General features: G+C 40.3%; 1 protein-coding gene and 1 pseudogene across 3 annotated transcripts; one reads left to right on the top strand and one right to left on the bottom strand.

The window, feature by feature from the left end:
• Positions 1-31,898: 31,898 nt before the first annotated feature.
• On the bottom strand, positions 31,899-124,193 carry XKR3 (XK related 3). 3 transcript variants are annotated; one of them, XM_054543009.1, is made up of 8 exons: positions 124,109-124,193; positions 109,088-109,191; positions 97,680-97,810; positions 94,283-94,409; positions 92,580-92,682; positions 56,114-56,458; positions 48,244-48,497; positions 31,905-32,825 (listed from the first exon to the last, which is right to left on the bottom strand). In XM_054543009.1, the coding sequence occupies exons 6-8, from the start codon at positions 56,446-56,448 to the stop codon at positions 32,152-32,154; spliced, it is 1,263 nt and encodes a 420-aa protein (XP_054398984.1). In that variant the 5' UTR covers positions 56,449-56,458; positions 92,580-92,682; positions 94,283-94,409; positions 97,680-97,810; positions 109,088-109,191; positions 124,109-124,193; the 3' UTR covers positions 31,905-32,151. The 3 variants fall into 3 exon arrangements, with proteins under 3 accessions (XP_054398985.1, XP_054398986.1, XP_054398984.1); XM_054543010.1 differs by lacking the exons at positions 109,088-109,191; positions 124,109-124,193 and adding an exon at positions 98,086-98,376 and having other exon boundaries at positions 31,899-32,825; XM_054543011.1 differs by lacking the exons at positions 92,580-92,682; positions 94,283-94,409; positions 97,680-97,810; positions 109,088-109,191; positions 124,109-124,193 and adding an exon at positions 69,896-69,965 and having other exon boundaries at positions 31,899-32,825.
• LOC100442679 (heat shock transcription factor, Y-linked-like) lies at positions 75,780-78,304 on the top strand (annotated as a pseudogene).
• Positions 124,194-144,179: the final 19,986 nt, after the last annotated feature.

The following is a 144,179-nucleotide window of genomic DNA, read 5'->3' as shown; positions in this document are numbered from 1 at the left end:
GATTGCAGGCATTTGCCACCACGCCCAGCTAATTTTTTTGTGTATTTAGTAGAGACGGGGTTTCACCATGTTGGCCAGGCTGGTCTTTTTTTTTTTTGAAATGGAGTCTCGCTCTGTTGCCCAGGCTGGAATGCAGTGGTGCAATCTTGGTTCACTGCAGCCTCGAAATCCTGGGGGTCATGCAATCGTCCTGCCTCAGCCTACTGAATACCTGGGATTACAGGCGTGTGCCACCATGCCCGGCTAATTTTTTTGTATATTTAGTAGAGACAGGGTTTCACCATGTTGGCCAGGGTGGTTTTTTTTTTGTTTTTTGTTTTTTGTTTTTCTGAGATGGAGTCTCACTCTGTTGCCCAGGCTAGAGTGCAGTGATGCCATGTTGGTTCGCTGCAACTTCCACAACCCAGGTTTAAGCGATCCTCCTGCCTGGGCCTCCCAAGTAGCTGGGATTACAGGCATGTGCCACCACGCCCAGCTAATTTTTTTGTATATTAGTTGAGACCCGGTTTCACAATATTGGCCAGGGTGAACTTTTTTTTTTTTTTTTTCTGAGATGGATTCTTGCTCTGTTGCCCAGGCTGGAGGGCAGTGGTACAATCTTGGTTGGCTGCAACTTCCAACTCCCGGGTTCAAGGCATCCTCCTGTCTGGGCCTCCCGAGTAGCTGGGATTACAGGCGTGTGCCACGACACCCAGCTAATTTTTTGAATATTAGTAGAGATGGGGTTTCCCCGTGTTGGCTAGGCTGCTCTTTTTTTTGGGGGGGGATTGTGTCTCGCTCTGTTGCCCAGGCTGGAATGCAGTGGTGCAATCTTAGTTCGCTGCAACCTCCACCTCCCGGGTTCAACCCATCCTCTTGTCTGGGCCTCTCGAGTAGCTGGGATTACAGGCGTGTGCCACCACGCCTAGCTAATTTTTTGTATATTAGTAGAGACGGGGTTTCACCATGTTGGCGAGGCTGGTCTTTTTTTTTTTTTTTTTCTGAGATGGAGTCTCGCTCTGTTGCACAGGCTGGAGTGTAATTGTGCAATCTTGGTTCGCTGCAACCTCCACCTCCTGGGTACAAGCGATCCTCCTGCCTGGGACTCCCAAGTAGCTGGGATTACTGGGGTGTGCCACCACGCCCAGCTAATTTTTTGTATGTTTAGTAGAGACTGGGTTTCACCATGTTGGCCAGGCTGGTCTTTTTGTGTGTGTGTGTGTGTGTGTGTGTGTGTGTGTTGGAGTCTCACTCTGTTGCCCAGGATGGAGTGCAGTGGCGCAATCTTGGCTGGCTGCACCTCCACCGCCCGGGTTCAAGCAATCCTCCTGCTTGGGCCTCCCCAGTATCTGCGATTACAGGCGTGTGCCACCACGTCCGGCTAAATTTTTTTCATATTTAGTAGAGACTGGGTTTCACCATGTTGGCCAGGCTGGCCTTTTTTTTTTCTTTCTTTCTTTCTTTTGAGATGGAGTCTTGCTCTGTTGCCCAGGTTGGAATGCATTGGAGCAATCTTGGCTGGTTGCAACCTCCACCTCCTGGGTTGAAGTGATCCTCCTGCCTGGGCCTCCTGAGTAGCTGGGATTACAGGCGTGTGCCACCACACCCAGCTAATTTTTTTGCATATTATTAGAGACTGCGTTTCACCACATTGGCCAGGGTGGACTTTTTTTTTTTTTTTTTTTTTTGAAATGGAGTCTCGCTCTGCTGGCCAGACTGGAATGTTTTATTTTTTTGGAGATAGAGTTTCACTCTTTTGCCCAGGTTGGAGTGCAGTGATGCAATCTTGGCTCGCTGTATCTTGTATGTATCGCTGAATCTTGGCCTGGGTTCAAGCAATCCTTCTGCTTGGGCCTCCACAGTATGTGGGATTATAGGCATGTGCCACCACGTCCGGCTAATTTTTTTTCATATTTAGTAGAGACTGGGTTTCACCATGTTGGCCAGGCTGGCCTTTTTTTTTTTTTTTTTTTTTGTTTTGATATGGAATCTTGCTCTGTTGCCAAGGCTGGAGTGCACTGGTGCAATCTTGGTTCACTGCAACTTGCGCCTCCCAGATTCAAGCTATCCACCTGCCTGGGCCTCCTGAGTAGCTGGGATTACAGGCCTGTGCCACCACGCCCAGCTAATTTTTTTGTATATTTAGGAGTGACAGGATTTCACCATGTTGGCCAGGCTGGCCTTTTTTTTTTTTTTTTTGTTTTGTTTTGATATGGAATCTCGCTCTGTTGCCAAGGCTGGAGTGCTGTGGTGCAATTGTGGTTCGCTGCAACTTCCAACTCCCGGGTTCAAGCGACCCTCATTCCTGGGCCTCCCGTGTAGCTGGGATTACAGGCGTGTGCCACCACACTCAGCTAATTTTTTTTATATTATTAGAGACCGGGTTTCACCATGTTGGCCAGGGTGGACTTTTTTCTTTTGTTTCTGAGATGGATTTTCACTCTCTGCCCAGGGTAGAGTGCAGTGATGTAATCTTGGTTTGCTGCAACCTCCAACTCCCAGGTTCAAGCGATCCTCCTGCCTGGGCTTCCCGAGTGGCTGGGATTACAGGCGTGTGCCACCACGCCCAGCTAATTTTTTTGTATATGTATTGGAGACAGGGTTTCACCAGCTTAGTCAGTATGGTGTTGTTTTTTTGTTTTTTTGTTTTGTTTTTTTGAGATGGAGTCTCTCTCTCTTGTCCAGGCTGGAATGCTTCTTTTTTAGAGATGGAGTATCACTCTTTTGCCCAGGCTGAAGTGTAGTGATGCAATCTTGGTTCGCTGCAACCTCCAACTCCCGGGTTCAAGTGATCCTCCTTCCTGGGCCTCCCATGTAGCTGGGATTATAGGCTTGTGACACCACGCCCAGCTTATTTTTTTGTATATTTAGTAGAGACAGGGTTTCACCAGGTTGTCTAGGCTGGTCTTTTTTTTTTTTTTTTTTAGATGGAGTCTCACTCTGTTGTCCAGGCCGGAGTGCTTCTTTTTTTTGAGATGGAGTGTCACTCTGTTGCCCAGGCTGGGGTGCAGTGGTGCAATACTGGTTTGCTGCAACCTCCAACTCCCGGGCTCAAGTCATCTTCCTTCCTCTACCTCCGGAGTAGATGAGATTACAGGAGTGTGCCACTACGCCCAGCTAATTTTTTGTATATTAGTAGAAAAGGGGTTTCACCATGTTGGCTAGACTGGTTTTTTTGTTTTGTTTTGTTTTGTTTTTTTTGAGATGGAGTCTCACTGTCTTGCCCAGGCTTGAGTGCGATGGAGCAATCTTGACTCGCTGCAACCTCCACCTTCCTGGTTCAAGCGATCCTCCTGTCTGGGCGTCACAAGTAGCTGGGATTACAGGCGTGTGCCACCACGCCCAGCTAAGTTTTTTGTATATGTAGCAGAGACAGGGTTTCACCAGGTTAGCCAGGCTGGTCTTTGTTTTTTGTTGTTTTTTTTTCTTTTTTTTTGCAGATGGAGCCTCTCTCTGTTGCCAGGCTGGAATGCTTCTTTTTTTGGAAATGGAGTCTCACTCTTTTCCCAGGCTGCAGTGTAGTGATGCAATCTTGGCTCGCTGCAACCTCCACCTCCTGGGTTCATGCGATCCTCCTGCCTGTGCTTCTGGAGTAGATGGGATTACAGGCGTGTGTCACCACGGCCAGCTCATTTTTTTGTATATTAGTAGCGACCGGGTTTCACCATATTGGCCAGGGTGCACTTTTATTTCTCTTTTTTTTCTTTCTGAGATGGATTCTCGCTCTGTTGCCAAGGCTGGAATGTTTCTTTTTTTTGAGATAGAGTCTCACTCTTTTGCCCACGCTGGAGTGCAGTGATGCAATCTTGGCTCGCTGCAACCTCCAACTCCCAGGTTCAAGCCATCCTCCTGCCTGGGCTTCCCGAGTGGCTGGGATTACAGGCGTGTGCCACCACGCCCAGCTAATTTTTTTGTATATGTATTGGAGACAGGGTTTCACCAGCTTAGCCAGTATGGTCTTGTTTTTTGAGGTGGAGTCTCTCTCTCTTGTCCAGGCTGGAATGCTTCTTTTTTAGAGATGGAGGCTCACTCTTTTGCCCAGGCTGAAGTGCAGTGATGCAATCTTGGCTTGCTGCAACCTCCACCTCCTGGGTTGAAGTGATCCTCCTTCCTGGGTCTCCTGAGTAGCTGGGATTAGAGGCGTGTGCCACCACGCCCAGGTAATTTTTTTATATATTATTAGAGACCGAGTTTCACCACATTGGCCATGGTGGACTTTTTTTTTTTTTTTTTGAAATGGAGTCTTGCTCTCCTGGCCAGACTGGAATATTTTATTTTTTCGAGATAGAGTCTCACTCTTTTGCCCAGGTTGGAGTGCAGTGATGCAATCTTCGCTCGCTGTATTTTGTATGTATGGCTGAATCTTGGCCCGGGTTCAAGCAGTCCTCCTGCTTGGGCCTCCCCAGCATCTCGGATTACAGGCGTGTGCCACCACGTCCGTCTAATTTTTTTTCATATTTAGTAGAGACTGGGTTTCACCATGTTGGCCAGGCTGGCCTTTTTTTTTTTTTTTTTTTTTGATATGGAATCTCCCTCTGTTGCCAAGGCTGGAGTGCACTGGTGCAATCTTGGTTCACTGCAACTTGCACCTCCCAGACTCAAGCGATCCACCTGCCTGGGCCTCCTGAGTAGCTGGGAGTACAGACCTGTGCCACCACGCCCGGCTAATTTTTTTGTATATTTAGTAGTGACAGGATTTCACCATGTTGGCCAGGCTGGTCTTTTTTTTTTTTTTTTTTTTGAGATGATGTCTCATTATCTTGCCCAGGTTGGAGTGCTTCAATTTTTTCAGATGGAGTCTCACTCTGTTGCCCAGGTTGGGTGCAGTGGTGTAGTCTTGGTTCGTTGCAAACTCCACCTACCCAGTTCAAGCGTTCCTCCTGCCTGGGTCTCCCGAGTAGCTGGGATTACCGGCATGTGCCACCATGCCCGGCAAATTTTTTGTATATTAGTAGAGACGGCGTTTCACCATGTTGGCCAGGGTGCACTTTTATTATTCTTTTTTTTCTTTCTGAGATGGAGTCTCTCTCTGCTGCCCACGCTGGAGTGCAGTGGTGCAATCTTGGTTCGCTGCAACTTCCAACTCCCGGGTTCAAGCGATCCTCCTTCCTGGGCCTCTGGTGTAGCTGGGATTACAGGCGTGTGACACCACGCCCAGCTTATTTTTTTGTATATTTGGTAGAGACAGGGTTTCACCAGGTTGGCCAGGCTGGTCTTTTTTTTTTTTTTTTTTTTTTTAAGATGGAGTCTCACTCTGTTGCCCAGGCTGGAGTGCTTCTTTTTATGAGATGGAGTGTCACTCTGTTGCCCAGGCTGGAGGGCAGTGGTGCAACATTGGTTTGCTGCAACCTCCACCTCCCGGGCTCAAGTCATCTTCCTTCCTCTACCTCCGGGGTAGATGGGATTACAGGAGTGTGCCACCACGCCCAGCTAATTTTTTGTATATTAGTAGAGAAGGGGTTTCACCATGCTGGCTAGACTGGTTTTTTTTTTTTTTTTTTTGAGATGGAGTCTCACTCTCTTGCCCAGGCTTGAGTGCGATGGAGCAATCTTGACTTGTTGCAACCTCCACCTTCCTGGTTCAAGCGATCCTCCTGTCTGGGCGTCACAAGTAGCTGGGATTACAGGCGTGTGCCACCACACTCAGCTAATTTTTTTTATATTATTAGAGACCGGGTTTCACCATGTTGGCCAGGTGGACTTTTTTTTTTGTTTCTGAGATGGATTCTTGCTCTCTTGCCCAGGGTAGAGTGCAGTGATGCAATCTTGGTTTGCTGCAACTTCCACCTCCCGGGTTCAAGCGATCCTCCTGCCTGGGCCTCCCGAGTAGCTGGGATTACAGGTGTGTGCCACCACGTCCAGCTAATTTTTTTGTATATGTAGTAGAGACAGGATTTCACCAGGTTAGCCAGTCTGGTCTTTTTGTTGTTGTTGTTGTTGAGATGGAGTCTCTCTCTGTTGCCCAGGCTGGAATGCTTCTTTTTTTGAGATGGAGTATCACTCTTTTGCCCAGGCTGAAGTGTAGTGATGCAATCTTGGCTCGCTGCAACCTCCAACTCCCGGGTTCAAGCGAACCTCCTGCCTGGGCCTCCCGAGTAGCTGGGATAACAGGCGTGTGCCACCACGCCCAGCTAATTTTTTTGTATATGTAGCAGAGACAGGGTTTCACCAGGTTAGCCAGGCTGGTCTCTGTTTTTTTTTGTTTTTTTTTGTTTTTTTGTTTTTCAGATGGAGTCTCTCTCTGTTGCCCAGGATGGAATGCTTCTTTTTTTTGAGATGGAGTCTCACTCTTTTCCCAGGCTGCAGTGTAGTGATGCAGTCTTGGCTCTCTGCAACCTCCACCTCCTGGATTCATGCGATCCTCCTGCCTGTGCCTCTGGAGTAGATGGGATTACAGGCATGTGTCACCACGGCCAGCTCATTTTTTTGTATATTAGTAGCGACCGGGTTTCACCATATTGGCCAGGGTGCACTTTCATTTTTCTTTTTTTTCTTTCTGAGATGGATTCTCGCTCTGTTGCCCAGGCTGGAATGTTTCTTTCTTTTGAGATAGAGTCTCACTCTTTTGCCCACGCTGGAGTGCAGTGATGCAATCTTGGCTCGCTGCAACCTCCAACTCCCGGGTTCAAGCGATCCTCCTGCCTGGGCCTCCCGAGTGGCTGGGATTACAGGCGTGTGCCACCACGCCCAGCTAATTTCTTTGTATATTTAGTAGAGGCAGGGTTTCACCAGGTTGGCCAGGCTGGTCTTTTTTTTTTGAGATGGAATCTCTCTCTGCTGGCCAGACTGGAATGTTTTTTTTTTTGAGATAGAGTATCACACTTTTGCCCAGGTTGGAGTGTAGTGATGCAATCTTGGGTCGTGGCAATCTCCGCCTCCCGGGTTCAAGCAATCCTCCTGCATGGGCCTCCGGAGTTGCTAGGATTAGAGGCGTGTGCCACCACGCCCAGCTAATTTCTTTGTAGATTTAGGAGAGATAGTATTTCACCATGTTGGCCAGGCTGGTCTTTCTTTTTTTTTTTTTTTTTCTCTGAGGTGGAGACTCGCTCTGTAGCCCAGGCTGGAGTGTAATTGTACAATTTTGGTTCGCTGCAACCTACACCTACCGGGTTCAAGCGATCGTCCTGCCAGGGACTCCCGAGTAGCTGGGATTACAGGCGTGTGCCTCCATGCCCAACTAATTTTTCTTACATTAGTAGAGACCGGGTTTCACCATGTAGGCCAGTCTGGTGTTTTTTGTTTGTTTGTTTGTTTCTGAGACGGAGTCTCACTCTGTTGGCCAGGCTAGAGTGCAGTGGTTCAATCTTGGTTCGCAGCAACTTCCACATCCCCGGTTGAAGCAATCCTCCTGCCTGGGCCTCCGGTGTAGCTGGGATTACATGCGTGTGCCACCATGCACAGCTAATTTTTTTGTATATGTAGCAGAGACAGGGTTTCACCAGGTTAGCAAGGCTCGTCTTTGTTTTGTTTTTTTTTTTCAGATGGAGTCTCTCTCTGTTGCCCAGGCTGCAATGCTTCTTTTCTTTGAGATGGAGTCTCACTCTTTTCCCAGGCTGCAGTGTAGTGATGCAATCTTGGCTCCCTAGAACCTCCACCTCCTGGGTTCATGGGATCCTCCTGCCTGTGCCTCCAGATTAGATGGGATTACAGGCGTGTGCCACCACGCCTAGCTAATTTTTTTGTATATTTAGTAGAGGCAGGGTTTCACCAGGTTGGCCAGGCTGGTCTTTTTTTTTTTTTTGAGATGGAATCTCTCTCTGCTGGCCAGACTGGCATGTTTTTTTTTTTTTTTTGAGATAGAGTCTCACTCTTTTGCCCAGGTTGGAGTGCAGTGATGCAATCTTGGCTGGCGGCAATCTCCAACCCCTGGGTTCAAGTAATCCTCCTGCCTGGGCCTCCGGAGTAGCTGGGATTAGAGGCGTGTGCCACCATGCCCAGCTAATTTTTTTGTAAATTTAGTAGAGACAAGATTTTACCATGTTGGCCAGGCTGGTCTTTTTTTTTTTTTTCTCTGCAATGGAGTGTCGCTCTGCTGCCCAGGCTGGAGTGTAATTGTGCAATCTTGGTTCACTGCAACCTCCACCTACCAGGTTCAAGCGATCCTCCTGCCAGGGACTCACGATTAGCTGGGATTACTGGCGTGTACCACCACACCCAGCTAATTTTTCTTATATTAGTAGAGACCGTGTTTCACCATGTTGGCCAGGCTGGTGTTGTTTTTTTGTTTGTTTGTTTCTGAGATGGAGTCTCGCTCTGTTGCCCTGGCTAGAATGTAGTGGTACAATCTTGGTTGGCTGCAACTTCCACCTCCCAGGTTCTAGCAATCCTTCTGCCTGGGCCTCCCGAGTAGCTGGGATTACAGGCCTGTCTCACCACGCCCAGCTACTTTTTTTGTATATTTAGTAGAGGCAGGGTTTCACCAGGTTGGCCAGGCTGGTCTTTTTTTTTTTTTTTTTTTCTTCTCTGAGATGGAGTCTCGCTCTGCTGCCCAGGCTGGAGTGTAATTGTGCAATCTTGGTTCCCTGCAACCTCAACCTACCGGGTTCAAGCGATCCTCCTGCCAGGGACTCCCGAGTAGCTGGGATTACAGGCGTGTGCCACCACGCCCAGCTAATTTTTCTTATATTAGTAGAGACCGGGTTTCACCATGTTGGCCAGGCTGGTGTTTTTTGTTTGTTTGTTTGTTTCTGAGATGGAGTCTCGCTCTGTTTCCCTGGGTAGAGTGCAGTGGTACAATCTTTTTTCGCTGCAACTTCCACCTCCCGGGTTCAAGCAATCCTCCTGCCTGGGCCTGCGGTGTAGCTGGGATTACAGGTGTGTGCCACCAAGCCCAGCTAAATTTTTTGTATATTTAGTAGAGGCAGGGTTTCACCAGGTTTGCCAGGCTGGTCTTTTTTTTTTTTTTTTTTTTTTTCCAGATGGTGTCTCTCTCTGTTGCCCAGGCTGGAATGCTTCTTTTTTTGGAGATGGAGTCTCACTCTTTTCCCAGGCTTCAGTGTAGTGATGCAATCTTGGCTTGCTGCAACCTCCACCTCCTGGGTTCATGGGATCCTCCTGGCTGTGCCTCCGGAGTGGCTGGGATTACAGGCGTGTGCCACCACGCCCAGCTAATTTTTTTGTATATTTAGTAGAGGCAGGGTTTCACCAGGTTGGTTAGGCTGGTCTTTTTTTTCTTTCTTTTGTTTTGAGATGGAATCTCTCTCTGCTGGCCAGAGTGGAATTTTTTTTTTTTGAGATAGAGTCTCACTCTTTTGCTCAGGTTGGAGTGCAGTGATGCAATCTTGGCTCACGGCAATCTCCAACCTCCAGGTTCAAGCAATCCTCCTGTCTGGGCCTCCGGAGTAGCTGACATTAGAAGCATGTGCCACCACGCACAGCTAATTTTTTTATAGATTTGGTAGAGACAGGATTTCACCATGTTGGCAAGGCTGGTTGTTTTTTTTTTTTTTTTTTTTTTTTTCTGAGATGGAGTCTCGCTCTGTTGCCCAGGCTGGAGTGTAATTGTGCAAACTTGGTTCGCTGCAACCTCCACCTACCGGGTTCAGGCGATCCTCCTGCCAGGTACTCCCGAGTAGCTGGGATTACCGGCGTGTGCCGCCACGCCCAGCTAATTTTTCTTATATTAGTAGAGACCGGGTTTCACCATGTTGGCCAGGCTTGTGTTTTTTGTTTGTTTGTTTTTTTCTGAGATGGAGTCTCGCTCTGTTGCCCAGGCTAGAGTGCAGTGGTTCAATCTTGGTTCGCAGCAACTTCCACCTCCCAGGTTCAACCAATCCTCCTGCCTGGGCCTCCGGTGTAGCTGGGATTACAGACGTGTGGCACCACGGACAGCTAATTTTTTTGTATATGTAGCAGAGACAGGGTTTCACCAGGTTAGCCAGGCTGGTCTTTTTTTTTTTTTTTTTTTTTTTTTTTTTTTCAGATGGTGTCTCTCTCTGTTGCCCAGGTTGGAATGCTTCTTTTTTTTGAGATGGAGTCTCATTCTTTTCCCAGGCTGCAGTGTAGTGATGCAATCTTGGCTCGCTGCAACCTCCACCTCCTGGGTTCATGGGATCCTCCTGCCTGTGCCTCCGGAGTAGATGGGATTACAGGCGTGTGTCACCACGGCCAGCTAATTAGTTTGTATATGTAGCAGAGACAGGATTTCACCAGGTTAGCCAGTGTGGTCTTTTTGCTTTTGTTGTTGTTGAGATGGAGTCTCTCTCTGTTGCCCAGGCTGGAATGCTTCTTTTTTTTTGAGATAGAGTCTCACTCTTTTCCCAGGCTGCAGTGTAGTGATGCAATCTTGGCTCGCTGCAAGCTGCAACTCCTGGGTTCAAGTGATTCTCCTGCCTGGGCTTCCCGAGTAGCTGGGATTACAGGCATGTGCCACCGCGCCCAGCTAATTTCTTTGTATATTTAGTAGAGGCAGGGTTTCACCAGGTTGGCCAGGCTGGTCTTTATTTTATTTTATTTTTTTATTTTACTTTTTTTGAGATCGAATCTCTCTCTGCTGGCCAGACTGGAATGTTTTTTTTTTTGAGATAGAGTCTCACTCTTTTGCCCAGGTTGCAGTGCAGTGATGCAATCTTGCCTCGAAGCAATCTTCACCTCCCTGGTTGAAGCAATCCTCCTGCGTAGGCGTCCGGAGTAGCTGGCATGAGAGGCGTGTGCCACCACGCCCAGCTAATTTTTTTTGTAGATTTAGTAGAGACAGGATTTCACCATGCTGGCCAGGCTGGTCTTTTTTTTTTTTTTCTCTCAGATGGAGTCTCGCTCTGTTGCCCATGCTGGAGTGTTATTGTGCAATCTTGGTTCGCTGCAACCTCCACCTACCGGGTTCAAGCAATCCTCCTGCCAGGGACTCCCGATTAGCTGGGACTACTGGCGTGTGCCACCACTTCCCGCTAATTTTTCTTATATTAGTAGAGACCGGGTTTCACCATGTTGGCCAGGCTGGTGTTTTTTTTTTTGTTTGTTTGTTTCTGAGATGGAGTCTCGCTCTGTTTCCCTGGCTAGAGTGCAGTGGTTCAATCTTGGTTCACGGCCACTTCCACCTCCCGGGTTCAAGCAATCCTCCTGCCTGGGTCTGCGCTGTAGCTGGGACTAAAGGCGGGTGCCACCACGCCCAGCTAATTTTTTTGTATATTTAGTACCGGCAGGGTTTCACCAGGTTGGCCAGGCTGGTGTTTTATTTATTTATTTATTTATTTATTTATTTTGAGATGGAATCTCTCTCTGCTGGCCAGACTGGAATGTTCTTTTTTTTGAGACAGAGTCTCACTCTTTTGCCCACGTTGGAGTGCAGTGATGCAATCTTGGCTCCCGGTAATCTCGACCTCCCGGGTTCAAGCAATCCTCCTGCCTGGGCCTCCGGAGTAGCTGGCATTAGAGGCGTGTGCCACCACGCCCAGCTAATTTTTTTGTAGATTTAGTAGAGACAGGATTTCACCATGTTGGCCAGGCTGGTCTTTTTTTTTTTTTTCTCTGAGATGGAGTCTCGTTCTGTTGCCCAGGCTGGAGCGTAATTGTGCAATCTTGGTTCGCTGCAACCTCCACCTACCGGGTTCAAGCGATCCTCCTGCCAGGGACTCCCGAGTAGCTGGGATTACCAGCGTGGGCCACCACGCCCAGCTAATTTTTCTTATATTAGTAGAGACCGGGTTTCACCATGTTGGCCAGGCTGGTGTTTTATTTTTGTTTGTTTGTTTCTGAGATGGAGTCTTGCTCTGTTGCCCAGGCTAGAGTGCAGTGGTTCAATCTTGGTTCGCAGCAACTTCCATCTCCCGGGTTCAAGGAATCCCCCTGCCTCGGCCTCCGTTGTAGTTGGGATTACAGGCGTGTGCCACCACGCACAGCTAATTTTTTTGTATATGTAGTAGAGACAGGGTTTCACCAGGTTAGCCAGGGTGGTCTTTTATTTATTTATTTATTTTTTTGAGATGGAGTCTCTCTCTCCTGGCCACACTGGAATGTTTTTTTTTTTTGAGATAGAGTCTCACTCTTTTGCTCAGGTTGGAATGCAGTGATGCAATCTTGACTCGCGGCAATCTCCAATCCCCGGGTTCAAGCCATCCTCCTGCCTGGGCCTCCGGAGTAGCTGGGATTAGAGGTGTGTGCCACCACGCCCAGCTAATTTTTTTGTAGATTTAGTAGAGACAGGATTTCACCATGTTGGCCAGGCTAGTCTTTTTTTTTTTCTCTGAGATGGAGTCTCGTTCTGTTGCCCAGGCTGGAGTGTAATTGTACAATCTTGGTTCGCTGCAACCTCCACCTACCGGGGTCAAGCGATCCTCCTGCCAGGGACTCCCGAGCAGCTGGGATTACAGGTGTGTGCCACCACACCCAGCTAATTTTTTTGTATATTTAGTAGAGGCAGATTTCAACAGGTTGGCCAGGCTGGTCTTTGTTTTTTTTTTTGTTTTTTTTTTTCAGATGAAGTCTCTCTCTGTTCCCTAGGCTGGAATGCTTCTTTTTTTTGAGATGGAGTCTCACTCTTTTCCCAGGCTGCAGTGTAGTGATGCAATCTTGGCTCACTGCAACCTCCACCTTCTGGGTTCATGGGATCCTCCTGCCTGTGCCTCCGGAGTAGATGGGATTACAGGCGTGTGTCACCACGGTCAGCTAATTTTTTTGTATATGTAGTAGAGACAGGGTTTCACCAGCTTAGCCAGTCTGGTCTTTTTGCTTTTGTTGTTGTTGAGATGGAGTCTCTCTCTGTTGCCCAGGCTGGAATGCTTCTTTTTTTTGAGATAGAGTCTCACTCTTTTGCCCACGCTGGAGTGCAGTGATGCAATCTTGGCTTGCTGCAACCTCCAACTCCCGGGTTCAAGCGATCCTCCTGCCTGGGCCTCCCAAGTAGCTGGGATTACAGGCGTGTGCCACCACGCCCAGCTAATTTTTTTGTATATTTAGTAGAGGCAGGGTTTCACCAGGTTCGCCAGGCTGGTCTTTTTTTTTTTTTTTTTTTTTTTTTGAGATGGTATGTCTGTCTGCTAGCCAGACTGGAATGTTTTTTTTTTTGAGATAGAGTCTCACTCTTTTGCCCAGGTTGGAGTGCAGTGATGCAATCTTGGCTCGCGGAAATCTCCAACCCCCGGGGTCAAGCAGTCGTCCTGCCGGGCCTCTGGAGTAGCTGGGATTAGAGGCATGTGCCAGCACGCCCAGCTAATTTTTTTGTAGATTTGGTAGAGACAGGATTTCACCATGTTGGCCAGGCTGGTCTTTTTCTTTTTTTTTTTTTTTTCTCTGAGATGGAGTCTCGCTCTGTTGCCCAGGCTGGAGTGTATTTGTGCAATCTTGGTTCGCTGCAACCTCCAATTACTGGGTTCAGGCGATCCTCCTGCCAGGGACTCCCGAGTAGCTGGGATTACCGGCGTGTGCCACCACGCCCAGCTAATTTTTCTTATATTAGTAGAGACCGGGTTTCACCATGCTGCCCAGGTTGGTGTTGTTTTTTTGTTTGTTTGTTTCTGAGATGGAGTCTCGCTCTGTGGCCCAGGCTAGAGTGCAGTGGTTCAATCTTGGTTCGCAGCAACTTCCACCTCCCGGGTTGAAGCAATCCTCCTGCCTGGACTTCCGTTGTAGCTGGGATTACAGGCGTGTGGCACCACGCATAGCTAATTTTTTTGTATATGTAGCAGAGACAGGGTTTCACCAGGTTAGCCAGGCTGGTCTTTTTGTTTGTTTGTTTGTTTTTCTTCAGATGGTGTCTCTCTCTGTTGCCCAGGTTGGAATGCTTCTTTTTTTTGAGATGGAGTCTCACTCTTTTCCCAGGCTGCAGTGTAGTGATGCAATCTTGGCTCACTGCAACCTCCACCTTCTGGGTTCATGGGATCCTCCTGCCTGTGCCTCCGGAGTAGATGGGATTACAGGCGTGTGTCACCACGGTCAGCTAATTTTTTTGTATATGTAGTAGAGACAGGATTTCACCAGCTTAGCCAGTCTGGTCTTTTTGTTGTTGTTGTTGTTGAGATGGAGTCTCTCTCTGTTGCCCAGGCTGGAATGCTTCTTTTTTTTGAGATGGAGTCTCACTCTTTTGCCCACGCTGGAGTGCAGTCAGGCAATCTTGGCTCGCTGCAACCTCCAACTCCCGGGTTCAAGGGATCCTCCTGCCTTGGCCTCCCGAGTAGCTGGGATTACAGGCGTGTGCCACCACGCCCAGCTAATTTTTTTGTATATTTATTAGAGGCAGGGTTTCACCAGGTTGGCCAGGCTCGTCATTTTTTTTTTGTTTTGTTTGAGATGGAATGTCTCTCTGCTGGCCAGACAGGAATGTTTTTTTTTTTTGAGATAGAGTCTCACTCTTTTCCCCAGGTTAGAGTGCAGTGATGCAATCTTGGCTCACGGCAATCTCCAACCCCGAGGTTCAAGCAATCCTCCTGTCTGGGCCTCCGGAGTAGCTGGGATTAGAGGCGTGTGCCACCACGCCCAGCTAATTTTTTTGTAGATTTAGCAGAGACAGGATTTAACCATGTTGGAAGGCTGGTCTCTTTTTTGTTTTTCTCTGGGATGGAGTCTCGCTTTGTTGCCCAGGCTGGAGTGTAATTGTGCAATCTTGGTTTGCTGCAACCTCCACCTACCGGGTTCAAGCGATCCTCCTGCCAGGGACTCCCGAGTAGCTGGGATTACCGGCGTGTGCCACCACGCCCAGCTAATTTTTCTTATATTAGTAGAGACCGGGTTTCACCGTGCTGCCCAGGTTGGTGTTTTTTTTTGTTTGTTTGTTTTTTTCCGAGATGGAGTGTCGCTCTGTTGCCCAGGCTAGAGTACAGTGGTTCAGTCTTGGTTCACAGCAATTTCCACCTCCCGGGTTCAAGCAGTCCTCCTGCCTGGACCTCCGGTGTAGCTGGGATTACAGGCGTGTGGCACCACGGACAGCTAATTTTTTTGTATATTTAGTAGCGGCACGGTTTCACCAGGTTGGCCAGGGTGGTCTTTGGTTTTTATTTGATTTTTTTTTTTTTTTTTTTTTTTTTGAGATGGAATCTCTCTCTCCTGGCCACACTGGAATTTTTTTTTTTTTTTTTGAGATAGAGTCTCACTGTTTTGCCCAGGTTAGAGTGCAGTGATGCAATCTTCGCTCACAGCAATCTCCAACTCCCGAGTTCAAGCAATCCTCCTGCCTGGGCCTCCGGAGTAGTAGGGATTAGAGGTGTATGCCACCACTCCCAGCTAATTTTTTGTAGATTTAGCAGAGACTGGATTTCACCATGTTGGCAAGGCTGGTCTTTTTTTTTTTTTTTTTTTTTCCTCTGAGATGGAGTCTCATTCTGTTGCCCAGGCTGGAGTGTAATTTTGCAATCTTGGTTCGCTGCAACCTCCACCTACCGGGTTCAAGGGATCCTCCTGCCAGGTACTCCCGAGTAGCTGGGATTACCGGCGTGTGCCACCACTCCCAGCTAATTTTTCTTATATTATTAGAGACCGGGTTTTACCATGTTGGCCAGGCTGGTGTTTTTTTGTTTGTTTGTTTGTTTCTGAGATGGAGCCTCGCTCTGTTGCCCAGGGTAGAGTGCAGTGGTACAGTCTTGGTTCACTGCAACTTCCACCTCCCAGGTTCAAGCAATCCTCCTGCCTGGGCCTCCGGTGTAGCTGGGATTACAGGCGTGTGCCACCACGCACAGCTAATTTTTTTTTATATGTAGCAGAGACACGGTTTCACCAGGTTAGCCAGGCTTGTCTTTGTTTTTTTTTTGTTTTTTTGGTTTTTTGTTTGTTTGTTTCAGATGGAGTCTCTCTCTGTTGCCCAGGCTGGAATGCGTCTTTTTTTTGAGATGGAGTCTCACTCTTTTCCCAGGCTGTAGTGTAGTGATGCAATCTTGGCTCGCTACAACCTCCACCTCCTGGGTTCATGGGATCCTCCTGCCTGTGCCTCCGGAGGAGATGGGATTACAGGCGTGTGTCACCACGGCCACCTAACTTTTTGTATATGTAGTAGAGACAGGATTTCATCAGGGTAGCCAGTCTGGTCTTTTTGTTTTTGTTGTTGTTGAGATGGAGTCTCTCTCTGTTGCCCAGGGTGGAATGCTTCTTTTTTTTGAGATAGAGTCTCACTCTTTTGCCCACGCTGGAGTGCAGTGACGCAATCTGGGCTCGCTACAACCTCCAACTCCCGGGTTCAAGCGATCCTCCTGCCTGGGCCTCCCGAGTAGCTGGGATTACAGGTGTGTGCCACCACGCCCAGCTAATTTTTTTGTATATGTAGCAGAGACAGGGTTTCACCAGGTTAGCCAGGCTGGTCTTTGTTTTTTTTTGGTTTTTTTGTTTTTTTTGTTTTTCAGATGGAGTCTCTCTCTGTTGCCCAGGCTGGAATGCTTCTTTTTTTTGAGATGGAGTCTCACTCTTTTGCCCAGGTTGGAGTGCAGTGATGCAATCTTGGCTCGCGGCAATCTCCAACCCCCATGGTCAAGCAATCCTCCTGCCTGGGCCTCTGGAGTAGCTGGCATTAGAGGCGTGTGCCACCACGCCCAGCTAATTTTTTTGTAGATTTAGTAGAGACAGGATTTCACCATGTTGGCCAGGCTGGTCTTTTTTTTTTGTTTTGTTTTTTCTCTGAGATGGAGTCTCGCTCTGTTGTCCAGGCTGGAGTGTAATTGTGCAATCTTCGTTCGCTGCAACCTCCACCTACTGGGTTCAAGCGATCCTCCTGCCAGGGACTCCCGATTAGCTGGGATTACCGGCGTGTGCCACCACTCCCAGCTAATTTTTCTTGGGTTTCACCATGTTGGCCAGGTGTTGTTTTTTGTTTGTTTGTTTGTTTCTGAGATGGAGTTTCGCTCCGTTTCCCTGGCTAGAGTGCAGTGGTACAATCTTGGTTCGCTGCAACTTCCACCTCCCGCATTCAAGCAATCCTCCTGCCTGGGCCTCCGGTGTAGCTGGGATTACAGGCGTGTGCCACCACGCACAGCTAATTTTTTTGCATATACAGCAGAGACACGGTTTCACCAGGTTAGCCAGGCTTGTCTTTGTTTTTTTGTTTTTTGTTTTTTGTTTCAGATGGAGTCTCTCTCTGTTGCCCAGGCTGGAATGGGTCTTTTTTTTGAGATGGAGTCTCACTCTTTTCCCAGGCTGTAGTGTAGTGATGCAATCTTGGCTCGCTACAACCTCCACCTCCTGGGTTCATGGGATCCTCCTGCCTGTGCCTCCGGAGGAGATGGGATTACAGGCGTGTGTCACCACGGCCAGCTAATTTTTTTGTATATGTAGTAGAGACAGGATTTCATCAGGGTAGCCAGTCTGGTCTTTTTGTTTTTGTTGTTGTTGAGATGGAGTCTCTCTCTGTTGCCCAGGGTGGAATGCTTCGTTTTTTTGAGATAGAGTCTCACTCTTTTGCCCACGCTGGAGTGCAGTGACGCAATCTGGGTTCGCTACAACCTCCAACTCCCAGGTTCAAGCGATCCTCCTGCCTGGGCCTCCCGAGTAGCTGGGATTACAGGTGTGTGCCACCACGCCCAGCTAATTTTTTTGTATATTTAGTAGAGGCAGGGTTTCACCAGGTTGGCCAGGCTGGTCTTTTTTTTTTTTTTTTTTTTTTTTTTTTTTTTTTTTTTGAGATGGAATCTCTCTCTCCTGGCCAGACTGGAATGTCTTTTTTTTTGAGATGGAGTCTCACTCTTTTGCCCAGGTTGGAGTGCAGTGATGCAATCTTGGCTCACGGCAATCTCCAACCCCCATGGTCAAGCAATCCTCCTGCCTGGGCCTCTGGAGTAGCTGGCATTAGAGGCGTGTGCCACCACGCCCAGCTAATTTTTTTGTAGATTTAGTAGAGACAGGATTTCACCATGTTGGCCAGGCTGGTCTTTTTTTTTTTTTTCTCTGAGATGAAGTCTAGCTCTGTTGCCCAGGCTGGAGTGTAATTGCGCAATCTACGTTCGCTGCAACCTCCACCTACCGGGTTCAAGCCATCCTCCTGCCAGGGACTCCCGAGCAGCTGGGATTACAGGCGTGTGCGATCACCCCCAGCTAATTTTTCTTTTATTAGTAGAGACCGGGTTTCACCATGTTTGTCATGCTGGTGTTTTTTTTTGTTTGTTTGTTTCTGAGATGGAGTCTCGCTCTGTTGCCCAGGCTAGAGTGCAGTGGTTCAATCTTGGTTCGCAGCAACTCCCACCTCCCGGGTTCAAGCAATCCTCCTGCTTGGGCCTCCCGAGTAGCTGGGATTACAGGCGTGTGACACCATGCCCAGCTAATTTTTTTAACATAATTAGTAGAGACAGGGTTTCACCACGTTTGCCAGGCTGGTCTTATTTTTTTTTTTTTGAGATGGAATCTCTCTCTGCTGGCCAGACTGGAATGTTTTTTTTTTTTTTGAGATAGAGTATCACACTTTTGCCCAGGTTGGAGTGCAGTGATGCAATCTTGGGTCGCGGCAATCTCTGCCTCCCGGGTTCAAGCAATCCTCCTGCCTGGGCGTTCGGAGTTGCTAGGATTAGAAGAGTGTGCCACCATGCCCAGCTAATTTCTTTGTAGATTTAGGAGAGATAGTATTTCACCATGTTGGCCAGGCTGGTCTTTTTTTTTTTTCTCTGAGGTGGAGTCTCACTCTGTTGCCCAGGCTGGAGTGTAATTGTGCAATCTTGGTTTGCTGCAACCTCCACCTACCGGGTTCAAGCGATCCTCCTGCCAGGGTCTCCCGAGTAACTGGGATTACCAGCGTGTGCCACCACGCCCAACTAATTTTTCTTATATTAGTAGAGACTGGGTTTCACCATGTTGGCCAGGCTGGTGTTTTTTTTTTGTTTGTTTGTTTCTGAGATGGAGTCTCGCTGTGTTGCCCTGGCTATGGTGCAGTGGTACAATCTTGGTTCGCTGCAACTTCCACCTCCCGGGTTCAAGCAATCCTCCTGCCTGGGCCTGCGGTGTAGCTGGGATTACAGGCGTGTGCCACCACGCATAGCTAATTTTTTTGTATATGTAGCAGAGACAGGGTTTCACCAGGTTACCCAATCTAGTCTTTTTGTTTTTGATGTTGTTGAGATGGAGTCTCTCTCTGTTTCCCAGGCTGGAATGCTTCTTGTTTTTTGAGATAGAGTCTCACTCTTTTGCCCACGCTGGAGTGCAGTGATGCAATCTTGGCTCGCTGAAACCTCCAACTCCCGGGTTCAAGTGATCCTCCTGCCTGGGCCTCCCGAGTGGCTGGGATTACAGGCGTGTGCCACCACACCCAGCTAATTTTTTTGTATATGTATTGGAGAGAGGGTTTCAGCAGGTTAGCCATGCTGGTCTTTGTTTTTTTTTGTTTTTTTGTTTTTTTTTTTATTCAGATGGAGTCTCTCTCTGTTGCCCAGGCTGGAATGCTTCTTTTTTTTGAGATGGAGTCTCACTCTTTTCCCAGGCTGCAGTGTAGTGATGCAATCTTGGCTCACTGCAACCTCCACCTCCTGAGTTCAAGTGATCCTCCTGCCTGTGCCTCTGGAGTAGATGGGATTAGAGGCGTGTGTCACCACGGCCAGCTAAATTTTTTGTATATTAGTAGGGGCCGGGTTTCACCATATTGGCCAGGGTGCACTTTTATTTTTCGTTTTTTTCTTTCTGAGATGGATTCTCGCTCTGTTGCCCAGGCTGGAATATTTGTTTTTTTTGAGATAGAGTCTCAGTCTTTTGCCCACGCTGGAGTACAGTGATGCAATCTTGGCTCGCTGAAACCTCCAACTCCCGGGTTCAGGCAATCCTCCTGTCTGGGCCTCCCGAGTGGCTGGGATTACAGGCGTGTGCCACCACGTCCAGCTAATTTTTTTTCATATTTAGTAGAGACTGTGTTTCACCATGCTGGCCAGGCTGGCCTTTTTTTTTTTTTTTTTTGATATGGAATCTCGCTCTGTTGCCAAGGCTGGAGTGCACTGGTGCAATCTTGGTTCACTGCAACTTGCACCTCCCAGATTCAAGCGATCCACCTGCCTGGGCCTCCTGAGTAGCTGGGATTACAGGCCTGTGCCACCACGCCCAGCTAATTTTTTTGTATATTTAGGAGTGACAGGATTTCACCATGTTGGCCAGGCTGGTCTTTTTTTTTTTTTTTTTTTTTGAGATGAAGTCTCATTATCTTTTTTTTTTTTTTTTGAGATGAAGTCTCATTATCTTGCCCAGGTTGGAGTGCTTCATTTTTTTCAGATGGAGTCTCACTCTGTTGCCCAGGTTGGGGTGCAGTGGTGTAATCTTGGTTCGTTGCAAACTCCACCTCCCCGGTTCAAGCGTTCCTGCTGCCTGGGTCACCCGATTAGCTGGAATTACAGGCGTGTGCCACCACGCCTGGCAAATTTTTTGTATATTCGTAGAGACGGTGTTTCACCATGTTGGCCTGGGTGCACTTTTATTATTCTTTCTTTTCTTTCTGAGATGGATTCTCTCTCTGCTGCCCACGCTGGAGTGCAGTGGTGGAATCTTGGTTCGCTGCAACTTCCAACTCCCGGGTTCAAGCGATCCTCCTTCCTGGGCCTCCCGTGTAGCTGGGATTACAGGCGTGTGACACCACGCCCAGCTTATTTTTTTGTATATTTGGTAGAGGCAGGGTTTCATCAGGTTGGCCATGCTGGTCTTTTTTTTTTTTTTTTTTTTAGATGGAGTCTCACTCTGTTGCCCAGGCTGGAGTGCTTCTCTTTTTTGAGATGGAGTGTCACTCTGTTGCCCAGGCTGGAGGGCAGTGGTGCAATATTGGTTTGCTGCAACCTCCACCTCCCGGGCTCAAGTCATTTTCCTTCCTCTACCTCCGGAGTAGATGGGATTACAGGAGTGTGCCACCACGCCCAGCTAATTTTTTGTATATTAGTAGAGAAGGGGTTTCACCATGTTAGCTAGAGTGGTTTTTTTTTTTTTTTTTTTTTGAGATGGAGTCTCACTCTCTTGCCCAGGCTTGAGTGCGATGGAGCAATCTTGACTCGCTGCAACCTCCATCTTCCTGGTTCAAGCGATCCCCCTGTCTGGGTGTCACAAGTAGCTGGGATTACAGGCGTGTGCCACCACACTCAGCTAATTTTTTTTATATTATTAGAGACCGGGTTTCACCATGTTGGCCAGAGTGGACCTTTTTTTGTTTGTTTCTGATATGGATTCTCACTCTCTTGCCCAGGCTAGAGTGCAGTGATGCAATCTTGGTTTGCTGCAACTTCCACCTCCTGGGTTCAAGTGATCCTGCTGCCTGGGCCTCCCGAGTAGCTGGGATTACAGGCGTGTGCCACCACGCCCAGCTAATTTTTTTGTATATGTAGTAGAGACAGGATTTCACCAGGTTAGCCAGTCTGGTCTTTTTGTTGTTGTTGTTGTTGAGATGGAGTCTCTCTCTGTTGCCCAGGCTGGAATGCTTCTTTTTTTGAGATGGAGTACCACTCTTTTGCCCAGGCTGAAGTGCAGTGATGCAATCTTGGCTCGCTGCCACCTCCAACTCCCAGGTTCAAGCGATCCTCCTCCCTGGGCCTCCTGAGTAGCTGGGATTACAGGCGTGTGCCACCACGCCCAGCTAATTTTTTTGTATATTTAGTAGAGGCAGGGTTTCACCAGGTTGGCCAGGCTCGTCTTTTTTTTTTTTTGTTTGTTTGTTTTGAGATGGTATCTCTGCTGGCCAGACTGGAATGATTTTTTTTTTTGAGATAGAGTCTCACTCTTTTGCCCAGGTTGGAGTGCAGTGATGCAATCTTGGCTCGCGGCAATCTCCACCTCCCGGGTTCAAGCAATCTCTTGCCTGGGCCTCCGGAGTAGCTGGGATTAGAGGCATGTGCCACCACGCCCAGCTAATTTTTTTCTAGATTTAGTAGAGACAGGATTTCACCATGTTGGCCAGGCTGGTCTTTTTTTTTCTCTGAGATAGAGTCTCGCTGTGTTGCCCAGGCTGGAGTATAATTGTGCAATCTTGGTTCGCTGCAACCTCCACCTACCGGGTTCAAGCGATCCTCCTGCCAGGGACTCCCGAGTAGCTGGGATTAGCGGCGTGTGCCACCATGCCCAGCTAATTTTTCTTATATTAGTAGAGAGCGGGTTTCACCATGGTGGCCAGGCTGGTGTTTTTTGTTTGTTTGTTTCTGAGATGGAGGCTCGCTCTGTTGCCCAGGCTAGAGTGTAGTGGTTCAATCTTGGTTCGCTGCAACTTCCACCTCCCAGGTTCAAGCAATCCTCCTGCCTGGGCCTCCGGTGTAGCTGGGATTACAGGCGTGTGCCACCACGCCCAGCTAAATTTTTTGTATATGTAGCAGAGACAGGGTTTCACCAGGTTAGCCAGGCTGGTCTTTTTTTGTTTTGTTTTTTTTTTTTTTTTTTTTTTCAGATGGAGTCTCTCTCTGTTGCCCAGGCTGGAATGCTTCTTTTTTTTGAGATGGAGTCTCACTCTTTTCCTAGGCTGCAGTGTAGTGATGCAATCTTGGCTCGCTGCAACCTCCACCTCCTGGGTTCATGCGATCCTCCTGCCTGTGCCTCCGGAGTAGATGGGATTACAGGTGTGTGTCACCACGGCCAGCTAATTTTTTTGTATGTTAGTAGCGACCAGGTTTCACCATATTGGCCAGGGTGCCCTTTTCTTTTTCTTTTTTTTCTTTCTGAGATGGATTCTCACTCTGTTGCCCAGGCTGGAATGTTTCTTTTTTATGAGATAGAGTCTCACTCTTTTGCCCACGCTGGAGTGCAGTGATGCAATCTTGGCTCGCTGCAACCTCCAACTCCCGGGTTCAAGCGATCCTCCTGCCTGGGTCTCTCGAGTGGCTGGGATTACAGGCGTGTGCCACCATAACTTGCCCTAATAACCTGTTTTAGAGCTCACTGATTTTTTATTGTTTGATCTGTTTTGCTGGTGAGAGTCTCTTGAATTTTTCACTTCAGCCAATGTGTTTCTTAGTTCCAGGATTTTTTTAATTTTTTAATTATTGCATTTAAAAATTTCTCTCAGAAGTTTATTAGTTCCTTTTCTGTCATTTTAGGGATCTGAGTTTCCTGAAAACAGCCATTTTGAATTCTTGTTTAGAGAACTCACTGATAGCCATCACATTAGTTAGCACTGGTCAATGGTTTAGTGCTTTGTGCATTTGGGAAGATTATGATTCCTTGTTTGGTATTATTTCTAGTCATTATACATCTATATCTTTTTATTGAAGTGCTAGTTATTTATTTCATTCTTTTCTCTGTATTATTTTGTGTTTTACTGAATATATCTGCCTTGAGGTTTTTTTAGACACACCTGTGGTGTTTTGTTTGCTTGCTTTCAGCTACGTCAGTTTCTTTGTTTTGACAGTAGATGGTGCCTTAAGCCATGGTTTGCCTCAGCTCTAGCAAGCTTAGGATTGCTGCCAGTCCCCTATCAGAGAGATTCTGAAGGGGATATGCTAACAGTGAGGGAAGGCTGGCTATAAGTTTGTGCCTAGGTAAATTATGAAATATACCTCCTACCTCATGGTACTGCTGCACAGGCACTCTGGTTTGGCATCTCCTATGGCTGAGATATCAAGGCTGGAGGTGGTAGTCCTGCCTTTCTGCCTTGTCCCTTTTTGTCCTCAGGAATTCTTCTTCTTTCAGGCATTCACAAGGCTTCCTGTGGGTTAAGGCAGGAACAGGTTTCCTGCCAGGAAATCAAAAATGGCTTGTGTTGTCTACTTCAACTTTATTTAATCCAGTGTAGTAACCATGAGACAGAGGTTTTTTTTTTTTTACACTTGGTTGCCAGCAGACTAGGGGAAGAGTGTCATGAATATAAAAGCCAAACTTTCTTATCATCTGCCTGGTTTCTTCACTTCTCTGTCACCCTAGGAGCTGTCTCATCCTCATATTTCAGTTCTGAGTTATTGCTGTTTAGATAACCTATGCAATGTATATCGGTTTTTGGTTTCCTGTATGTGTTCTTGGGGGGAGGGGGAGCTAGGGTTGGTGGGGAAACATGCCAGCTTCCTTTACTATGTCATTTTTTTGTAAAAGTACTCTTCTCTAGTTTGCACTTTTTCTACTTCCTTGTGTGTGAATTTATGTTATAATTCTACATTTCTTCTTTATGTATCTACATGTTTGCAACTATATATTTCTCAGTATTGATTTTGCTGCATCCCAGAAGTTTTAATATGTTTTAATTTTCCATTTATCTGCAAGGATTCTTTAATTTCTTGCAGATTCTTCAATTAGCCATAGGTTGTTGAAGAGTGTATTGTTTAGTTTCCAAATATCATACATTTTTCAGTTTTTAGAAAATGGGGCTCAGGCGGTCACAGTGACTCGTGCGTGTAATCGCAGCACTTTGGGAGGCTGAGGGGGATGGATCACTTGAGGTCAGGAGTTCAAGACCAGACTGATCAATATGGTGAAACTTCATCTCTACTAAAATTACAAAAATTAGCCAGGTGTGGTGTGGGCACCTGTAGTCTCAGCTACTTGGGAGGCTGAGGCAGTAGAATCACTCGAACATGGAAGGCAGAGGTTGCAGTGAGCTGAGATTGTGCCACTGCAGTCCAGCCTGGGTGACACAGCAAAACTCCGTCTCAAAAAAACAGAGGGAGGCAGTCTCTAGTTTTATTCCATTGTGGTTGGAAAAAGCATTATGTGTGATTTCAATAATTTTAAATATGAGACTTGCTTTGTGGCCTACCGTGAAGACTATTCTGGACCTATAAACCCTTTAGAAGAATATTTAATCCACTTGTGGAGTGGAGTGTTTTGTATATGTCTGATAGCCTCATTTGGTTTATAATGCTGTTTAAGACATTTGTTTTCTTATTGAACTTCTGTTTGGTTGTTTCATCCACTGTTGAAAGTGGGATGTTGAAATCACCAACTATTATTGCAGAACTGTCTACCTCTTCAAATCTGTTTGTCTTTGTTTCATATATCCTGAGGATCTTTTATTAGGTAAATATGTAAGGATAATATATTTTTGATGAATTAAACATTCTTGATATTTGCATAGTACCTCTAACTCTATTTTGGTTACTGTTTGAATTAATTTTCCCATCCCTTTTAAAACATGTAAAAAGTTATTCTGTCAATCTTTGACTTTTAACTGGAGTTTAATTTATCTGCATTTAAGGTAATTACTGATAAGAAAGAATTTATTTTGCTATTTTTGTCCTTGTTTTCTACAAGTTTGTTGTTGTTGTTGTTGTTGTTATTCAATTCCTCCAAAAACTGCTCATTTTTACATTTGTTTTTCTAGGGTACCATTTTGACTGTCTCATTTCTCTTTAGTATATTTTAACAGTTATTTTCTTAGTGGTCATTAAGGGTATTATAACGAATATCTTAAATTTATAATAATATAGTGTGAATTATAACAACTGTGTACATTATATAAAAATATTTTCCCATACTGCTGTCCCTCCATTCCTACATTTTTTTGTCAAAAATTGCTTCTTATTCAATATGTGCTAACAGCACAGATATATAATTCTTGTTTTATTATATGTCATTCTTTATTTTATTGTTTTATTTTATTTTACTTTACTGAGACATGGTTTCAATCATGCAGGCTAAACATGGTTCACTACAGCCTTGAGCTCCTGGCCTCAAGGGATCCTCCCACTTCCACCTCCCTTGTAGCTGGGGCTAGGAGGTTCATGCCACCATGCCTGGCTAATTTTATTTTCTGTAGATACAGGGTCACACTTTGTTGCCCCGGCTGGTCTCAAACTCCTGGGCTCAACCAACTCAACCAAACCTCCCACCTTGGCTGGGATTACAGATGTGAAATACTGTGCCTTACTGCTTGTCATTTAAATCTAGTAGAAAAATAAAGTCACAGAAACCCCCAAATACAATGATATTGGCTTTTCTATTTCCTGGTGTAATTACTTTATTGATGTTATTTATTTATTTGCACATGGGTTACTGTGTATTGTTCTTACATTCCTTACTTCCTTTATCATATTTTGTAAGGCCAGTCTAATAGTGATGTACTCTTTTTAATTGTTTGCTTGGAAATGCCTTACTCATAAATTGAGTAATTGAGTTTGGTTTTGCCAGATATTGAGTTTATGACTGATTTTTCTTTCAGCACTCTAAATATGTCACCCTAGTGACTTCTTTCCTCCATAAAGTTTAATGAGAAATTGGCTGTTAATGTCATTGAGGATAACTTGCATGTGATCAGTTACTTCTGTCTTGCTTCTTTTAAAGTTCTCTATTTATTTGTCTTTTGTCAATTTCAGTGTATGTGTTTCGGTGTAGGTATCTTTGAGGTTATTCTTCTAGGAGTATTTTTTTTCTTCTGGGATTCTCGAATAAGTAAATTTGTATCTATCAGCACATTTGGGAAGCTTCAGCCATTGCTTCTTCAAATTATTTTTTTTATCTCTATGTCTCCTTTTCCTGTGGGGCTCCCATTATGAATATGTTGATATACTTGATGTTGTTCCATGGCTACCTTAGTTTTATTCATTTTTCTTGTTTTTCTCTTCTTGTACCTTCCTTAGACTGAATATCAAACAATCCATCTTCAAGTTCCTTGATTATCCTTCCTGCATGCTCACGCATACTCTTCAGTCTTTCTAGTTACAGGGTATGAATTTCATTTTTAAAAATAATTTGTAGGTCTTTACTGGTATTTTCCATTTTTGAAACACTGTTGTCCTGGCTTCTCTTAGGTATTTGAGAACACTAAAGTCAAGTAAATTAAAATATTTGCCTAGTAAATACCATGGCTGGGATTCCTGAAGTACAGTTTCTTTTATTTTCCCGTTGAGGGTGCCATTTTTTTGTCCTTTTGAATGCCTTGTATAACACTTTGGATATCATTCAGCATATCCAGAAAACATATTCCTGCCCTCCACAATTGCTTAGTTTTGGGGGTCATTTACTTGTTTTGCAACGCTCTAAAGCTATTTTTGTATCCTGTATTCTTTGTCATGTATGGACACTTAACCTGTGTTCTGTCACTCTGTTTGCCATCTACTGTTTTTGACAAATTTTTAGAAAACACTCCAAGCAAAGAAAAGGAAAAGGAGAAAAGAAAGAAAAGAAAAACTGCCCAGGCTTTGCAGATTGACTCTTTGAGGAATTCCAGTGTTTAGCCCAAAGTCAGGGAAAAGTGAAAGCTTCAGGAGCTTCTCTGTGCATACATCCAATACTGGAAATATTTATAGCCTTTTAAATATACCAGTAGGAGGCTGGGAATGGTGGTTCATACCTGCAATCCCAGCACTTTAGGAGGCTGAGGTGAACAAGTCACTTGAGCCCAGAAGTTTGAGACCAGTTTTGACAACATGGCAAGATCTCATCTCTATAAAACATACAAAAATAAGCTGTGTGTGGTGACCCATGCCTGCACTGCGGGAGGCTGAGGTGGGAGGATCACAGAATCCAGAAAGATTGAGCTGCTGAGGAAACTGAGGTGGGAAAATCACTTGAGCCCAGGGAGGTCGAGGCTGCAGTGAGCCAGGATCATGCCTCATGACTCCAACCTGGGCCACAGGGCAAGACTCTGTCTCTATTTAAAAACAAAACCAAAGCAAACAACAACAACAACAAACTGTGAGAGTTTTTCAAAGCTGATTTTCCACAGCAATTTCCTACCCCAACCTCTTCCTTCCAGGCATTTTCTTTGTGTACTGCTTGACCTGAGTGCCAGGTAGCTCTGACTAGTATATTTCCCTTCCACAAAGGCCTCTTGGGAGTTGACTTCTCACCCCAAGAAAGCTATGAGGTGGGCTAAAGAATCTGAGCTAATAATCTTCAAGAGAACTTCAGAGAGTTCAAATCATACAATCATTATTATTACTATTATTATTATTATTTGAGACAGAGTCTCAATCTGTTGCACAGGCTGGAGTGCACTGACAGAATCTCGGTTCAGTGCAACCTCTACCTCCCAGGTTCAAGTGATTCTCCTGCCTCAGCCTCCCCAGTAGCTGGGACTACAGGCTTCTGCTGCCAGGCCCAGCTAATTATTGTAGTTTTAGTAGAGACAGGGTTTCGCCGTGACAACCACAATTCTTTGAGATAAGCTCCATATCTTTCCCACATGCCTCAAAAGCTGCACCTAGAACTTAGTCTTCTTCACTGCTGCCATGAAACGATGGAGTGGGTGATAATGGACAGTTAAAATACCACACACTGGCTGGGCGTAATGGTTCACGCCTGTAATCCCAGCACTTTGGGAGGCCGAGGCAGGTAGATCACCAGGTAAGGAGACTGAGACTATCCTGGCTAACACGGTGAAACCCTGTCTCTACTAAAAATACAAAAAATTATCCAGGCATTGTGGCACGCACCTGTAGTCCAGCTATTCGGGAGGCTGAGGCAGGAGAATCGCTTGAACCCAGGAGGCAGAGGTTGTAGTAAGCCGAGATTGCACCACTACACTCCAGCCTGGGTGACAGAGGGAGAGTCTGTCTCAGAAAAACAGAAAGAAGAAGAAGAAGAAAAAAAAGACACACACTGTCTTGCCCAAACTCAGGGGTAAGGTCTTCTTTAGCCACTCCCGTGAGTTATGTTATTAGACTCCAGAGTTCCAAGAGTCAAGTCTGAGGTTTTTTTCTCTGCCTTATACCCTTTAACTTTCAACCCAATTAAATGTAATGACAGCATAAAATACAAACTTGCTTAAATTTACCTTGCTTTTTAATGTTAAGGCGGCGTTCAGCCTGTTTAGTAAGATCTCATACAAGGCTGCGTCCACCATTATTATGAGAGCCATTCTCTCTTTCATTTAATAACAAATAGTTGGCTGGTCACAGGGGCTCATGCTTGTAATCCCAGCCCTTTGGGAGGCTGAGGCGGGTGAATCACAAGGATGAAGACCATCCTTGCTAACACAGTGAAGCCCTGTCTCTACCAAAAATACAAAAAATCAGCCGAGCGTGGTGGCACATGCCTGCAATCCCAGCTACTCAGGAGGCTGAGGCAGGAGAATCACTTGAACTGGGGAAGCAGAGAGGCAGAGGTTGCGGTGAGCCTAGATCACACCATTGCATTCCAGCCTGGACATAGAGAGTGAAACTCCTTCTCAAAAAAAAAAAAAAAAAAAAAAAAGAAAAGAAAAAGTAATGATACAGGGAGATAATAAATAATAAGTCAATAAGTGTTTTAAGAAGCTGTGAAATCTAAAGTAAAGGTAAAGATGGTCATAGATAGGAGCAGGAAAAATTACACAAATCCACACGATCTTAATTTTTGGTGGTGATTTCTCATCAGAAAAAAAAAACATAAAAGAAATTATGAATAAGAAAATTGTCTACATTGCTTTGGTAGAAAAAAGTAGGAGGAAAAACAAAAACAACAAAATAATGAGAATTATACAATATTAAGCTTTAGTGTTCTTCATCATTTATCATGGTGATTATTTCCCCAAGAAATAAGAAATAACAGAAGCAAAATAGTCAAATAGAAGGTCACATAGGCATATATTACTGTCTATGTATATCAAACCAAGTTTAATTTTAATTCATTCTTTTAGAAATTTTATTTTAAATTAACAATTGTAAAGATTTATGGGACACAAAGTGATTTTATAATACATGTATACACTGCAAAATAATTAAATTGGGCTAGTTAACATATACATCACCTCACACACTTATCATTTCATTGTGGTGAGAATATTTAAACTCTACTTTTCCAACTTTTTTTTTCAGATGGAGTTTCGCTTTTGTCGCCCAGGCTGGAGTGCAGTGGCACAATCTTGGCTCACTGCAACCTCCACTGTCCAGGTTCAAGTGATTCTTCTGCCTCAGCTTCCTGAGTAGCTGTGACTATAGGTGTGTGCCACCAAACCTGGCTAGTTCTTGTATTTTCCGTAGAGACGGTGTTTCACCATGTTGGCCAGGATGGTCTTGAACTCCTGACCTCTAGTGATCTGCCTGCCACGGCCGCCCAAAGTCCTGGGATTACAGGCATGAGGCACCATGCCTGCCTTTTTCAGCTATTTTGAAGTGTACACTTTTTAACTGTGATCACCATTCTGTGCAACAGATCACCAGAACTACTTCCTGCCTCATAGACATTTTTTACCCTTTAACAAATGTCATTCCTTCCGTATGTATTCCTATCACTACCCCACACTCCAATCTCTGACTACTTTCTGTGTATTTGTATAAAGAGTCAGGGTCTTGCTGTGTTGCCTAGGCTGGAGTGCAGTGGCACAACTATGGCTCACTGTGGCCTCAAACACCTGAACTCAAGTGAGCCAACCACCTCATCCTCCCAAAGCGCTGGAGATAACAGACATGAGTCACCACACTTAGCATATTCACTATTTTTATGAGTTCAACGTTTTTAGATTTTACATATAATTGTGACCATGCTATATTTGTTTTTCTGTACCTGTCTTATTTCACTGAGCATAATGTTTTCCAATTCCATTCATTTTATCATAAATAAATAACAGAACTTTCTCCTTTTTTTTTTAAGGCTGTATAGTATATTCCTTTGTGTATATGTGCCACACTTTATCTGTTGATGAGCACTTGGGTTGTTTCCTTATCTTGGCTATTGTGAATAATGCTGACATGAATATAGGTAATGCAAATATCTCTCTGAAATACTAATTTATATCATTTGAGTACATATTCAGAAGTAGAGTAGCTGGACCATGTTGTAATTCTATTTTTAATTTTATTTTTGAAACCTCAGTTCTTTCACCCCAGAAGCACAGACTACAAAAGCACAAGAAAAACAGCAATTGGATTGCATCACATCAAACTAAAAAGTTTCTGCACAGCAAAGGAAACAATTAGCAGAGAGGGTGAAGGGACAACCCCTACACTGGGAGAAAATGTCTGCAAATCATATATATGATAAATGGTGAATAATAATACATACAAGAAACTCATACCACTTAACAACAACAAATCAAGTAAGCCTATTAAAAACGGGCAAAGGACCTAAATTTACGTTTCTCAAAAAAAGACAAAAATGGTCAAGTTTATGTTTAACTATGTTTAATTTTATTTATTTATTTTATTTACTTATTTAATGTATTTATTTTGAGATGGAGCCTCACTCTCTCACCCACGCTGGAGTGCAGTGGTGCAATCTCACCTCCCCACAATCTGCACCTCCCAGGTTTCAGCGATTCTCCTGGCTCAGCTTCCTGAGTAGCTGGGACTATAGGTGCATGCCAACACGCCCAGCTAATTTTTATTGTCTTTTTAGTAGAGACGGGGTTTCTTCATGTTAGCGAGGACAGTCTCCATCTCCTGACCTCATGATCTGCCCATCTTGGCCTCCCAAAGTGCTGGGATTACAGGCGTGAGCCATCAAACTTGGCCTTATTTATTTATTTATTTATTTGGAGACAGTCTCACTTTGTCGCCCAGGCTGGAGTGCAGTGGTGCGATCTTGGCTCACTGAAACCTCCACCACCTAGGTTCAAGCAATTCTCCTGCCTCAGCCTCCCTAGTAGCTGGAATTACAGGTATGTGCTACTGTGCCTGGCCAATTTTTGAACAACTGTATATTTAATGATGCTTCACCACCAATCATCAGGGAAATGCTAATTAAAACCAACAATGCACCTTCTCTCAAAAATGTTAGAACAGCTATTATCATGAAGATGAAAGATGACAAGTGTTACTGAGAATGTAGAGCAAAGAGAATCCTTGTGCACTGTTGGTAGGAATGTAAATTCGTATTTCAAATTATTAACATGATTATTTATTTTTAATTGAAAAGTTTTTGTGCTTTAAGATGCATTAATATGAGTTGCTTTCTGTTAGTCAAAGTTCAATGAGAAATTAATTTATATTAATTTAGTTCCCCTAAATTAATATAAATAGGAGCAGTCTCATAAGACTTGCCTTTCAGATTCTCCTTAAGTACAGAATAAAACCTGTGGTAAATACTCTTTCTGAAGAAAACATGTTCACTGATAATGTATACACTACAAACACTTGTTAAAGGCATAGTTTCCAAAAATGTACTAGGTGAAAAATGCATTACGGTCATTTTTCCTCCTCAGTTTTTGGATACAGATGGATTTTTTATTTTGTTTTATTTAATGAATTGTATAATTATAGTTAAGAAAACAAAAATTACTAATGCACGTTCACAGGAGAAAAATGAATTTTATTAGAAACCACTTCCAAGATTTTGCTGTGTATATTTTTTTAATTTAAGAGCCTCTTAACAAGTCACATTCAGCATCTTTACTCATTGTTCTGTGAAAGTACATATGTATATTTTATGAATATGTCATACTTTTTTTGATTTAAAAATATCCAACCCTACTCCAGGAGTGATAGTAATTCCTCAGCTGCTTATTTTTATTCTTTTGAGTTTTCTCTAGATGTTTACATAATATTACGGTGCTTCTGGCTGATTTTCAGTACGTCCTGGCAACACTTTGCCTGACCGCCTTGGGTACAAATACTGATAGAAGAGGAGCATAAAGCCAATGGCCAATAGGTAGGTTATGATGAGCTGCACGGCAATTAATGAGTCACAACAACCCAGCGAAGTTTTCCCTCCAAAGAACCTAAATACCAATATCATTATCACATTTTCTAAAAACTGAAAGCTGTAGTGTAGGATTCCATGGCTCCACCTCTGTCTCCCGTCAATTATTTTGTCATCTGACAACTGCAGTTTCACTGCTGACCAGCAGGAGAAGTTGATGGCAGCATATAGTAGTGTGATCAAGATAAGGGTCAGTACTGTCCCCACCATATTGGAATTATTTTCTGCGTTGCTAGGAAGATGAGCTCCATTTTTCCAAAACTCCAGCCACGGTGCCAACAATGATACAAAATATATGATTAATAAAAAGGGTAGGCTCTTCAGTTTCAGAGATGCAGTGAAAAATGCCAGAGTCACTACACGTGAGATAACCTCCAAAAAACGCCATACCATGACACAGATGAATTCTATCGGCTGTAGCTTAATGGTAGTATCATCACTGCTGATCTGGATGGCCAGTATATTGCAGTGAATGGCCCCATAAGTAACTGATAACAGGGAACATGTTATCAGCAATGCTATTAAAGACAAACATGAAAATGTTAGAGAATATTTTTCATTAGTAATGACCACTTTCTTTTTTAAACTTGCCATTTTAAGATATATTCTTCCTCACCCACCTCCTTTAGCAAATCATTTACTTATAAAAAGAAAGGTTTGTTAATCTTCCATTTTCAGGGATACAGTAAGTATAGGCATGCAAAACATATATTACACCTTGGAAAATCAAGTAATAAGCAAATACATACATATCTACATTTATACATGTATATACACATTCCCTCAAAGAAAAGACTGGCACAGATAAAATGGGAGAGACACATTCAGATCTGATGCTATAAGGTGCGACAGCACATAGAAAGCAGTCTCAATTAAAAAAAATTACCTGAATTAGACATTGAAAAGACAGTTCCATTCTTTATAGAAAGTTAAGAGTGTCAACTAGGAAGTTAGCATGTGAAATAGGAGACTAATGTAATATAAACTGTGTTTTAGGCTATGGTGGTAACAGAAAAGAAGAAATAAGCTGTGGAGTTAAAGTAAATACTGGAAGTGGAGCTGACAGATTCTGCTGAGTGATGGAATACAAGGTACTAGAGAAGCAGAAAAAATAAAAAGTTACAGAAATTAAGAAGTGTGTGTGGCCGGGAGCGGTGGCTCACGCCTGTAATCCCAGCACTTTGGGAGGCCGAGGCGGGTGGATCGCAAGATCAGGAAATCGAGACCATCCTGGCTAACACGGTGAAACCCCGTCTCTACTAAAAATACAAAAAATTAGCCGGGCGTAGTGGTGGGCGCCTGTAGTCCCAGCTACTTGGGAGGCTGAGGCAGGAGAATGGCGTGAACCCAGGAGGCGGAGCTTGCAGTGGTCTGAGATCGCACCACTGCACTCCAGCCTGGGCGACAGAGCGAGACTCCGTCTCAAAAAAAAAAAAAAAGAAGTGTGTGTGTGCATGTGTGTGATTGTATGTATCCATGCAATTTTATGAGAAACTTTTTCATAAGTAAAATTATTTTAATTTCAACATTGTTCTCTCAATAATTAGACAAATAAGCACATGGAAGAAAACCAAAATTATGAAGTAGTTGAATAATTGGTTTAAGCACTTTTGTACTACATTCAGTTGAAAGAGAAAAAATTCATTTTACATATACATGCAGGTTAAAAAAATACACTCTTCGCTGGGCACGGTGGCTCACACCTGTAATCCCAGCACTTTGGGATGCTGAGGTGGGTGTATCACAAGGTCAGGAGATCAAGACCATTCTGGGCGACACAGTGAAACCCCATCTCTAAGGAAAATACAAAAAATTAGCTGGGCATAGACCCAGCTACTCGAGAGGCTGAGGCAGGGCAATTACTTGAACCCAGGAGGCAGAGGTTGCAGTGAACCAGGATAGCGCCACTGGACTTCAGCTTGGGCGACAGAACGAGACTCCATCTCAAAAAACAAACAAACAAACAAATAAACACTAACAAAAAACACTCTTCATACACAGTGAACTTAAGCCAGAAAACAAGGAGGCCAAATAGCAAAATAATCATCCCTCATCTAAATTTATTATTCACTTTCTAACACCATTTAGAAAATGAACATTAACACTCCATTTATTCCTTAAGGAATACTCAAAGTGAAACTCTAAAACATTAGCATTGTAACTGCATTTATGAGAAATGAGACTGAATATAATAAATGACCTAAAAATTAAATGTTTGAAAGTAAAATTTGGCCAGGTATGGTGACTCATACCTGTAATCCTACCTTTAGGAGGCTGAGGTGAATGGATCACTAGAGCCCAGGAGTTCAAGATCAACCTGGGCAACATGGTGAAAACCTGTATCTACAAAACACACACACACACACACACACACACACACACACACACACACACACACACACACACACACACACACACACACACACACACACACACACACACACACACACACACACACACACACACACACACACACACACACACACAGTCCCAGCTATTCAGGAGGCTGCAGTGGGAGGATTGCTTGAGCCCAGGAAGTAAACATAGGACTTTCACTTGGGTCTTTATTTTTCTGTGCCTTCACCCCAGCACTTTGGGAGGATGATATCAAGGGGCAAACTTCTAGACACATCCCGACAACAGATGAGAAACTGTGGCCTCAGCAGGATGGAGTCAAGTTCCAGTCAACATTCCTACTGGTTGACTGAATAAACCTCAGAGGGAAGACCATGGCAGCTGCAGGCCTTGAGTGCATCCAGTGCTCTACTGTGGGCTACAGGTGAAACCTGGCACTGAGTCAGCTTTGGTGGTCTAATTACTTCAGCCATCAAAGTCTAGGCATTAGGATTCCTCCTACTTCTACCAGGGCTGAAGCTATCATAGACTTAAAGACCTTAATTTCCTTCTTCTTCTTGCCCTGAATCTCTGGACAGGCTTACTGTAGAAAGAAGCTTCCAAACAAAGCCCAGCCATGAACACTGAATCAGGCGCCTATATCATTGTGCAGATAACAATGCACAGTCACAAAGATCAGGATCAATGACGAGAACATCATGGCACCAAGTGGACAAAATAAGGTGCCAGTTGTGAGTGATCCGAGAGAGATGGGCATGGACACATAGCCTGACAAAAAATTCAAATACTTATTTTAAGACAATGTAGTGGACTTAAGGAAAACGCAAACAATTCAGAAATTTATCAGAGAAACTTAGCAAGGAGATTGAAATAATGGGAGGAAAAAACTAACAGAAATGTTGAAGATAAAAACACAATAAAATAAAAAAAAATGCAATTGAGAGCACTGACAGAAGTGGCCAAGCAGAAAAACTCAAGGACAGATCAATTAAACATATACAGTCAGAAGAAAAAAAAAGAAATCTAGAAAGTTCATAGGATTTATGGGATAACATCCAAAGAACAAATGTATTAGTCACTGGTGTTCAAGGAAAAGCTGGGTGCAATGGCTCACACCTGTAATCGCAGCAAATTGGGAGGCGGAGGCGGGTGGATCACATATGGTCAGGAGTTTCAGAGCAGAGTGCCCAACATGGTGAAACTGTGTCTCTACTAAAAATACAAAAATTAGTCAGGTGTGGTTGGTGGACACCTGTAATCCCAGCTACTCAAGAGGCTGAGGCAGGATAATCACAGAACCCAGGACACGGAGGTTGCATTGAGCCAAGATCACGCCATTGCACTCCAGCCTGGGCAACAAGAGCAAAACTCCATCTCAAATTAAAAAAAAAAAAAAAAAAAGCATATTGTAGAAAAAAAAGTATAAAGTCTATTTAGAGAAATAATAAAAAATTTTCCAAATCTAAATAAAAACATAAATATTCAGGTAAAGGAATATTGAAGTCTTCCAATAAGATTAAATCCAAATAATATCGCCATGGCTTAATATAATCAAACCAACAAATATCAAAGACAAAGAGAGCATACAGAATTAAGCAGGATAAAAAAGAAAATATCATATCAGGAATATACATATATATTTAATATATGCATATATATAATGTAAATATTAATAGATGCAAAGGGAGAAAAAAACTACAAGGTACTAATAGAAAACTTCAGCACCTTACTTTCAGAAATGAATAGATCATGCAGACAGAAAATCAGTAAGTAAACATCAGATTAAAATGCACTGTAGGGCAAATGGACAAAACAGTTACAGAACTATCCATCCAAGAGTTATAGAATACACATTCTTCTCTACTGCATACATGGAACATTTTCCAGGATATATCATACATTAGGCCAAAAAACACATCTTGATGAATTTGAAGAGATCAAAGTCATACAGGGTATCTCTTCTGATATCACTAATTCATAAGTACATGAAAATTAAATAACATACTCCTGAACAACCAGTGAGTCAATGAAGACATTACACAGAAAATACCATATTTCTTGAGACAAAAATAGAAACAGAACACATCAAAACCTACTGGATATGACCAAAGCAGTTTTAAAGGGAAAATTATGGCAATAAATGTCTTCATCAAAAAGAAGATACCAAATACACCAAACCAAAGAATTAGAAAAACAAAAAGCTAAAATCAAAAGTAAAAAAAGTCACTAATAAATATAATCAGAGACAAAAAAGGAGATGTCATAACTGACACCCAGAAACAAATTAATGGTAAGAAATCAAATCAGCAATAAAAAGTTACCCATTAAAGAAAAGCCCAGGACCTGATAGATTAACTGCTGCATTCTACCTACCACTAAAAAATAACTACTATCAATTCTTTTTAACCTAGTGGAAAAAAATAAAAAAAAGAAGATATGTGAACTGTTCCAGTTCATTCTGTGGGGCCAGTATTATGCTCAATACAAAACCAGACAAGGACACAACAAAGAAGAGAAAACTGCAGGCTAATATACCTGATTAACATAATGTAAAAATCCTCAACAGCATACTGGGAAACTGAGTTACAACACACATTTAGAAAATCATCCATGATTTTCCATGATCAAGTGACATTACAGGAATACAGGAATGGTTTAATACACAAGAATCATTAAATGTCATACATTACATCAACAAAATAAATAACAAAATCTAGGTGGTCATTTCAATAAATAAAAAAGCCATTTGACAAAATTCAACATCTTTTTATAATAAAATCTCTCAACAAATTATGCATAGAACAATTGTAACTCAATACAACAAATGACATAAACAAGAATAACCAAATAACGCTTTACATGACAAACCCATAGCTAACATCACACTCAATGGGAGTTCAAAGTTGAAAGCTTCTCTCTGAAGATCTGAAAGGAGCCTAAGAGGTTCACTTTAACTGCTTATATTAACATAATCCTGAAAGTCTTTAGCCAGAGCAACTGGACAAGAGAAAGAAAAGGCACCCAAATTGGAAAGAAAGAAGTAAAATTGCCCATATTTCCTAATGATATTATATGGAAATCCCTAAACACACCACTAAAAAGCAGTTAGAACTATTTCAGAAAATCAGTCGAGTTTCAGTTTACAAAATCAACATATAAATTAACTAGCGTTTTCATATGCTAATATGAAAATATCTACAAAAAAACCTCAAGAAAATAATCCCATTTACAACAGCTATGGGAAAACGAATGAACAAAAAACCTTTGGAGTAAATTTTACCAAGGAGGTAGAAAATAATCTGCATTCTGAAAATTATGAAGTCTTAATAAAAAATTAAAATAACATAAATCAATGGAAAGATATCTATGCTAATTGATTGGAAAAAAGTAATGTGGTTAAAATGTTTATAGGACCCAAATAGGTCCACAGATGCAATGCAATCTCTATCAAAACACCAATGGCATTTTTCACAGAAATAGAAAGAAATTCAAAATTAATATGAAACCGCAGAAAAAAAACCCTGAATAGCCAAAGCAATCCTGAAGATGGCCATAGGTTTGGGGAGTGAACCCATAGAGCTGGAGGCATCACAATGCTATAAACCAATGCAACTGAGTATAGTGAGCACAAATAAATCCACACATGGATAGCCAACTGATATTCTACAGAGGTGCCAAGAACACAAAATGAGGAAAATCAGTCTCTTCAATACGTGGTGCTGGGAAAACAAGAGAGCTACATGCAGAAAAACAAAATCAGAACCCTATCTCTTACCACATACAAAAAATAACTCAAATACACTAAAAAGCCTATAGTGCAGTGGCATGTACCTATAGTTCCAGCTACTCAGGGGTCTGAGTCAGGAGGATCACCTGAACCTAGGAGTTCAAGGCTATAGCATGCCATACTCATGCCACTGCACTAACCCTAGGCAATACAGTGAGACCTCATCTGTAAAAATACATTTTTAAAAACGTTTAAAAATAAATATGTAATGAAAACCCTAAACTGTCAAACCTAATAAAACACAGGGCAAACTTAATGACCTTGGTCTGGGCAAGGATTTTTTTTTTTTTGGATAAGACCTCAAAACCACAAGCAACAAAACCACCAACAGACAAATGAGGTTTCATCCTACTAGCAAGCTTCCACGCAGGACAAAAAAAAAAAAAAAAAAAATAAGAGTGATAGAATGAGAGCAAATATTTGCAAATTATACATCAGACAAGGGGTTAATTAAAATATACAAGGAACTTAAAAATATTCAAAAGCAAAACAAACAAATACCACATGTTCTCACTTACAACTGGGAGCTGAATTATGATTACACATGGACGAACAGAGGGAAACACACACTGTGGCCCATTAGAGGCTACAGAGTGGGAGGAGGGAGAACATCAGTGAAAACAACTAATGGACACTAGGCTTAATACCTGGGTGATGAAATAATTTGTACAACAAACCCCTATCATACAAGTTTACTTATATAACAAACCTGCATATGTAGCCCTAAAACTAAAATAGAAGTTAAATTTTAAAAATTAGAAAGAAAAAAATAAACAATTCTCCATAAAGAAAATAGGTCTCTTAATAGGCCTTTCTCAAAAGGCATTTTTCAAAAGAAGACATGCAAATCAAAACCAGTATGAGACTTCACCTCATCCTGGTTGGAATGGTCATTATTTAAAGAATAAAAAGAAAAAAGAAACGTTGAAAAAAAAAAAGAATATGGAGGAACGAAAACTCTTGCACATTATGGGTGATAATGTAAATTATTACACCCACTATACATCACTAAACCCATTTTACTCCATGAACAGTTTGGAGCTTCCTCAAAAATTAGAAATTAGTACTAATGCATGATCCAGAAATTCCACTTTTGAGAATGTATCAAAAGGAATTGAATCCAGTATGTTGAAGAGATATATACACTCTCATGTTTATTTCAGCATTATTCACAGTAGCCAAGATATAGAATCACCTCAAGTGTCCATCAGTGAATGAATACATAAAGAAAATGTGGTACATATACACAATGGAATAGTATTCAGCTATAAAAAAGAATGAAATTCTCATCTGCAGCAACAGGGATGAACCTGGAGGACATTACGTTGAGTGAAAAAAAAATGGTCTCACTTTTATAAACATAAAAGAAAACATAAAAGAAAAAAAAAAGACTCTGTGGCTATAGAGAGTGAAACAATGGTTACCAGAGACTGGAGTGGTTATAGGAAAAGAAAGAATGAGGAGAATTTTATCAGAAGATTTATAATAACAGTCAGATAGGAGTAATAAATTTAAAGAGATCTATTGTATAGCAGGGTCACTACAGTTAGTGAAGGTATATTGTTGAAATATGTACACAGAATGGATATTAATTGCTGTTATCAAAAAAAAGAGATAAGTATGTGAGAAACTGCATTTGTTAATTCTCTGGATTTAACTATTCCATATTATATATATACTTCAAACATCATCTTGTACACAATAAAAACATACAATGTAACCTGTCGATGTAAAAATAGAGAAAGAAAGGAGGCGGGGGGGTAGAGAGAGGGGGAGAGAGAGAGAGGGAGAGAGAGAGAGAGAGAGAGAGAGAGAGAGAGAGAGAGAGAGAGAGAGAGAGAGAGAGAGAGAGAGAGAGAGAGACTGACTCTGAGACTAAAGGGGAAAAACAGCCACACCATAAAATTGTATTACACTGACCACTGGTACCATTTTCTTTCTGTTTTTTGCTTTTTTTGTTGTTGCTGTTGTTGTTGTTGGAAGGGATGGAGGTTTGCTCTTGTTCCCCAGGCTGGAGTGCAATGGCACTATCTCGGCTCACTGCATCCTCCGCCTGCTGGGTTCAAGCCATTCTCTTGCCTCAGCCTCCCGAGTAGTTGAGATTACAGGTACCTGCTACCATGTCCAGCTAATTATTGTATTTTTAGTAGAGACAGACAGGACTTCACCATGTTGGCCAAGCTAGTCTTGAAACCCTAACCTCATGTGATCCACCCACCTTGGCCTCCTAAAATGCTAGGATTACAGGCGTGAGCCACCATGCCCAGCCTACACTGACACAATTTTCATATGTTTATAAATAGGTGTCCGTCTACATTTTTTCAGTTAACAGAAAGCAAATAATTATAAACCTTTTTAAAAAAATTAGTGGTAACAGGAAAAGTGAACACACAAATACACACAGTCTACAGATCTGTGCGTACAATGAAAACTGCATCTAATGCCATGAAGCTAGTAGAACTTATTTGTAAAAAAATTTCCAACTATAGATCCTATCCCATGGGATAGGGTTGTGGTTGTATAGTTATAGGTTTATTCAGCCATCATTTGTTTTACTGCTGAAGGTCCCATATAATTCAATAATTTTGGACACATGTAAACATGTACCTAACTGTTTCTCATTTGGTTTGAATGCCCACTTGTCAAATATCTATTTATTTGACAAACAACTTCTTAGGCTTAGTTTGTTGTTCACATATATGCTAAAAACTTCCCTTGTTACGAAAGAATTTCAAATGACATCTGATGTCAAATGACATCTTTGTGATAAAATACTATATATTCCATGTCTTTTAGTGATGTTTTGTTCAAGTCTATATTTATCAACTCTGAAAATAAAAAACGATTACCTTCCTTTTACATGTTGCAACCAGCACCTCCCTCTTAAATGCCAAATAAAAATGTTTTGATTTTATTTTACCTTTGCAGATAATCAACATGCATCTGTTCAACTAGTTATCTTCCTATTCATATATACTTGAACAGCATATATCTAAATGTCTACATTACTGGTGACTATTTTTTATTTTTTATTTTATTTTATTTTTTGAGGCGGAGTTTTGCTCTTATTTCCCAGGCTGGAGTGCAATGGTGCCATCAATGGTGCCATCTTGGCTCACTGCAACCTCTGCCTCCCGGTTTCAAGTGATTCTCTTGCCTCAGCCTCCCCAGTAGCTGGGATTACAGGCATGCTCCACCACGCCCGGTTAATTCTGTATTTTTAGTAGAGGCAAGATCTCTCCATGTTGGCCAGGCTGGTCTCTAACTCCTGACCTCAGGTGATCCATCCGCCTCGGCCTCCCCAAAGGGCTAGGATTACAGGCGTGAGCCACTGCCCCTGGCCCTGGTGACTATTTTTTGAATTTGACATGATAGGGTAATGAAAAGGTGCAAAGACAGTGCAGACATGTTCAATGTACACTTACATATTCCCCCAAAGGCTGCATTTTAAATAATTTTGCGTAATTCCAGTACACAGGTTAAGAGAAAACTGACATTGGTTCAGTGTGTGTGTTGGGGGTTCTATTTCATGTTATTTAGGTGTAGATTCAGGTAACTGCCACTACAATCATGTTATTGAAGAGAGCAGAAATCACCTGGTGACCATAAAACAGACCACCCAGAGACAAAACTTCTTATCTGAGGAATTTAAATGGGAGCAAAGACTACCTGGTGACCATCAAATAGGCTGTCAAAGAGGCTAAGCTCCTTGCCTGGGAATTTAGAATCAAATTTTCTGAATATCTAAAGTCAGCATGTCGTTTTGGGTCTCTTTCAACATTTACTGTAAGTTACTAAAATTTCAAATCAACCCAGGAAGCCAAGCAATGCAATAAAGAAATTCAAGAGCTGAAAGATGAAATAGCCACTTAAAGAAAGACCAAAAATTGACTTCTTCAGCTGAAAACTTCACAATAAGAACATTATAATAAAATGGAAGTGTTAAGAGGGGAATAGACCAAGCTGAGGAAAGAATTTCAGAGCTCCAAGACTGGTTCTTCAAATCAACTTGGTCAAACAATAATAAAGCAAAAATAATTCAAAATGAATAAAACATCCAAGAAATATGGGGTTATGTAAAGCGACCAAATCTAGGACTTGACTCACCAGCATTCCAGAGAGAAAAGGAGAAAGAATAAGCAACTTGAAAAATAAATTTGAGGAGACAGTCATGAAAGTCTTCCTCATCACACTAGAGAGGTCAACATCCAAATCCAAATAAAATAGAGAACCCCAGCCAGATGCTATGTAAGATGACCATTCCCAAGGCACATAGTCATCAGATTCACCAAGGTCAGTGCAAAAAGAAAGAAAGAAACAAACAAACAAAAGAAAGGAAACAAACATGAAAATATAAATGCAGCTAGAGAGAAGTGGCAGGTCACTTATAGAGAGAACACCATCAGGATGGCAGCAGACCTCTTAGCAGAAACCAGAGACTGGTGGCCTATTTTCAACATTAAAAAAAAAAAAACCCAAGAATTGTATATCCCACCAAACTAAGATTCATAAGGAAAAAAGAAATAAAATTATTATCAGACAAACAAATGCTAAGGGCATACACTTCAAGTAGATTAGGCTTTCAAGACAAACTCAAGGGAATGCCAAACATGCATTTGAAAGAATGGTATCTGCTCTCACAAAAGCATACTTAAGCACAAGCCCACATGCACTTTAAAGCAGCTACACAATGAAGTCTACCTAACAACCAGCTAACAACATAACAGGATCAAAATCACACATATCAATACTAACCTTGAATGACACACAGTGGTAGGCTGAATAAAAAGACAAACCCAACCATCTGTGGTCTTCAAGGCACTCATCTCACATCCAATGACACCTGCACCCTCAAAGTAAAGGAGCGGGTAAGATCCATCATGCTAATGGAAAACAAAGAGAGCAGGAAAACAGATGTGAAACCAGTGAAAATTGAGAAGGACAAAGAAGGACATTACATAATAATAATGGGTACAATCAAACACTGTCCTAAATACACATACATACAAAAATGAAGCACCGATTTCTAGAACAGGTTCTTCTTGACTAACAAAGAAACTCTGGACTTAAACTCAACACTTGACCAACTGGAACTAACACATCTACAGAATGAACATGCCACCCAACAAATGAAGAATTGTCATTCTTTTCATCTGCACAGAATATAGCCTAAGATTGACTGAGCAATTTACTAAGGCAAGCCTCATTAAATTCGAAAGAAACAAATCACACGAAGCACACTCTTGGTCCACGGTGCAATAAAAATAGAAATCAATACCAAGAAGATCTCTCAAAATACAAAAATACAGGGAAATCAAACAACTTACACCAGAATAACTCCCAGGTGAATATAAAAATTAAGGCAGAAATTAAAATAATGATTTGAAATAAATGAAAATAGGAAAAACTTTCCCAAATCTCTGGGATGCAGTCAAAGCAGAGTTAATTGGAAAGTTTATAGCCCTAAAATGCCTTCATCAAGAAGTTATAAAAATCTCAAATTAACAATTTAACTTTGCACCTAAAAGAACTGGGAGGGAGGGGGAACCAACACCAAATCTAGCAGAAGAAAATAACTAAAACTAGAGAAGTTAATGAAACTGAGGTGCAAAATAAATATAAAAGATCACTTAAACCAAGAGTTGTCCTTTGAAAATAAAATAAATAAATGGATAGTGTGCTATCTAAATTAACAAAGACAAAAAAAAAGGCTGCATATGATGACTCACCTCTGTAATCCCAGTACTTTCAGAGGTTGACATGGGAGGATCACTTGAGGTCAAGAGTTTGAGACCAGCTTGGCCAACATGGTAAAACACTGTCTCTATTAAAAATAGAAAAATTAACCAGGCATGGTGGTGCATGCCTGTAATCCCAGCTACTCAGGAGGCTGAGGCATGAGAATTGCTTGAACCTGGGAGATGGAAGTGTCAGTGATCCAAGATCATGTCACTGAACTGCAGCCTTGGTGACAGAAAAAAACTCAGTCTCAAAAAAAAAAAAAGGGACAAGAAAATCCAAAGAAGTACAATCAAAACAATATAGGCTGTATATGACTGATCCCACAGAAATACAAAAGATCCTCAGAGACAACTATGAACAACTCTATGCACACAAATTAGAAAATCTAGAGGCAACAGATAAATTCTTGGAAGCACACAATCTCCCAAGACTAAATCAAGAAGAGATTGAAACTCTGAATAGGCCAATATCTATGCCTTAAATTGTTTAGGTAATAAAGAACCTACCAATATTTAAAAAAAAAATCCCTGGAGCAGATGAATTCATAGCCAAATTTTTCGTGATGTACAAAGAATTCATAACAATGCTATTATAATTATTCAAACAAACGGTGGAGGAGCCTTTTTCCCATCTCATTCAATGAGCCCAGATTCTATGAGCCCAGCATCAGCCTGATACCAAAACCTGGCAGAGACACAAGAAAACTTCTGGCCAATATCCCTCATGAACACAGATGCAAAAATCCTTAACAAAATCTCAGCAAACTGGATCTCACAGTGCATCAAAAAGCTAGTACACCACAATCACAGTAGGCTTTTTTCCTGGAATGCAAAGCTGGCTCAACATATCCAAATCAATAAATGTGATCACCACATAAACAGAATCAAAAGTAAAAACCAAAACAGAAAAAGGGATTGATAAAATCAAACATCTCTTCATGATAAACTCAACACATTAAGCATCAAAAGAATGTACCTGAAATAATAAGAGTCTTCTATAACGAACCCATAGCCAACATCATACTGAATGGGCAGAAGCTCAAATTATTTGATGCTATCCCTGTCAAACTGCCAATGTCATTCTTCACAAAATTAGAAAAAATACTATTCTAAATTTCATGTGGAACAGCAACAACAAAAAGCCCAATTAGTCAAAGCAATCATAAGCAAAAACAACAAAGCCAGTGATGTTACACTACCTGACTTCAAACTACACTTAAAAGCTGCAGTAGCAAAAACAGCTTAGCACTGGAGCAAAAACAGACACAGAGACCAAGAAAACAGGTCAGGGAACCCAGGTATAAAGCCACACACCTATAACCATCTGATGTTTGACAAGGGCAATGAAACAAGCAATGGGAAAAGGATTACCTTTTAAATAAACGAATCTAGGATAACTGGCTAGCCACATGTAGAAGACTTAAACTGTACTCCTACCTTTCACCATATACAAAAATTAACGCAAAATGGATGAAATGTTTAAATGTAAGACCTCGAACTATAAAAATTGTGGAAAATAACCTAGGAAGTATTATTTTAAACACTGATAGTGGCAAAAAAATTTTAGCTAAGTCCCCAAATGCAATTTTGCATAAAAAACAAAAATAGAAAATTGGGACCTAATTAAACTAAAGGTTTTCTGCACAGCAAAAGAAACTGTAAACAGAGCAAACAGACAACCTACACAATGGGAGAAGATATTTGCAAACTATGCATCCAGCAAAGGCTTAAGATCCAGAATCTATAGGGAACTTAAATCAACAAGCACAAAACAAATAACTGTTAAAAAATAGGCAAAAGTGGCCAGGTGCAGTGGCTCACGCCTGTAATCCCAGCACTTTGGGAGGCTGAGGCAGGCAGATCACGAGGTCAGGAGATCGAGACCATCCTGGCTAATACGGTGAAACCCCGTCTCTACTAAAAATACAAAAAAATTAGCTGGGCGTGGTGGTGGGCGCCTGTGGTCCCAGCTGCTTGGGAGGCTGAGGCAGGAGAATGGCATGAACCCAGGAGGCAGAACTTGCAGTGAGCCGAGATTGCGCCACTGCACTCCAGTCTGGGCGACAAAGTGAGACTCTGTCTCAAAAAAAAAAAAAAAAAAAAAAAAAAAAAAAGGTAAAAGAAAACAAACAGACACTTCTCCAAAGAAGACATACAAGTGGCCAACAAGCATATGAAAAACTGCTCAGCATAAGTTCATGTGCGGTGGCTCACTCCTATAATCCCAGCACTTTGGGAGGCCGAGGTGGGTGGATAACCTAAGGTCAGGAGTTCAAGACCCGCCTGGCCAATATAGCAAAACCTTGTCTTTACTAAAAATGTAAAAATTAGCTGGTCATGTTGGCACATGCCTGTAATCACAGCTACCTGGGAGGCTGAGGCACGAGAATCACTTGAATCTGGGAGGTGGAGGTTGCAGTGGGCCAAAATCATGCCAGGGCACTCCAGCCTTGGCAACAAGAGTGAAACTCCAGCTCAAAAAACAATAACAACAAAAACCCCCACAATTTCAGCATCAGTAATCATCAGAGAAATGCAAATCAAAACCACAATGAGATAGTATCTCACACCAGCAAAAATGGCTATTATTAACATGTCAAAAACCAACACATGCTGGGTGAGGATGCTGAGAAAGGGGAATGCTTACACACTGCTGATAGAAGTATAAGTTAGATCAGCCATTGTGGAAAGCACTCTGGAAGTTTCCCAAAGAATTTAATACAGAGCTACCCTTTCAATCCAGCAATCCCATTAGTGGATATGTACCCAAAGGAATATAAATCATTCTATGTCCAAGACACATGCAGTCGCATGTTCATTGCTGCACTATTCACGATAGCAAAGACATAGGATCAACTCAGGTGCCCATCAATGGTACACTGGATAAGGAAAATAATTGATTAATTTCTTTTGTATGGTTGCATAGTATTCCATGTATGTGTATGTGGAATACTGTGCAGCCATACAAAATAAATAAATCATGTCATTTGCATGAACATAAATGCAGGTGGAGGCCATTATCCTAAGCAAATAAATGCAGGAATAGAAAACCAAATAGATTTATTACTCATAAGCAGAAGCTGAACATTCAGCACACCTGAACATAAATATGGAAATAACAGACATTGTCGACCACTATTGGGTGCAGGGAAGGACAGGGTGGGCTAAAAAAAAACTCCCTATTGTATACTATGCTTACTATCTGGGTGATGGGATCCACACTCCAAATCTCAGTATCTCACAATATTCCCATGTAACAAACCTGTACATATACTGTACATGTACTCCCTGTATTTAAGGTAAAAATTTAAAATAAAAGATACAGAACTATTTGCCTGGTGACTTTTATAAAATTTTATAGTCTTAGGCACACTCTAATTTTCATGCAGTTTCGACTTCTATTAAAAGCAATGCTGTTTGGCCGGGCGTGGTGGCTCATGCCAGTAATCCCAGTACTTTGGGAGGCCAAGGCAGGTGGATCACGAGGTCAGGAGATTGAGACCATCCTGGCTAACACAGTGAAACCCCATCTCTACTAAAAATACGCAAAAATTAGCTGGGTGTGGTGGCAGGCACCTGTAGTCCCAGCTACTCGGGAGGCTCAGGCAGGAGAATGGTGTGAACCTGGGAGGCGGAGCTTGCAGTGGGCCGAGATCGGGCCACTGCACTCCAGACTGGGCAACAAAGCGAGATTCTGTCTCAAAAAAAAAAAAAAAGCAATGCTGTTTATACAAGGCAGATTATAACAAAAATATGTTTTAGATAAAAACATAATTCTTCCACTTCATCTCCAAATATTACATCAAGCTTAATCTAACCCTTCAGGGTCAATAAAATAAATTGATGCTAACTTTTATTTATATTAAATTTCTATGGATTCCAGCAGCATCTTTTTATAATCTGCTAATCAAATAAATTCATAGAAACTCAATCTTATAAAAAATTCAGTGCAACTGTAAATTGGGATTACATATTTCAACTTCTCAATTTCTGTTATATTAGTACACCTTATTGACCTTTGTCTGTCTTTCAGCATCAAGTAACTCAACGTACCTCTACCCAAAGGCCATTCTCTTATAGTGAGAGTGATATATATCTGCAAAATTAATTGTGGAACAGAACCGAGAAAAGCCTGAATCACTGACATGTACTTGAAAGCCTTCTGCTGCATGAAATTATCCCGGATTGAGAATGCAATCTCCCTTTCCAGCATCGTGTTTCTCTTTGTGATGCTAACTTCACTCTCTTCCTTCTCCTGTTTAAGATTTTTCAACAATTTGTGGTAATTTATAATGGTCTGCAAACACCTGTTAACATGAAGTAACATCCAAGATTAACATTTATTGGTGACAGACATCTAGAAATATTTGAAAGTTTATCAGTAGAGGAACTCTTAATTTTGAAATCATACTATCAAATGGCAAACATTAACTTAATCACACTGGATAAAAAATAAGTTTCTAACAGTTTCTAATATTATTATTTATGGTAGTTCTTCCCCTCATTTTCAGCTTCAAATAATACGTAACTGCAGTCTGATAAACAAAAATTCAAACAGCAGATGAAAAAGTAAAAATTCCCTCATTTATACACCATTCAATTCACTTTCTCAAGGTCAGTTTGATTAAATAATATCACAATTTTTTTCTAATGCATTTATATTCTGACATATACAAAAGCTATTTCTCCAGAAACATACTATTCTGACAACTTTTTAAAGACATCAATGTTTTTAGGTGTTCTTCCCATGACACAAATGTCAACTGCCTCAAAGGAAGGACCCCAAATTTTCATTGGAACATATTTTGACTTATGATTTTTCTCTAGTGATGAAATTTAGCTCATTTACCATTATTTTAAGACAGCAGTCTAAAAAAACTCAATGAACGCTTAAAACAGCCACGGGTAAGTGACAAAAACATACACAGATATGATCTATAGTGGAGTTTAACTTCAAAGTAGTCCTCAAAGAACTTTCACAAATAAAAATCTATGGGAAATAAGCAGATCTTTATAAAAAATCACAAAACATGAATAAAAACAAGATACCATGAATAAGAAGCACAAGATGACCCCAACGTATTTCCTATGTAAAATTTACCAAACCAAAAAATATTTACTTTTTGAAGAAATAATGGAGTACTTCAGAAGTATGAAAAAATAATGCTTCTCAATGATGAGCAAGTATTAAAAAGAACCAACAATCTCTAGAAAACAAAATATAAAAATCACTGGGTAAATTAAATAGTTGAAAGCTAATTAGATAATTGAAAAATAAATAACTTTAACAAAACTACAAAAATATGTAGCAAAGAGAGAAAGAAGCATCTAATATATGATGGAGATTATAGGGCATTTAAGAAAAGAGTGACAAAGCCTACATTTCTGATCAGAATTTTAAAAGAATACAGGAAGTGGCAGTATTTTTAAAATAATGACTAGAAAAAGAGTTTCAAATTGTGACAATCATGAATTCTCAGATTAAGGAAGTCTCATATATCCTAGGCAGAAAAGAATAAAATTAAATAAGAGTGGCCAGGTTCGCTGGCTCATGCCTGGAATCCCAGCACTTTGGGAGGTCGAGAAGGGGCGGATCCCTTGAGCTCAGGAGTTGGAGACCAGCCTGGGCTACATGGTGAAATGCTATCTCACCTAAAAATACAAAAATTAGCCTGGTGTGGTGGTGCGTGCCTGTAGGTAGTCCCAGTTATTGCTGAGGCAGGAGTATCGCTTGAGCCTGGGTGGCAGAAATTGCAGTGAGCTGAGATTACACCACTGCTCTCCAACCTGCACAACACGGCAAGATGCTATTTCAAAAAAATAAATATATAAGTAAGTGTAAGTTTTAAAATAATGCAATGCGGGCAAATAGACTAAACGTACATGTTCAGAACTACAAGTCGTCAGGTGTTAAAGAGTTATAATTAAAGCATAAGAACAAGAAATAAAAGCTATCAGCAAAAAAAAAAAAAAATGCAAACAACAGAAAAGGCAGAAAAGGCTGTTTGTGCTTTTATAAAATCAGAAGAAACATTTCAATGCAAAAAAAAGCATCATCAGCATAATAAAGGTCAGTGCACAATATTATTTTGTCAGAAAATTGTATTAATTTTAAGCTTCTATACACCCAATAACTTGCAAAAATGAACAAATCCAGCACAAATCTAAAAGAAAAGTATGTGACTAAATGGTCTGGAGCCCATTTTCTCTAATACAAACTGCAATTTTCCAAAAAGGAGGCATTGTTAAAATTTATAAAAAATCATTAATGTAAGTAACACCCTTCTTTAAACAAACAGGATATTTTCAATATCTCCAAAGTCTCCTCTGTCATTGTCTACTACTGTACCTCTCTCTCACCACGTAATCCAATGGCCATAACATATCATTTCTTTAGATCTTATTAACTAGCTCTTCTTTAGCAATTATGAAATGTATGATAAATTAAATAGAAAATCATATCACTATATCTTTTAGATACTTTTGACCTTTAAGTACACACTATCATTTATTATCTCTATCTTCTGACCAAATAGAAAACAGTTTTTCTCCCATCCCTTGTCTTTCATTATCTTATATGAAGAATTTTATCAGGGTTTGGGGAAGGAAAAATTTATAGATACTTGATTGAATTGCCTTAGCTTCAAAAAGGAAAAAGAAAGAAGATAAGGAGTAAAGGAAAGAAAGAAGATAACTGCAAACATTTAGAGGTAGAATGTCTAATATTTAATCCTAACAGATAATTCATGTAAACCATGCCAGTCTTTCTCATTTTTTTTTTTTTTTTTTTTTTTTTTGAGACAGAGTTTGCTCTGTTGCCAGGCTGGAGTGCAGTGGTGCGATATTGGTTCACTGCAACCTCTCCCTCCCAGGTTCAAGTGATTCTCCTGCCTCAGCCTCCCAAGTATCTGGAACTACAGGTGGGTGCCACCAAACCCAGATAATTTTTGGGTTTGTAGTAGAGACAGGGTTTCACCATGTTGGCCTGGATGGTCTCCATCTCTTGACCTTGTGATCTGCCTGCCTGGGACTCCCAAAGTGCTGGGATTACAGTCATGAGCCACTGCGCCCAGCAGTCATCCCAGTCTTTCTACAAACTCATTAATTGACACCAAAGGTGATGCTTGTGAAAAACAAAAAAAGGTTTTTCCTTCATCCTTTTCATTTTTTTGACATTAAAATAAGACATTAAGACAGCTTTGCAGAAATAAAATAGTCACACAAGTTAAAAAGTTGGCCATGAAAGTAAGACTTTCTACAAACGTGTGTAGATCGTGGAGAGGATGTTAAGCTGTAAAGTCATGTTAATCAGGGACTTCCATGTCAATCCATTTTAAGGTTGGTAGTGTCCTCAATTGACATATATATATACAATTTTCCTCTTAGTTACAGTAGACCAGAATTTAACAATCATTATGTTTTCATAAATTACCTTTCCACTTTTGCATATACTTGTTTTGTTGTCTTAAGGCATAAATATAATAAAATCTACTAAAAATGCTATAGCCTGTCAAAAATGAGAAAAAAACTAGAAGAAACTGCAGACCAATATCCTTAATGAACCACAGACAAAAAGGTCCTCAACACCACACTAGAAAGCCACACTCAGCAACATATAAAAAATGATAACACACAACAACCACATAGGATTTATTTCTGCAACAAGAAGAGATTTGTCAGAGGCATGTGAACTAGAGCAACTCCATCTTAAACAGGAGCTAGGAAAAATAAATGTGAAACATACTGGGCTGCATTCCCAGATATTTAAAGCATTCTAAGTTACAGGATAAAAAGGAGGTTTTATAATGGCTGCCCTTACAGCATACATGGCAAATGTGTTCTAAAATGTGTGTAATAAAAACTACAGGTCATAATGAACTTGCTAATAAAACAGGTTGCAGCAAAGGAGCCAGCCAAAATGCACGAAAACCAAAATGACCACAAACAAGAGTGACCTCTGGTCATCCTCACTGCTGCGCTCCCACCAGCGCCATGACAGTTTACAAACGCCATGGCAACATCAGGAAGTTACCCTATATGGGCTAAAAAGGGGAGGCATGAATAATCCACCCCTTGTTTAGCACAGCATCAAGAAAGAACCATAAAAATGGGCAACCAGCAGCCTTTGGGCATGCTCTCTCTATGGAGTAGCCATTCTTTTATTCCTTTACTTTCTTAATAAACTTGCTTTCACTTCACATTGTGGACTTGCCCTGAATTTTTTCTTGCACAAGATCCAAGAACCCTCTCTTGGGGTCTGGATCAGGACCACTTTCCTATAACAGATTCAACATATAAAAATCAGTGAAATATATCATGTTAATAGAATAATGAACAAAAATCACAGGATCATCTCAACAGGCAGAAAAAATCATTTTGCAAAATCCAACACATCTCAAAATAAAAACACTCAACAAACAGTACTTTCTCAGACTAGCAAAGACCATCAATTAAGAAAAAAAAAAGCTAGTACAATATTTCATGCCAAAAATGAGGACTAAGCTCTCATTTTGCAATCTTGCCCAAATCCCTATATAAGGGGTCTGGATACTAATGCCCTACAAACCATCAATTCTCATCAGATGGATTTTAATTAACCCTATATATTGTGACTTACTTTCCAGTCTGACTCTGGCATAACAAAACAAAATAAAGAATAAAGTAAAAATATTTTACCCCAAAACATATTTTTTCCCCCATATTTTGAAATGACCCTACAAAGCTGTCCTATGTGGGGGAAAATTTGGATCTGCACGGAATCTCTATTAATTTCCCCAAATCTTTTACTTCCAGGCCCTCCCAAATCTGAAGAGATTAACTGAAAGTCTAGCACTTTTAAAAGGTGTGAATAGAACACATTTGTCATGTATTCTCTAAGGGCAGCCATTATAAGACTTCAAAAGAACCTTGGTCTCCAAGCCTGGAATCCACCCAACCACCCCACTGCTTTGAGCAGTCAAGCCTTTCTGGAACAAACCAATGTATTTCTTAGTTTATTTGATTGATGTCTCATGCCTCCCTAAAATGTATAAAACCAAGCTGTACCCTGACCACACTGGGCACATGTACTCAGGACTTCCTGGGAACAGTATCATAGCCCATGGTCACTCATATTTAGCTCAGAATAAATCCCTTCAAAATATTTTACAGAGTTTAACTCTTTTCATCGACCAAAGACTGAAAACTTTCTCCCTTATATCAGAAATAAGTGAAACATGTAAACTCATTTTCAATATAGTACTAGAGGTTCTAACCAAAACAATTAGTTGTTGGGTTACCAGGGAAGATGTGAAAGGCAAACAGATTAAAAAAAGGAGATGTGAAACTACCTCTATTCAAGATGACATAATTTGTATATAGAAAATCTGAAGGAATCCACACAAAAAAACATTAAAGCTAGTAAATAGTTTCAGCATAGTTTCAGTACACAACATCTGTATGCAAAAATGATTTGTATTTCTACATACTAGCAATGAACGATTGAGAATGATGCTTTAAAAACCTTATTTATAATAACCTAAAAAAGAAAATATTTAGAAATAACTTTGACAAGTAAGTGTAAGACCTGTACATTTAAAACTACCAAACATCAACAAAAGAAGTTAAAGACCTAAGTAAATGGAAATACATCACAGGACCGTGAGTTGAAAGACTTCATATTATTAAGATGACAATACTCCCCAAACTTATCTACAGATTCAATTCATTCCATATCAAAATTAATTGCCTTTATTGTTGTTATTATTATTAACAATATTTGGCAGAAACAAACAACTGATCAGTTGGGAAATGCAAAGCACTCCACATAGCCAAACAATTTTGCAAAAATAATATTATCAACTTAATTAATTTGTTAATTAATACGTTCTACTTAAAAACTTATTACAAAACATTATTCATCAAACTGGTAATAAGTAATACACAGATCAATGGGATAGATAAGACACTCCAAAATATACACTCATATTTACCGTCAGCTGATTTTCAACAAGGCTGCCAGGACCATTCAAAAATGAAATAGAGACAAAAATCACAATGAAATTTTATTCATTCGCATTAGGAGCTATGATTTAAAGAGACAGTAGGAGTGGAGAAGAATGTGGAGAAATAAGAACCCCTAATTATTGCTGGTGGGAGGTAAGGGTGAGGAAGTACAGTTACTTTGGTAAACAGCCTGAGAGTTTCTCAAATGTCAGTCTGACAGTCTGCCAGTTCCTCACTAGAGGTCAGGAATTGGAGACCAGCTTGACCAACCTGGTGAAACACTATCTCTAATAAAAGTATAAAAATCAGTTGAGCATGGTTGTGGGCACCTATAATTCCAGCTACTTGGAAGGCTGAGACAGGAGAATCTCTTGAGCTTTGTAGGCAGAGGTTGCAGTGAGCCAAGATTGTGTCAATGCACTCCAGCCTCGGCGAAAAAGAATGATAGTTCATCTCAAAAAAAAAAAAAAAAAAAAAAGAAAGTCAATTAAGCAATACTGTCTTATTTACCTCATGTGAAAAACCTTGTAACAGCTGACATCAGATCTGGTAATAATTCAAGGCTCCCTTTATATATTTATATTTTAAATTTATATGTTTATATAATTCATATATAAACATGTATTTCCATTTTATAATGCAGATCACATTTTGTGATGGAATATAGTTAAGGTTTTTTTTTTGACAGAGTTTTGCTCTGTTGCCTAGGCGCAACTTCTGCCTCCCAGTTTTGAAAGATTCTCTGGCTTCAACCTCCCAAATAGCTGGGATTACAGGCATGCACCAACACGCCCGGCTATTTTTTTTTAGTATTTAGCAGAGACGGTTTTTCACCATGTTGATCAGGCTGGACTCTACTCCTGACCTCAAATGATCCGCCTGCATTGGCCTCCCAAAGAGCTGGGATTACAGGTGTGAGCCACCATGCCCAACCTACAGTTAAGTTTTAAATCAATAACAAAACAGTTAACAATAATAAAAAGTAAAATGAAAATATACTTTGCATAGTATTAACCTAAAATGTAAATCCATGATGCAAGAATCCTAAAAAATATAAAAACTTCAATAAAGAAAACACACCAAAAAAACCCACTTAAGATACATCAATCTTAAACAAATATTAATTCCTATGTGGTCCATAAATATGAATTGTTCTTTCAAAGCACGTTAGTCTTTCCTAAAGTTAATCTATAAGTTTAATTGGATAAAATAAAATTTATCAACATCTAGCTCTGAAATTCACACAGAAAAATAAACTTGAGTTTACCTAAAACACTCAGTGAAAAGAAAGTTATAAAAGAAAGAATTTACCTGCCAAATTTTATGTTTATTCACATATATAGTAACTAAGAATTTAGAACTATAAGACAGATTAACATAACAAAATTTACAGTACTCATGCAAATCAGTGTAGTAACAGACTGAAGTGATATAGAAATGAATTGCTAAGCTATGTTTTGATATTCCAAGTCACAGCTACAAATTCCAGGATGTCTGGAAAATCTACCACTAAAAAGTTAAATTCGCTTCAGTTGACAAATAAAATTTATGAGATTATTTTCAAGCCTTTCTCTCTTCTCACTCACTCTACTCTCATTCCTTAATTTAAGGGTATATTTCTAGGCCTCGTAACTATTTAAAATGCCCGTTAGGCGGAATGAGAAAAATAGTAAAGACTGGACTACAACACATGCATAGAAAGAATAGAAGAAATGACTGACTTATTCCCATTTGCATTTTTAAAAAAACTATCATTACCTTATAACTCATGACAATTAAATAGGAACAGTTACGAAAGTGTGAAAACTAAGTAAATCTAAAAAGGGAAATATTTCAATTCCAGAAACGATAATTATGGCATCCTTAATCTTTTTAGCCATCTATTTATATTCAATTTACTTGCTGGAGGCAGTGAATGAGAAATATTTGTGTCACTTACCTCACAATAGGTCCTAAAAGAAGACTGTGCCAAAAAAGTAATGCAGCCTTATTTCTCCTCAAATCTTTGTTGAAAAACATCAGGATAATTTGATCCAAAATTACCCCCACAATAATAAAGCTGATGGTAAATGACATCCAGTATCTGTCATTAGCTTTTCGATAAATTTCAAACATATATAAACCAAAGGCAACCTCACCACTGTAGAGAACAGTTGAGAAGAGAATGCTAAAAGGAAAGCTTGTATGGGGTCTCTGGCCAAGGACTATTTCTTCTTCCAAAGATGAAACTCCTCCTGTGCTTTCTTCATCCGTCTCTTCAAACACTGTCTCCATTCTCAGGGTGCTGCTAATTCAAAGTCATCTTGTCAGTGAATCCAGTAGAGTTCAGTATTAAATTTAAACAGAAGTAAACAAGATTCTCTATAATTCACTATTCATAGAAAATGTTAACAGGTAGATATGGATCACTAATCACAATAGAAAAATCTATGTCTAGTTTAGGGAATATTGAACTACAATGTCTAACCTGACATACTATTTCTTCAGAAAACATTGTTTTAAAGTAGACGATCAAACTTCTATGAGGCATCAACTATCTCTTAGCACTGAGATGATAGTCCTATCTCCAAGTAGTATGAAAGAAATGTTCATTTCTCATAAGTTTTCTTTTTGTGCTTTTTAGCCAACGTCTGCAGCTGACATCCACTAAAATAAAACGGCACAATCTAAGCCAAGTCTAACCATGATGACACTAAGAAAACTATCCCCAGATATTCCTGATTAGTAAAGGAATACAGAATAGTGAGGCCTTTAAGTTCCACTTATTGCTAGATGTTGGTTATTTGCATTTAAAATACTGTTTCTTGGCTGAACTTAACTCTATGAAGTTATTAATCTAGTAAAGTTTCAATTCAAATAGATGTAAAATCCAGACTGCATGGCAATAGTAGGTTTAAACTCTCTTTTGCTGGGGGGAAAAACAGCTCATTTTAGGTTCTCTGTAGACAAACCGCCAGAAAAATTACTGACATACTGTGAACGTCAGTTAGTCACTATGTGTGGGAAGCAATATAAAACAAAATGAATAAGAAGGAAAATAAAAGGCAACAGTACTTTTAAATATTAATTTTAAGTATTAAAATGAAATTGTTTTAGAGAAATATTTTTCTGACTAAAAATGCTGTTAATATATTGAAAGCACAAAAAATGAGTAAGCATCTAATGCAAATTTCCAGAAAGAAAGATAGTATTTCCCCAGAAGATGTTGGTTGATTTTAAAAACATATTAATGGGAAAAGTAAAAGTAGTAGTTAAAAAGAGTGGGAGGGAAGAAGCAGGAAGTTATCTATTTTATTTGATAAGTTGTTCATTTCTTGAACTTTCTTTGCATTGCTTTGTCATAATTTATCATAAATATTCTTCAAATTCTTTAAATTTTATGCTGCAGAATATTAAATTCCTCAACTTCTTTTGTTATTCTGATCTAAATCACACCTTTATCTATATGCACTTATTTATTCAAAGACAAAACCTTCATCCCATTTAAAAATATGTCCTCCTGGACCCAATCCATCAATATGATTGATCTTTTTCTCTTTTGTGTAATTTATTTTATTCTCCTCATCAGTGCCCTGATTTCCTTATCACACGTATATTAAAAAAAACATATTTTACAATTCAAAACAAAAACTGTCTCTAATGGTGCTGAACTTTTTCTCTGCTTTTAATTTCCACAGAGAATTTCTATTAGTTATTTCCTTTCCATCACTTCTTATTATTTCTCAGGTTTTATCCCACAACAGTGAAGTCACAGTCGTTTCTCAAGAGTCATCAGTGACACCCTAATTGCTAAATTTAATATGTTGCCTTAAACTTCAGTTGAATATTTTTGCCATTGATAATATGCTCTCATTTGAACATTCCTCTTACCTTAACCAGTCGGGCTTTCATCCCCAACAGTCCACCAAAAGTACTATATTTAACTTCCTTTTTGCCAAATATAATAGTTTTTTTTTTAAAAAAATTCTTATCGTTGTTTGTTTATTGAGACAGGGTCTGGTTCTGTTGTCCAGGCTGGACTCACTGCAGCCTCAACCTCCCAAGCTCAAGCGATCTTTCCACTTCCACCTTCCGGGTGATTGTGACTGCAGGCCACCAGGCCTAGCTAACTTTGGTATTTTTGTAGAGACAGGGTGTCTTCATATTGCCAGGCTGGTCTCGAGCTCCTGGGCTCAAGCCTTCTGCCCACCTCAGGCTCCCAAACTGCTGGCACTGGAGGTGCAAGCCACCACACGTGGCCAATTATAAGAGTTATTTTTTAGTTTCCCTCTTACTTGAATTATTCCTGATACATTTACTCTCAATCTCCTGGTTATCTTTTCCTGTACAGTGGATTTCTGAATGGTACTATGAGTCCCATATTTATATCTCCAGTCAGTCTCTTACCAATGTCCCAATCTTATAGGAGTCTGTTGTACATATTCAAGTTTAATAGGCAATTTGAACTCAAGGCTACAAACTGAATTCTAATTCACTTTCCAAACAACTTTCCCCAAATGTTTCCCATTTCACCTGATAGTAATTACATCCTGTTGCTAAGGCACGTAAGGTCATCCTTAATGCTTTTCTTTTCATTGCATAATTTCTATTAATCCTCAAATTCTGCATGTTTTACTTTTAAGACACATCCAGAATCTAACCACTTTTCCCTATTCCTCCTGCTATCACCCAGATAGATGCAGGCCATCCACATTTCTCAGGCGATTAACTCAGCCTCTTTAGTGGTCCCCTAGACTTCCTTGATTACCTCTTATATTATGTGAGTTATATCTCAGATACTGTAGAAGTAACCATTTTAAAGTACACATTTAGTGATTTTTAGGGTATTCCCAAAGTTACGGGAACCATCAACACTATTTATATATAGAATGTTGCCGTTACCTTAAAAAGAAACTACCCATTAGCATTCAATCCCAGCCTCCCCCTTTCCTAAGCTAAAACTATGGTCCTTATAATGTAACAAAAACACATATAAAATTTTATTCTTATTCACTTTTACATATCTTCTTCTACCATTCTTTTTCTTGGTCAGGGCCCCAATATACACTACAACCTCAGAGGTTCTGCTCTCCTTGCCATTTCAAAAAATTTGCTCAAATCTCCTTTGAGTTTATATTATGCACCTGCATATACATGAACCCACAATCCTTATGCTTCTTACTTAAAAGTCACTAGTTGTTGTCACTGCTTCCTACTAACGCCAAAATGTAAGTTCTATCAGTACATGGATATTTGTCTTTTGTCAGGTGAACTGTGGAAAACAATACGTGATATATTTTCAGTTCACTTTGATCTTTTTTTTTTCACTTTCTTCTTTTTTTTTTTTTTTAAATAAGAAGTAACAAAGTCTTGTTCTGTTGCTCAGGCAGGAGTGGCAGGATCTTGGCTCACCACACAACCTCTGCCTCTTGGGTTCAGGCGATTTCCTGCCTCAGCCTCTCAGTAGCTGGGACCACAGGTGCCCACCACCCGACCTGACTACTTTTTTTTGGTAATTTTAGTAGAGATGGGGTTTTGCCATGTTGGCCAGGCTGGTCTTGAACTCCTGAGCTCAGGTGGTCCACCCACCTTGGCCCCACCAAAGTGTTTGGATTCACCCTGAGTCCACCGTGGCTGGCCTGATCTTTATTCTAAAAGGTTCACAGACTTAATTTCTGTAACGGGCTTACTATTCGGTCTTCTTATTAAACTAAGGAGACTAAAGCAAGAAAAGATTAAGTAATTTGACTCAATTCTTTATCCTGGTGGTTTTGTTATCAAAATAGAAAATTCTGTTTGCTTATATGTATGTATAACATGAACTAAAATGTAAGTTATATTCTTCACGTGTACGCTGAACAATTTATAATTTAATGTTGGTACTGCCAACTCCTTTCTAGATTCTGAACTTCACTTTCTTATTAAAAAAATGATTTAATATGGCCGGGCACGGTGGCTCACGCCTGAAATCCCAACACTTTAGGAGACTGAGGCAGCCGGATCACGAGGTCAGGAGATGGAGACCATCCTGGCTAACATGGTGAAACCCCGTCTCTACTAAAAATACAAAAAAATTATCCCGGCATGGTGGCGGGCACCTGTAGTTCCAGCTACTCAGGAGGCTGAGGCAGGAGAACGGTGTGAACCCGGGAGGCAGAGCTGGCAGTGAGCTGAGATCACGCCACTGCACTCCAGCCTGGGCAACAGAGCAAGACTCTGTCTCAAAAAACAAAACAAAAAACAACAAAGACAAAACAAAAAAAGGTTTAATATTTAGGGGCATATTTACAGGCATTTGTTATAAGTGAAAAATTATCCAACCACATGGCCACTTCCTCCAGTTTTTCCTACATAGACTGGAGAAGGCATTCTTTCATACTCAATGCCAGTTTAGAGTTTAGCTCTCATTGTTTTCCAGTTGTTCACTTCCCTGCCCCTTTATGTCACTGGGGCACATTCAGTACTTTTGTTTGTGTGTTTAACCCGCATATATATTCCTGTTAAGGCTGGTAGTGCACACAACTTTAACCAAGATTTAAACACTTTTTGGATTGAGAGATAACTCACATAGTATAACATCAGCCATTTTAAAGTACACACTTGCTGGGTGCGGTGGCTCACGTCTACAGTCCCAGCACTTTGGGAGGCTGAGGCAGGCAGATCACGAGTTCTGCAGTTCGAGACCAGCCTGACCAACATGGTGAAACCCTGTCTGTACTAAAAATAAAAAAAATTAGCTGGGCATGGTGGTTGTGCACCTGTAATCCCAGCTACTCAGGAGGCTGAGATAGAAGAATCACTTGAACCCTAAAGGCAGAGGTTGCAGTGAGCTGAGATTGCACCACTGCACTCCAGGCAGGGAGACAGAGTGTGAACCTGTCTAAAAAATAATAATAATAAAATAAAGTACACACTTGGTGATTTTCAAGGTATTCACAAAGTTGTACAAACATCACCACTACTTACATACAGAAGATTTTCATCACCTTAATGAGAAACTCTGTACCATTAGCATTCTATACCAGCTTCCCCCTTTCCTAGAGCCCTTGGTATCCAATAAGCCATTTTCTGTCTCTGTGGATTTGCCTGTTACAGACACTTAATATAAACAGACTCATACAATATGCGGCTGTTCGTGACTTACAGCCTTTTGTTGTGGATTATCTTCATGGAGCTGTGTATAACAATCACTGTGGAAGATAAAGATAATGGGCCGGGCGCGGTGGCTCACGCCTGTAATCCCAGCACTTTGGGAGGCCAGAAACCCCGGCTCTACTAAAAATACAAAAAATTAGCCGGGCGTGGTGGCAGGTGCCTGTAGTCCCAGCTACCAGGGAGGCTGAGGCAGGAGAATGGCGTGAACCTGGGAGGCGGAGCTTGCAGTGAGCCGAGATTGTGCCACTGCACTCCAGCCTGGGGGACAGAGCAAGACTCCGGCTCAAAAAAAAAAAAAAAAAAAACAAGAAGAAGATAAAGATAATGCCTCTTTCTAAGGCAGAAGTTAAGCAGGTTTGCTGTTACCTCCCTTTAAAAGGCTGGGGTTTCCTAAACTAGAGATTTCTGTAACAGGCTTGCTATTCTGTCCGATTTTTAAGCCGAGCATACTGAGGCAAGAAAGTTTAAGTAATTTGTCCAAATTCTTTATCTTGGTGGTTTTATTATAGAATATGTGGATTTACACCAATTATATCAGATATATGGTGAGTGAATGTATGATGCAAACCCACTGCAAGGGTAACATCAACCTAGGCCCACCTCCACATCCGAAATTGATGGAAACATTTATATTGTGAATAATGCTACTAGTAACATTCATATACAAATGTTCATAATTATATCTTAATTTTAGGAACATATGGTGAATGTATGTCCAATCTTTTGAGAAACTACCACACTGTTTTCTAAAGAAGCAACCTCACTTTATGTTCCCACTAGCAATTGGATGAGGTTCCCAATTTTTCCATATATTCACCAACATCTGTTATTTCTTTCTGATTACACTCCATTCTATTCAATATATCTCATTGTGGTTTGAGATTCATTGTATCTCATTGTGGTTTGATTTTCATTTTTCTGATAGCTAATTATCATTTCCTATGCTTAGCTCTAGATATGATGTGACAATATTTTTCTCCCATAGTGTCATTTTACTTCATGATCTCTGAAGCACAGAAGTTTAATTTCAATGAAGTTCTATTTAATTGATGTTTATTCTTTGTGTTTTTGGTTACATATTGAAGAAACGTTTGCCTAATCTAAGGTCACAAAGATTAACGTCTACATTTTTTTCTAGAGTTTTATTTTATTGTGTTCAGCTCCTCAGTTTAGGTTTTTGATACATTTTGAGATAATTGTGGTAAAAGACAGGGTTCCAACTTCACGTGAATATCTAGTTGTCTCAGCTCCATTTCTTGAGATTTTGACTATGTTTCCCCATTCATTTATCTTGGTACCTTTGTTGGAAATCAATTGCACACAGGTGGGAAGGCTTCTTTCTGAACTCTCACTTCTATTTCATTGGTGTATTGTGTCAGTACCACACTATCTTTACTGCAGCTTTGTGGTAAATTTTGAATGGAAAGTGTATTGTTTTGGCTATTCTGCATCCTATGAAAGTCCATAAGAATAGTAGAATTGCCATAGCTATTTTTATAAAGAAGCCACCTGGGATTTGGTAGGGACTTAATTGAAACTGTAGGTCAATTTTGCAGTGTTGTCACTTAATGTCATCTTCCAATCCATGAATATTGGATATCTTTCCATTTATTTCAATTTTCTTTAATGTCTTTCAACAATATTTTAGAGTTATTAGATTATAACATTTGCACATTTGTTAAATTCATTCCTAAGTATTTATTCTCTTGTTATCTTTGTGAAATGTTTTTCTTAATCTCATTTTATTTTTGGATTGCTCTTTGTTACTGTGTAGATATATAATTGACTTTTGTATACTGATCTTGTTATCTGCAACTCTGCTGGACTTAATTATTAGTTCTGATTTATCAGAATTTTCTGTATACAGGATCATGTCATCTGCAAACAGAGATAGATTCACTTTTTTCCTTTCCAATTTAGATGGCTTTTTTTTTTTTTTTAAATTTTCTTGCCCAATTGCCCCTCATCAAAATCAAACTCCCAGTAAAATGTCAAAGGGAAGTGGCAGCAGTGGACATCCTAGCCTTATTCTGGATCATGAGGAAAATGCATTCAGGTTTTTGCATTAAGTTTCATGTTAGATTTGGGGTTTGTGTAGATGCCCTTTTTCAGGCTGAGGTATTTTCTTTCTATTCCCATCTAGTTGAGTGCTTTTATCATAGAAAGGTGTTGGATTTTATAAAATATTTTACCACATCTGTTCAGATTGTCATATGGTTTGGGTTCCCTAATTCTATCAGCATTGCATAGCTGATTCTTGAATATTAAGCTAACCTTGCATTCCTGAGATAAATCCTACCTGGTTATGGAATGTACCTCTTCTCATATATTGCTGGATTTGATTTGCTAGTATTTCCTTGGGAATTTTTGTCTGTATTCATGATAGATATTTGTCTGTAACATTCTTTTCTTCTACAATCTTTCTCTAGTTTTGTTATCAGAGTACTACTTGTCTCATAGAATGAGCTGGAAAGTCTGTTAATTTTATATTGGTTACATTTAACCATAAAATCAGATCTATATGAAATTATCTACCTAAAACTTGTTGAGAACACATTTTTGAACCAATTAAAAAAGAATGCTTTCTTGGTAAGTAGAAGGTATATAGTGGTTAAGACACATATTTACTTTTTAAGAGTGAAGGTAGCAACATTTATATACATATAAAAGGTTTGTTAATTGTTAATTGCAAAGTATTCCTATTAACAACTAAATGTCTGTATACTCATCAGGCTAGATGATTGATATATTAAGCACCTCTCACTACAATTGTGATTTGTCAATATAAATAAATATCCATCAAATTTGATTCTGGCATATATTGTGACAATGCTACTGAGGCATTTAAATTTGTGACTGTTACATATCTTTAAACATTTTTCACATTTTGACATTTCATATTTTGTCTGTCACCTCTTATGTTATCTATTATTGTCCCTCCTTATTGCTTGCATTTTTTCTAAAATTCTCTTCTGTCTTATACAATTGTAGTGGCCTATCTTTTTAAATAAATATTTGTTAATTTTCTCTAAACCTTTGTTTTAATATTTCAGTGTAATTATTCCCAGGTAAAAGCATATTTTCTCAATCCAGTGTTAGAGTATTTAACATTTTAACACATAATTTGGAAGCATTTACATCTAATATGATTACTCTCTTATCTACATAACTAATATCTGATTAGATAGCTTTTTATTTACCCAATATTTTCTGTCTCTGCCTTTGCCGCCTCTCTTTCAGCCTTTGTTGTTCAATCCCTCTCCCTACCCTGAACCTTTTTTTCTAATTGTATTAATTTATTTTTCTTGCAGAAATTTATTTTTTCCTGCTTTTGACATTAATTACCATATTTTTACACTTTCTGTCGTTATTCATTTTTTTGAAAAAATATTCATTCTTTTGAAAAATATTCATTTTTCCTGCTTTTGACATTAACTACCATATTTCTACACTTTCTGTAGCTAATCAAAAGGACCCAGTTAGTTGACATTTTTTTCCTAAAAAGGTAAAATGTATTTCTAGCCCCCACAAAAAAAACCCACACAAATTCCTAAGTACCACTTTAATTTTGATATTTGTTTTTGTCCTTGCTAAAAAATAAAAATACTAGGTTTTATACTTCTTTTCCTTTGGCTTTCACTAAGTCTTTAATATTTGCTTAATCTTTGTGAGTTGAAACATGTATTTTTATTAAATGACAACTTATGTGGAATAGTATCCAGTGTAGAATTTATTTTCATATTCTGCCTTTTGGCCCTTCTATACATGTTTCCTTCTGGTGTATCTTGTAATTTAATATGAAAGTTGTCTACTCTGAGCTCAACTTTTATTAACTTATCTTTCATGTATGGTCATCAGATATAACATGGATTTTCATTTTAAACAAACAATAAATAGCATTTTAGTATAATTACATTCTCAATATTGCAAGGAAGAGACTCATACCAAAAATAAATTGTATGTTGTTTGTCAGCAAACTATCAAATTTCAAAATGAAATGTGACATTTACATTTATGTATTTTCCCCCACAACTGGCAAACTTACTTTCAGATCTACTAAGAAAATTACTTATTCTTGCTATATTTGTGCTGAATCTACTATACAAGAAACAAAGAAACAAAAATTTGTTTGACTTTTTACTATATGGTTCATTTTTCAATGAGGTATAATTCTCTATTTAAAAAATTTATTTTTGTCTTCCTACCCACCTGTTTTGCCTTTAGATTCCATTTATTCATCTCAGAGAACACCGAAACCTACTTATTATGAAGAATCTTTTAATTCAACTTTTTATCCTTGAGTGTACCCCTTAGTGTGTCTTTTTTGGCTATTTCTTAGGGCATCGAACGTCCACCAATCAATCAGTTTCTGCTTTTGAGGTAGTTATATCTTGTAGGTAATATCAAAAATCTGACCTCAGTCTTGAATATCACATAGGGTGGAGGTTGACATATGAACTTTCCCCTCATGGCTTTGAATAAAAATCTCATTCTGTGTTAGATCCTAGTATCTGTGGTAAATGGCTTTCTGTATTGGCTCAAATATTCCAGCTAAATGTCTAAACAACACTTTCTTTAACAAATTATTTAGGCAGGAAGCCCAACCCCACTGGATTCAGAAATGGTCTCTTTCATGGGAATATATCCACATTTACTCCTCAGCTGACTATTTCAATGAACTATCAAGTTTATCCCAAATTAATGATATTGGAGTTCAAATCTCACAGATGTTTTCTTTCTTGACAGCCATTTTTATTTTTTTAAAAAGAATATTATATTACACTTTTAATCTTTGGCTTTCATAATACTTGGTTTTGCAACTGCTCACATTGCCCCAGAGAACTGGAAATAAGTGCTTGATTTCAATTAAATTATTTGTTACTTAACAAATAAAATCTATGAAAAGCCATTATTACTATATCCCTTCTGCAGTTGAAAAATAACATATTTTTGGTAATATTTTCTGGAAGCACTGCCAACTTTATTTTTTTTCCAAAGTGTATGGCAGGTTCTTCATTGACCTATATTACTTATATGCTATAAATCATTGGCTTTTTCATATATATTATAAAACTTCTTTGAGATTAATTTTGGTGAAAAGTTTATTCAATAAAATCACTTTATTATAGGTAAATCATATCATTTCATTCTGTGCAATCATACCTCCCCATGTTTTGCTTTATGAGATTTGGTTTGCTTGGTACTTTAAAGCCTTCCTCAAACTTTGACTTCCTAAGACTTCCAGGTACAACGTAACACCCCGGTGTTTCCTCTGAACAACTAAAACACCACAGACATAATGACAAGAAACAAAGACAGACTCTGAAAGGTCTTGTCTAGGGATTTCAGGACTTGAAGAGTGATGCTATGGTAAAGATACTGGGTTTTCTTATTGCCTTCCATGTATCCCACATAATGGACTATAGAAGCTTCCAATTCTGAATCTCCAATAGGCACAGACAAAAAGAGCTTCAAGAAAATCCTGTTCTCTCCCAGCCAAAGGACCAGGAGAGGATAACCTAACTACAAACAACTACACAAAACCGTTCTATGGAGAATAACCAAACTACTCCAGACGAACACCACAAAAAAAAAAACTACTACTTCAGTTTCTCTGCAGCCATGTACAGAGACAAGCTTCTCCCAGGTCAGTGATGCTCTGATTCCCTCTAAGGTCAGAGGAGGCAGCTAATCTTCTATTTCCCACCCAGCTAAAACAGAGGACAGCATTCCAATTCCAATTCCCTAACCAGTGTCAACAGAGTCCAATAGCAAGCTGAGCACCCAGGTCTACCCAACAACAATAGTGGTTAAAGAGCCAGATCTAAGTAGAGATGATTGCACTGTGCTTCTTGACTGCTCTCTCCACTACCCTACCCTATTCTGTCAGTGGGCTTCACTGGGGAGTTAAGCATCTACCACCACCCAACCGCCTACCCTCTGAACAGGTGAAATGAATCTAAACTAGTCAGCAATCTGCTATTTCCCTATGCTGCAGGTCAGGAGGACCCCAAATTTGCAACAGAATCATCCACAACTGCTCCAAAAAATGTGATACGCTCTGATATACATTAAAAAAAAAAAAACAGGTATGGGCTCTGTATGCTGAAACATATAAAACACTGGTGAAAGAAATCAAAGTAATAAAGAAGGATACATTGTGTTAATGGATTGGAAGACTCAATATGCTGTGTTAATCTTCCCCAGCTTGATCTATATATTTGATGCAATTCCTATCAAAATCTCGAAAAGAATTTTTTTAGATAAAGCAAACTTACATCCTTGGATAGCTAAGACAATTTTGAAAAAGAAGTATATAATGGGAGGAATCTATCAACAATGTTTTAAAGACTTATTACACAGCCAAAGTAATCATGACAGTGTGGTATTTGCCTAGGGATAGATTCATTAAAAAATGTAGAAGAGAAAGCCCAGAAATAGAGTCACACTGGTTTGGATATGATGCAGTATGTCACAAAGCTGGCAAACACAAATCAGTGGAGGAAAAATAGCCTTTTAACAAATTGTGCTAGGGCAAGTGGACATCCACAGGTTAAGGAAAAATAGCCTTAACATAAAACTCACCCTACAGAAATTAATGCAAAATGGTTCATGAACTTCAATGCAATCTGAAATTCTAACACTTTTTAGGAAACTTTAAAAAATAATAAAGAAAATTCAACCCTCTTAGGCGTGGCAAAGAGTTATTGGATTTGATACCAAAAATACAAGCCATGAAAAAAATCTGATAAATTAGATCAAATCAAAACTTAAAACTTCTGCTCTGTGAAATAACTTATGAAGAGACTAGAAAGCCAATCTGCAGATGGAAGAAAGCATTTATGAAATGTGTACCCAATTACTATACCTAGGTAAAAATTAATTAGCTAATAAACAAAGGGTGCAAAGACATTTCATTAAGAAGGATACAAACATGGGAAATAAATGCACAAAAAGTCACTGAACATTATTAGCTACATCACTGCATCTATTAAAACATCTACAATTTTAACAAGTAATGACAACACCAAAAGCTGGTGAAGATGTAGAAATAACAAGCCACTCATGCGTTGCTTGGTGGCATGTAAAATGGTAGGGTCAGTCCAAAACTGTTTGCCATGCAGCTGTCAGACAACCTTGCAACTGAGTGCAGTTATCCTAGAGAAAATAAAACTTATGCAAAAAAACTGTACATGAAGGTATAAGGCAACTCAACTAAAAACATCCCTTTTGTTCTTCAACTGTGAATGTTCAAACAAGCTGTGGTACATTTATACCATGGGTTGCTACTCAGCAATAAAAATGAAATAGACTATTAGCATGTACAATTGGAAGAATCCCAGGGAGTTTAACTGAGTGAGGAGTCTTGGCAGGGAAGTGTTCCTCCCGTTTCTGCCACACTATGCAACACAGGGAGATGGAAACAGATCTACTGACAAGTAAAATCACATGAATGTTCATACTCCTTTTGCTGGATTCCTTCATATTTAACATGGACCTGGGTACTGCAGCTTCTCAACTGGTCTCTGGAGCTCTCACAAAGGTATTGTGGTCCAGATATTGTTATTAATTCACTGACTCCGTGAAGGCATGAAGGCCTGACACTTCCTAGTACGCCATCTCGTTGACATCCCTCTCCAGTACATAATACTGAGACCATTCTTTCATTCAATCACTTACTATGCTTACTTAAAAAAAAAACAGTTGCATAATATCTAAGAAATGACAGAGTAATCAGGAAAGAATTGTGGTGACAGGTAAATAATGTATTCATTTTTTAAAAAAGATTTGATGTTACCCCTGAAATGTCATGCACAGTTATAGATGAGAAAGCAAACCTAACAGATGCTAGAAATAGGATGACTGTTTCACAATCTCTTGTAAGTTATAACTCCTTCATGAATACCCCTCTTTTGTGATAGAATACCCTTTTTCCCATTTTAAAACTAAAACACAAACTATTATCATCCGTAAAACAATTATGACTAAGACAAATAAGATATATGACTGACAGATTTCAAGTAAATGTAAATATCATATAAAGATGTTAGAGTTAAGTCTTCAACTCTGATGTTATCTGATGCTCAAGTTTAAGACTAATAATATTAAGCAATATCTTCATGTTTAAGAGTCACAAATTAGACTTTCAACCCACAATTTAAAAATAAAATGTAATTTTCTATGATAGCATTGACCTTAACTGAAAAAATGTATATATCAAAGCTGTTAAGCAACTTTACTTGCTTTCCTTCTAGAAAGCTCTATTATGACAGTACAGCCAAACTTAAGAAAAATATCAATAGAAAGAATACTTAAAATAATTCTAACAGATTGTCTTAAGAGTACTATAGTAGATAAACAAAGCATCTCAAAAATCAGGAGCCTAATTATAAGGAGTATTTTTATTGGTTACTGTGTTTTAAGTACCTGGAAACAGCTGCAACTTTGTACACAAAGTGAATTTGCTTTCAAGTATATTGGCAATAAACAGGTACAACTGGTGAGAATTTTTTTTTCGTTTGTTGAACAGTAATACTCAGCAAGATTTGGAAGGTAAAAAAATAAACACAGCAGAAATTTTTTTTACCTTATTTTTTCTCGCTTCCTTGATGCTAATACAAGAGACAGTGGTAAGGAGTTTCACTGATATGTTCTGCATCAGAATTTAGAATTTCAAAAGGTTTTGTTACAAGAATAATCAGAGGAATTAGATTCTAACTCTGTAGACAGCAGATATCTAGGAAACCTCGTGCTTCAATTTTGTATAAATTGAATTTACACTACATCTTTAAATTTTTTGGGCTTCAATATGATTATTTTATGTGAATTTCAGTTCAAACGAACTATGCTATAGCTGTTACATGCAGTTACAGTTTAGTTTTAAAACATACTCGTTCTGGGCATTTATTTTTATTATTTTTTGCCACCTAATAAGAAATTTTAAAATCATTATTAAAAACTTAAATAAATACATGACATTCTTACTGTATCTACAAATTAATTTATCAAATAGCTGTGATAGGTGCCACAAAGATATAATAGATCTTATAAAATGACAAAAACTGAAAATGGCAATTTTGTATGTAAATTTTAGACTTTTTTCTTTAATCAAATCTTTGAAAAATGCAATTGACTGTTATTTTAGTGTTTTAATATTGTCCATAGAGAAGTGCAATACCTCTTCAAGGTAGGTTGTGGTAAATTTGAGATGTACACTACAAACCTCAAAGCAAGAACTAAAGTAACAGTAACAGCTAAGAAACCAACAAAGGCCGTAACATGAAATTTTAAAAAAATAATAATAAATAATAGAAAAGAAGACAGATAAGAGAAAATGGAACAAATAACACATGGAGAAAACAGAAAGCTACATCAATGAGCACATTAACTGTAAATGGCTTATATACCACAACTAAACGGTAAAGCCTATAAGAGAAATAAAAATAGTAAAATCCAATTATATGTTGTCTGCTGGAAACACACATTTGACATAAAGACACAATGACTAGGGAAGAGATGGAATAAAGCTGTGCACTACTAACCCTAGTGATAAGACCGCTGGAATGGCTACATTAATATCAGACAAAGTAGAGCAAAAAATGGAAAATATCAACTGATGCTCAAGTTGTTCTGGTTAGGAGTACAAACTCCGGAACCAGACTTTCTGAGTTACAATACTGTCACTTCTTTCTATTTTTTTTCTTTTAACTATAAAATAAATGTCCACATTGCTAACAAGCATATTAACTAGCTTATTATGCTTGCTTTCTTTGCTTTTGGTTGTGGTGGGCATTTATTTGTTTATTTTTTAAGACATGATCTGCCCTCGTCACCCAGGTTGGAGTGCAGTGGCGTGACCTAGACTCACTGAAGCCTCAACCTCCAGGACTCAAGTGATCCTCCTGCCTTAGCCTCCCAAGTAGCTGGGACCACAGGTGCATGCCACCATGTACAGCTAATTTTTGTGTTTTTTGAGGAGATGGGGTTCCACCATCTTCCTGGTCTCAAACTCATGAGCTAAAGTGATCCACCTGCCTCAGCCTTCCAGTGTTGGGATTACAAGCATGAGCTACCACACTGCCAGAATCCTGTCATTTCCTTGAATTGCAAAATTAAAACCTCATAAGCTACAGTTTCCACATCTGTACAATAATAACATCATTAGAATCTTCCTGGGGAGATAGCAGTGTAGAGAAAATAATACATCGGCAGCAGGAAGAAGAGTTTGTGGTACATAGTGAAGTTTGGAAAGGTGTTCCTATTGATATCATTATAATCATGACCACCATCATCATTTCTTAGAAAAACAGAATTGACAGGACTCACTGATTAAGAGTATTTGACAGTGAAATATGAGAGAAGAGATTGCCTTGGTCGATTCTTGAGTATCCATCTGGTAGAGCTTGGAAAAGTGGTGGAAACAGAATTTTTGGGAAAAACATTTAAAATAAACTTAAACACCTTACATTTGATCTGTGTGGTGTACATAACTGGTGATGAACAGGGCAACCTTGTCACTTTAAAATATATCTGATTGCCAATTTGCAGTATCACAAGAGTAGTAAACATTTACTGTGAAACATTCAGAAAATACAAATTACCAAAAGAATAGAGTTTACCTATTGCTTAGTTTTCTCCAGCAATGGAGAGATCAATAATAATAAATCTGACGCCAATTCAAAATATGAAACTTTAGGGTACTCAAGTACTAAAAGGTTTTTTTTTAATGTAAACATTCAAACTCACAGGTAACAGAGTGTCCAAAGTAGAACATTAGAAATTAGAGATTCCTGATGTAACAACAGGTCCAGGTGATGATAATTCAAGGCTGCTGAAACAACTGAATGAAATCTTGAAGGGATCTTAATGATGAGAACTAATTCTTGCTTGTTGGAGTGATGAGAGAAATAGTCCAAAAATTAAAAACAAAACAAAACAACAACAACAACAAAATAATTTGTTGCTTGCAAATAGGCCCTAGAAGCAATATGAAAGGAAACATTCTTCAAACGAATAGATGAGAAAAATCGCATCTGACCTAATTAATTCAATGTCACGAAAAGAGAGACAATGTGTTATTTAAAGGGATGAGACAGAAAAAACACTCTTGTAAATAAAGAGAGAAGAGTACAATGAAGTACCCACTTCCACCTACGAGGAACAGGCATGTAAGAAAATACGGGAATCATGTGCAGATGATATGATTACTTATCTAGAGGCACCATAAAAATGTTTTTTCCCCAAATCATGTCCATTAGGGATAAAATTTTAAGAAAGAAAGGATGTTACTTTTAAAGACAATTGTTAAATACCTAGTAAATAGAGTAAGTAAGAAAAGCAGAAAGAAAATAAGTTGCAGCTACCAGATACCCACAAAAAGAAAGAAAAGGGAAAAAGAAGGAATGCAGGGAGAGAGCACAAATGGAAAGAAAAAGGGTGGGAAGGAGGAGAGAGAGTAGAGAGAGAAATTACAGAAGTAGGCGAGGGGTATAAAGGAAAGCATGGAAAGACAACTGCAGAGACATCAGAGTTTCTGGGCCTCAGGATAGGGGAAAAATACATCCAACATTATAAGAAATATATCCTACTCTCTCCCCAGCAATCCATACATCGAATATGACATTAATGCAGATTGCACCCTTCTGGCTGCCCCAACCACTTCCTTCTCCTTTGGACTCACAGAAGGACCTCTACAATTTATTTCTGGAAGACACTTATGAAAATATGCACATATGAAAAGGGCCACAGAGTTTAGAAGTGGTTCTTCCAGAGTCTAAAATTCAAGGTAGAAAGTGAAAGTCAAGTCACCGAACAATGGAATTTAGGCATGTGTTTGTGATTAGGTGAACTTGTTTCTTGTACTCACATAGCAAGTGCCTCACCACATCTGAATAAAGAATATGGTAGATTTCTGCCCCTTTGAGATTTCACTTAAATACGAAGCACTTTCTCCTTCTGATGTTTAAAAATATGCTGAAATTTGTAATATATTAGCAACAACCACTGTCCCACCCAAATGCTAAGCAGCTGCTTCTCTTCTCTGAAAATCAGAATCAAGAGAGACAGTTTCTAGGCTCAAGACTCGGGAAAAGCCACCCCTGATATCCAGAGATTTATGTTAAGATCCCCAGCTGAGACAGGCAGAGGTCAAGGTAGGTTGAAGTAGCTGATCTGAGATGGTCGAGGGCTGCTCCTACTTACCTTTCCTATTTGCCACCCTCACAGTTTTGAAACTTGTTCAAAAAGTAAATGCTTTTGTTCACCTCTTTAACAGCACCATTTCTGGTCTCGTTTTCAATACTACGTCCTTTGCTTTGCAGGTAAAATTGCTGATTTTCTTGCCTTTTTATGACTAAAGTAAGCCTGCAGTTTGGAGTCAGGTGACCGTACTAGCTGAGCCATCTTCCCCTGAAAACACCAAGGTATTCTTCCTCCCTACACAGTCACACATCTTAGCTCCCCAAAACGCTCAGCCACAATTTGACTTAGATTGTCCTACATTTAAGGTGATATTTTTCTGATTCTCTCATTAACTCCCTCTTTTCTTCACACCCATGGCCCATCTTTTGCTGCTGTCAGTAGCCATTCATCCCCTCCCATCACAAAAGAAGTCTGTACTCCCTTCAGACAGAGCAACAAGAAAATTCCCCAGAAAGCAAACTATTAAACAAATTTTAATTTTGCATTTTTTAAATGAAAATACTGTCAAAATTGATGAACCACATCTGGTAGGAGCACCTGTTTTATTTTCATAAAGAGTTTTCTGATCTGGACATTTTTGTTACTTACTGCTAATATGGAAAATTTTGAACTAAACAAACAAAATACACTCCCAAAACTTAAACTATGTTAAGCCAAGACAAACTTCTAACAATGACACCTCTTTCCAGTATGAGAGAACTGCCTCCTACAGTATAAGAAATATCAAAATCATTATTTCTTTATTCCACACATATTCAACACCTACCAAAGCCAAGGCATTAGAATTTTAATATACCACCTCTCAACCATGAACATATAAAAATTCTTAATGTAAATGGGGCATGATTATTTTTCAAAGAGAAGAAACATTTTATTCAATTCTAAGATTAATTCACAAATTTCACTCCTGTTTTATAACGATAACTTTACGTTGCAGGACACAAAGATTATTCCTTAAGAAATATTTTTTTTAATAGATATTTGGCTCTTGGAACCAAATAATAAAATTTTCTGCTTAGACACACATACAAATTTACTTTACTTAAAACACTTTCTTGTTATTATTACATTTTTAAATCTCCCACTCTTTGGGATCTCCTTATAAGTAGGTCACTTGCTTTTAAAATCTTACATAATTAACATGTCAGATATTTACTGACATACCAAATGAAAGTATTATTTATTCTATGATATGAATAAAAAATGTTTTGAATAGATACATGAATAACTTTTTATTCTGAAATCTAATCAGTTTTATTCATATTTGATTTTATTTTAATTTTTAAGGTATGCTTCACATAATATAAAACTATATTATTCAAAATTATATTATATTATTAAAACATTTCTATCATCAAACAGGAAACGCCATACCTACTTAACAGTTCTTTCTATTCCCCAGCCCCTGACAACGATTAACCTACCTTTTGTCTATATGGCCATGTCTTTTTACCATATGTGTTTTACACTGCATCAGTTTTCAATCCAACATGCCAAGCTGAGAGAGTTTTTAAAATCATTTATTTTTATTTTTTTGCACCATCCAATTACCAGGCCCTATGCTCCTCACACCAATCTAGTAAGACTGTGTGTGTCAAGGAGAAAATTATGTTTATTTCAGGGATTGAGGATATTATTTATTTCCTTATTTATTTATTTATTTATTTATTTATTTATTATTTTCTTAAGATGGAGTCTTGCTCTGTTGCCCAGGCTGGAGTGCAGTGGCGCAATCTCAGCTCACTGCAACCTCCGCCTCCTGGGTTCAAGCGATTCTTCTGCTTCAGCCTCCCGAGTACCTGGGACTACAGGCACATGGACCACACCTGGCTAATTTTTGTGTTTTTAGTAGAGACAGGGTGTCACCATGGTGGTCAGGCTGGTCTCGAACTCATGACCTCGTGATCCGCCTGTCCCAGCCTCCCAAAGCGCTGGGATTGCAGGCGTGAGCCACCATGCCCGGCCCTCCTTATTAATTTAAAAGATTCTGCAGGCATCAAACTTTTGCAGAATAAACTGTGTAAGTAATCATTCTATATTTTATTTTTACCAGATACATTTCTGAGACTGGGAAGTAAACACTCTTGGCCAAATTTTTATGTTTGTTGCTAGGTGATCAAAGTCCTCTTGTGATGCCATTGCTACTCAGGTTGGAAACCACTGTGGTGATCTAGATTACTTTACCTGAGTAGACTACTGAAGCAGCATTTGAAGCTGCAGTCCTGAAACACATGCAGGCTGGAAAGTAGCTAAAGAATTACTTATTTGAGATGCCACGTGTTTCTGCAGAAACTCAAGATGTTTCTCCTAAAGATGAATCAACTGGTTCAGAAGCCTCCTCTGGGTCTCCATTGTGTGAACACATAATCCCTGGGGATTTAGACTTAAGGTCAATGACTGAATAAATGATTTTCAGGTTTTACCACAAGGGTCCTTGATAAAAAGGCCACATTACACTTTATGTCTCTGAGCCAGATAAAGATAATGATTTTCCTTCTCTGACCTTTCCCAGTAAACTTTGGAAAATAGTTGAAAGTGACCAATTCAAGTCTAATTCATGGGATAAGAATGAAACTTGCATAGTGATTAATGAAGAACTCTTCAAGAAAGAAAATTTGGAAATAAAGGCTCCTTACGGAATATTTCAAACTGACAGTATGAAAAGCTTAATTTGACAGCTCAACCTTTATGGATTTAGTAAAATTCAAGAGAATTTTCACAGATCTGCTTTTCTAGCCAACTTTCCGGCAGAAGAAAAAGAAATTTCTGTTTTAACAACCCCATCAAAAAGTGGGCGAAGGACATGAACAGACACTTCTCAAAAGAAGACATTTATGCAGCCAAAAAACACACGAAAAGATGTTCACCATCACTGGCCATCAGAGAAATGCAAATCAAAACCACAATGAGATACCATCTCACACCAGTTAGAATGGCAATCATTAAAAAGTCAGGAAACAACAGGTGCTGGAGAGGATGTGGAGAAATAGGAACACTTTTACACTGTTGGTGGGACTGTAAACTAGTTCAACCCTTGTGGAAGTCAGTGTGGCAATTCCTCAGGGATCTAGAACTAGAAATTCCATTTGACCCAGCCATCCCATTACTGGGTATATACCCAAAGGACTATAAATCATGCTGCTATAAAGACACATGCACACGTATGTTTATTGCGGCATTATTCACAATAGCAAAGACTTGGAACCAACCCAAATGTCCAACAATGATAGACTGGATTAAGAAAATGTGGCACATATACACCATGGAATACTATGCAGCCATAAAAAATGATGAGTTCACGTCCTTTGTAGGGACATGGATGAAATTGGAAATCATCATTCTCAGTAAACTATCGCAAGAACAAAAAACCAAACACCGCATATTCTCACTCGTAGGTGGGAATTGAACAATGAGAACACATGGACACAGGAAGGGGAACATCACACTTCGGGGACTGTTGTGGGGTGGGGTGAGGGGGGAGGGATAGCACTGGGAGATATACCTAATGCTAGATGATGAGTTGGTGGGTGCAGCGCACCAGCATGGCACATGTATACATATGTAACTTACCTGCACGTTGCGCACATGTACCATAGAGCCTAAAGTATAATAATAATAATAATAATAATAATAATAATAATAATAAAATAAAAATAAAAAAAGAAAAAAAAGAAATTTCTGTTTTAAGCAAGGTATTCAAAATATTTCAGTTGCCACTTTGAGTATATATGTAATTTCATTTTATATATCAGTAACTATGTTAATACATGCAGTAAGATCAGATTTTAAAAATTACATCAAATATTAAGGTAAAAATTAGTTAATTTTTTTGAAATTATTGAGTGCAGGTTGAGCATTAAACTTTCACGTTTGAAGAAATGTTGCTAACAACATTCAGTCCTACCAGTGAACTCCAAATAAAGACACCAAAGCCACTTAGTGAAATGTTACTATTAAATGTATAACATGTTTTCACTTGAGGGCTTCAAAACTTGAGTGTTTTTTTTTTTCTCAACAAGCATGTTCTTAAAAATAGTAAACAATGTTCATTCATTATTTGATATTAACTTTGTGTGATAAAACAGAAATCTGGCACTGAATTACCTTCTCCTTGGTTTTAGTTAAAGTTGTATTATCATCCAAATTTCAAACGTGGCTGTCCCCAACTTTTAATAAGAACGAAAAGAAGAATTAGGATTAAAAATGCTTCTCTTGTATCTACTTCACTGAATATTTCAAGAAACACTTTAGAGCAGGGCTAACACAGATAAACATAATTCTGTCTTAGCTGCTGAAACTAGTGAAGAAAGTTCATTTTCAACATCTACAAATTTAAATATGACTCTAACAAGGAAATCTTCTGTCAGCCAGGGAATTGCTGGTTCACCTGACCCAAATAGAAGTGGTTTCCCTCCTCTTCCATTTCAACCTCAGTGGGACAATCAGAACAAATTACAACAAATCAACATGCTATTTTAAATCAATTGACGAATATTCATATGCACTCTCATAGCACCGACATGTAAGCAAATGGCCACATTGTGAATTTTGTTACAACCACAGCTTCTCAATACTACATCATATCTCCCTCCTTTGGAGCGGATAGTGAAACCATCTACTTTTTCCAACCAGATATCCTGAGGTATCAGCCAATGAGGCTCCTCATTCTAACCTGCTACCAGCAGGCAACCTGTGGTTGTGAATGACTGCGATAGCTGATACATCAGTTGCCTTTCATTACAGGCCAGCTCTTCAACCATCTTTACTGGAAAAATATCACCCTAGTTACAACTGATCTTCCACCAAAAGAGTACCAGATTACGCATGACGACAGAGACTGAAATTTATGTTGACAAGAACATTAAAAATTCCTGCAATTCTCTTACTGAACAATAACATTACATGTCGACCTTTATGGTTGCTTTTCCTTTATTTCTAAAAATACAGTTAGGAGTAAAATGGGGCTTTGTTTTAGTGGCAGGCTACTGTACTGCATTTTAAAAAAATATATGGGCTTTTTTATCATTTGATGGGAAATTTGACATGGCCCTTTGTAAGCTAGTTTATTTAATTATCTAAAGAGGAAGAAATAATAGAGGGTTTTAGTCCATTTGCTGCTGCAACAACACAATACCACTGACTGGGTAATTTGTAAGATGACTTATTTTGCTCATTATTCTGAAGGCTGGGAAGTCCAAGGGGCTGCATCTGGTGAGATCTTCTTTCTATGTTGCAACATGGCAGGAGGGCATCCTACGGTAAAGGACATGTGATAAACAGAAAATCAGGGCCAAACTCATCCTTTGTTCCAAAGCCCACTCACACAATAACTAACCTGTTCGCCAGATAATGCTATCAATCCGGCCATGAGGGTGCACACTCATGATTTTATGGTTTCTAAGTCCACAGTCAACATTGGCTAATTCACATACATGTTTATATATCAAAACCATGGCAGCAGGCAAGGGAAAAAGAAGGAATTGGAGTTAGAAAAGAGTAATAACTGACTTCTCAAGCAGTCTGGCATAAATCAAATGAGGGCCTAAATTAGGATGGCACAAAAAGAATAGATGTGCGCACACACACACACACACACACACACAGAAAATCTAGAGAAACGTTAACACACACTATATACTTCAGTATTTTCTCAGTTATTTTAAACTTGGATTTTAGTTGGCAAAGATTTTCTTCATTACAATTCATACCTAGTGAGTTCAGTAACCATGATCACAATTATTTGCGTCATCACTTGTGTAATAAACCTCACATATTTTACTCATGGATTGTATCACTGTAGGCACATGGTAGAATTTTATAGCTGGCATTATCAATAGACCTTTTTGATCTTCCATGAAAGCTTGTGCCTTTAATTACTTCCTGTAAGAGTCCACCTTTCATGTTTTCTAATGCACATTTTCCTTCATTTCTTTTGAGACAGAGTCTTGCTGTGTTGCCCAGGTTGGAGTGTAGTGGCATAATCTCAGCTCACTGCATCCTCAACCTCTGAGTTCAAGCAATTCTGTGCCTTAACCTCCTGAGTAGGTAGGATTAGATGTGCACCCACACCGTGCAAATTTTTGTATGTTTAGTAGAGATGGGGTTTCACCATGTTAGCCAGGCTGGTCTTGAACTCCTCACCTCAGGTGATCCACCCACCTCAGCCTCCAAAAGTGCTGGGATTACAGGCTTCAGCCATGACACCCGGCCTCTAAATGCACATTTTCATCACATTGGTTTCATGCTCCATCCAAAGTCTGATTTAAATTCTTTTGTTGGCATTTAATACTTTCTAGATTCTGAGCCTATATCCTCAGCATAACTGAACAAATCCCTTCAAGACCTGATATTTGTCTGCCTTGCAGCTTCATGTGTTTCTGTTTCATCACCGTCCATTTGAAGCAACATTCAGGCAACTCCACTTTCAGCCATGCCTTTTATCATCTGATAACTTTGCCCCCACTTCTTTCCTGGAGATAAAAACTCTCTCCCTCTTTGCCTACTTAAGACTCCTATAGCACAGACATCACTTCTTCCAGGAGGTGCTTCTTATCTATCAGATTAGTTTTCCTGTCTGTCTTGGACACTCAGTACTGATGTAACACAGTACCTGATGTATTTATGTACGTGTATTAGTCAATGATGACTGTGGACTTAAAACCATAAAATCTATCTTTATTGTCAAAAACAAACATTCCCAGTGTTGCGGCATTACACTTTACTCTTCGCTCTTCACCAGAACTTCTCTTTCAAGGGTAGGTCACAGTAGTGTTCACTAGAGAGGCAAAAATTTTGACTGGTTATCACTTCAACTATTATGCTTTCTTTTTAGGTCTAGTTCTGATTTTCCCCTGCTTCTTCTAAAATTTCTTTTTCATCTTCTGCTTTGACTCGCAGTCTTTGCCTGAAATAATTAGGTGTGTGCTTACTACTCCTTCCTTTATTTGCAGCAGAGATTCCCAGCTGTTGTGCTGAAATGGATTACACTGAGAATCCCAGCTGCACAGCTTTTCAGAAGCAGCATTCATGGTGGATTTGGTGTACTATACAACTTCTGGTGTCACAAGCTAAGGCCTGACATGATTTATCACTCAGTTTTCTGGGAAAGCTGGGGTTGGAATTGGGTATGAATTTGGACAGCCAGATTCCTCAGGCTGGAAACCTACTGCCACCATCCTACCATACACATATATTTTCAAGTTATGCCTAAGTAGAAAAAGTTCAGAATCAATTATGTACACGGGGAATATTGACTCTTTATCCTGGCATACCATGACACAAGACAATGGTCATTTCACCTATGTCCACAGGGTATTAAGATATATACCACATTTTAGTTCTCAAAACTGTATTTTCAGAGGGTACTGTGATATACACGGTTAAATGCTAAACATGAAGAATGCTAAAAAGAAAAAAAAACTGGGACAAACATGGTGGCTCACGACTGTAATCCCAGCACTTTATGAGGCTGAGGCGGGTAGATCGCCTGAGGTCAGGAGTTTGAGACCAACCAGGTCAACATGGTGAAACCCCATCTCTTCTAAAAATACAAAAATTAGCCAAGCACAATGGTGGGCACCTTTAATTCAAGCTAGTCAGGAGACTGAAGCCAGAGAATGGCTTGAACCCAGGAGGCAGAGGTTGCAGTAAGCCAAGACAAAAACTTCCCCTAAAAGCCCAATTTTTATAGCCAAAGGCTAGGAAAGGAACATTTTACTAAGACAAAGATAATTTTTATAATAACCATCCTACTTCAGCCAAACTACACAGCACAAAACAAAGGAAAATAAAAATCCTAACCAGGACAACAAAGTCCAAGTCGGAACATCTATTGTACCAGGCAGTAATGAAGCATCCCAATCCCCTGCTGGAGTGGAATTACAGAAGGTAGAGTAAAGAGCTAGAGTTTTCAACCCTGCCATGTAGTAACAAGACACCCTTCCCCCCTAGACAGGGAGGTACATGTAAGGCCTAGGGTGAAGCTAGAATCTGAATATTTATTTGTCAGTAATGAGGAGCCCTGCCTTTTGTGTCAAAGAGAAAAAGGGAAATTGGAATTGTGCCCCTACTTGACAAGCATACCCTTTCCTCTGTTAGGTTGGTTTCAGACAAAGCCAGCTACACATGAAAAACAGAATGTCATAATAAGATCCAGAGTCTCCTAGTAGTCTCCCAAATGTTTAACTTGAAAATAAAAATCTCTCATCTTGGCAAGAAATAGGAAGCCCTGCACATCAATGAAATAACATGATAAATATCAACACAGAAATTTCAGTGCTATTGTTACAGGATCACTGAAATGTTGATTTTTCTGGCAGGAAACCTCTGTGGCCATGTCGCCTTTGCCTAAGTTCTTGTCTTGCATGCAGGAAGAATGAGGTACACTGACAAGCAAAGGGTGAAGAAGAAGAAGAGTTCTATTTAGTGTTAAAAGAGCTCAGAGGAGTGGGTAGCTCCTCTCTATAGGCAGCTCCTCCCATGGAGCATTCAGTTCTCAGCAGAGAGGAGGCCCTGGAGAGGGTGTCTTCTCTCTGCAGGCAAGTTCTTTAAATGTCTCTGCAGGTCTCTGAAGCTCTCTGCTGCAGCTGCTGCTCTCAGCAGAGAAGGTACTGCTCTCTGCAGCTGGTTCTCCCATTGTCCCCAGCTATCAGCAGGAAAAGTACTCTTTTCTGTAGCAGATTGGCTTTTTAGTCTCTTCATAAGTTCTTTCGCAAAGCAAAGTTTTTAATTTAGATTTGATCCAGTTTATCAGTTTTCCTTTTATGTCTTATACCTTTGGTATAAAATGTAATAACTCTTTGCTACACCTAAGAGGCTTGAATTTTCTTTACGATTTTTTTCTACAATGTTTCATAAAAAGTGTTATAATTTTATATTACATTCAAGTTCATAAGCATTTTGAGTTAATTTCTGTAGTGTGAGGTTTATGTTAAGGCTTTTTTTCTTTAGCCTATTGATGTTCACTTGCCCTAGCACCATTTGTTGAAAGGCTATTTTTCCTCCACTGATTTGTGTTTGCCAGCTTTGTGATGTATCAATTGGTAATAGCCATACCAGTGTGGCTCTATTTCTGGGCCTTCTCTTTGGATCCATTTTTATATGAATCTATCCCTATGGCAATACCACACTGTCATGATTACTTTAGCTGTGTGTAAGTCCTTGAAATGCTGATGGATTCCTCCCACTCTATACTTCTTTTTCAAAATTGTCTTAGCTATCCAAGGATGTAAGTTTGCTTTGTCTGCAAAAATTCTTGCTGAGATTTTGACAGGAATTGCATCAAATATATAGACCAAGCTAGGGAAAACTAACACAACATATTCAGTCTTCCCATCCATGAACATAGTGTATCTCCCTTTATTTCTGCTTTGATTTCTTTCACCAGTGTTTTATATGTTTCAGCATACAGATCCCATATCTGTTTTGTTTTGTTTTAATGTACAACAAAGCATTTCATGTTCTTTGGAGCAGTTGTAGATGGTACTGTTGCTAAATTGGGGTACTGCTGACCTGTGGCGTGGGGAAATAGCAGATTGCTGACTAGTTTAGGTTCACTTCAACTGTTCAGTGCCTAGGAGGTTGGGTGGTGGCAGATGCTTAACTCCCCACTGGAGCCTGGTGACAGGATAACGTAGGATAGTGGGGAGGGCAGGTAACAAGCACAGTGCAATGAACCCTACTTAGATCTGGCTCTTTAAAAACTGTTGTCGTTGGGTTGACCTGGATGCTCAGCTTGCTACTGGACTCTGCTGACACTGGTTAGGAAATTGGAATGCTGTCCTCTGTTCATGCCAGGTGGGTAATGAAAGATTAGATGCCTACTCTGCCTTTAGAGGGAATCAGAGCATCACTGATCTGGGAGAAGCTTGTCTCTCTACATGGCTCCACAGAAACCACTGTAGTAGTTTTTTCTGTGGTGTTTGTCTGGAATAGCTTGGTTGTCTGGAATAGCTTGGTTATTCCTGTAGAAGGGTTTTGAGTGGTTGTGTGTGGTTAGGTCATCCTCTCCTGTTCCTTTGGCTGGGAGAGAACAGGATTTCCTTGAAGTCTGTGCCTAATGGAGATTCCGTATTGGAAGCTTCTATAGTCCATCACCTGGGATACATTGAAGGCAATAAGAAAATCCAGTAAATTTACCATAGTATCATTCTTCAATTCCTAAAGACCCTAGACAAGCTGTCTTCCTCTTTGTACCTTTCAGAGTCTGTCTTTGTTTCTTGTTGTTATGTCCGTGGTGTTTTAGCTGTTACAAGGAAACACTGGGATATTGCATTGTAACTGGAAGTCCTAGGAAAGCTTTTAAAGTACCATGCAAACCAAATCTCATAAAGCAAAATGTGGGAAGATATGATTACAGAGAATAAAATGATATGATATATCTACAGTGAAGTGATTTTGTAAAATAAAGTCTTCACTAAAATTAAAAAATCTCAAAGAAGTCTTTATAATATATGTGAAAAAGCCAATGATTTTTAGCAAATAAATAATATAGGTCAATGAAGACCTGATGAAATACCTGCCATACACTTGGGAGAAAAAGAATGTCAGCACTGCTTCCAGAAAATATAACCAAAAACGTGTTCTTTTTCAACTGCAGTAGAGATATAGTAATAACACCTTTCTCATAGGTTTTATTTGTTAAGTAACACATGATTTAATAGAAACAAAGCACTCATTTCTAGGTCTCTGTTGCAAAGTGAACAACTGCAAAAGCAACTCTTATGACAGCCAGAGATTATGAAAGAAAATTCTTTTTTAAAAAATCAAACTGGGTATCAAGAAAGAAAACAGCTCTGCAGTTTGGACTCCAATACTATTAATTTGAGATTAAACTTGGCAGTTCATTGAAATAGTTAATTGACAAGTAAATTTGGATATATTCCCAAGAAAGAGACCATTTCTGTGTCCAATGGGGCTGGGCTCCCTGCCTAAATAATTGGTGAAAGAAAGTGTTGTTTAGACATTTAGCTGAAATATTTGTGTCAATATGGAAAGTCATTGCCCATGGATACTAGGATCTAACACAGAGTGAAGTTTTCATTCAAAGCCATGAGAAGAAAGATTCATATCACAACCTCTGGCCTGTGTGATATTCAAGACTGACATTAGATTTTTCATACTACCTATATTATATAACTACCTGAAAAGCAGAAACTGGTATAACATACTAGATTGAAGAATTAAGTTCTTAAAAACCTGGAAAGATTAACATAAACCTGCCCCCTCTAAGAATAAATTTACATTTAAGAACTTAAGATTGCTTTACCACCTCAAAGGTAACATTACTAATTCATGGATGGACATTCCATGCCCTAAGAGATAGCCAAGGAAGACACACTTAAGGGTCACACTCAAGGATAAAAAGTGGAATCAAAAAGGTCATCATAATAAGTAGTTTAGGTGTTCTCTGAGATGAATAAATGGGATCTAAAGGCAAAACAGGTGGGTAGGAGGACAAAAATACAATTTTTAAATAGACAATTATACATCATTGAAAAATGAACCATATACTAAAGGAACTCAATTTTTGTTTGTTTGTTTCTTATATAGTAGATTCAGCACAAATATAGAAAGAATGAGTAATTTCCTAAGTAGATCTGAAAGTAAGTTTGCCAGGTGTAGGGGGAAAATTCAAGAATTTAAATATCACATTTCAATTTGAAATTTGATAATTTGTTGACAAAAAACAAAGAATTTATTTTGAGTATAAACCTGTCCCATGCAATATTTAGAATACTGCTAAATTACTAGAATATTGAAAATTATATTAAAGGCTATTTGTTGCTTACTTGAAATGATAATGTTACTGGTAATCCTGTATTATATCTGGTGACCATATATAAAAGAGAAGTTAGGAAAGATGAACTCAACACTTTTATATATTCATAAGAAACACTAGAAGACAAAAATGTATAGAAAGGGCAACATGCAAATTATGAAAATAATCTCTACCCAGGATAGTATTCCACATAAGTTACCATTTAATAACATTTAATAACATTTTTCAACTCATGAAGATGATGCGAATATTAAAGACTTATGGAAAGGCCATGGAAAACAAGTATAAAAGTTTTTTTTTTAGCAAACAAAAATAAATCTCAAAATGAAAGAGGTATGCAAGAATTTTTTCTAAGAGGGCTAGAAATGTTTTAGCTTGTTTAAAAAAAGTCAACTAACTGGGTCCTTCTGATTAACTACACAAAGTAGAGAAATATGGTGATTAATGTCAAAAGCAGGAAAAGAAATAAATATGAGTAAGAAAAGTAAATCAATAAAATTAGAAAGACAGGTGGCAGGTGGGGAGACAGAGAGAAAAACAAAAGCATATAGACAGGAGGCAAAGGCAGAAACAAAAAAATCTAGGGTAAATAAAAAACTGTCTAAGCAGGTATAAGTTATGTAGATAAAAGAGTAACCATATTAGATGTAAACTGTTTAAACTTATGTTTAAACATTAGATTAGATTGGTAAAAATTTTCTTCTGCCTAGGAATAATCACACTGAAATATTGAAAATAAAGGTTTAGAGAAAACTAACAAGTATTTATCAAAAAAGTTAGGCCACTCATATTATATTAGGCAAAAGAGAATTTTAGAAAAAATGCAAGGAATAAAGAGGGACAATTATAGATAAAAGGTGACAGACAAAATATGAAATATCAAAATATGAAAAAAGTTTAAAAATAATATAAGTCACAAATTTAAATGCCTCAGTATCATTGTCTCAATTATATGCCTGAGGCAAATTTGATGGACATCCATTTATGTAGACAAATCCCAATTGTAGTGAGAGGTGTTTAATGTATCAGTCATCTAGACTGACGAGTATACAGACATTATTTAGTGGTTAATTAAAATACTTTGCAATGTTTGTGTACTAACTTTTCATCAGCCTTTTTATGTGAAGCCAACTAGTATAGCATGCTTTAATAATTTGACAGCTCTGCTAGTACAGCAAGTATTAATACAGAGTAGACCTCATCCTCTTTAAAGTCAAGTCCATCTAATATAACTAGCACCTCGCTTTGCCTTCTCACATGCTCACTAGCCATCATGCTTACCCTTCCCTTCAAGATCCACTTTCTCATGATACAGTTTTTTAACTGGGCTTACTTGGATGCTAGCAAAATGCAGGCTTACCAGGATATCAAAGCAAAGAAAGAACAGGAACTGCAAGATATCTAGTCTCAGTACAAATAATAACTTAATTTTTACACATAAATATTTGCCACTGCGTTTCAGCCAATGCATTTACAGCTCTGACACATCATCAGACAACTGCTCTGCAGTACAGACGTCTATCCCACCAAACTAACGTAGACGTTCAAACACCTCGCTTTATGTCTCAAGCTGCTGGGCTTTTTCTTTAGAGCAACTACTGGCAGTTTCATGTTACTCATTTTAAAAGGAAACACTTTGACAAAATTATTGTTCATATTTTGGAAATTTGTGGAAGGTTCATATTTATTGCTAGAGGATTTCTACCAAGACACTCTATAGAATATGTTATACTCCTTGATAGGTACCTGTGACACGCCAGCATCAAAAGATGAGACCATAAATTCACATATATGCCATCTATCCTAAAATAAGTATTATCTACATAGAAAATAAAATGAAATTGGTGTGAAGTTCCAATTCTGCCAGCTGACATTTGTTAAACTTTGGCTCAAAGATAATGTGATTCTCGTACTGACTTAAGAGATTATCTTTTCTTCCCAAGTCCAGGGCCAATTAACTTCCTGAGCCAATAAGAAAATATTTTTCAATAATGCTAATATTAGCTACAATCCTGCTGACTCAACTACTAAAGAACTTGATTATGACTCATTGACAAGCTTTCCAGAAACAATTTTATAATCTATTACTAAAGAATCTCGATTCTGACTCATTGAAAATCTTCCAAGTGCAATTTTACAATAGGTCTTATTTCAACAAAATACTGATCCAGTTTTCATTATCCTTGAGAAATACATGTCAGCTCTGTCTTAAGGAGTATTTGTTTTAAATTTCTAAGAATTTATATTATAACCAGAGACCCAAATATCTTTCACAGAATTTTGTTCCATAAATGTTTTCCTTAATTAAGAAGTGTTACCTTATTAAAATGAGCACCATTTTAAACCATTTTTCAGTGGTCTGGGTAAACAGTTTCATACCAACTCTCTAAAACCTAATTTCAAACTGACCACAGACTTCTAATCTTTTATTTTTATAGATTTGAAGACATAATTTAAATTAGGGTTGGTATTTCTTTTTGTCTTATCTAAATCTTAGTTTCCTGGAATAATAAAGTTTGATGTTCAGCAAGAAAACTGCTTGAGTTTAAGCCATTTTCAAAAGAAACTTTGCTTCTTCATTATTGTGTTCCAGACATTAAGTGACTATAGGTACTGGGTATTAGTGATGGTAAACTCTGTATTGTTCATTATGAAATAACCTAACAGGTTAGTAGTTTTACTAATATGAAATAATCCTAACAGGTTTCTGTGAACTTCCCAACATAACCACTTGCCAATGTATTTGCTTGTCAGAGTGTTCTTGTACTAGAAAGAATTAACTTTGTGTACAAAACTGGATTTCCCAACAGGAAAATCAACAACCCAGTAACAGTGAAGAATTCAACTGGCTTGTTGATAATCATCTGAATTCTATTGAAATATCAAAGATTTAACACCAAGACTTTAACAAATATTCACAAAATTTACTAAGCCCTCTCAATTAACTGTTCAAAATATTACACTTCCAGATTTGAAGATGACATTTACAAAAATAATCAATAGGCTATATACAAACATAAAGATTTCTCAAGCTGGAAAGAACCTTAGTGATGATAGGCTCTACATGCTTATTTTACACTTACAAAGTGGCTACAAAGTGAGACAGTCCAAGCCAGGGCCATAGCCAGGACACCAGTTTCTGGACTCTTAATATTCTTTTATCTCTCCTCTTTTACTAAAAATGAGGTTTCCTAAATCTGAGGCAATCAACAGAATGAGTAAATTTACAGAAAAATAACATCCTTGTACTCCATATAAAGGAAGAAACAAATTTTTAAAAATTACTTATTTTAAATTTCTTAAGTTAAAAATTCCTTTATGAGCTTAGCTCAAACTTTGAAATTATTAGTCATATTGAAATTTTTAAAAAGTAAACAGACAACTCTAGCCAGAGCATGGGGTTAAGGCTTCACTGCCCTGTGCCCACCGCTCCGGGAGGCCTAGGTGATTCTGTCACAGCCTCTGTCGGTCTGTGACCTGCTGGCATTGAATGATTTATATCTAAGACTCCAGGACACCCCTGAAGCCGAGAAATGATCTTGTCTATTGTTCTGGGTGGAAACATCCCTGTTTTTTAAATTAAATTTCTCGCATGATTCTACAGTGAGGCCAGGGTCAAGCATGAGGGCTTCCAGATACTTTAGTGAGAGGAGCTCTTAACGTTCAGGGATGTGGCCATAGTATTCTCTCCAGAAGAGTGGAAATGCCTGGACCCTTCCCAGCAGAATTTATATAGAAATGAGATGTTGGAGAACTACAGAAGCCTTGTCTACCTGGGTGTTGCTGTCTCTAACCAGACCTGATCACTGTCTGGAGCAAAGAAAAGAGCCCTACAATGTGAAGATACATGAGACAGTACCCAAACCCTCAAGTACATGAGAGTGAAAGAAGGAGATCACACAGGCAAGGGGACCAAAGGTAAATAAGGAAGCCAGGACTTATAATGTAGTTTGGGAAGCTCTGCTCCAATGAAAAGGTTGAATTTTTTCTTTTTCAGATTCAGAGAAAGGAACAACTTCTGTCTCATGCTCTTAAATCTTTTAAGAATCATTTTTTTTCTTTAGCAGATCTCCCTTCAAGTCTACAGTGAGAGCCAGTTGCCACTTTATCACTTATAAAGGGCTGCATGATCTGACTGCTCTTCCATTGCTTTTGGAGACACAGGAATATTTGTGTTTTTGAGGCGCTCTATGTTAAAGTAGCTTTTTCAGATATTCTTTTTGCCTCATGTCTAAAATGTGTAAGGTGAATAGTGGACATATTGGGATTTGGGTTCAGAAATCCCAGGAGCTCCAGGGACAGATGTTGCATCTTTCTGCATAATAATTTTTAATCCCATATAGGTTGTAAATGTGATTCCACAAAAATTCTTACTCAGCAATTTCATCAAAACAATAAACATTTTTCTAAATATGAAAAAAGTAATGTTGTTTTCCTTCATAATTTTATTGTTTTAGTGTAAACTTAGATTTGTAATTTAGACTTATATGTGCATATTTTCAAATTGTATTTTAGAGAATGGGTGTCCAACCTTTTGACTTCCCCAGGCCACATTGGGCCACACATAAAATACACTAACACTCATGACAGCTGATGAGCTTAAAACAAACAAACAAACAAACAAAAAACAAAACAAAACAAAAAAAACAGGTTCGTGCAGTTTTCATGATATTTTTCACCACAGATCAGCAAAAAAGTCATCTCATTTAAAGGGTTGGTTGGTTGCACAACACTGGCTGAAAGTATCTACTCACCTTCTAGATTTCTTAAATGCCTTATGTCATTAATGAGCTTAGAACACTGCTAAGCATATATTAAGCCATTATTATTTTATTTTTTAATAACTGTTATGCTATAATTTTGTTTTATTTAGTAGAAAGCCCGCTGGGACTGTGTCCATGAGATATAGCTATATATAAAAATATGTACAGTGATACATATACACACACCTACATAAATTGTATTTCTGTATAGCCAGTTGATAGGTTCTTGGAAGCTGTAACTGTAAGTGAAGCAACATATTGCTCAAGAAAACAAAATTTTACCACAGTTTAATTGATAAAAACAAAAGATATCTGAATGGCATATAGCAACACTCTTTCATTTAAAAAAAGGCAGTTATTTTCAAGAACCTATTTTGAACATCAAGAGAAGACTAACTATGTGACTGTGTTTGTGTCACATGGATTTTCAGATAAATAAAAATTGTATAACTATATATTTAATGTGTACAATACAATAATTTGATACTTGTATACATTGTGAAATAAAATATAGTCAAGTTGATGAACACATCTATCACACACAGATAATCCTCTTTTGTAATAGGAACACTTAAGGTCTACTGTTGTGGCAAAGGTTAAGCACACTTTACAGTATTACTAACTATAAACAATGCTATTTAGTGATCTAATAATAATGTACATTAGCTTTCTTAGACTTGCTCAATTTATGACTATATTTGTACTTTTTGAAAAAAATCTCCTCATATTCCCACCCTCAGGAACTAACAACCACCCTTCCATTCTCTGCTTCTATGAGTTTACATTTTTAGATTCCCCATCTGAGAACATGTGGTTTCTTTGTCTTTCTGCGTTTGGCTTATTTCATTTACATAAATGAAACAGGTCTATCTATGTTGTAAATGGATGTTGTACATTTCCTTCTCTCTTATGGCTGAACAGTATTCTCTGTGTGTCTGTATTTTGTCTGTTGTAAACAATACTACAATGAACGTGGGGGCTGAAGATATTTCTTCAAGGTACAAATTTTATTTCTTTTGGTAGTAGTATGCCCAGAAGTGGTATTACTGGATTATATGATACTTCTATTTTTTTATTGGTTTTTATGATGACTTTATCAATTTATATCTCACTGACAGCATACAGGATTTCCCTTGTATGTGGGTCTTTTTTTGTGGAATAGGATAATCTTTTGCCTATTTTTGAATGGGTTATCATCATTATTGCTTTGCTTTGAATTGCAGAAGTTTCTTATACAGTTAGGATATTGGCTGATTATACATGGCTTGCAAATATTTTTCTATCCTGTAGGGTTTAAGGAAAATTTGTTTTTTCCTTTCCTGTGCAGAAGCTGTTTACTTTGATGCAGTCCCACTTGTTTATATTTTCTTTTGATGCTGTGATTTTGGTGTCATATCTAAAAAGCTGTTGCCAAGACTAATATCAACAAGGTTTTCCAATATGTTTTCTTCAGGAGTTTTAAGGCTTTATGTCTTACATTGAAGTCTTTTATTTTGACTTAAGTTTAGGGTATGGTAAAAGAAAATAATCTAATTATATTCTTTTGCTTGTGGATATCCAGTTTTTCTGGCACCATGTATTGACAAGACTCTACTTTCTGCATTGTATATTCTTGGTGCCCTTGTCAAAGATTAGTTGACCTTGCATGCATGGATTGCTTCTGGGCTCTCTATTGTGTTCCATTGGTTTTTGTATCTGTTTTTATGCACATACCACATGCTTTTCAACACTACAACCTTTAAATAAAGTTTGAAATTAGAAAGTATGATGCTCCCAGCTTTGTTCTTTTTCAAGATTGCTCAGGTTATTTCAAGTTGTTTAAGGTTACACTTAAATTTTACAATTGTGTTTTCTATTACTGTGAAGCCACTAACATTTTGAATCGGTAGACCACTTTGGATAATATGGTACTTTGATAATATTAATTATTCTAATGGAATATATTTCTATTGATTTGGGTCTACTTTAATTTCTGTCATCAATATCTTATTGTATTTAAGGTACAAATTTTTATATCTTTTTGTATCATCAGTTAAATTTATTTTTATTTAATTTATTTTATACTACTGTAAATAAAAATTATTTCTTTTTTTTTGTGAAAAGTTTGTTGTTATGGTATGGAAATGCAACAAATATTTGTATGTTGGGCCAAGTGTGGTGCTTTATTTAACTAATTCCACTGCTTTCAGAGTCTGAGGCAGGTAGAACACTTGAGCCCAGCAGTTTGAGATGAGCCTGGGCGAACGAAAAAGGCTCTGTCTCAAAAAACCACACAAGTATTTGTATGTAGATTATTTATCCTGATATTTTACTAAATGTATTTTTTAGTTCAAACAGTTAAAAAGAAGTAAACAGACACACCCATGAAAATCTTCGCGATAGAAAAATGGGGTGATATAGCTGTACTTGTAGTTGTATCACAGAATAAAAATGTCCCAATTTGTAACTGCATTTCTTTTTATACCAATGGATATGTTTCAACAAAACTAAGCTTTCTAGATTTTCAACATATAAAAACTGGTACTTACACTGGAACTTATTTTCAAAAGATGATTCAAATTTCTCATTATCTTTAAAAGCCAGCTTGTCCATATCTGAAAATTCACTTTTGTCTTGAAGTTTAGGTTGTCCCTGGTAAAGAGTAGATTAGAAGGATAAAACTCATGAATGTGAAGTTTTAATAATGGAAAACCCAAGAGTACAAGTGGCAAAAAGCCTTTTGTTACTCAAGAACATGCTCCACAATTTTTTTTTCTCTTTGTCTTATAAAGAATATCTCGACCTCACCAAGACCATGAGGCATTGTTCTCAGCAATTAATAACTGCTTATTCAGTTACTCCTTGTACTATTTCATGCTGTGAAGTAGGTACTACAGTGGTTAAAAGAGAATAACGTTGGACTCTGAATGCTATTCCTAGGAGTTTGGTTTCTCAATAAACATGAAACATTTGTGAAGAAAAATCCTGGACACTACCAGCATCAACCACCTGAGGTTGCAATAGCACAACCTTGAGTGAGCAAAATAACCTAACTCAGCATGTATGTGTGTCTTATCCTTCCTTTTGGCATATAACAAATATATAAAAAAAAAATGCTGGCTGGGCGCGGTGGCTCACGCCTATAATCCCAGCACTTTGGGAGGCCAAGGAGGTGGATCATGAGGTCAGGAGATCAAAATCATCACGGCTAACCTGATGAAACCCCATCCTACTAAAAATACAAGTTAGCCAGTCATAGTGGTGCATGGCTGTAGTCTCAGCTACTCAGAAGTCTGATGCAGGAAAATCACATGAACCCAGGAGCAGAGGCTGCAAGGAGCTGAGATTGCACCACTCCACCCCATCCTGGCTGAAAGAGCGAGATTCAGTCTCAAAAAAAAAAAAAAAAAAAGGAAAAAAAAAACACTTTAGGACCATGACTGGCACTTGTTGCAGAGAGCTATATTAACATGCAGATGTTGAGGCTGAAGCCCAGAACTACAGAGTCACTTTTCTCTGCTGTGGGGCCCAGGTATGGGGAGGAGTCTGTTCATGACTCAAATCATAGCGTGGTGGACCCACTGGCCTAGTTCCTAAAAACATCCACTCCTTACAGTTTGAACAATCATACTCCAGAGCCCAGTGCCACGTTTGAATTTATTTCAATGATGATGGGAGGCTGAGGTAAGAGAAATGCTTGAACTTGGGAGGCAGAGGTTGCATTGAGCCAAGATCATGCCACTGCACTCTAGCCTGGGTGACAGAGTAAAACTCTGCCCCACTCACACACAAAAAAGTACCTTATCTGTTTATATTTCAATGCCAAAATATTTTTAAGTGACTTTTTAATGATGTGTAAAATGGTTCCAACTTTAGAAATAACCTCCACTCATTTGCTTTCACAGATTTTGTACATTTGTGTTTTATCTTAATAAATTGACTCTATTCACATAACTATGAAAATGCTTATTAATATCATATTGCATGGTCTATATATCCAGTTTAGCAAGTAAGTATTATATATTTATTTGCTAAAAGCCACCTTTTTCCCTCCAGGAAATTTAGATGGTTCTCAAAGATGAAACATCATTTTGAAGTCTGATTCCAAATTCTATACAGCCACATGGTCTGCAACAATTATCCCCCCACAAAAAATAAAAATAAAAAAAAAAATCTGAGTAAAGCAAGTGAAGGCTGACAGAGTAAGTAACATGATTCAGCTGAAGCCAACCAATCAGAAAGTTGTACTTACCCCACCTTCTGTTCTGGAGGGCTGGAGAAAAGAGGAATGGAGAGGATTTGACTCAACTCAGTGGCTGATGGCTAGGGCATTCTGTCAGGACAAAGACTGAGGGAAGCAACCTGTGATCTGCCCAGATCTAAGGTGCAGAAGGAAACAAGGCAAGAACATTACTAATTGCATGAAGATACCAACGAGGTTTCTAAATAACTCTATTAGTGTGAAAATAAATTGTTATTCTTGCAAATAGCCAATTATGATGCCGAAGATCCACAAAATTAAGCAGCTAAATTAAATTGTAGTGGCAATAATAAAATGCATGCAACCAACAGGCAGCAAAAGAAAGGCAACTATCAGTGCCTAAACACTTCTGTGTGCCAATAACACACTAGACCTTGCCAGTCTGCCCTGCCGACCCTCACAGCAACCCTGTATCACAGGCAGGGGCTTACCTTCCAGATACATTTCCCTTTCAAGGCTTCTTTTTGCTTTTGGAAGGTACATGGAAGAAAGGCGTCTGGAGGAAGTGCCTCTACATAACCTCGAGGCTGTACTGCCTGCCAGTGCTTCCAAGATGCCATTTCTTTCTCTTTAAGTATTTTCAGTTGAGGCTGCTCAGAGAAACCTCTGTGCTGGGCAAAAATATATCTTTCCAGGGAACGGGAAGTAATGTTTTTAAAAGCTCCCAGAAAGTGCAGAGAGATGGTGGGCTCTTTGCTGGTAGTGGGCTCTTGGCAGAGTTTTTAATGACTCTCTGATGGCAACTTCCGAAAGCCTTTATCCAAACTTTCAGCCTCTTGCTCAAGCTCTTTGACCCTTCCCTTAGTACTGGCTACAACCCTAAGATCAGAATCGGAAGAACTCCCCTCCACCCATCCATTTGGATGATTTGGGATCCTTGATGCAACCATAACTGCTAGAACTATTTCCTGTTTAAAAGAATTTCTCAAGAAATCCTGATGTATATGACCATTGCAAGGCACCATGTTGCCACTTATTAATCCACTGACAGAATGATCGATCAGAGACTGCTTTGGATTGTAGTATACTTCATTCTCTAGGGTTGCAAAGTACAAAAAGCTAACTTGAAAAGTGAACGAACAAGCCAGAGAAGAAAATTAATATACTTGTGTATTTTTTTTTTGAAAAACGGAGAAGATAAATAATAAGGATAAACTTGCACATTAAACAGTTTCTGAAGCCATGGTAGTAATCACAACTAACAATTACTGAGAGCTTATTGTACCAGCTGCAGCTTCACATGTCTTTTGTAACATGGCATAATTTCAGACTCTGTTATGCAAAATTTTCACACCCAAAAAGCTGTGAGAATCAAAAATTTGTTCCTAACTTATTTGGTGGCAAACCTAATTGGACTTGAACTCATTTAGTTGAAAAGTTTGACCTGAACTGAGGTAAACCCTTTTATTATCTTTATTTATCCCAGCATGAATATTCACACAGTTGACTTGAAAATAATTAACGCATTTCACTACAGCTAGCTGTTTAGAACTCCCATGCTGTGGATTTCATATGCTATGAAATTCGGCTTGAATTTAACACAAGGAAGTAAGGGCCTTCATTCACAACAACACCGTGTCCAAGGAACTCTCATTGCTTCCGCTTTATAGATGGGAAACTAAAGCTTACCAAGCTGGATCACATAGTTAGCAGGTCCAAGAGCTAATGGACTTTCTTAATGCAAAGCCAGTGTGTGTGCCCCACTCTCCTGCAATGTCTTCCTATGACGCTACCAAAAAGAAGCTTGCCCTCAGCAATGCGTGCACATGAAAGGGTTCTACACTCATTCAACTATTTTTATTAACATGAGACTATGATTTCAGCTGTGAGAAGTTTCATAAACAGAACTCAAAGGAAATGAGGAACAGAAAAAAGTAAAAACAAGTAAAGAGATAAAAAATAAGTAAAGTAGTGGTAGAAGAGAGCAAAAGGCTGATGAGGAAAGACTGCAAATGGGAACCAGAAAGGCTCAGAACAGGTATGAGAAATCAGTTGAACTGGTAATACATACACACTTTCTTTGAGCTTTAAAGCAACTGAAGAAGAAAGCATCTAAGCTTCATTATCCTTATTATGAAGTAGGAAGGGGCAGAGATGTATCCACAGTGAAGACACAATAATAAAATGATACCAATAACCATTTCTTGGGTGTTTTTTAGGTCTCAGGCACTGGACTGAAACCCATCGCATTTCATCTTTTACAGCATGACTCTTTAGGTATTATTATCTTCATTACAAATGAGGAAACTGACGCCCAAGGAAGTTAAAGTAACATGCCCAAGATCAAACAACTAACTTCAAAACTGGGGTCCAAAAGAACAGTTCTCTGATTCTGAGTGCAACGTTCTCTTTGCTAAACCACTCTGCTCCTACTGTGTATGCATATATCTGTCTAACAAGGAATCCGTAAAACTACTGAATTGGTGTTAACATTGGGGTAACAAATAGAAATGAAAATCCTAAGACGAATGTTGAGACTTCTGTGTGACCACCACACCTTTCCCATTTGGAACCTGAGGCTCTCCCAAGCCATGAAGCACCTATGAAGCAAGTCACTTTTGCTGATGATCCAAATGGTATTATCAAAACGGACAGAAGGTTTTACTTCTAAGATGGCACATATTTCTGTGGCTTTTCCCCTAATACCATATTTACTCAATATTCAACAAATTATGCTTATTACATTTTCACAAGCATCAGAAGTTTTATACACACAAAATATTTATGGGTTAAAAATGTCTCTAACTTGTCTGAGTTTACTTCAGTTGCAATTTTAAATCAGCAACCTGAATAGTTAAACTCTTTACAGAAGTTTTGTAATCTAATATCTGGGCCTTCAGCCATGCAGAATGCTCAATCTGAAAAGATTCAGAATAGGAAAAGAATCAATGTAAAACAGATCACAGCTTGCTTAAAAAGAAAAAAGTTATCTAATCATGTTTGTACTCTTTTTGTTGAGAAGCTTCATGCCAGTAAACTACAGGGTCCCTATTTTAAAAAACCACAAATAGATCACACAAGCAAAAATTTCATCCTCTTTTTCAATCATATCAAAGAATTCTAGAACAGGCAGACAGAAGACATAGTGAATGTTTTTAACATTCCTCAGGGTGAGAATCGAGAGGTAACAGTGGGTACAATTAGGCACCCTGAAAATTTTATGTTTAGGTGTATTTGCTTTCTTTTCCATTTTATTACTATTATAAATATAAAGTCATATTATCCTTGGAGAATTTTCTCAGATGGGAAAGAATAGCTTTAGCATATTTGGGAGAGTAACGTTTGATGTTAAAGTAAATCTAATTTACGCTAGTGTGACTTGTGCCAAGTTTACATATTGACGAAGTGTACTGGTATCATACTGGAACTGGCAAAGAGCAATACTCACTTCATCTTTCAGTTGCTTTTGCAGAGCTTGCCTGTGGTTTTCAAACTTTTCATGCTGAGCTACAATAGCATTTTCTGCCTTCTGCAGTTCTTTCTGAAATACCTTAACCTCAGGAGCCAGCTGAGCTAGACCTAAGAAGGTAAAAAATAAATAAATAAATAATAAATACAAATTCCCACTCATTATCAACCTTTTCTATTTAACAAAAACAAGAAGGGGTTTTAATGTGTTGTTCCTTTTCTTTGTACTCATCCGATAAATATGATATTAATTCTATTTAATGAGCTCAGAGCAATCCTGACTCTCAAATTTCAGAACAAAAGAACTTAGTGCATTTTAATGCAAACTTTATTACCCTTGGAGTCCTACTCCAAGTAAAAGAACTCTTCTAAATCCTCAAATTCACCTGAAAGCCTGTTTTTCTCCTGTACCATGCACAGAGGAGCTCCCTATGTCTTCTACCTGTTGATGACAGCCACGAGATCCAATAGGTTCTGTGCATCTGTCAGCATCAGTGGGGATCCATGCAGAAAGCAGATGGCTCCCACAGTCAAGGTCATCTAACAACCCATTAATAAAGGGTGACTTATTCAGCGTGCCCACAAAGGATGGGAGAGTTCCCTGTGATGGTAACAGGGCCGTTCTATTAGCACTCTTTGGGCCTGGAGGATCATAGGAGGGAGACATTCTCAGCACTGGAGAGAGACAGGTGGTGCAGAGCACTGGGAAGAGGTCATCACAGGCACTATGACTTCACTCGGCTGTGAAGTGCAGCGGCCCGTCTTGGCCCACTGTACGTGGAGGCTGGTGTCCCCACTGGCCAAACCCAATCAGCAGGTGGAGGGTAAGGGATGCCTTGATACCACGTAGAGGCAGGTTTGCAGAGTTTAATCCAAGAATCTTAACTTCATAATTCTTCCCAATTTAACCCTCCCCGTACAAAGCATAGTTTTATAATATGGACCTAATATGAATTACTAAAAATTGCAAATTAGAAAAAAAAATACGGTTTAAAAGATGCAAGTTTTCATTTCTACTCCCTTCTAGTTGTCGTTTAAGTGATTTATTTTGTGCCAGAAGTTCCAGTTTCTCTTCTTTAGTAGTGAATAATCACTCATCTCTTTAACCTTTCCATTCAGCATAAGGTTTTGTTTTGTTATTGTTAAAGACTGGGCTTTGACAGACTCTAAGTAAACCTGATATTACAAAAGGAAAATTTATATTTGAATAATGACTTTACAGTGCTGCAAAAGTAAAAGCTGGGAGGCTCCTTTAAGCATAGTGTCACAATTTAATTAAGGTCACTAAAAAGATGTCTAAATCTCTGCAGTAAGACCCTAACTACACTAATGAAAATTATCGTCTGCCCTAAACTTCAGGCACAGGAAGTTTTATAGACCATATCTTATGAAGCAAGTCCTTCTAAGATTATCACTCCATTTTCCAGACAACAAAGCGCCCTACAACAATCACACATCACAGCTATATATATATAAAATATGGTATAATGTATGTAATATATAATATATGTTATATATATGTTATATATAATACATGTAATATATAATATATAGTATATAGTATATGTAATATAATTACATGTATATTGTATGTAATATATAATTACATGTATATTATATGTAATATATAATTACATATAATTTGATAATTATATATCTATATCTATACATTATATATAATACATATCTGTAAATACAGTATATATGTATATAATATATACATGCGTACATATGTATATATAATGTATATACATATATAATATATATTATACATATATAACATATGTATCATATATTATACATATATAACATGTATTATATATATTATACATATATATGTATTATATAATATATAAATATATATTTTATATATTATAGATATATATATACATACAATTTGATACAAATTATATGTAAATCTAACAAATTACATATAATTTGGCTCTAACAATGAAATGAGAAAATACAGACCATCTTAAAATATATTTAAATTAACTTTAACATACACAATAGTAGTAGTCACAAGAATTCAGTAGTCCTGGCTGAACACTCCTAGAACTTTCAAAGGCTCATAGCTTTCCATGGTGTCAAAGTTATAATACAAAAGTGCTTGCCTTTTTCGTTGTTGCTGTTGTTGTTATACCATCAAGTATCCTTATAACAAAATAAAGGAATAACTCTGGGAATCATAACTCTTCTTTCTGTAATAACAAAATGAACCATATAACATCCTAGTTTCTGTAGTATTCAAATTTTCCTGATGATTGCCAAAGCTAAATTTCACTATCAAAAACAGTTTAAAAAAAAAAAAGGTTTGAATTGTGAAATAAATTTGTAGAAGACTTTTCTCAAAAATTGAGCTTTTTAAAAAGAAAAGTCATCTACAATATTATATGCCTTGTCACATAATCATGATTTGCCAAATATGCATTATATTGCACAATCCAAGGGGGAAAACCCCAGCCCAAATCATCAATGTTGAATAAGATATTCCAGTAGAAAGGAATTTTTTTAAACTAGTCAAGATATCCCTTGTCTTTTACTCAAAAAGAACTGTGAATGGGAATACTGTCTTATCTTCTTTTCAAAGCGGACAGAATGTTATCATTCTGGTTAATAGGATTTGACCATCTGATTCAACTATCTCGGATTTAACCATGAGACTAGAAAAACAACCCAGATAATGTAGAAATTTTTAAAAGGGTGACTAAAAACAGCCATATCTGCTTAATCTATTTGCATATTTTCACTTATTGGCTCCCTAAAATATTGAGGCCATTTATAATAAATATTCAATGTGTTAAGACTGGGATATTAATATAAACAACAATAATTTGAAAAACCAAAATAATAAAGTAATGAAGAAAAGTGTAACACAGCCAAATCTGAAAGATTTTTTTTTTTTCCTTATAAAAACCTAATAGAGCACTTACCATTAGGTTTTTTTATAATTTAAGAAAAGTACTGTCTGGGCACAGGGGCTCATGCCTGTAATCCCAACACTTTGGGAGGCCGAGGTAGATGGATCACCAGAGGTCAGGAGTTTGAGATCAGCCTGGCTAACATGGTGAAACCCTCTCTCTATCAAAAGATACAAAAATTAGCCAGGCATGGTGGTGCATCTGTAATCCCAGTTACTCGGGAGGCTAAGGTGGGAGAATCGCTTAAACCCGGCTGCAGAGGTTGCAGTGAGTGAGCCAAGATCATGCCGTTGCACTCCAGCCTGAGTGACACAGTGAGACCCTGTCTCAAAAAGAAAAAAAAAAAACAGAAAAAGAAAAAAAGAAAACTAGAAAGGAAATGAAAAATTATTTGCTCAAATGTGTAAAATACTGAAATCTTTCTTATTTTGCAATAATAATCATTTTGCAGTCACAACAGAAAAAAAAGTTTTACATAGAGAGGAAATCTAAGAAAACCTATGAAAATTATAGGCAGTTGATGTCCTATTTCTTAAGTTAGGTGATGGGTACATGAGTATTTTTTATAAGTCTTTATATCTTATACGTATGCATGAAATGTTTTATAGTAACATTTACACATTAAGAAGGAAAAATATATATTCATATGCCAATGAACTGATCTCTTAAGCAAAAAGTAAAAGGTACAAAATACTATGTATGTCTCCATACATTTTTTAAAAGATATATATCTATTTCATTAGCCTATGCATATGAATCTTTCTGGAAGGATACAAAATACATAAGATATCAGTTGATAAGATTTCCTTGGGAAAGGAAATCAATGAACTGAGGCAGAAGGGAGACTATTTTTGCTGTTATTTGGTTAATTAACTATATATATACTTAATTTTTAGTAAATATGTTCTGTCCAAATTATGTAGAACACCTATTCTCAATGTGTCTCCTAACCACAAAGATTTTATCACTGGACTAAATGTTTGCCCATCTAGTTCAATGTATTTGTAATACTACTGATTATCAGCAGGTAAGATTTACAGACATTAATTTGACTTGCAGTTACTAGAATACTTGTTTACTAACAAGGTTCTAAATGTAATTGTCAATCTCTTACTTTTCCAGAAACACACTTCATTTACCGTAAGACAAAGTAGTAATACCTGCTAGAAGTCAAAACAGCAACTGAATGTAACTAGTCTGAAGACAGATTATATTAAAGCTTTTAAAATAATAGTAGCAATAAAATGTTATGGAGTTTATATTTTATATATATATATATATATAAAAGAAAAACATTTTCAAACACAAAATACTGCATTATAGTGCATTCTAGTGGTCTCAGGAAAAACTACAACAGAACCTACAAAAAGGGAACAGAAAATATTTTACAAAAATAAATGTAACAAAAACTGTGACACATTATGAACATTTTATTTTAAAAATTAGACAAAGGCAAAATATGTAAAGAACTGCTGTGTTTATCACAAGCTATGGTCCCTTAAATCAAGGTCTCCCTACTGAATTGTTACATTCACTAAAATACATTTTTCTCACAGAACCCTCCTTATGCTTAATAGCATTCCTTTTTAAGTCAATATGTGAAAATACCTTCTCATTCACACTGTTTTCCACTGTTTTTACACTCAGCTCACTGTGTTAACCAATCTTTCTTGTTTGCTATTCTTTTTCTGTCTAATTCTGCCTGTAAGATAAAAAAGCAGATCTTATATCTAGCAACTCCATGTTTGATACACAGGTAGGCCCTCCGTAAATGACCTTTATTGGATAAAAATAGCATAAAAATTGCTTAATAACTATAATACACTAAAGAAGAATAATTTTAGCTTTGTTTCAAAGCCGATTATTATACATATTATGCTAGGAGTATAATAGCATCTCAATTGTATCTTAAATGTGGATGCTAAAAATAATTTGATTAATTTCAATGAACTATTACTGAATTCCTGTGATTTACGGGCACTGTGCTGGCTGCTGGGACAACCTACAGCTTGTAGTTAGGTAAGGGTGGAAGGTGAGGGTATGCGTAAGAGACAGGAATGTAAATAACTACAGCATACTGTTTAAGAGCTATAAGGGATACTAACAAGTATTACAAGAATGCAGATAAGGGATTATCTAATTCGGTCAAAATTGGTGTCAAAGAAAGCTACCAAAAAGAAGGTAACACGTGAGATTTTAGCTAAATCTCAAAATACCAGTGGGAGTTTTCCAATCAGAAAATGGATTGATGGAGAGGGCATTTCTGTCAGAAGGGACATCTCAAGTGGAAGAAAGAAAAAAACACACAGTGGGTCAAAAAACAGCAAACAGAATGATTACACCCAAAAGGTAAGGAAGGGAGACAGAGAATGGACAGAAAGGGCCTGGTTGTTAAGAACTTTACTAAGAACCTGAAATTAGCTAGATAATTTTAAACAGGGATATAATAGAATTATCATACTTGTGTTTTAGAAAATGAATTCTATGGATATGGAAGATGAATTAAAATGTGGAAATACTAGAAGCAAGGAGGACAGTTAAGTTACTACAGTAGGGTAGATAAAAGTAGCAGTGAATAGAGAGAAATTTTAAAAATGGTAGAAATTTTTCAGAATTGTATTTATATAGTATTTGAGGTTCCTCAGCATAGATGTTCCTAAGTCAACCTCAGATTATACAGAACGTAATCTTGAAAATTTATATTAAATTTTATCACACATTAAGGAATGCTTTGATAAATCCACTGCTAGGTAAGTAATTCTTCTGTAACATTAATAATTCGGTTTTACTTTTGGATCCTAAAGTGGGACTACTTAGAAAATCTGCAAAAATCATGCAAAGGAAATCATGTAAAATCATGATCTTTACTTAGGCATTTACAGGTGAAATGACAAGGTATCTGGAATTGCATTAAAATAGATCAAGGTGAAAAAGACTGACAAAAACATTAACTGTTAAAACTTATAAAAGACATTAGTTCTCTATATTTCAAATTTCCCTCAATACATTTTTTTAAAATTCAATTTAAAATTCAAGCCACAAATAAATGCTTTTTAAAGATTTCTTAGATTATACAAATAGTGCCATAACATCAAGAATAATCCCAAATCATTCCATATACTTCAAAAGATACAAAACCAGGCTGGGCATGGTGGCTCACGCCTGTAATCCCAACACTTTGGGAGGCCGAGGTGGGTGGATCAACTGAGGGTGGGAGTTCGAAACCAGTCTGACCAACATGGAGAAACCCCATCTCTACCAAAAATACAAAATTAGTCGGGTGTGGTGGTGCATGCCTGTAATCCCAGCTACTGGAGAGGCTGAGGCAGGAGAATCACTTGAACTCGGGAGGTGGAGGTTGCAGTGCACCGCGATCGTGCCATTGCACTCCAGCCTGGGCAAAAAGAGCAACTCCATTTCAAAAAAAAAAGACACAAAAGCAGGAACTGTTTTCCAGGAGCAATCCCACTTAATTAAGAAAGAGAAGAAAAAAATCTTCCCTAGATTCAGCCAGTTCCTTATCTCTACTGTCCTTCAGAGTCAAATTTCTTAAAAAAATAAGCAACTCTGCCAGGCACAGTGGCTCACGTCTGTAATCCCAACACTTTGGGGGGCCAAGGCGGGCGGATCACAAGGTCAAGGGATCGAGACCATCCTGGCCAAGATGGTGACACCCCATCTCTACTAAAAATACAAAATTTAGCCCAGTGTGGTAGCACACGCCTGTAGTCCCAGCTAATCAGGAGACTGAGGCAGGAGAATGGCTTGAACCCAGGAGGCGGAGGTTGCAGTGAGCCGAGATCACGCCACTGCACTCCAGCCTGGTGACAGAGCAAGACTCTGTCTCAAAGAAAAATAATAATAATAATAAGCAACTCCATCTCTCCCCACTTTGTCCTTCTCAGCCCTCGATCCTCTGTGATCTGGCTCATGTTCCTGCTGCCTTAGTGAGGCTGCTTTAGTAAGGGTACCAGTAAGCTTCCAACTGGCAACTCCAAATGACTATTTTCAGTATACAACTTACTTGGAGTCTTTAGCATCTTCAGTTATTGAACTTCCTCCTTTAACTCACTTCCAAAATACTACTCTCTCCTCCTTCCTTCTCTATTTCTTTGTTGGCTCTTCTTCCTCTGCCTTCTCTTCAAATATTTCTACTTCCTGTCACTCCTTCTAGTTCTCTCTTCTGTTTCCACAATACTTGTTCTATCAACTACTACTTTCACTTCATTCACAATAATACTGATGATTCCCAAGCATATATCTCTCATCATGTGTCCCCCTCACATATCTGCTCTTTAATTCTTCTTTTTAATTCCTTTGATACCTTCTAAAAGTCTCTCATAATTCAGATAGTCCTTCAAGCCAGGAACTTGGGAGTCATTCTCAAATTATCTTTCTCACTCACCCACTGTCCCATCTCCAAATTTTTATATAAGCTGCAGATTTCATGGACTCTACTTAAAATTTTTTTTATAGTTGATGTGTCTCTATTTCAGCAGCTACTGTGTTATTATTTCTCATCTTAGACTATTACAATCTTTCTGCCTGTGTTTACAGATCTTTCCAGTCCACCCCCACACTGAGGTCAGGAGATCTTTCTAAAATGTATTTCATACTCTATCTTGCTTAAAACTTTCAAGTGCTTAACAACTAAATGCAGTATATATTTCCAGATTGGATCCTGGACCAGGAAAAAAAATGCTATAAAGATCACTTTTAGAACATCTGAATATAGACTATATCAGATAATAGAATATCAATGTTACATTTCTTTAATTGGTAATGTACTATAATCACATAAGGAAATGTCCTTGCTCTTAGGAAATATACACAGAGGTAGTTAGGGACAAACTAGCAAATGATTTAGGGGAAAAAATGATACCTACAGAGACAGCAAACACAATAAAGCAAATATAGCAAAACATTTTCAATTGGTGAATCTGGGTAAAGGGTATACAAGATTCTTGCAACTCCTCCATTAGTTTGAGATCATTTTAGATAAAATTTTTTTGGCTGGGCATGGTGACTCATGCCTATAATCACGGCACTTTGAGAGGCTACAGCAGGAGGCCTGCTTGAGCCCAGGAGTTCCAGACCAGCCCTGGCAACAGGGCGAGACCCTGTCTCTCTAAAAAATTAAAAATTTATCTGCATGGACTGGAGTATATCTGTATTCCCAGCCACTCGGGAGGATGAACTGGGAGGATCATCTGTGCCCAGAAGGTTGACACTGCAGTGAACCATGACTGTGCCACTGCACTACAGCCTGGGCAACAGAGCAAGACCCTGTCTCAAAAAAAAAAAAAAATTTAAACCTCCCACATTCCCTGTTACATGTAAGATAAAAGTCTGAACTCCTTGGTTAGGCTCTCTGTGATCTGACTCTTGCCCCCTCTACCATTATCGGTCATCAACTGAGAGGAGGACCACAACCAACATCCTACTCTCCACACACAAAGATTACAAATTTCTGAACACATGAAACTGCTTTGTTCCATGTCAAACATGTTCTCTCTACTTCCTGCACCTTGTCTGTCTGACAAGCACCTTCTTATGTGATGCTATTCAAGCCTCACCTCCTCTTACTCTGCACTCCTTTCTACTTTCCTCTTCCAGAAGAAAATAACCACTCCGGGCCGCGCGCAGTGGCTCACGTCACCTAGCACTTTGGGAGGCTGAGGCACGCGGATCATGAAGTCAAGAGACAGAGGCCATCCCAGCCAACATGGTGAAACCCCGTCTCTACCGAAAATACAAAAATTAGCTGGGCATGGTGGCGAGCGCCTGTAATCCCAGCACTTTGGGAGGCTGAGGCAGGCGGATCACGAAGTCAAGAGATAGAGACCATCCCAGCCAACATGGTGAAACCCCTTCTCTACTGAAAATACAAAAATTAGCTGGGCATGGTGGCTCACGCCTGTAATCCCAGCACTTTGGGAGGCTGAGGCAGGCGGATCACAAAGTCAAGAGATAGAGACCATCCCAGCCAACATGGTGAAACCCCTTCTCTACTGAAAATACAAAAATTAGCTGGGCATGGTGGCGAGCGCCTGTAATCCCAGCTACTCGGGAGGCTGAGGCAGGAGAACTGCTTGAACCCAGGAGGCGGAGGTTGCAGTGAGCCAAGATCGTGCCACTGCACTCCAGCGTGGCAACAGAGCAAAACTCCGTCTCAAAAAAAAAAAAAAAATCTCAAATACTCGGCCAGGTACATTGGCTCACGCCTGTAATCCCAGCACTTTGGGAGGCTGAGGCGGTGGATTACCTGAGGTCAGTAGTTCAAGACCAGTCTGACCAATATGGTGAAACCCTGTCTCTACTAAAAATGCAAAAAAATTAGCCGGGCATGGTGGCATGCGCCTGTAGTCCCAGCAACTCAGGAGGCTGAGACAGGAGAATTGCTTGAGCCCGGGAGGTAGAGGTTGCAGTGAGCCAAGATCACACCACTGCACTCCAGCCTAGGCAACAAAGCAGGACTCCACCTCAAAAAAAAAAAAAAACAAAAAACAAAAAACTCACTACTCCCAAATTATGTATTTTTAAAAATGTTTTTTATTTTTTTATTTTTATTTTTATTTTTGAGATGGAGTCTTGCTCTGCCGCCCAGGCTGGAGTGCAGTGGTGCAATCTCGGATCACTGCAAGCTCCGCCTCCCGGGTTCACACCATTCTCCTGCCTTAGCCTCCCAAGTAGCTGGGACTACAGGCGCCCGCCACCATGCCTGGCTAATTTTTTTACATTTTTAGTAGAGACGGGGTTTCACTGTGTTAGCCAGGATGGTCTTGATCTCCTGACCTTGTGATCTGCCCGCCTCAGCCTCCCAAAGTGCTGGGATTACAGGCGTGAGCCACCACGCCCAGCCTAAAAATGTTTTTTCTTTCCATGTCCCTAATACAGCTTTTCATCAACTTTCCCAAAGTATGAAAAGAAACACGTATTTTTCACTAAGAGGTCAACCTTTCAATCTCTTACGCCATTTAAAGATTCTACATGATGATGAACATGAGTTCTAATAAAATTTTATCTGTTTCTCATTATTCATAAATATCTTCTATTTATCTAATTGCATCTAAATGCTATTTTTTTGCAAATATCCCATTCGCCAACTTCAAAAAGAGAAAAACAAAACAAGCATCATTAAAAACAAAGCAAGAAAGTAGCAAAATAGATAATTCCAATATCATCTATAAGTACTCAGTTATCTAAAACAAATGAACTCAGATTGTCGACAAAAAAAGCCAAGGCCCATTCATTAAAGCAAATAAATAACTCATATAACTTCCAAAAATCTCACTCACAACCTATTTTCCTTTACTTGTGACCCAAATTTAGTTACTGGAGTATCTTAGACACTAGCAAAATAGAAAGCTAAGATAAGCTTCTGGACAGATTGTAATGGCAGACAGCAAAAGAACAAAATACACAAAAAAGTCTATAGGCTGGGCGCGGTGGCTCACGCCTGTAATCCCAACACTTTGGGAGGCCAAGATTGGGGGATCACGATGTCAGGAGATCGAGACCATCCTGGCTAACATGGTGAAACCCCATCTCTACTAAAAATACAAAAAATTAGCCAGGCGTGGTGGCGGGCACCTGTAGTCCCAGCTACTTGGGAGGCTGAGGCAGGAGAATGGCGTGAACCTGGGAGGTGGAGCTTGCAGTGAGCCGAGATTGCACCACCGCACTCCAGCATGGGCGACAGAGCGAGACTCCATTTCAAAAAAAAAAAAAAAAGTCTATATAGAATCTTAACTTAGTCTGCTAGAACAATTTTTTTCTAAAGAAAATACATCAAATTGAATAATATTAAATGACAGGAAAAGGAGTAAACATTATAGAAACTTGCTTTAAAAATTAAAAACTATTTCAACTTTAAAATGAATGGGTATTAACAGTTCAGGGAGCATATCTGCTTCTTCAAAACAGGCAGAGTAGGAAAAAAATGTTGCTAATTTTTAAGAAATCATATAAATCAGTTTTTTGATCATTATTAAACTATTCATAATAAAATTAACATATTACAACCATTCATACAAATGTTTACTACAGACACACCTGAACTCAAGAAGTATTAACATTTCAATTTATTTTAGGAATGATGAAAAAATTATTCCAACATTTAAGAGACCACCATTTTGGCCAGGCTCAGTGGCTCACACCTGTAATCCCAGCACTTTAGGAGGCCGAGGTGGGCAGATCACCTGAGGTCAGGAGTTCGAGACCAGCCTGACCAACATGGAGAAACCCCGTCTCTATTAAAAATACAAAATTAGCTGGGTGTGGTGGTGCATGCCTATAATCCCAGCTACTGGGGGAGGCTGAGGTGGAAGAATTGCTTGAACTGGGAGGTGGAGGTTTCGGTGAGCCAAGATCGCACCATTGCACCCCAGCCTGGGCAACAAGAACGAAACTCCGTCTCAAAACAAACAAACAAAAAAGAACACCACTTTTCATTTTACTGAATTACCTTTCCTGTTTAAGAGCATACTCCAACATTTTGATCCTCCTCACAAGATCCTTCTTCAAATTTTCTTGGCCCTTCCTTTCTCCCTGTAGGAAGGCAATCTGGGCCTGAGCAGGGGAAAGACAGACAAAATTCAGTTTAGACCCAAAAAAAAAAAAGTCTTTTTAACTCAGTAAAGAACCTTTGGAAGTTAGAACAATTAGATGCAAAAATATTTCCTTTACACATTTCTCACAAAGTATGTACAAATATAAAAATGCACTGACTGCAAGGGGGAAAAAGGATTTAAGTTAAAAAGGGCGGGGGGGACATCTAAATGCATTTTACTTCAGGGTATGGATTTTACAACACATAGTCCACATCATTTAAGAGTCTACAATATAAAACAACTAATACTGCCGGGTGTGGTGGCTCACACCTGTAATCTCAGCACTTTGGGAGGCTGAGGCGGGTGGATCACTTGAGGTCAAGAGTTCAAGACCAGCCTGGCCAACATGGTGAAACCCTGTCTCTACTAAAAATACAAAAATTAGCCGGGCCTGATGGCATCTGTAATCCCAGCTACTCGGGAGGCTGAGGCAGGAGAATTGCTTGAACCCAGGAGGCAGGGGTTGCAGTGAGCCAAGACTGCGCCACTGCACTCCATCCCGGGTAACAGAGTGAGACTCCATATCAAAAAATAAAATAAAACAACTAATATTAATGCAAACAAATGCAAGGTGTACAGTACAGTTTGCTGAAGTGTTTGTCTTTTTGCCATCAACAAGATCTTTTTATAAAGCAGGAAGGGTTAAAGTAAAATCAGTTCTTATAATCCCCTTGCACAAGTTTCATCATATATTTAAATTTTATGACAGATTCCTTAAGTGACTTTATTTTGGACCTCCCCTACAAACAATAAATTGCTCCCTTTTCTCAATCCCCACCATTTTTCTCACCCACCTGGACATGTAATCCATAGAAAAAAGAAAGTGAAAGTTGGGAAAAGGAAAATTAGAAACAATGGCCTTCTGCCCATTCCTGCCCTCCACCCCAAGGAATTACTAAAACCCTACATTTGAACATGAAACATGAAACAAACTGTAAACAAATTTTAAAGTCAGTAAAACAGAGGGGCTAGGAAAGAGCAGCTCTCCAGAATATTAAAAGAACATTTACAATTGAAATACTATCTTTCACATAAGAAATTGGAACTATGTCACAAACATTAACTTGTTAAAGTGACTCATAATAGCTCTTAAAAATGACAAGGGCCTCAAAACTAGCTATAAATTTCACTACTCTCACATGTACCACCACCCCTGTCTATTATACTGACCCACTAAGACAGGTAACAATGTTATTTATGTATCTACAGTGCTTTCCATTAAGTGAGCAAGAACTTTACATTTAAGGATGACCTTGCCACATCCCTAAGGAATTGTGAGGATTGTGCAACTCAGGTTTAGCAAGTGAGCCATTAAACTTAATTCTCATTCAAGCTTAGTTTGAATGACATTTGTTTCTATTCGGTACCACAAGAAACATAAAATCCAACTTATCTAGTCTCTTATAACTTTCAAAATGTAGGTAGTGTTAAGCTTTTGTTTTCATTTCAATGTGCTCTTAAATTTTACATTACAATTAAAGGAAGGATTACATTTATCTTACTGAGATAAAAGTGGTCTGAAAACAATTCAATTGTTTTCAGAGGAAAAGGCATCAAATATCCACAAGACTCTTTTGAAATTATATATTCTGCAGTGGGATAATTATGTTACCTAACCAGAATAGTAATGACACATGCATTTAAAGCTGATAAAAATGAAAGTCTTGTCAAAAGGAAGTGACAGCCCAACTTGTCAGGCCAAACATGCTTTGGCATAGAACTTTATATGCTCTTTAAAATGACTTTAATAAAAATAATAAGCTAATCAATGCAATCAAACTTTGAAGGTAATAACAATATCAATTATCAATTTTGTCCTCTCGGTACTCCTTGGCTAGTTTTGCATTTCTGCTAACATCATTGGTCCTGGATGATTCTGAAACTTCAGCCTACAATACCGTAAGGTCTTTACTGTATATGTTCAACTTCAAGCATAAGAGAAATTACAATTAAAAGTATAATCAGAGGCTGGGCACAGTGGCTCAGCACTGTAATAACAGCACTTTGGGAGGCCGAGGCGGGAGGATAACTTGAGCTCAGGAGTTTGAGCCTAGCCTGTGCAACATAGCGAGACCACGTCCCCACAAATAATTTAAAAAATCAGCCAGGCATGGTGGCATGTGTCTGTGGTCCCAGCTACTTGGGAGGCTGAGGCAAGAGAATCACCTCAGCCCATGAGGCCAAGGCTGCAGTGAGCAGTGATCACACCACCATACTCTAACATGGGTGAGACCCTGTCTCAAAAAAAAAAAAGGGGAGGGGGTGGGTGGCAGGGTGGTAATCAGGGCCAGGCATGGTAGCTAATGCCTGTAATCCCAGAACTTTGGGAGACTGAGGTGAGAAGACTGCTTGAGGCTGGAGTTTGAGACCATCCTGGCCAACATACCAAGACATCTCATAAAAAAATTAAAAATATAAAAAATAAAGTACAATCAGATTTCTCCTTTTCCATCAGATGGATAAAGTTCAGTAATTTAATAATATGGTAGAAAACAGACATTTATATGTTAGCTGTGGTGATATAAACCAGTTTCACTTTATAGAGGACAACTGGTAACATCTGTCAAGTTTGTAAATGCATATATCCTTTAACTCAGCAATTTTAGAATGTTATCCTTCAAATATATATTTGCACATACGTGAAATTATGTAATACATGACTGATAAAACACAGACAAGAATATCTATACAACCCAAATGACCACCTAAAGGAGACTGGTTAAATAAATGAGTATAATTGAAAGAAAATTAGGACCTGAACTAAGACCTTTGAGAAAAGAGTAAAAGACTATGAGAATAATGTCAATCTTTTACCTTTTTCTTCTCTACAAAACTTAGACATTAGAAACAAAAAGTCTTAAAACACATTCCTACATAAAAAAAAGAATTCCTCCTGTAAAACGACCTCAGTCGAAAACATAATTGGTATAAATTCTTACTCTTTTAAAATACAGATTAAATTCCAGCTAAAAATTCTCCAGATATGGCAGTATATTGCTCTTTGAATTGAACTGAGGAAGGGCGAGGGTGAGAGACATAAAGACGAAAACAGCAAAAGGAAGAAAAAAAGGGAAGGAAAAAAGGTAAAAAGAAAAAGAGGAAAATAGGTCGGACAAGTGGCTCACACCTGTAATCCCAGAATTTTGGGAGGCTGAGGCGGGGGGATCACTTGAGGTCAGGAGTTCGAGACCAGCGTGGCCAACGCAGTGAAACCCTGTCTCCACTAAACATACAAAAATTAGCCAGGCACTGTATTCCCAGCTACTCGGAAGGCTGAGACAGAAGAATCACTCAAACACGGGAGGCGGAGGTTGCAGTGTGCAGAGATCGCACCACTGCACTCCAGCCTGGGCGAAACGGTGAGACTCCATCTTAAAAAAAAGAAAAAAAGGCAGGGCGCGGTGGCTCACGCCTGTAATCCCAGCACTTTGGGAAGCCGAGGCGGGTGGATCACGAGGTCAGGAGTTCAAGACCAGCCTGGCCAAGATGGTGAAACCCCATTTCTACTAAAAATACAAAAAAAAAATTAGCCGGGCATGGTGGCAGGTGCCTGTAATCCCAACTACTTGGGAAGCTGAGGCAGAGAAGTGCTTGAACCCAGGAGGTGGAGGTTGCAGTGAGCCGAGACCACACCACTGAACTCCAGCCTGGGCAACAGAGTGAGACTCCGTCTCAAAAACAACAACAAAAAAAGTGTTATGAATAAAATATGTTTAAAAAATTACAAATCATCAGCTGCCATTTATCAGTACAACTAAACCTCATGATAACAGGATATATTTCTGGAGAAGAAAACTTTGGAATTATCTTCAAGGAAAATGAATGTTGAACTTCCATGATACTTTATACGTATTTTTCACAGTATGGAAAATTAGATATTCACTTCCTAACCATTATAAACAAAAAAGATAAAAATAATAGAAGGAAGATATTTTACTATTTAAGTCTGCATGACAGAAAGAAAATTTATTTTTTTATTTAATTTTTTATTTTATTTATTTATTTTTTTTCTGAGACGGAGTCTCACTCTGTTGCCCAGGCTGGAGTGCAGTGACGCCATCTCAGCTCACTGCAAGCTCCGCTTCCCGGGTTCACGCCATTCTCTTGCCTCAGCCTCCCGAGTAGCTGGGACTACAGGCGCCTGCCACTGCACCTGGCTAATTTTTTGTATTTTTAGTAGAGACGGGGTTTCACTGTGGTCTCGATCTCCTGGCCTCGTGATCCACCCGCCTCGGCCTCCCAAAGTGCTGGGATTACAGGCGTGAGCCACCGCGCCCGGCTGAAAATTTATTTTTATATTATTTTCAATTCTAATTTGTCAAAAGGATATATGTAAATAGGAATATAAATCTTCTATATTTAAACAGGTTTATCTGCATACGCAATATCTAATAAACAATTAAAATATTTAAAATGTGGCACTTAATTTATTAAAGCCCCCCAACCCTGTTTTTTTCTTTTGAGACAGAGTCTCGCTCTCTTGCCCAGGCTGAAGTGCAGTGGTGCAATTTCGGCTCACTGCAACTTCAGCCTCCCGGGGTCGAAGTAATTCTACCTCAGCCTCCTGAGTAGCTGGGATTGCAGGTGCACACCACCACACCCAGCTAATTTTTGTATTTTTAGTAGAGACAGGGTTTTACCATGTTGGTCAGGCTGTTCTCAAACTCCTGACCTCGTGATCCACCCACCTCGGTCTCCCTAAGCGCTGGGATTACAGGTGCGAGCCACCGCGCCCAGCCTTATTGAAGCCATTTTAAACTACCTTGTATTCTAAAATTTAAAAGGGCTAGGATTCAAAATTGAAATCACTGAGAAGTATATTCAAAATGAAAAATACACAAAATTCTTGGGTTGGACACTTTTCAGTAGCTTTTCAGTTACTTGCTATGGAATACAAACAGCATTCACCTTTACAAAAATCTAAAATAAAATATTATAAAGCTTGATTAATTTAAGGTTCTCATCTTTTGATTTGAACACAAACTTCAAAGTAAAAGAGGAAATATATAAGTAATAGTCAATTAAATGGTTACAGTGTACAATGAAGTTTCAATAATCTGCTTTATGTCTTAATGCCTTCTATAAACTATATCTATTCCCTCTGAAAAGCTTTGGATTATATTACCCTTTTAAATCTAGGCTGCTAGTTTTCTCTGGCACATAATCACTGCCTCTAGCCCTCTCTCTTAAAGACAGTGTCTTTATCAGGCTAGGTGCGGTGGTTCATGCCTGTAATGCCAGCACTTTGGGAGACCCAGGCAGGTGGATCACCTGACGTCAGGAGTTCGAGACCAGCCTGACCAGTACGATGAAACCCCATCTCTACTAAAAACACAAAAATTAGCCAGGCATGGTGGCGCGTGCCTATAGTCCCAGCTACTCAGGAGGCTGAGACAGGAGAATTGCTTGAACCTGGGAGGTGGAAGTTGCAGTGAGCCAAGATCACGCCACTGCACTCCAGACTGGGTAACAGAGTGAGACTCCATCTCAAAAAAAAAAAAAAAAAAAGTGTCATTATCATTTGGTGACATCAAACTTTACCATCAGAATCACCCAGATGACTTGTTAAAACACAATTTTTTTAGGTTCTACCCTCAGAGTTGCTCATTCAGTAGGTCTGGAGTGGGGCCCAAGAATTTACATTTCTAGTAAGTACCCAGGTGATAATGCTGCTGATCTGGGACCACCCTTGGAGAACCACTGACTTAAACCATTTGTAACACAGTTAGAAGGCCAAAAACAAAAAATAAAGCAAAACAAAACAAAACAAAACAAAAAGCAGGAAATAGTCTGTTAAGGAGCAAGGAAAAGAACAGTCCCAGAGGCCGGGCGCAGTGGCTCACGCCTGTAATCCTAGCACTTTGGGAGGGCGAGACGGGCGGATCACTTGAGGTCAGGAGTTCTTAACCAGCCTGGCCAACGTGGTAAAACCCCCATCTCTACTAAAAATATAAAAAAATTAGCCAGGTGTGGTCGCAATCACCTGTAATCCCAGCTACTCAGGAGGCTCAGGCAGAAGAACTGCTTGAACCCGAGAGGTAGAGGTTGTGATGAGTCGAAATCATGCCCCTGCACTCCAGCCTGAATGACAGAGCAAAACTGTCTCAAAAAAAAAGAAGAAGAAGAAGAAGAAGCAAAGAATAGTCCCAGAACCCTCTTTTTTTTTCCCAAAGTGTTGGGATTACAGGTGTGAGCTACCGCATCCAGCCCCAGAGCCCTACCCTTTTTACTCCACAGAACTATGGAGTCTTATACAGGCTTCAAGCTGACAGACGAGTACATACTAGCTTTTTGATTCTCTTCCAAATTCCTTATTTATGACTATACTTTTGGCAGTCTCCTGATAAAATGAAATCTACCAATGTATTTCAGTTCAATCACATGTTTGGGAAATACCTACTTCCCATCAGGTATAGACTGCTGTAAAGGAGAATATAGGAAAAACAAATAAAACCAAGTTTCCACCCACAATGTACTTCCAATCTAGTTAGGGTACAAGACCAGCACACATATGTTCACAAAAACAGCTAAGAAAAGATAGTATAGTACTAATAAATGAGGATTCAAGTGATAAAATCAAATATTTGTATTTGTTCATTTAACAATATTAACTAAACACCTACTTTGTGCCTGGCACAGTTATTGGTACTGGGACTAAAGTAGTGACAAAACAAAACAGAGCTAACAATCCAGTGAATGAAACATATGTTGCCTAAGACATATGTGTACCAGCAGCATATGTTATATTTACTTAGAACCAGAAACACAGCTGCAGGCAAAAGCAGTGAATATAAAAATAAACACAAAAAGCAACTGGATGCCTATTTAACTCTGGAGTCAAGTAGAGAACTGATGTTCAACTTAAAAATTGCTTGCTTGCTTATTCGTTTATTTGTTTGTTTGAGACAGGGTCTCACTCTGTTGCCCAGGCTGGAGTGCAATCATAGCTCACCGCAGCCTCGAAATCCTGAACTCAAGCAATTCTCCCGCCTCAGCCTCCCAAGTTGCTGGGACTATAGGTACACACCACCACATGCAGCTAATTTTAATCTTTTTGGTAGAGACAGCGTCTTGCTATGTTGCCAGGCTGGTCTCGAACTCCTAGCCTCAAGCAATCCTCTCACCTTGACCTCCCAAAGTGCTGGAACTACATGTATAAGCCACTGCACCAAGCCTAAAAACTGTATTCTAATCTGGTATTTATTCTACAGCTAGTTTTACTTTTTTTTTTGAGACACTCTCGCTCTGTTGCCCAGGCTGGAGTACGGTGGCGCGATTTCGGCTCACTGCAACCTCCGCCTCCCGGGTTCAAGCAATTCTCCTATGTCAGCCTCCAGAGTAGCTGGGATTACAGGCACCCGCCACTACGTCTGGCTAATTTTTGTCTTTTTAGTAGAGACAGGGGTCTCACCATGTTGGCCAGGCTGGTCTCAAACTCCTGACCTCGGGTGATCTCCCTGCCTCGGCCTCCCAAAGTGCTGGGATTACAGGCATGAGCCACTGCACCTGGCCTAGTTTTACATTTTAACAAACCAGCGAGTCTCCTGAAATTTTCCTAATAAATAAAATTACTGTACCATTTTATTTATTTATCTATTGTTACATTTCAAAAAAACATAAGATGTGAACTTATGGATTATATTGAAAATAAAGATAAATTTCATTTTATGTTTTTTAGAGATGAGGGTCTCTCTTTGCTGCCAGGTTAGGAGTGCAATGGCATGATCATAGTTCACTACAGCCTTGAACTGCCGGGCTCAAGTGATCCTTCTAGATAACATTTTACCTCTGAAATGCTATAGGAGATACTGGTATATTCTTTCAAAAGCAATCTCTCCACCCCTAAATGTAAGATTACAAACATAGATTTTCGTATACAGAAAACCCTCAACTGCCCAAATTCTCACTTAAAGCACTAAATTAATTACACCCACATTATCACCTTATGGCAGCTTATAAATAAATGTACATCAGTAGGTTTCTTGAGATCCCAAAGGCTCCCTCAGAACTCGAATCAGTCAAATTCCCTCAGCACATCTTCCTATCTTTCAACTCTTTATAAATGTTCCTTATGTTTGCTCAAAGGGCTAGAAATTCCCTTTTTTTTTTAAATTTACACACACACACACACACACACACACACATATATATGCAGTTAGCCCTTCATATCTATGAGTTCTACATCTGCAGATTCAATCAACCATCTATCAAAAACATTCAATAAATACAAAATTTTAAAAATACAGTATAACAACTATTTTCACAGCATTTACATTAAGTATTATAAATAATCTAGAGATGATTTAAAGTATATGGTAGGGTGTGCATAGTTTATATGAAAATATTATGCCACCTTATATAAGAAAATTGGAACTTGAGCATCCAGTTTTTTGTATTGGATGGGGGAGTTCCTGGAACCAATCCCCTACAGACATCGAAGGATAACTATATATGTACATATACACATATGTAGAAGAAAAGAGAGAATAAAATATCAATCAAGGGAGGAATTCTGCAGATTTACGGTATGAGACAGTATGACATTCATAGATTTAACATTCATGGTTACCACTGTTTTGAGAGCTACCCAGAAGATACTTTGTTAAGGCAATGGAGAAGCTAGAGGCCCAATCTAGGGGCTAAATGCATGAGTCTAGTCTAACACCAAGCATTTGTTTTTGGAAGTTTTTTTGAGACAGGGTTGGAGTGCAATGGCACAATCACAGCTCACTGTAGTCTTGACCTCCTGGGCTCAGGCGATTCTCCTGCTTCGGCCTCTCGAGGAGCTGGGCCCACAGGCGTGTGCCGCCATGCCCAGCCAAGCATTTGTATTAAAGTTAAAAGGCAATGACTCTAAACAGTTTAAGAAAAAAAACTAGGCTGGGCACGGTGGCTCAACCTTGCAATCCCTGCACTTTGGGAGGCCGAGGCGGGCGGATCACGAGTTCACAAGATCGAGACCATCCTGGCTAACAGCAAAACCCTGTCTCTACTAAAAATACAAAAAAATTAGCTGGGTGTGGTGGTGGGCGCCTGTAGTCCCAGCTACTCGGGAGGGTGAGGCAGAAGAATGGCGTGAACCTGGGAGGCAGAGCTCGCAGTGAGCAGAGATCACACCACTGCACTCCAGCCTGGGTGACAGAGAGACTCCGTCTCGAAAGAAAAAAGAAAAAAAAAAACTAAATCTATTGATGTAAAATGCCCTCTGCCCCCACAAAGAAAGAAAAATGTAAGGACTAAGAAAATGGCAGCTCTTAACCAGAAAAAGAACAGAAATGTTCTATACCTCCCCCACCAAAAATCACTGAACTAATTCAGCAAATGCTCTAACCTGAGCAAAAAGGATTCAAGTGAAATAAAACCTTCATTAAAGCTGAAAAGGATATTAACTTGTAGAATATGCGTACATGTAAGAAACATAATATATTAATCTCAATGGAAATATAATTCAGATAAAGAATTCCACAAAAAGTTGTCTTAATCTTAACATCTGAGGATTTACAGAGCTCTCAGAAAGTATTACTTGCAAATGATAAGTCTTCTATAATGTATGATTTTGTTTATGGTTAGCTCCAAAAGAGTTTTTAACATGTTTTAAACCAACATGATCATCTGTTGATAGGTATACAATCTCTAAAGAAGTATTCTTCAATAGGCAATACTTCTCATATTTAAAACATTCAGTCTTTATGTATGAATTATGAATCCATAAATCTTAAGGAACTACATAAAACCCAAACTCTTCCCAACGGAACAAGGCTATCAACAATCTGTTCCCATCCCCTCTATCTAGCTTCGTCTTCCACATTCCTACTCACACATCCTATGCTCCAATCAAAGTAGACAATTAGGCTGGGCGCGGTGGCTCATGCCTGTAATCCCAGCACTTTGAGAAGCCTAGATGGATGGATCGCTTGAACTCAGGAGTTTGAGTCCAGCCATGGGCAACATGGTGAAACCCCGTCTCTACTAAAAGTATAAAAATTAGCCAGGTGTGGTGGCTCAAAACTGTAGCCCCAGCTACTTGGGAGGCTGAGGCACAAGAATCGCTTGAACTTGGGAGGCAGAGGTTGCAGTGAACTGAGACTACGCCACTGTGCTCTAGCCTGAGCAACAGAGGGGAGGATGGTGGGCAAAGGAAAGAACGAAATTCACAATTTTATATTTAAAAAAAAATAAGTAGACAATTAGTCTTCAGATACTACCTGAGCTTCCCCAGCTCCATGCCTTGGCTTATGCTCTCCTCTCTCCTACCTCTCCAAATGCCCTTTCGTTTTCAGATTCTACCGATGTCCTAGTCTGAGCCTACACACACCACAGTAATCCCTTCTCCGAATTCCAAGAGCATTTATTTTCTATTTAAAAACAAAACAAAAAAACCTCTGTATGTACATATTTTTAACACTTTATGAGACTTATATTAATGTTCAGCAAAAAGGCAAGAAAATAAGGACTTTGGCATACTTAATAGGTATCACGTACTCTGCCAAACACCTTCTACAATTAATCTCATTTAATTAGGACTATGACATAATTATTGTCTTGTTCTCTTCTAATTTTCAAAATGTTCACAATTTATCTCATCCCAAACCAGATAAGCCCTCTAAAGGCAGAAGCCTTCATTCTCGCACACAACATAAAATAATCAAGTGCCTACTAAGTGCTTCCCACTTGCATTAAGGACACACAAAGAGGGGATTTTTGCATTCTACTAGATTATAAATCTGCTGAGGTTAACAGCTAAATAAAAATAGACTCAACTGTTCCATCCCAAAGTGCCTTGCAATACTGTGGTTATTCAATGTTATTTGATTTAGAAGATAAAAGTTCAATCACAGTAAATGGAAAAAAACAGGCAAGAACGTACAAAGTAGTATAAACAATAATTACCATAAACTAGAAAGTTCGTTTTTCCTTAAGCTTTGAAAATTTTTTTAATTCTCAGTTCTTTTGCCTATACAAAGGTGGCTATGAAATGTGAATTAGAGCTCCTATTAATAAAACAAAATAAATCAAAAATGTTGGTATTAACATGTAAATAATAAATTTATAAATATTATAAATATTATGTACTTAGACAAAAGCAAAGTGACAAAAGCAGATAGGAAATATCATGAAAACAATTTCTCTAAAAAAAAACTTATGATGCCTAATCCCCTGAATAAAGACATTTAAGCCTTTCTTGCTTCATATTTAGACAACAATCTTCCTGCTTGCTTATGTTCCTATCTCATCTCTGAAAAGTGTAAGCAACCAGTTGTCCGAGGCACCATTCTTGGACAGTAATAGTGTGCTGTCCTTAGTATATGAAGATGTAATTACTGTAGTAACAACAAAAACCTAAGCTTTTGGATTGGATTCTGTTTTGGTTTTATTTTCTTCTACCACTACAATAAATGACACATAATCTTTCACTCTTAACGATAAATGGTGCATAATTTTAAGACAATTATGTGGAATTAAGAGAGAAATTCATGCTCATGGAAGACAATTTATATTCTGTGAAGTATTAACAATGACTAAGTGAATGAACACGTAATCTGATTTAACAAACACCATCTTATTAATTGATATTACATACACAGATCAAAATTTTGTAATATATTGAACAGGACTTAACAGAAAACTACATATATGTAAGTGATTAATAATCTTTCAATATGATGATGAAGCCAACAGAAAACTATAAAAACTGTATTTGAGAAAGATGGAAAGTGGTAATAGGAGTATATATGTTCTCCAACTTCTAAATTAGAGAAAATCTTATGAGTCAGCAAGTTAACATTTAATTTGATTATTTTTGATGTTACCAGCCCCAGAAACAGCATTCTGAAACAGATTACAGGCTTTCTTCTATTCGTTGATACATCAACTATCACAACTCACCTTTTATTTTGTTGCTAAATTTTCAGAATAAAGTGTGTGTGTGTTAAAATTCTGCTTCTAAAATAATCTTTCTATGTTCTTACATATTTAGGTTTGGAATATGGTTCACGATGGCAGAATTGTCCAGGTCAATATAGTAAAATACTCTGACCAAGACAGTAGGACCCAGACTCAAGCTGGGGAACAGATAAATAAGCTCAGTTAAAAAGAAAAAAAGGGCCGGGAACGGTGGCTCACACCTGTAATCCCAGCACTTTGGGAGGCCAAGGCGGGCAGATCACCTGAGGTCAGGAGCTCGAGACCAGCCTGACCAACATGGAGAAACCCTGTCTCTACTAAAAAATACAAAATTAGCCGGGCGTGGTGGTGTATGCCTGTAATCCCAGCTACTCGGGAGGCTGAGGCAGGAGAATCGCATGAACCCAGGAAGTGGAGGCTGCGGTGAGCCAAGATCATGCCACTGCACTCCAGCCTGGGCAACAAGAGCGAGACTGTCTCAAAAAAAAAAAAAAAAGAAAGAAAGAAAAAGAAAAGAAAAAGAGGTCGGGCATAATGGCTCAAGCCTGTAATCTTATCACTTTGAGAGGTCAAGGCAGGAAGATGGCTTGAGCCCAGGAGTTCAAGACTAGCCTGGGCAACACACTGAGAATCCATGTCTACAAAAAACTAAATAACTTAGCGGAGCATGGTGGTGCACACCTGTAGTCCCAGCTACTTGGCTGGGAGACTGAAGCCGGTGGATCACTTGAGCCAGAGAGGTTGAGGCTATAGTGAGTCATGTTTGTACAACTGCACTTCAACCTGGGCTACAGAGCGAAATCTTGCCTTAAAAAAGAAAGAAAAGAAAAAGAAAAAAGAGAAAAAGAAAAGAAGAAAGAAAAGAAACTTGCTGCATAGACACGACCATATTCATTTGAAAGCAAGTTAATAAATATGTATCCTGAAAAGATAGTTTAGAAAAGAAACTTACAGGCTATGACCAGAGTGATTATAAAACATTCTCTTAACAGTTAGCAGGAGGAAGAAAAAGTGTATTCTTTAAAATGATTTCATTACTAGTAAATAGTTCTATAAGGAAAAGTAGGGGGAAAAAGGCAAAGAAATATGAAACTAAGTCAATGAAAAGCAAATAGGCTATGATCACACATCTAAAGGCCATTAACATGGCAGTGAGTATTTTAAAGAATCTAAAAGCGTACTTTGAATTTTAAAGTATTTTAAGAGATTAATTTTATAAAAGGAAAAACAGTGTTATCATGCAGAAGGAACATATTTAGTATAATCAAAAGTTTAAGAAATTGGCCAGGCGTGGTGGCTCACACTAGTAATATCAGCATTTTGGGAGGCCGAGGTGGGCGGATCACCTGAGGTCAGGAGTTCAAGATCAGCCTGGCTGATATGGCAAAACACCGCCTCTACTAAAAGCACAAAAATTAACCAGGTGTAGCGACGCACACCTGTAATCACAGCTACTTGGGAGGCTGAGGCATGAGAATTGCTTGAATCTGGGAGGCAGAGGTTGCAGTGAGCCAAGACCATGTCACTGCACTCCAGCCTGGGCAATAGAGCAAGATTCTGTCTCAATTATAAAAAAAAAAGAGTTTAAGAAATTAAGGAAAGCTGAGTGTAAGGAAACCTTTTCAAGGGTAGTACTGGTATAGCTCAAACCTGGTTTGAATTTCAGCTTTGTCACTTACTGGTTAAGTAAGTAGCAGCCTTAAGCCCAACTGGTGTTGGCTATTTGCATGTATTTTCATAAATAAAAGTGGTCTGTAATGTTTTTACAGTGTTGTCAAACTTCAAGGTTATTAAAACTATTAATACCCTGTTTAATGTGTAAGAATAAATAACTATTTCATATCTTTTAACTACTGTCCTATCACTGACTTTTAAGACTCTTACTGACAATTTTGTGATTTTTCATGTAATCCTTTATATCTTACTTAGCCAGTTCTCTATTAGACATAATATATGTCTGCTGAATGAAACTTAATTACAGATATCTTTGAACATTTATTAAATTTAAATTATATTTGTACTTGTAAAGAAATATTTAAACAATGCTTTATTTTTCTAAAATAAAAGAAAACCAATAGAACAAATCTTCATTTTCTAAGTGTGTCAAGTTGTTTTGTTTTGTTTTTATTTGTTTGTTTGTTTTTTGAGACTGAGTCTCCCTCTGTCGCCAGGCTGGAGTGCAGTGTGAGAGCTCGGCTCACTGCAACCTCCAACTTGCTGGTTCAAGTGATTCTCCTGCCTCAGCCTCCCGAGTAGCTGGAATTACAGGCATGTGCTCCTACGCTCGGCTAATTTTTTTTTTTTTTTTTTGTACTTTTAGCATAGCCAGGGTTTCACCATGTTGGCCAGGATGGTCTCCATCTCCTGACCTCGTGATCCGCCCGCCTCGGCCTCCTAAAGTGCTGGGATTACAGGTGTAAGCCACTGTGCCTGGCCTATTTTAACTGTTTTATGTCTTCTGTTTTTGTGTGACAACGAAATGAGTTAATATTTCCTGCCTGCACCAACCACATTTAGGCTCTACCTTAATTGTTGATGAGGTCTTGGAGCCTCCCTTCTGCTCCCAGAGGCTTTTCTTGCTCATGTCTCCAGCCACAATATCCTGCGGGCAGCAGAAGGGTATGTCACAAGGGCAGACCCCTGGATCTCGGGGAGTAGAAGCCCTGGGCCCTTCTCTCCTGCCTTGCCTTACCTGGCCAGGGGGCCTGGGATCTGCCTACCAAAACTTTTTCTGTGTGATCCCAGTGGAAGAGGCAGGGAAAGGAATAAAGGTGCCATCCACCTCCACTTGGACAACACAGCCTTCTACACCAGCAAGGGTGAACCCAACCCTACTGCAATACCTCAGGGTTCTGTCTGCCCATATTCATCCTGGACAGTCCCACGCTCATCTTAACAAGGAAACCTGGCCTGCTACTAAACTCCCAGGCGCTGGCTCTGCAGCCTAGCCTTGCCCCTGGCGGGGACCTTACCTTGCAGGATGGAGTCTTGGCCGCAGACTGAGCCTGTACCTCACCCGTCTCCCACCGACTCTTGGTACTGGCCACGGCCATGCTGGGCAGCTCTATGGAGGCCTGGCGGGCTAGCTCGGGGGTCCGGCCAGTGGTCTGCAGAGGAGGAAAAGCATCAGGATTTTACCTTAGTGGACAGCCACCATGGTCACATCAGAGGGTCACACTGGGCAACCCTCTGCTTTGTGTTTGTGTTTTCCCTGGGAGTGCTTTCCCAAGGCAGCCCTAGAGTGGGGATCACTGGAAAGATGTGCCTTCCTCCATTCGATGCAATTGTGAGACACCTCCCTGTCCTGAAGAGCATCAGGGAGATGATGGCGCACAGGACAGATGTGGGTCTGCCTCCATGCTGCTCATGGAGGGCTGGGGGACCATGGGATGGATGGAGGGACGCTGAATGGATGGAGGGACAGTGGTTAAATTGCAGAGTATTGGTTAGATGGAGGAGCATTGATTAGACGGAGGAGCATGGGTTGTATAGAAAGGTGTTGATGAAGGAATATTGATTGGATGCAGAAGTACTGATTATATGAGGGAGTATTTGTTAGATGGAGGGGCACTGATTGAATGGAGTAGTAGCCGCGTGGCTGGGGGCTGCTGGGCCTCGTTCCACCTGGGGAGGCAGAGCCCGGGGTGCAGGGGCCCTCATGCTCACTCCCACTCCCACTCATGACCCAGCCCCTCCAAACGGAGGACGGTACAGAGCTGGGGCAGAGTGTTGAGGAGGTGGAGGGGTTCCATGGAGGAGAAGCCTGGCCATGTTCCTCCCCGTGTTCCCATGTCCCAGCCCCTCCATGTGAGCAAGGTCTCAGCTTGGGTGTGTGTCCTTGGGCCTGGGGCATGAGATGGAGCCCAAGCTCCTCCTTGGACCTGGGCTTCCGATGGGTCCAGGGCCCTCGCTCCAGCTCCACAGACCTCCTCCACCAAGCCATAGGGGAGGCGGGGCTTGGAAGCACACATTGGCGCAGAGACCCCAGAAGCTCGTGTGCACAAGTCTCCTCAGGTCCACCCCTAAGGGCAACGAGTCCGGGCCCCAACAGCCCCATAAAGGCCCTCACTCTGCTCACAGCTCATGCCCAACAGATGGAGTGCGGCCGGGCGCGGGACTCCCTAGGCCTGGGGCACATGCAGGCGCACACCCAACTCACACACGTTCTCCACGAGCCCACGCTCCAGCCACACAGGCACACATGCCCGCACCCCATGCACATACAAGTATGCTCGTGCTCACACACGGGAACCCTTGACATCCACATGCGTGTGCAGACAGGCTTGGGAACAAGGGGACCACGTCCCCCTCCAGGGATCCCTTCAGGGTGCTGCAGCCTCACTTTAGTGAGGCAAACATTGACTGTTTGCTTTGCCATGGCCCCGACAACAGCGGTGCCGGCCCTGGCACGAGGCCCAGGTGTGTACTCTGGGAACATCATCCCTGCAGAGCTGGGCCCCTGGAGGATCACTCCGACTGAGCTCTCCCTGGCTAGGGGCCTGGGGGACAGAGTGGGGGTGCAGAGTAAGCATCTCCTGGTGTCTCCCCTAAAACCCTGTGCTGGGGAGAAGCCCCGCCGGCCCCTGGCCTCTGACCCAGCAGAGCTGAGGACGTGGAGGCCCCTGGGCCCCTTCTCTGTCTCCTCCCTTTCCCCTACCTCAGGATATGAGTCATGTGGGCCCCCTCCCCATGACCTCACCCCCTCACTATTCCACAGCTGGGCTCCGTTCTGGGAACTGAAAGGGGGGCAGCACTCCTGGGGTGGGGTGCGGGCCTCTGGCCTGGGAAAGGCGCCACCCCGGCCAGCGGCCCAGGCCCCTTGGCATGCACCACGGAGCTGTCAGGACTCTGGGATGGCTGACCCCGCCCATGGCCCTGGCTTAGCCCCGTGCAGCTGCAAGGGATTTGGTGTTCCTGCGCAAATGCAATTAGGTGATTTCCTGTCTGTTCTGGCTCCGAAGCCCAAGGTTCAGCCCAAGGGGCCAGGCGTCGGGGGGCTCCATCCACCTCCCACCCCAGCACACCCCCGCACCCTCACAGTCCCAGGCTCCACTTCGGGGCCTGGCCCCCAGCCAGGGACACCAGGATGCACAGAACCCTGACGGATGCCTCGTTCTGAGTGGAGCTCCCCAAGCTCAGGTCTGTTTCTGTCGGCCTCGTCCACTGCCAACCACCCCTGACTCGGGACACTGGCCCTTCTTCTCCTTCCTCCACAGACGCCCCCCCACCTCTACCTCCCAGTCCCCACTGAAGGCCTGACAACGCCCATCCTCGGCCCAGCACTCCCAGCTACCCACGGCCGTCCTCCCCCTGCCTGGAAGTGCAGACACTTCCAGAATGGGTGTCCGGCTCGGTCCCCGCCCCGACTCTGCCCCCTGCAGGCAGCTCCTGGGGCTGCCCCACCCAGCTGTCCTGAGCCCAGAGGTCGGCTGGAGAGAGTCAGTCCTCTCTGGGGGCCTGGGGAGTCAGGAGGCTCTGGTGAAGAGCAAGGGCGGCAGGGAGGATGTCGAGGGGAGGGGGAGCTTCTCCTCCAGGCCTGACCACAGGTCTCCTGGACACCACAGGGAGCTGGCAGGAGGACTGGGGAGTTGGGCTGGGCCTTCCACCAGGGTGGTTCGGGACTGCCTGCACAGCACTGAGGTCTCTGGTCCCCTCATGAGCCCAGCCTCCCCTGGGGTCATAGACTTGACCCCTCAAGTCACTGCAGAGCCCAAGAGTGGAGAGACACAGCACCGTGTGCCGGGAAAAGGTGCCCACAGGGGCCCTTCGTGGCTGAGGCTTCCAGAGGGTAGTGGGACAGCAACCCCGCTCCCCGCCAGCCGCCTACCACAGCGTTCATGATACAGCTTCGGAGTGTGGGTCGGGGTCTATCTGGAAAGCCAGGGCAAAGGCGGTGGCAGCTGGCAGCACCCACACCCACAGCTGGGGCACTGCTCACATGAGCCCCCATCAGCAGGCCCCTTGGTTGTGCCACACGCAGGGGTCCTGCCCCAGGGAGGGGGTAGTCCAGGTGGGGGCTCGAGGGTGTGGCACAGGCCAGCTGTCACTCCTCCCTGGAGAGGCAGCTTGGGACGCAGCTGGGAGGGGAGCCAGGAGCAGAGACAGCCTGGGGCCAGCAGGTGGGTGACAGGTGGGGCAGCGGGAGGGGCACGTGCCATCCGCCTGGGGCTGGGGTGTAGAGATGGGAACCTGCCCCCCAAAGCCTGGTGCCCGTCTAGCCTCCCCCCAGGGCCTCTAGCACCTTCCCAGTTCTGTCTGCACCCTCCTGGGCATGGCAGGGGAGGGTGGGGGTCAACCCCTTTCCTTGTAGTCCTGTGCCAGTGGGCAAGGGAGACGCCCCAGTGAGCAGGACCCTAGCCTCTCTGCCTGGGGAGGCGAGGTGATGAGGCAAGAGCTAATGCAGAAAGGCAGAGAGCAGGAGCGCTTAGAGGGAGTGGCTCTGTGCAGCTGGAGCCAGATGGGTGACCCTCACTCAGGAGGAAGCACTGAGACCCTCTCTGCTCACGCTGGGTCCCCCGCCTCCCGCTAGGATCCCCACACCCAGGTCCTTCTGGGCCTCTGCCGCACAGATCAGGTCTGGAAGGCTCCCTGGAGGAGGCGGCGCCTGGACTTGGACAACGGCCTGCAGAGCTGGCTTCCCTCACAACCCTGGGAAGACAGAACTCCTCAGCTGGTTGATGTGGGGGAGGGCGGAGCCTCCCTCCAAGGCACCAGTCCAGTGCTGGGGGCGACACAGAGAGCCACAAGCTGGCGGGAGCGGTAGGCTCTGCCCCCCAAGGGCTTTACATGCCGAAGTCCCCATGGCCGAGCTGGGACCCAGGGTCAGCCCAGACAGGCCGCGAGAAAGGAGACTGTGGGCCCCACCCCATCACACAGGGAGGAGGTGCTGTGCCCGCTGAGGGGGCAGCTGCCCCTCTCTGGGCCCTTTGGGTGGGAAGAGGCTTGGTGAGGTAGAAAGCCCAGCCCCAGCCTGCAGCCGTTGCCTTCTCACAGTGGCAGCCCTTTGTAACCCGGGGGGTCCCTGCACGGCCTCGCCTTGTTTTCTCACCATGGGGTAGCATTTGGGGGCCTCTTGAGGGACCCTCTAGAGGCTTCTACACAGAGCCCCCAAAGCCAAGAAGCCTCCACTCCTCCGTCTGCAGCCTCCCCTGCCGGTTCTCGCTACCCAGGGTTCAGTGGCCTGGGGGCTGACGGAGGGGGGCGCCTCCCTGGCTCATCCAGCCCACCTCCCTCCGACGCTGGCTCAGGCAAAGTGCTCTGGTCACCAGGAGACCTTCCTGACCAGCCCCGGCTCCTTGTTGGCCTTCGCCCCACCTGACCTCCCCTGGAGCCCTGACCTGGGTGCCGAGCCTGATGGGTCCATAGCCCACCCCGCCCTGAACAACCCCGAGCCTTTGCCACCCTCAGTTGTCACCTTTTCACAGCTGGGGAGGGGTGCCTGGGCCTGATGTCTCCGCGCCTGCGCCGGCGCTGTGCGCCTCTCCGCGCCTGCGCCGGCGCTGTGCGCCTTGCGAGGGCGGAGCTGCGTTTTCCTCAGCACAGACCCGAAGAGCATCGCGAGGGCGGAGCTGAGTTCTCCTCTGCACAGACTTCGGAGATACAGCGAAGGCAGAGCAGTGTTCTCCTCACCACAGACCCGGGCGGGCCGGTGGCACCGCGAGGGCGGAGCTGCGTTCTGCTCAGCACAGACCTTGGAGACACTGCCTCGCTTTGGGACAACTCGGGGCCGCATCGACGGTGAATAAAATCCTTCCCGTTTGCACCCCTGTTTGCGGTTGGTGGCAGCGATGGACACTGCAGCCAGCCAGAGCATAGAAAGGCGTCGGGGTAAGTGCGCTATCCGGGCTGCACTGCGGGTGGCCTGGGACGGGTTGGGGGCCCTATCTCAGGCGTCACTGCCCGCCTTGGGTGGCTGGTTGAGTGTGCTATCTGGGGCTGTGCTGCCTGCACCGGGGGGGTGGTTTGGGGGCCCAAACCGGGGCTTCACTGCCCTTGGCGGGGAGCCGGTTGGGGGCACTATCCCAGACTGTATTGCTGGCAACAGTGAGGTGGGCCAAGTGTGCTATCCGGGGCTGCACTGCGCTGCTGTGGGGGGGGTGGCGGTTTCGGGTTGAGGGCGCTATGGGGTGCTCCATTGCCCATGGTGCGGGGAGGCGGGGCGGTTTGGGTGTGTTGGGTGTGCTATTGGGGGGAGCGACACTGCTGGTGGTAGGGGGCAGGGTGGGTTGGGGGCCATATCAGGGGCTGCACTGATTGCTTTAGCTAGGATTTCTGGTACTGTGTTAAACAACAGTGGTGACAGGGGGCATCCTTATCATGTTCCAGATCTTAGAGAAAAAGCTTTCCATTTTTCCCCATTCCATATGATTCTAGCTGTGGGTGTCTTTCCTGTAGTTTTTATTATGTTGCAGTATGTTTCTTCTGTACCCGTTTCTTTGAGGATTTATAGCATGAAGGGATGTTGAATTTCATCAAATGCTTTTTCAGTTTCAGTTGACATGATCATACTGTTTTTGTTGTTTAATTGGTTGATATGATGTATCACATTGTATGTTGAGTGACCCTGGCATCCCAGGGATACATCCCACTTGATCATGATGAATTATCTTTTTAGTGTATTACTGAATTTGATTCACTGGTATTTTGTTGAGGATTTTTGCATCAATATTAGAGATACTGGCCTGTAGTTTCCTTCTTTGATGCCTTTGTCTGATTTTGGTATCACAGTAATAATGGTCTCATAGAATAAGTTTGGAAGTATTCCCTCCTGTTTTTCAAAATAGTTTGAGTAGGATTCGTACTAGGTCTTTAAATCGTTTGGTGTGAAGCCATCAGCAGTGAAGACATCAGTTCCTGGGCTTTTCTTCACTGGGAGACTTTTTCTGATGGCTTCAATCTCATTACTTGTTACCAATCTGTTCTGGTCTTGGATGTTTTCATTGTTCAACCTAAGTAGGTTGTACGCATCTAGAAATTTGCCAATTTCTACTAGGCTTTCCAATTTATTGGCATATAATATAATAGCCAGTTATGATCCTTTGAATTCCTGAAGTATTAGTTGTAGTGTCTCCTTTTTTTATCTGTTGATTTTATTTATTTGAATCTTGTCTCTTTTTTCTTAGCCTGGTTAAAAGTTTGTCAATTTTGTTTAGCTTTCCAGAAAACCAACTTTTCGTTTAATTTTGTGTGTTTTTTATTTCAATTTTATTTCTGCTATGATCTTATTTATTTTCTTATTTTCAGTTTAGTTTGTTCTTACTTTATTAGTTCTTTAAGATGTATTGCTTATTTGAAGTTTTTCTTTTGTTTGGACGGTAGGCACTTATAGCTGTAAATCTCTGCCTTTGTACTGCTTTCTGTGTAACAAGTTTTGATATACTGTGTTTTCATTACCCTTTGTTTCATGAAACTTTTGGATTTCTGTCTTAGTATCTTCATTGACCCGCTAGTCATTTATTCAGGAGGGTAGTGTTTGACTTCCATGTGATCGTATTGTTTCCAAAATCACTCTTCTTACTGATACCTAGTTTTATTCCTTTGTAGTCGAAGAAGATGGCCACAGAGACAGCAGCGTGGTCAGAGTGGTAGGAGCCGCCCATCGGCGAGAGCTGCTCCGTGCCTGGCTGCTGGGTGCTAGAGCCTGCGGCCCCCTGGCTTGCCTCACTGTGGTTGGTGGTGGCGGTGACAGAGACTGCAGCACGACCAGAGTGGTAGGACAGGGGCTATCCAGGGCTGCACCTTTCACAGTGTGGGGTGGGTTGGGGGCGCTATCCAGGGTGTCATTGCCTGCATTAGGGGTACTGGTTGGTAGCACTGTACAGGGCTGCACTGCCCATGGCAGGGAGGGTGGGTTATGGGCGCTTTCTGGGGCTGCAATGCCCATGGAGGAGGACAGGTTAGGGCACTATCGGGTATACGCTACTGGCGGCATTGGGGGATGGAGGTGGGGGGTGCTATTGAGGGCAGGACTAGCCATGGAGGGGGGGCGAGTTCGGTGCTATCAGGTGCTGCGCTGCTGGCGGCGGTCAGCAGAGTTGGCGTCCAAGGAAGGAGTGGTTCTCCTCTCCCTGACTCCACACTCCAGAGGGCGACCTACTCTTGGTCATACTGGAGTGCGGCAGGCACGCAGCATTTGCGTGGGAATCCTGAGCATGGCAGAGCCCCCACACCCACCGTGGTTCCTGGGCCTGTGCACTCTGGGTCTGTGCCTCAGAGGCTGCCAGGCACCCCTGGGGACACCACGGGGCACAGGGCCCTGTGTGTGGAGGTGTCCGGAACAGGAATTGGCATCTGGGTGCGGAGGGCTGGCTGGGTCTGAATTTTTCTGCTTCTCCTGCTCCCCGAGGAGTGCGGCCCCGGTGGGCCCAATGGTTCCTGTGGAGTGGGGAGCTGGGTGCTGTGGTGTCTCCAGCACCCACCCCAGACCCCAGTTCCCGGCCAGCTTGGGCCAAAAGGAGAGGCTGGACTTTGGAGGGTGGGTGTGAGTGCCTTTGCTGAAACTGGCCCCTGCCACCCAGTGGCCGGCATGATAAGTTGAGGCTCTAACCCTTCCACCCCTCACATCTTCCTCTACGCTTTTCTGGCTTTGCCCACCCAGCTGCTCTGTGCCAGGAGGAGGAGGAGACACCTAGAGCCTGCGACACCATGGCTCGCCTCGCTGCGGGTGGGTGGCAGCGACGGAGACTGCAGTGCGCCGGAGCGGTAGGAGAGCGGCCGCGCTAGGAGGGCAGGCGGCTGCAGCCAGGGTTGGGGGTCAGGCTTACAGCGATGGACGGGCTGCAGCAGTGGCCAGGTGGTAGGAGCCTTGTAGGGAGGGCTGGTGCATTGGCAATGGGCCTGGCTTTTCCCTGCCCCTGCCGTGGATCTGGCCCTGTACTGCCCTGCCTTGCCCTGTACCTGCCCTACTGTTACCTGGACTCTCAGCCCTGTCCTGCTCTGGTCCCATCCTGACCCTGTCTTGGCCCTGTGCTACCCTGTCCCTGACTTGGTCTTGCCCTGGCACTGGCCCTGCCCTGAACCTGCACTGGCCTGACCTTGGCTCTGGCCCTGGCTCTGGACCTGCCCCTTGTTCTGACCCTGGTCCTCTCATGGCACTGGCCCTGCCAATGGTCATGGTCCTGCTCCTGTTCTGGCCCTGACCTGGCCTTGGACATGTCCTGGCCCTGCTTTGGCCCAACCCTGCCCTGGCCCCACCATGAGCCTGCCTGTTCTGCCCTCTCCTGGCACTGACCTTGCCCTGTCATGGCCTAGTGGTACCATTGCCCTGCCTTACCCTGCGCTGGTTGTGCCTTGGCCCCGCTTGGTGCTAGCCGCTCCATGGACCTGCCGTGACCCTGCCTTGGCTTTTGCCCTGCCCTCACTATGGCCTGGCCCTGGCCCTAGCCCTGGTCCTGCCATATCCCTGGGCCTACCCTTATCCAGGCCCTGCCCCTGCTGCTACCCTGGCCCTGGCCTGGAACCTGGTCCTGTCAAGGACCTGCCCTGACTCTGCCATGGCCCTGGCCCTGCTCTGCCTTGGTCCTGGCCCTGACCCAGACCCAGACCCTTTCGTGGCTCTGCACTGGCCTTTCCCTGGCCCTGAGCTGGCAGTGGTCTGCCCCTGGTCTTGCCATCACCCTGCCCTGGCCCTACTCTGCCTTTGACCCTGCCCTGGCTGTTCCCTGGCCCTGCCCAGGTCTTGGCACTGGCCTGGCCCTGCCCTGCCTTGGCCCTATGCTTTCCTGGCCCTGCCTTGGCCCTAGCCTGTCTTTGACCCTGCCCTGGCCCTACCTTGGCCTTCACCCTAGCCTTACCTGGGCACTGCGTTGGACCTGGCCATAGCACAGACCTGGTTGTGGCCCTGGCCCTGCCATGGCCCTGTCCCAGACCCCCTAGCCCTGCCAGGTACTTGTCCTGGCCCTGCTCTGGGCCTGGCTTTGTCCCTGGTTCTTAGATGATCCTGGCCCTGCCCCTGCCCTTGCCCTTGCCCTGGCACTGGCCTTGGAGATGTCCATGTTCCTAACCCTGGCCCTGCCCTGGAGCTGCCACAGTCTTGGCCCTGCCCTGGCCCTGGCCCTGCCCCGGCCCTGGCCCTGAAGTGGATTTGCAGGTGTCTTGTCCCTGATTTAACTTGGCCCTTCCATGGCCCTGTCCCTCCCCGGCTCTGTCCTGGTCTTGTGCTGACCCTGACCCAGACCTTGGCCCTGCCCCAGCCTTGTCCTAGACCTGGCCATGGCCCTGCCTCTGCCCTGGACCAGCGCTGGCACTGGCATGGACCCTGTCCCCGGCCCTTCGCTACTTAAGGCCATACCCTGGCCCAGCCCTGGTCCTGGCCCTAATTTGTCCTGGCTCTACCCTGGCATGCTCTTCTGGCCCTAGCCCTGACCCTGTCCCTGTCCCTGTCCTGGCTCTAGCCCCATTGCTGGTCCTGCCATGGCCCTTGTCCTGACATTGCCCTTTCCTGGCCCTGGCCCTGGCCCTGGCCCTGTCCCAGCCCTGCTCTGGCCCTGGTCTGAACCCTGGCCCTGCAATGGACCTGCTTTGGTCCTCTCCAGACCCTGGCTCTGGCCCTACCTCTGCCCTGGCCATACACTTCCCCTGGCCTGGACCCCGGTCCTGGTCCTTGTCATGCCCCAGCCGTGGCCCTGGCCCTGCCCTGCCTGTGCCCTGTTCTATCCTGGGCTGGCCCTGCCATGGCCTGGTCTTGCCATTGCCCTGTGCTAGCCTGCCCTGCTTGTGCCCTAGATCTGCCCTGGCCTTTGCCCCTGTCTTGGTTCTAGCCTTGACTCAGCCCTGGCACTTCCCTGGCCTTGCCTTGGCACTTGCCCTGCTCTCTGTATGGCCTGGCTCTGGTCCTGCCCTGCTCTGCTCTTGTTCTGTCCTGGCACAGCCCTGGCCCTGCCGTATCACTGGTTCTGGTCCTGCCCTTATGCAGGCCTGACCCTGCCCCTGCCTTGGCTTTGGCCTGGACCTTGGCCATACAGTGACCCTGATATGACCCTTTCCTGGCCCTGCCAAGGACTCGCCCTGGCTCTGTCATGGCCCTGGCCCTTTCCTGGATTTGGATGTGTCCTGTCCCTTATTTGCCCCGGCCCTTCCCTGGCTCTGCCATACCCCTTCTCTGGGGTAGGACCAGGGTCAGGACAAGACCAGGGCAGGGTCAGGACCAGGGTAGGGCCATGGTAAGGCCTGAAGATGGGAAGGGCCAGGGCAGCGGCAGGACCAGGGAAGGGTCAGGGCCAGGGATGTGTTAGGACTCGGGGCAGAGCCGGCACTAGGGCTGAGCCAGGGCCGAGCAGGAGAGATTACATTAGGCTATTATGTAAAATTTTTATTTTAGATTTTTAAGATAACTATAGTAGTAGTAATAATGTCTATACTATGTTGTTTGTAATAGTAATCATATTTGCAGTAAATAATCACTAAATTTTAACTAATACTATCTTTCTATGAGTATAATTTTATCAATATGTAAATATGCAAGGCATTGATTCTCACAATAATTCTATCTGCTAGGTACTTAAAGCATCCCCATTTTCCAAATGTAGGAAACAGGCATGAAGAAGTTAAATACTTGGCCAGATTACTCCTGTAATCCCAGCACTTTGGGAGGCCAAGGCAGGCAGATGGCTTGAGCTCAGGAGTTTGGAACCAGCCTGGGCAACATTGTGAAACCCCATCTCTACTAAAAATGCATAAAAAGAGCTGATTTAAGTTTCTTGTAGGATTCTGGTTATAAAAACTGGTCAAACACACAGGGTATGGATAGGGCAGGGCCAGGGACAAGGTCAGGCCAGGAAGGGGCCAGGGCCAAGGCAGGGCCAGAGCTGGACTTGGAGGTGTCCTGGTCTGATTTGCCCTGCCCCAACGTTGGCCCAGCCCTGCTCTGGCACTTCCTGTCATGCCTTGTCCCTGGCCTGAGCATTGGCCCTGGCCCTGTTCTGCTTCTGGCCCTGCCCTGGGGTTGACCAGGCACTGCCCTGGGGTTGACCAGGCACTGCCATGGCCCAGTCCTGCATTGCCCTGCCCTCCTCTGCCCTGGCGCTGCCATGGCCCTGCTTGGGCCCTAGCTCTGCCTCGACTCTGGACCTGCCCTGACTGTGCTCAGCCCTGGATCTACCCTGACTCTGCCTTGGTGTTGCCCTCCCATCTCTATGGCCTGGCTGTGGCCCTGCCTTGCACAGGCCATGCTCTGCCCTGCGTGTCCCAGCCTGGGCCCAGCCCTTGTCCTACCATATTCCTGACCCCAGCCGTACCCTTATTCTGCCGTGGCCCTCTCCTGGCCCTTCCTTGGTCCTGCCCTGCCCTTCCATGCCCTGGCCTTGCCCTCACCCTGCATTGGTCCTGCACTGGTCCTGTCCTGCCCTGGCACTGCCTTGGCCCCGGCTCTGCCTTCTCCCTGGCCTTGCCCTTGCCCTGCCCTGGCCTGACCCCAGGCCTACCGAGTCCATGAAATGGCCCTGGACCTGCCTTGCCATCGTCTGTCCTGGCCCTGTATTGTCCCCACCATGCTCTGGTCCAGCGCTTACCCTGGCCCTGTTGCTAGTCCTGCCACTGCTATGGCCCTGCCCTGTTTTCGGCCATGCCCTGTGCTACCCTAGCCCTGCCCTGCCTTGGCCTTGGCCCTACCCTGGCCTTCTCCTACCGTGGCCTGGCCCTGCCCTGGCCTTGCCCTGGCCTTGCGCTGCCCTGGCCTTGCCCTGCCCTGGCCTTGGCTTTGCCTTATCCTGGTCCTGGTTCTGCCCTGGCCCTGCCTTGCTCTGGATCCTCTCTGGTTCTGCCTTCTCCCTGGCCCTGCCCTTGCTCTGGCCCTGTCCCTGGCCCAGCCTTGACACTGACCCTGGCCCTGACAATCCCCAGGCCCCAAACTGGCCATGCGTGGCCCTGGCCGCTCCTTTGGCCCTGCCCTGGCCCTGCCTTGGCCCTGTGCTATCTTAGTCCTGCCCTGGCCCTGAACTCGCCCTGGCCCTACCCTCACCCCACACTGGCCCTGCCCTACCCTGGCCTTGCCCTGCCCTGGCCCTGCCTTTGGCCTGCCCTGGCTCTGGTTCTGCCCTGGCCTTGCCCTTGCCCTGGACCCTCCCTGGCCATGTTTTTTCCATGGTCCTTTTCTGGCCTTGCCCTTGCCCTGTCTGCTTTCTGGTACTGCCGTGTTTCTGGCCCTGCCCTGTCCATGTCCTGCTCCTGACTCTGGCCCTGGAGCTCCCTGTCCCTGCACTGCCATACCCTGGCTCGTTCCTTGCTCTACACTGACCCTGCCCTGCCTTGGCCCTGTGCCACCCTAGGCCTGCCCTGGCCTTCTGCTGGCCCTGATCCTGCCATGGCCCTGGCCCTGCCATGTCCCTGCCCTGGCCCTGGTTCTGCCCTGATTCTGGCCCTGGCCTTGGTCCTCTCATGTCCCTGGCTGTGACCCTGCCCCTGGCTTTCTCTGGCCATGACCCTGCCCCAGTTCTGTCCTAGCCCTGGCCCTGTCTCAGTTCTGTCCTAGCCCTGGCCTTTCACAGTACTTTATGCTTAGTAAAGGCTCCATAGTGTCTGTGAGTTGAATGTTGTGTTCATAGTATCTGCCAAAACAGAAAGAAAAAAAAATCTGATGATGAGAAGTTAAAGCTTTGTGTATAATATGCCTTGAATTGTAAGTGCCTGTTATTAGTTGTATTACATATAGGTCTTGGTTTTGTACACATAACTTCAAACCATTGATACTGTTAAAAGAATATATGAATATATGAAAGAATGTATAAAACGTAAGAATGTAGGAGTATCTAATGACCTTTCCAATTTAATTTTTATTTTTAGCTCTATTAGATTTTTCTCAGTGTAACAAATGTTTATTCCTATGTAACTAAGGGCATATTTCCTGTACAGAATATTCATATTACCTAATTGAAAATTATATAATACAAAAATATAATACTATTTTTAGGCCAGGCATGGCAGCTCATACCTGTAATCCCAACATTTTGAGAGGCCAAGTTTGGAGAATCATTTGAGGCCAGGAGTTGACCAGCCTGGGCAACATAGTGAGACCTTGTTTTTATTAAATAAATAAATAAATAGGTTGGTCACTGTGGCTCCTCTCTGTCATCCCAGCATTTTGGGTTGCCAAGGCAAGGGGATTGCTTGAGCCCTGGAGTTTGAGACCAGCCTGGGCAGCGTAGCAAGACTCCATCTCTACAAATAATAAAATATTAACCAGGTGTGGTGGTGCGCACCTGGTGTCCCAGCTACCTGGGAGGCTAAGGTGGGAGGTTTCCTCGAGGCTGCAGTGAACTGTGAATGCACCACTGCATTCCAGCCTAGGCCACAAAACAGGACCTTGTCTATAAATAAAGAAATAAGTAAAAATATAAATAAAAATAAGTAGAAAGAAATATAAGTAAATATAAATATAAATACATATAAATATAAAAATGAATACATGAAAACAAACAAGTTTTAAATTTAACATCACTGAGGGCATCCTATCCATTTCATTTCATGATTCCATTACATCATTTCACTTAGATGAAATGATAAGATGACTTGAGATGAGATGAAATGATGAGATGAAATGACGAAATGATGAGATAAGATGAGAAGAAATGATGAGATGAAATTTTGAGATGAAATGGTGAGTAGAAATGATGAGATGAAATGATGAGACAAAATGAGAAAATTGAAAAGAAATTGAAAGAAGATGAGATGAAATGAGATGAAATGATGAGATGATGGATGAAATGATGAGATGCAACGAGATGAAATGATGAGAAGAAATGATGAGATGAAATGAAATGAAATAATGAAATGATATGAAATAATGAAATTGAAATGAGATATATAATGAGAAAATGATGAGATGGAATGAGATGAACAATGAGATGAAATGATGAAGTGAGCTGAGATGATAAGACGAAATGATGAGATGAAATGATGAGATGAAATGAGATGAAAAGAAATAATGAAATAAGATGAAATGAAATGAAATAATGAAAGGAAATTATTAAATGTAATGATGAAATTGAAATGAGATGAGATGAAATGTTGAGATGAAATGATGAGATGAGATGAAATGGAGATGAAATGAGATGATGAGATGAGATGAAATGATGAGATGAAATGATGAGATGAAATGAAATGAGATGAAATGAGATGTAATGAAGTGAGATGAAATGAAATGACATAATGAAATGAAATAATGAAATGAGATGAAATGAAATAATGAAATGATGCAATGAAATGATGAAATAATGAAATGGAAATGAAATGGAAATGATGAGATGAAATGATGAAATGATGAGATGAGATGATGAGATGAAATGAGATTAAATGATGAGATGAGATGTGATGAAATGATGAGATGAAATGATGACATGAAATCAGATGAAGTAATGAGATGAAATGACGAGATGAAATGATGAGATGAGATGAAATGTGATGAGATGAAATGACATAATGAAATGAAATAATGAAATGAAATGATGAAATGGAATAATGAAATGGAAATGATGAGATGAGATGCAATGAGTTGAAATGATGAGATGAAATGAGATGAAATGAAATAATGAAATAAGATGAAATGAAATGAAATAATGAAAGGAAATTATTAAATGTAATGATGAAATTGAGATGAGATGAGATGAAATGTTGAGATGAAATGATGAGATGAGATGAAATGATGAGATGAAATGAGATGATGAGATGAGATGAAATGATGAGATGAAATGATGAGATGAGATGAAATGAGATGTAATCAAGTGAGATGAAATGAAATGACATAATGAAATGAAATAATGAAATGAGATGAAATGAAATAATGAAATGATGCAATGAAATGATGAAATCATGAAATGGAAAGGAAATGGAAATGATGAGATGAGAAGAAATGATGAGATGAAATGATGAAATGATGAGATGAAATGAGATTAAATGATGAGATGAGATGTGATGAAATGATGAGATGAAATGATGACATGATATGATGACATGAAATCAGATGAAATAATGAGATGAAATGATGAGATGAAATGATGAGATGAAATGATGAGATGAGATGAAATGACATAATGAAATGAAATAATGAAATGAAATGATGAAATGGAATAATGAAATGGAAATGATGAGATGAGATGCAATGAGTTGAAATGATGAGATGAAATGAGATGAAATGATGAAATGATTAGATGAAATGATGAGATGAGACGAGATGAAATGATGAAATGATGACATAAAATGAGATGAAATAAGATGTAATGATGAAATGAGATGAGATGAAATGATGAGATGAGATGAAATGAGATGAGATGAAATGAAATCATGAGATAAAATGATGATATGAAATGATGAGATGAATGATGAGATGAAATGCTGAGATGATGAGATGAAATGAGATGAAATGATGAGATGAACTGAGATGAAATGAAATGAAATAATGAAATGAGATGAAATGAAATAATGAAATGAAATTGAAATAAAATTGAAATGAGATGAGATGAAATAAGATGAAATGATGAAATAAAATGATGAAATGATGAGATGAAATGATGAGATGAGATGACATGAAATAATGAAATGAAATAATGAAATTGAAATGAGATGAGAAGATACGAGATGAGATGAAATGATGAGATGAAATGATAAGATGAAATGAGTTGATGAGATGATGAGATGAAACGATGAGATGAAAATATGAGATGAAATGATGAGATGTAATGAAATGAAATGAGATGAAATGAAATTAGATGAAATGTAATGAGATGAAATGAAATGACATAATGAAATGCAAAAACGAAATAATGAAATGAGGTGAAATTAAATGAGATGATGAAATTAAATGATGAAATGAAATAATGAAGTGGAAATGAAATGGAAATGATGAGATGAGATGAAATGTCGAGATGAATGATGAGATGAAATGATGAGATGAAATGTTGAAATGAAAGGATGAAATGAGATGAGGGATGAAATGATGAGATGAAATGAATTGAGATGAAATGAGATGAAAAATGATATGAAAAATGATGAGATGAAAAATATGAGATGAAATGAAATGAGATGAAATGAGATGTAATGAAGTGAGATGAAATGAAATGACAATGAAATGAAATAATGAAATGAGATGAAATGAAATAATGAAATGATGCAATGAAATGATGAAATAATGAAATGGAAATCATGAGATGAGAAGAAATGATGAGATGAAATGAGATTAAATGATGAGATGAGATGTGATGAAATGATGAGATGAAATGATGACATGATATGATGACATGAAATCAGATGAAATAATGAGATGAAATGACGAGATGAAATGATGAGATGAGATGAGATGAAATGTGATGAGATGAAATGACATAATGAAATAATGAAATGAAATGATGAAATGGAATAATGAAATGGAAATGATGAGATGAGATGCAATGAGTTGAAATGATGAGATGAAATGAGATGAAATGATGAAATGATGAGATGAAATGATGAGATGAGACGTGATGAAATGATGACATGAAATGATGACATAAAATGAGATGAAATAAGATGTAATGATGAAATGAGATGAGATGAAATCATGAGATAAAATGATGATATGAAATGATGAGATGAATGATGAGATGAAATGATGAGATGATGAGATGAAATGATGAGATGAACTGATGAGATGAAATAAAATGAAATGAAATAATGAGATGAAATGAAATGAAATAATGAAATGAAATTGAAATAAAATTGAAATGAGATGAGATGAAATGATGAGATGAAATAAGATGAAATGATGAAATAAAATGATGAAATGAGATGAAGTGATGAGATGAAATGATGAGATGAGATGAGATGACATGAAATAATGAAATTGAAATGAGATGAGAAGATACGAGATGAGATGAAATGATGAGATGAAATGATGAAATGATAAGATGAAATGAGTTGATGAGATGATGAGATGAAATGATGAGATGAAAATATGAGATGAAATGAGATGTAATGAAATGAGATGAAATGAAATTAGATGAAATGTAATGAGATGAAATGACATAATGAAACCCAAAAATGAAATAATGAAATGAGGTGAAATTAAATGAGATGATGAAATTAAATGATGAAATAATGAAGTGGAAATGAAATGGAAATGATGAGATGAGATGAAATGACGAGATGAATGATGAGATGAAATGAGATGAAATGATGAGATGCAATGATGAGATGAAATGATGTAATGATGAGAGGAAATGATGAGATGTAATGAAACGAGGTGAAATGAATGATATGAAATGAAATAATGAAAGGAAATTGAATTGAGATGAGATGAAATGATGAGATAAAATGATGAGATGAAATAAGAAACGATGAGATGAAATGAGACGAAATGATGAGATGAAAGGATGAGATGAAATGATGAGATGAGATGAAATGATGAGATGAGGTGAGATGAGATGAAATGATGAGATGAAATGAGATGAAATGATGAAATGATGAGATGAGAAGAAATGATGAGATGAAATGAGATAAGATGAGATGAAATGATGAGATGAAATGAAATGAGATGAAATGAAATGAAATAATGAAATGAAATTGAGATGAGATGAAATGATGAAATGGTGAAATGAAGAGATGTGGTGAGATGAAATGATGAGATGAAATGAAATGAGATTAAATGATGAGATGAAAAATGATGAGATGAAAAATGAGATGAAGTGATGAGATGAAATCAGATGAGATGAATTGAGATGAGATGAGATGAAATAATGAAATTAGGTGAAATAATGAAATGAGATGAAATGAAATAATGAAATTAAATTGAAATAAGATGAGATGAAATGATGAGATGTTGAAATGAAAGGATGAAATGAGATGAGGGATGAAATGATGAGATGAAATGAATTGAGATGAAATGAGATGAAAAATGATATGAAAAATGATGAGATGAAAAATATGAGATGAAATGAAATGAGATGATATGAAATGACATAATGAAATAATGAAATGAAATTAGATGAAATGAAATGATGGTGACATGAAATAATGAAAATGAAATGGAAATGAGATGGGATGAGATTTGATGAAATGATGAGATGATATGATGAAATGATGAGATGAAATGAGATGATGAGATGAGATGAAATGATGAGATGAAATGAGATGAGATGAAATGAGATGAAATGAGATGTAATGAAGTGAGATGAAATGAAATGAGAAGAAATGAAATAATGAAATGATGCAATGAAATGATGAAATCATGAAATGGAAATGATGAGATGAGAAGAAATGATGAGATGAAATGATGAAATGATGAGATGAGATGAGATTAAATGATGAGATGAGATGTGATGAAATGATGAGATGAAATGATGACATGATATGATGACATGAAATCAGATGAAATAATGAGATGAAATGACGAGATGAAATGATGAGATGAGATGAAATGAGATGAGATGAAATGTGATGAGATGAAATGACATAATGAAATGAAATAATGAAATGAAATGATGAAATGGAATAATGAAATGGAAATGATGAGATGAGATGCAATGAGTTGAAATGATGAGATGAAATGAGATGAAATGATGAAATGATGAGATGAAATGATGAGATGAGACGTGAAGAAATGATGACATGAAGTGATGACATAAAATGAGATGAAATAAGATGTAATGATGAAATGAGATGAGATGAAATGATGAGATGAGATGAAATGAGATGAGATGAAATGAAATCATGAGATAAAATGATGATATGAAATGATGAGATGAATGATGAGATGAAATGATGAGATGATGAGATGAAATGACGAGATGAACTGATGAGATGAAATAAAATGAAATAATGAAATAATGAGATGAAATGAAATGAAATAATGAAATGAAATTGAAATAAAATTGAAATGAGATGAGATGAAATGATGAGATGAAATAAGATGAAATGATGAAATAAAATGATGAAATGAGATGAAGTGATGAGATGAAATGATGAGATGAGATGAGATGACATGAAATAATGAAATTGAAATGAGATGAGAAGATACGAGATGAGATGAAATGATGAAATGATAAGATGAAATGAGTTGATAAGATGATGAGATGAAATGATGAGATGAAAATATGAAATGATGAGATGTAATGAAATGAGATGAAATGAAATTAGATGAAATGTAATGAGATGAAATGAAATGACATAATGAAATGCAAAAATGAAATAATGAAATGAGGTGAAATTAAATGAGATGATGAAATTAAATGATGAAATGAAATAATGAAGTGGAAATGAAATGGAAATGATGAGATGAGATGAAATGACGAGATGAATGATGAGATGAGATGAAATGTTGAGATGCAATGATGAGATGAAATGATGTAATGATGAGAGGAAATGATGAGATGTAATGAAACGAGGTGAAATGAATGATATGAAACGAAATAATGAAAGGAAATTGAATTGAGATGAGATGAAATGATGAGATAAAATGATGAAATAAGAAACGATGAGATGAAATGAGACGAAATGATGAGATGAAAAGATGAGATGAAAGGATGAGATGAGATGAAATGATGAGATGAGGTGAGATGAGATGAAATGATGAAATGATAAGATGAGATGAGAAGAAATGATGAGATGAAATGAGATAAGATGAGATGAAATGAGATGAAATGAAATGAGATGAAATGAAATGAGGTGAAATGAAATGAAATAATGAAATGAAATAATGAAATGGAATTGAGGTGAGATGAAATGAGATAAAATGATGAGATGAAATGATGAGAAGAAATGAGATGAAATGATGAGATGATGAGATGAAATGATGAGATGATGAGATGAAATGATGAGATGAAAAATGATGAGATGAAATGATGAGATAAATTGAAATGAGATGAAATGAAATGAAATAATGAAATGAGATGAAATGAAAAGAAATGATGAAATGAAATGATGATATTGAAATGAAATTGAAAGATGAGATTAGATGAAATGATGAAATGTTGAAATGAAATGATGAAATGAGATGTGGTGAGATGAAATGATGAGCTGAAATGATGAGATGAAATGAAATGAGATGAAATGATGAGATGAAAAATGAGATGAAATGATGAG

Source organism: Pongo abelii, chromosome 23 (genome assembly GCF_028885655.2).
Source record: "Pongo abelii isolate AG06213 chromosome 23, NHGRI_mPonAbe1-v2.0_pri, whole genome shotgun sequence".
Taxonomy (NCBI): domain Eukaryota; kingdom Metazoa; phylum Chordata; class Mammalia; order Primates; family Hominidae; genus Pongo; species Pongo abelii.
The sequence above is the reverse complement of the archived record's forward strand: the minus strand, read 5'-3'. Positions and strand labels throughout refer to the sequence as shown.

Coding starts and splice junctions, on each gene's coding strand:
- XKR3 (XM_054543009.1), bottom strand. CDS start 56,448: ATGGAGACAGTGTTTGAAGAGACGGATGAAGAAAGCACAGGAGGAGTT. Junction 48,498..56,113: donor CTTTTAGGACCTATTGTGAG/GTAAGTGACACA, acceptor TCATGTTAACAG/GTGTTTGCAGACCATTATAA. Junction 32,826..48,243: donor AGAATGGCCTTTGGGTAGAG/GTACGTTGAGTT, acceptor TGTCTTTAATAG/CATTGCTGATAACATGTTCC.